This window comes from Corythoichthys intestinalis, chromosome 16 (assembly GCF_030265065.1).
Source record: "Corythoichthys intestinalis isolate RoL2023-P3 chromosome 16, ASM3026506v1, whole genome shotgun sequence".
Lineage (NCBI taxonomy): Eukaryota > Metazoa > Chordata > Actinopteri > Syngnathiformes > Syngnathidae > Corythoichthys > Corythoichthys intestinalis.
Genome location: NC_080410.1, coordinates 51742770 through 51880606, shown reverse-complemented (window position 1 = coordinate 51880606; position 137837 = coordinate 51742770). Strand labels below are relative to the sequence as shown.

The 137837-nt window shown below is 41.1% G+C and overlaps 5 protein-coding genes and 1 non-coding gene across 8 annotated transcripts; 4 read left to right on the top strand and 2 right to left on the bottom strand.

Moving 5' to 3' along the window:
• Positions 1 to 21157: 21157 nt before the first annotated feature.
• On the bottom strand, positions 21158 to 28601 carry tcap (titin-cap (telethonin)). The gene is made up of 2 exons (XM_057817145.1): positions 28348 to 28601; positions 21158 to 22045 (listed from the first exon to the last, which is right to left on the bottom strand). The coding sequence occupies exons 1-2, from the start codon at positions 28494 to 28496 to the stop codon at positions 21655 to 21657; spliced, it is 540 nt and encodes a 179-aa protein (XP_057673128.1). The 5' UTR covers positions 28497 to 28601; the 3' UTR covers positions 21158 to 21654.
• A 13291-nt stretch (positions 28602 to 41892) lies between these two features.
• Positions 41893 to 51501, bottom strand: mreg (melanoregulin). The gene is made up of 6 exons (XM_057817596.1): positions 51403 to 51501; positions 51175 to 51337; positions 47456 to 47621; positions 44988 to 45078; positions 44762 to 44925; positions 41893 to 42308 (listed from the first exon to the last, which is right to left on the bottom strand). Exons 2-6 carry the CDS (start codon positions 51270 to 51272, stop codon positions 42114 to 42116), a joined length of 714 nt encoding a protein of 237 aa, XP_057673579.1. The 5' UTR covers positions 51273 to 51337; positions 51403 to 51501; the 3' UTR covers positions 41893 to 42113.
• A 14456-nt stretch (positions 51502 to 65957) lies between these two features.
• Positions 65958 to 66028, top strand: trnag-ccc (transfer RNA glycine (anticodon CCC)). Its single transcript has one exon. It is a non-coding gene; the product is annotated as a tRNA-Gly (tRNA).
• A 13117-nt stretch (positions 66029 to 79145) lies between these two features.
• Positions 79146 to 89709, top strand: LOC130931719 (somatostatin receptor type 5-like). The gene is made up of 3 exons (XM_057860697.1): positions 79146 to 79202; positions 88391 to 89069; positions 89137 to 89709. Exons 2-3 carry the CDS (start codon positions 88404 to 88406, stop codon positions 89707 to 89709), a joined length of 1239 nt encoding a protein of 412 aa, XP_057716680.1. The 5' UTR covers positions 79146 to 79202; positions 88391 to 88403.
• A 4696-nt stretch (positions 89710 to 94405) lies between these two features.
• Positions 94406 to 113014, top strand: LOC130904899 (zinc finger protein 345-like). Of its 3 annotated transcripts, none has more exons than XM_057817999.1 (5): positions 94406 to 94688; positions 99904 to 100010; positions 102768 to 102896; positions 106147 to 106575; positions 109548 to 113013. In XM_057817999.1, exons 1-5 carry the CDS (start codon positions 94520 to 94522, stop codon positions 110538 to 110540), a joined length of 1827 nt encoding a protein of 608 aa, XP_057673982.1. In that variant the 5' UTR covers positions 94406 to 94519; the 3' UTR covers positions 110541 to 113013. The 3 variants fall into 3 exon arrangements, with proteins under 3 accessions (XP_057673982.1, XP_057673981.1, XP_057673983.1); XM_057817998.1 differs by having other exon boundaries at positions 102753 to 102896; positions 109548 to 113011; XM_057818000.1 differs by lacking the exon at positions 102768 to 102896 and having other exon boundaries at positions 109548 to 113014.
• A 6951-nt stretch (positions 113015 to 119965) lies between these two features.
• Positions 119966 to 132225, top strand: LOC130931718 (uncharacterized). The gene is made up of 4 exons (XM_057860696.1): positions 119966 to 120019; positions 125838 to 125967; positions 128271 to 128533; positions 131995 to 132225. The coding sequence occupies exons 1-4, from the start codon at positions 119966 to 119968 to the stop codon at positions 132223 to 132225; spliced, it is 678 nt and encodes a 225-aa protein (XP_057716679.1).
• Positions 132226 to 137837: the final 5612 nt, after the last annotated feature.

Genomic DNA, 137837 nt, shown 5'->3' with positions numbered 1-137837 from the left:
GTCACGTGATGCCTTTAAAACATACAGTGGGGCAAATAATTATTTAGTCAACCACTAATTGTGCAAATTCTCCCACTTGAAAATATTAGAGAGGCCTGTTATTGTCAACATGGTTAAACCTCAACCATGAGAGACAAAAACAAAAATCACATTGTTTGATTTTTAAATAATTTATTTGCAAATCATGGTGGAAAATAAGTATTTGGTCAATACCATATGTTCATCTCAATACTTTGTTATGTACCCTTTGTTGGCAATAATGGAGGCCAAACGTTTTCTGTAGCTTTTCACACACTGTTGCTGGTATTTTGGCCCATTCCTCCATGCAGATCTCCTCTAGAGCATTGAAGTTTTGGGGCTGTCGTTGGGCAACACGGACTTTCAACTCCCTTCGCAGATTTTCTATGGGGTTGAGACCTGGAGACTGGCTAGGCCACTCCAGGACCTTGAAATGCTTGTTACGAAGCCACTCCTTTGTTGCCCTGGCTGTGTGTTTGGGATCATTGTCATGATGAAAGACCCAGCCACGTCTCATCTTCAATGCCCTTGCTGATGGAAAAGATTGCTGGTCCCTTTGCAGAAAAACAGCCCCAAAGCATGATGTTTCTACCCCCATGCTTCACAGTGGGTATGGTGCAATTCAGTATTCTTTTTCCTCCAAACAAGAGAACCTGTGTTTCCACCAAAAATTTCTATTTTGGTTTCATCTGACCATAACACATTCTCCCAGTCCTCTTCTGGATCATCCAAATGCTCTCTAGCGAACCGCAGACAGACGTGTACTTTCTTCAGCAGGGGGGCACGTCTGGCAGTGCAGGATTTGAGTCCCTGGCGGCGCATTATGTTATTGATAGTAGCCTTTGTTACTGTGGTCCCAGCTCTCTGTAGGTCATTCACTAGGTCCCCCCGTGTGTTGCTCCCCGTTCTTGTTATCATTTTGACGCCACGGGGTGAGGAGGGAGTTGAAAGTCCATGTTGCTCAACAACAGCCCTAAAACATCACTGCTCTAGAGGAGATCTGCATGGAGGAATGGGCCAAAATACCAGCAACTATATGTGAAAAGCTTGTGAAGAGTTACAGAAAACGTTGGGCCTCCGTTATTGCCAACAAAGGGTACATAACAAAGTATTGAGATCAACTTTTGGTATTGACCAAATACTTCCACCCTGATTTGTAAAAGAATTCATTAAAAAATCAAACAATGTGATTTTTTTCCCCCACATTCCGTCTCTCATGGTTGAGGTTTACCCAATTAAAGGCCTCTCTAATATTTTCAAGTGGGAGAACTTGCACAATTAGTGGTTGACTAAATACTTATTTGCCCCACTGTACTATTTCACTACCGTCAATGTTACCCGAACGCGTGCAATACACATAATTTATTTTTGCGGGCCGCACTAAACGATGTGGCGGGCAAATTATTATTTCTCTGCGACCCAATAGCAATTGCTCCACGGACCGGTACCGGTCCCCGACCCGGTGGTTGGGCATCCTGCTTTAGGTCATACCTGACCTTTAGCCACTCTAGACCAGCCTCACGTGCGGCGCAGATCACCTCGCTTTTATGGTTCGACAACAGTCTTAAGTGTGTGTTCGCTAAAAGAAGCCTGTGTTCTTGCAAAAGACTTATTATGTGCCGCGTGCGTGGGCCGCACTGGAAAACAGAACAGGAATTATCTCTTTTGCCTCGCTGCCAATTAAATATACTGGGCTTGTTTGTTCCTCATCTCAGACGATGTTGGACGTCTCCTCTCTAACGCGCAACACACAAACAAGTGCATACTTTAGTCCTGTGTACATACGCAAAAAAAATATTTGTACACAGCTAAAACACACACACACATGCACACCTTTTTGGAATGGCTGCCACCCGTGCATATTGCAGCATTTTAATAGCAGGGCCGGAAACGGGGGGCGGTAGTGCGTTTAGCCTGCCTCAGTGCACGGAACGTAAACACGGCTCTAATTAGTGCTGTCACAGTGGAGCAGTCTATATGTGTATTCTTAGCCATGTCACTTTTGGAGCGCAACACGCGAGTAGACAACATTATAATTCCCATTTCCCAGAAGAAGATGGAGAAAGCTCACCTGGAGGTTGCTTATTATGGTCAAACTACCCAAACGCATACACAGAAATGATTCAAAACACTGCAATATACATGTGAGCTTTTGGACAGCAGCAGCTCTTCATCTTGTGGAAAGGTTATGAAGGGAAACGGTACCGTCATCGCACACACAATATAATTGTTTGCATTAGTCTGACACATTCATATTGTTTAAGCAGACTCCACTACATGCCCTTTGACACAGTAAAGCGAATCACCTTATCCGGGCTAATGAGGGGGAGATGAGAAAAATGGGGGGAGATGAGAAAAATGGTAGTTTCTCGTAGGCACCGTCTAACTGTTTGCATTACTCTAACACACGTAATATAACTAATCAGGAAATAGTATCATTTTCATATTTACGGTAGGACTGCACTACTAATATAAGATAAATAGCACACCATAGTTTAATGAGAAGAAATAGAAGAGATACACAATGCCGTCTTATCACAGAAGCCCAACGCGTGCGTCACGAACAAGATTGACGCACCAACTCTTGCAATCAGCTCTCCCAGCAAACTCCAAGGACAAAGCGCTTTGTCCTAAAACAAGTAGAGACAGCCCGGACAACAAAATTGATAGCGGGCATCCCATCCGCGCACGAACCTAAGCCGCCCAAAACCGGCCACAGAGGGGAAGACCCAAAAGCAACGCCCAGACACACCTTCGGACACACCTTCGACACGGCCCGCTTCACCAAGGACTTTAAAAAGACTGGACACTGAGATAAGACAGATTTTGCTGCTCGGAAACATGTAGCCTTGTTTTGGATCCAGAATTGTCCCTCCGTTGTCTGTTTTTGCCTTGTTTTTGACCATTGTCGACGAATAAATTGTCAACCTGCTTTCGGCGAGTCATTTTCAAACTTTTGGAACATGAAGTCAGTACAAAGGGTTAATATCAGAAGTGGACGTGCAAAGTTCTGCCTTCCCGGTTGGCGCGTGCGGGGGCAGCATCGGCAGAGCGGCACTTTGTTCGGCTGTCGCTGTTTCCGTGCGCCTTGGCCGGGGGGGGGGCGAATTTCAACAGTTATCTATGTACAACACCTAGCAAAAAGTATGGAATCACCAGTCTCGGACGAGCACTCACTCAGACATTTTATCATGTGGAAGAAACTCCGATAAAAAGCTTGAAAAAGTAATGAATTTGCTAAAGAGTTGCACTTTTGAACTTTCATAAACACTAAAATAAATGAATAAAAAACATTGTGGTGGCCAGTAAATATTACTTTTATAGCGCAAGTGCAGGGAAATATATATGGAATCACTCCATTCTGAGGAAAAAAATATGGAATCTTAAGAAACAAACAAAGAAATAACAAAACAAATCTCTAGTATTTAGTCGCACCACTTCTGGCTTTTATGACAGTTTGCAGTCTCTGAGACGTGGACTTGATAAGTACTCTTCATCAATTTGGTGCCAACTCTCTTTTACCCCTTTCCCACTGGCCAAAAAACCCATGTCAACCCACTAACAATCGGCTTTTGTTGGCAGTGGGAAAGGTGCAGCGACCCGCCTCGACCCGTGTCAATCAACCCGCCAAGCGACCCGCGTTAAAATCACCTCGGCTCTGATCGTCATGCAATGTGAAAGCAAAACCCCGGGTCAACAGTCAACACCCTAATCTACGTGGTGACGTAGGCTCTTACGTGATGTGTCATAACAACGTGCCAGTCGCCTCCCATTTAACACGCCCCACAACCGTAGTTACGTCGATGCTAACAACAAAGCTAGTAGAAGAAGAAGAATTCACGTCGCCTATGCTGCCTCAGCACAAGCAGAGTGTGGATCCTTTGCTGCATTTCGACCATTTTGAGGGCAGTAAAAAGCATGAAAACAGAGAACACAAACGGAAAGGAGGCTTCCATGTTGCTCTGCATTGTTTACTTCCTTGAACTGAATCAATTCGGTCGCACTTGTCGACGCGCATCTTAGCGTGGTGACGTCACGTAACCTTACGCACGGCTGAGAAGGGATGGGGGGTGAAAAAATACGCCCCGGGTGAAAAAAAAACCCAAAAAAACACGGCTTTTTTTTTTTTTGTCAATGGGAAAGGTGCCAAATGCCAATTGCTAGTGGGTTGCATCGGCTTGGAAAAAACGCGCGGTGACCCATTAGTTTCAGTGGGAAAGGGGCATTTGATTGCAGTTGCCAGATCATCCTTGCAGGTCGTAGCCTTGCTGTGGATCATTTTTTTCAATTTCCACCACAGGTTTGGATCTGGGCTATTTGCAAGCCATGACATTGACTGGATGAATCTTTCTCCAAGGAATGCTTTAACAGTTTTAGCTCTGTTGCATGATGCATGGTCATCTTGGAAAATCCCTAAACATATTTTCAATTGAAGGGGATAAGAAAGCAGTCTAAAATGTCAATGTAAACTTGTGCATTTGTTGAACATTTAACCACAGCTACTCCACAGTGCCTTTGCCTGACATTCAGCCCCATATCATCAAGGACTGAGGGAATTTTGATGTTTTCTTCAGGCAGTCATCTTTGTAAATCTCACTGGAACGGCACCAAACAAAAGTTCCAGAATCATCGCCTTGTCAAGAGTCATGAATCTGCATTTGAAAAGGTGTCAAGAATCTGCATTGGACAAGGTGATGATGCTGGAACTTTTGTTTGGAGGAGCTGCAGTTTTTGGAGGGACTTGTATGGGAGACCAATGAGCAGTGAGTTACAGTCATCGAGCCGGGAGGTTATTAGACTACAGACCGGGGTGGAATTGGTATGGCCCCTCCCTGCCTTTGCAATCTACTCTGTTTAATCCACCCCGTCCACTTCGCTCTTCCACTGTCCTCCCCCTTTCCGTCCCCCGTGTCCGTCTCTCCACCTTTGGTTCCAGAGCTTTTAGTCAGTGTGCCCCCCAGCTCTGTAACTCCCTACCCCCAATCTTCGCAGTACATCTACCCTTTCACTTTTCAAATCCAGACTCAAAACACACCTGTTCACTTTTTCTTACCCACCATGATCCCTAGCTCTGTTATATCTTTACTTCTCTTTATTGTGCTTTTAATCTTTGGTAACACTTTACAATAAGGGTCCCTTAATTAACATTAGTCAATGCTATTTTAGACAGTAACTCATGTTTAAGTAAAATGAAAATAATTCATTTAATCGCTTATCCAACATTTATTAATATTAGGGCTGTCAAACAATTAAAATTTTATAATGGAGTTAATTACAGCTTAAAAATTAATTGATCATAATTAATCGCAATTCAGATCATCTCTAAAATATGCCATATTTTTCTGTAAATTATTGTTGGAATGGAAAGATAAGACACAAGATGGATATATACATTCAACATACGGTACATAAGTACTGTATTTGTTTATTATAACAATAAATCAACAAGATGGCATTAACGTTATTAACATCTGTTAAAGCAATCCATGGATAGAAAGACTTGTAGTTCTTAAAAGATAAATGTTAGTACAAGTTATAGAAATTTTATATTAAAACCCTCTTAATGTTTTCGTTTTAATAAAATTTGTAAAAATTTTCAATCAAAATATAAACTAGTAGCTCACAATTGTTGATGTCAACCCATAAAATCAGTCGCACCAAAGCGCCAGCAGAGGGAGACAAAAAACACAAGTAACAAGTGGACATGACACTGCTGTCATTTTAATCTGTTTGAGCGGGGCATGTGCTTTAATTGCGTCAAATATTTTAATGTGATTAATTTTTAAAAATTAATTAACGCCCGTTAACGCGATAATTTTGACAGCCCTATATTTTTAATTTTACCAAACCATTAGTTACTGTCTGGTTATGTATTAACTAATGCATTAACTAATGTATTAGCAAATGCATTAACTCATGTTAATGAATATATTATTAAATGTTAGATAAGCAATTACATTAATTATTGTAATGTTACTAAATCATTAGTTATTGTCTAAAAATGCATTAACTAATGTTAATTAAGGGACCCTTATTGTAAAGTGTTACCTAATCTTTTATCTTTTTAATATCTCTTTTTAAATGTATTTAATGATTGTTTTGTTCGTACTGCGATTCCATCTCTCTTGTGAAGTGTCTTTGTGTGGCTTGAAAAGCGCTCCAGAAATAAAATGTATTATTATTTAAGAAGGCCCGGAATTGTGTATATGTGTGTGTGTGCGTGTATCTGTGGGTGAGTGTTACGTGGGTGCGCGCGTGTGTGGCATATGAGTGTTGCAGACGGCTTGGGTGTTTGTGTTTTTTTTTTTTTTTTTTTTTTTTCAATCGCACCCCTCAGCGCCCCAGCAGATGGGCTACTGTTACAACCGCTCAACATGTAATATCAGCCCAGTTCAGAAAGAAGAAAAAAAAACACACCATATGCTTGTAAACAATAGACATGGCAACAAAGTCCACCCAAAACGTGTTTGATTTTTGTTTTCCAAAATGCGAATGACAAGTTTCTTGTGATATATTAACAGAAATATTATCATGATAAAACGCCCGCTAACGCTAACCATTTCACGGATCTTCTTGGACGTCGAGTTCATTGGTTCTGTTTTCTGTGCCACTTATCATCGCTGCTGACGATGCGCTGGAGACCGGGTACAAACCTAAGCGGAGTTTAAAGGCGGCCAGGCCCCCCCCGTTGGCCGGAAAATGTCATTGCATGTGATTGACTTTGCTATGTATGATTTTAAAATGAAGAGTTTTCAGGTAAAATATTGTCTGTATAAGTTTTAAAGTAATAAAACAATAAAAATAACGAAATGAAGAAAAAAAAATTTTTTTTATAATGGGTCAAAATCATTTTCCGATCAGATCGTGTGACTAGCACCTGAGAAGGTCATTTGCTTTGCTTAGCCAAAACCACCCAAGGACTGAAGAGGCAAGATGGATATACGTAATTTTTTCGAACCTAATCTTTCAAAAGTGACAAAAACTACTGAGTAAGAACCAAGGATTGAAAATGTGGACAATAAAATACCAGAGAGCACCGCCAAAATGTTGAGCGGCGTTTCAATATGCCCTACAATAGATGCTAATTGTACAACAGAGCGACCGGTATATTGCCAATGTAGTTACCCCAGTCAAAAATTGTATCGCCTGGCCACGGGAGCGCACACACACTTTCATTAATTATGAGTTATGTCGACTTAAACAATTAATTGAGGCCAGAAAAGAACCAGTTATATCTTTTGGACATTAACGTTCATTAAACTGGAGAAACTCCATACAGGACTTAGAGTCAGGGCCGGCCCAGCCTATACACAGATTATGCAGCTGCTTAGGGCCCCTGACCACTAGGGGGGGCCCCAATCTGGCAATTGTTTAATTTATATTTTATTTTGTTTACTACAGTTTGCTTTATTTCACTTTTGATACTTGATTACAAGCTTAAAAAAACAAAAGTTCTTCCTTAACTTCTTTCTTTGCTCTTTTAGAAAAAGGTTTGGCGCTATCTACTGTAAGTACTGACAATCATTTGGGGTGAGAAGTTTGAAGTATGCAGTGCAACAAAATCTGATTAATATACAAAATATGGATGTATGGGTTGGATTGCATGTATGGGTTTCACAGTACACTGTAACGAAATGGTGGGCCAAAAATATGGGCTCCTTTGCATTATTTTGCTTAGGGCCCCAAAATGGCCTGGGCCGGCCCTGCTTACAGTATTACAGTAATAACAGTTATAGGTCATCCTACGAGTAAAACTGGGGAATCAAAAGACTCATAAGGTAAACAAAAGACAGGCTGACAAATCAACTTACTGGGAACGAAGCAGGACGAGAGCACAGGAACACGAGGAACAGGCTAACTGGCAAAAATGTCATGAACGTGGACAATGTTGCAACAAACACTCAACAAAAACAGGGAGCTTATATAGACACAGACAAGGGGTAACTAGAGAACGAGGAACAGGTGGGTGAGGCCGGAATTTTTGATGTCCAAATTATGTGATTTGGTCAAAAATTGTAGGACAAGTAGCGTTTTGAAAAAAAATTTTTAAAGCGGAAAATCGCTGTTTACAGAAAAACGAAAAAAAATTTCGGGTTCTTTTCGAAAAAGTCCCTGCGTCGCGCGAAAATTCCGGTCCTGTCGATACTTGAACCATGCCGATTGGTGCTATGGTTTGGGCTGTGCGGCGCGCCGAAAAAACGCGGTAAAGACATTGATTGAATAATAATAAAGTTGCAGAAAAGCATTATTATTATTATTATTATTACCTGGGTAAGGCCCAGGTAATAATAATAATAATAATAATAATAATAATAATAAAGTTGCAGAATAACCTTATCTGGCTTAGCCAGAAAGCAAAGACCAGATAATAAAGTTGACGAACAACATATACCTGGCTTTCCCTTTGGGAAAGACCCAGGTAATAATAGTATAATAGTAAATGCATGGAAATAGTGTACGAAGGAGATGTTTACTGAGCTTATCCTACCAATTCTGTCTGAAAATGATGTCCCTGGTGCCAAATTCACTGGTATAGATGTGCAGAGGCGTAGCAAGGGTCCCCGGGGGCCCCAGGCAACAAGCAATATGGGACCCTTCGAGCGTGTGCAAGTAAGGTTGACAGTTGGACTTGGAGCAATTGCATATTTAATAAAAGTATAATAACGCCTCGGTCTCATGGAGCGCTTTTTAGGACACTCAAAGTCTACTACATCAGGACATAAAACTACAGTAACATAGTACACTCACCGCTGTCTTGCTTCCTTTTCGTCTCTTCTGCTTTTTTTTTTCTTTCTTTTGTCTCGTCCAGAAGGATAATTTCTCTTCATTTTGGATATACGCCAATTAAAAAAAAGCCAAATCACTCTGACTCACTCTAAGTCAAATGAGCGAGGGGGGTGGGTGTAGAGCGAATAAAGGGACCCCTTCAGGGAACTTGGACACGAGGCTTTCACTGGCACTGTCGCACTTGTCGCTGCGACAGTGCTGTAAAGCTGCTTGTGCTAAACCTGTTGGCCTTCTAGGGGCCCCTGCTGGCTGGGGGCCCGAGGCAATTGCCTGGTTTGCCTAATGGGACGCGACACCTCTGTAGATGTGGAAGAACATACAAATGTTCAGTTAATAAGATGCTTGAGTGTCGAGGGCTGAAAAAGAGCCGACCTGATCCAGAAGTAGCTTTTTTATTGACACCCTTTTCTTGTGTGAATTGCCTTACGCCACTGACATTGACATTATCCTATTTAAACAATTTATCCTTTACCACCATATGCCCTGCCTTTCCTATATATTATATCCTCTGGTTGTCTTACGTGTCTGACCGTTCTTGGGGGTAATCTAAATTGCTATTTTTGTGTAGTGATCACAAATGCTATTCAGTGACAGCCAACGAACACTTTAAATATTTTCATTAGCAACAACTGTTAATTCTATAATTTATATGCACTTCCCTCTTACTAAAGTTGTTTTTTACAACAGATAAGGTAACAACAGTGGCAGTCAGGCGCCATCTTAATTTTTTTCAGGTCATTCATTGTCAGACAGAAGCAGCACGGCCAAACGCCATTTAAAAAAAAATAAGTCGAAATATCAAAATGGCTTACCTCTTCGTCTTCTGTAGGACCAGGGCCCCCAATAAAATGTTTACTGCATATGAAGGTGAATGGCTTCACCTTGCTGGCGTTAAACTGGTCTTTTGACATCCGCACAAGTTGATCCATTCTTCACATTTTTTGGCTTCGGGAAACGTATGAAGAAAACATCCTTGATATGTCGTAATGTCTAGAGTCGTTTCTACAAGTTCCATAGCAGCAGTGTTTACTCGTCATGTTCTTTTTTGAAAGATTATCGGCAGAAAAAAGGAGTAATAACATGAGTTGTATGCGAGGGCGTGTCTATGTTGACCCACTTCCGGGTTAAGATGATGACGTACAGTCTAAAAATAGCATTGGTACGGTACGCTATTTCTCGTCATCTGCGCTTTGCCAAATTGTTGTATATACAGTAGTTGAATCCTCTTAAAAATATGATTCTAATTCACATAACAATGCTATTTAAGTTTTTTATGCAGTCACAGGCACTTTAATAATGCCTGTAGAAAGGACAACTTCCTGTCTTAGTTTGACTTCGCTTGGTGGAGTGACAGAAAATCATTGCTGTCTAGATTTTACACGGTGTCCAGAACTGGCCTTTCTGACAAGAAGATAACAACACCTTGCCTCCAGTATAGGTAGCGAGAGTTTACCGGGAGCCACAGGGCCCTCCAGGCACACAGCCTCATTATAGGCCCATCTCTTCCCCGGCATCAGCGCCCACGTTGACTTCTCGCTATGCCGCCCGCAAACCCCCCTATATTCTTCCCGGTGGTCATGTCAAGGAGGCGACGGCCGACTGTCACACAAACCGAGGGGGAAAATAAAATACTTCTCATATCACGCTGTGGCCTGCCCGTCACATTACAGGCAAATGTTTTATTTATGGGCTTCTCGTGACAATGGGAAGAAATGTGTCCGGGTGCAGGTTTTGTTTTTTTTGTGCTAAAGACATTTAGAGAAAATGGTTTTGTCAGTTGGCTATAGCCAATTTAAAAGTTTTTCAGTCTGAAATCATGGAAATTTGACTGTCAGCATTTGGCGGAAAACACTCAGGTGACTTGAAGTTCCGCTCTGAGACCCCTAATTTGGCCAAATGTCAAAATTGTCCTACATCCATATGTGATACATCATTGGAAAGCTTAAAAACTCAATTTGCCTGGAAGAAACATTGTGAACAGGAGGGCATTTAAAAAAAAATGTAAACAGCAAAACCCTAACCGGAGGCGAGAGCAGGCGAGAGCATAATTAAAGATGCCACAATTTTAACGATATATTATTGTGTAACTTAATAGGATTGTTCCGATCATGTCTTTTTGCTCCCGATCCGATCGTTTTAGTTTGAGTATCTGCCGATCCCGATATTTCCCGATCCGATTGCTTTTTTTTTTTTTGCTCCCGATTCAATTCCAATCATTGCCGATAATTTTTCCCGATTATATACATTTTGAAAAAAATTAAGAAAAAAATGAATAAACTCGGACGAATATATACATTCAACATACAGTACATAAGTACTGTATTTGTTTATTATGACAATAAATCTTCAAGATGGCATTTACATTATTAACATTCTTTCTGTGAGAGGGATCCACGGATAGAAAGACTCGTAATTCTTAAAGGATAAATGTGACTTTGTATATTGTGACTAAATATTGCCATCTAGTGTATTTGTTGAGCTTTCAGTAAATGATACTGTAGCCGTTTAACTGTTCTGCCCAAATGCATGATGGGAAGTGCAACCATGACTATGCGTAGTGGCACCTATTGATATATCTTCTCTGCGTTGGGAAGTGACATAGGGTGTTAAGGAAAAGATCAACCACTACCGTTCTTCCCCACATTGCTTCCCCACGATATTTCTAATTGTTGAGAGAGGGATTTTAAGGCTTTAGCCAATTAAAAAGAGGCTCCAAAGTGAATGGCCACAGCCGGATTTTGGGGGGATTTTATGGGTGAAACATGGTAATATAACAAGGGTTGTGATGCAGAAATCGCAGACATCAAGGAGTGGTTGAGATGTTCTTTTTCATATATTGGACCTTTTAAACGTTTTTTGTTCAATTTTCTTTTATTTGGATCAATTATTTATCATCTAATATATCGGGAAAAATGCGACAGTAACAAAAAAAAAATACAATTAAGCGATAATTATGAGGTAGATATCTGTGACTTTTTTACAGACGCCCAATTTTTCATTGTGACGTCATTTGTTTAAAAGTTTAAAATATGCGAGTGAATCGTTTTTTAAAGTCTTTTTTTTTCAATTGAAATATTCGACATTGATCAATGATTCTAAGCTAAAACAATTACAGACATTTCAAAGAATAAATATGATTATTTACTCTTTTTTTAAGGCTGGGTTGAAACAAAGCGCGGTTGCGCGACATCTGTAAACGGGGGTTACCGGGGTAAAACGGACAAATTAAAAATAGTTCGGGGGCTTAAAGTGCATGTGACACGAAAAAGCATGTTTATTTCATAATTCACGTGGTATTTTATGCTCCTGAATGATATGGACCGCTTGGATGTGTGTGGAAGCGATCGCTATATTTATTTAGTTTTTTTAATCCCGTGCCATGAAAATGAGTGAGTTCCGGCTTAGGTCTTGCATTGAGGAGGGCGCTGTGACGTGTACGGGTGAAGGCGTCCTCTTCGCTATACAGCCGTACTGTTGTGTATGAGAACTAAGGATTCAGCTGATTTTGCGGATTAATACGTTTATTTTTCGCATCACGCCAGCCAAACGGCTGCAGAAAAATCTTGCTGTATGAGGGAGAGGCGTGTGCGCCTTTTTGGAGTTTCAAAAGGTTCCCATTCACCGTGGATATTGGCCAAAACAAGCCCTAGTACTGTGGGACCATTGGATTTAAGAGGAAGTGAGTAAACATTGTGTTTTGTATTATGTCAAATACTAGGTTCATTTTAATATGTAGGTGGCTTGCATTTTGTGGCTGACATGCATGCCGGGCCGGCTATTTTTCGGCACAACACCGGCGGCTTGTCGCACATCCATCTGCCGGGAGAGCACTATATTCGGCTTATTGTGCTCATGTGCCCGGTGTTCTGTCAAATTTTCCGACCGATCAGAAATTGCAACTTTGAGTTAAAAATAGCCGCGGATACAGTGATTACAAAGTAAACACTACAGACTTTCTTTAAATTAAGGACTACTTACGTTTGATCATTGATAGGCATGTAAAAAGCTCTCCTCATGCACATTAGCTGCACATTAGCTGCACAACAACTGCAGCCGCCCTCCTCCGGGGAACGAGCTATAAAATGCTCTCCGGCGAAGACAATCGACAACCCAGTCGTCATGTCAAAACATCCGTGCTAGTTATGTGTGATTTTCCGCTTCGAAGACTTTGAAACATCACTCGGTTCGGGTTAGCGTGTCGGCCAGCTGTCACGCCATATTTAAAAAATCACAAAATGGGACTAAACGTCAGATTAAGCAGACTGTTTGTTTCTTCTTCTGATTTAGATGAATATCTGACCAAATTTCATTGTAAATGCATGGAGGAATTTGAAATATTCTTAGCATTGGTCTACATTTTTTTTCACCTTGTAATTAAAATGCAAGTTCTTCATGCGGTGAACAATTGAGAGCTCAAAGGGGAAGAATGCGCCGATATCATACATTATTTTAGCGCTCTATTAATAACATCGAGCGGCAGCCAAGAAAGCAAAAAAGAAGCTTTCTTGTTGATTCATTAATACCGATTGTTCAGAATTATCATTGTGTGGGTGGAGGGCACCTTTAAGCGACAGTATATCAGCATCCAAAGAAAGTGTGGGCGCCATATTGGTTTATGTTCCATTATGATAGCCAAGTCTTAAAATAAAAGTGATTGTTTCCATTTCCAAATGATACAAAAATAAAGGGAGGAAGGTTTTGAGGAAGCCAGCCAAATCCTAACATGATTTAGTTTGCGTTTTGATCATTCAGCTGTCAGTGGAGTATATTGGTTTTTTTTTTTTTTTTTTTTCGTAATAAACTCATTCACTGCTAGCAAAGATCATGTTATAGTATTAAAATGCATGTGCTGTGGTAGTTTATACAATAAAAGTCATGATTAATATTTAAGAAGCAAGGGCGTAGGCAGGGCTGGCCCAGCCTATACGCGGACTATGCAGCTGCTTAATGCCCCTGACCGCTAGGGGGCCCCCAATTTGGCAATTGTTTAATTTATATTCTATTTTGTTTACTACAGTTTGCTTTATTTGACTTTTGTGAGTTTTGATACTTGATTACAAGCTTGAAAAAAAATAAAAATTATTCCTTAACTTCTTTGAAGTTCTTCTTTGAAATTTGAAGTATGCAGTGCAACAAAATCTGATTAATATACAAAATATGGACGTATGGGTTGGATTGCATGTATGGGTTTGACAGTACACTGTGACGAAATGGTGGGCCAAAAATAGGGGCACCTTTGCATTATTTTGCTTAGGGCCCCCAAATGGCCTGGGCCGGCCCTGGGCGTAGGTTTCCATAGGGACATACACTGCTGGTCAAAAGTATTTGCACCCCTGCAATTCTGTCAGATAATGCTTAATTTCTCCCAGAATAGGACTGCAATTACAAATACTTTGGTAGTAATATCTTCATTTATTTTGCTTGAAATAAAAAACACAAAAGAGAATGAAAAAAAAAAAAAAATCATTATAATTGAAACAAAACTCCAAAAATGGGCAAAAGTATTGGCACCCTCAGCCTAATACTTGGTAGCACAACCTTTAGACAAAATTACTGCAAACAACCACTTTCGGTATCCATCAATGAGCTTCTTACAATGCTCTGCTGGAATTTTAGACCATTCTTCTTTGGCCAACTGCCATTTTCAGATCTCTCCACAGGTGTTCTTTGGGATTCAGGTCTGGACTTACTGCTGGGCACTTTAGAAATCCATTTGCTCGTGCTTTTTGACGTGTGCTTTGGGTCATTGTCCTGCTGGAAGACCCATGACCTCTGAGGGAGACCCAGCTTTCTCACACTGGGACGTACATGATGCTGCAAAATTAGTTGGTAGTCTTCATACTTCATAATGCCATGTACACCGGACAGAGGTTGAGTCAACTTGAATCCATTTTAACTGGCTGCGAGTGTGATTTAGTTATTGCCTCTACCTGTTATGTGCCACAGGTAAGTAACAGGCGCTGTTAATTACACAAATTACAGAAGCATCACATGATTTTTTTTAAAGGGTGTAAATACCTTTGTCCGGCTTATTTTTTGGGTTTTGTGTAAAAAGATAATGATTTTTCCCCCCCATTCTCTTTTGTGTTTTTTCATTGCAAGCAAAATAAATAAAGATATACTACCAAAGCATTTGTGATTGCAATCATTTTCTGGGAGAAATTGAGCATTATCTGACAGATTTGCATGGGGTGCCAATTCTTTTGGCCAGCAGGTGGAGAACAGGCCACTAATTTTGGTACTGAAAGTCTCACCTGAATCCGAGTTAGCATAATATTGAACAGAAACTTAAAAAAAAAAAAAAAAACACCATTGTTTGGGGGAAAAAACATCGTAAGCAGTTACTCACAATGTTACACGTCACTTGAGTATTCTCTTACTTTACTTACACTTTATTTTTACTTGAGTAATATTATTTTGAGGTAATGCTACGCTTGCTTTTTTTACTACGTTTTTGGTGACTCTACCCACCCGCCTCTGTTCCTGAATAAGGCAAGAGTTGTTTTTTGCAGTATCATTATCGTGCACTTGAGGTCGCCATTCTCACAGAGCATACATGGCTTCCTCCGATGCTGACGTGTAAATAAATGAACTCATAATGTACGCTTCGTCACCTGATGATTATAAAAATGCTTCTGTTTTTATTTGTACGTTAGATATTTCTATTTTCTCACCACCATTATATCAAACCAGTTGGTTGCCAGTGACGACGATAGTCTTCCAAGCATTTGCTACCCCAGGTGGAAAAGCAAATACTGTCATGTTTGTGTGTGTTCTCAGTTCTTTGTTCTTTATTCAGCACCTGATTGAGCCAGATGGGCGGGATAATGCGACACACCTGCGCTTGATTAGGAAAGCTCAATATTTAAGGATGCCTGTCACCATTTGAAAGTGTTGGACTATTGCTTGCTACTTACCTTACCGCTATATGTACCTCATCATCCTTCATGCTTCCCGATATTATACAATCGTTTTCTGGTTTGATTATTTTTACTTTTGTGCTCTTTTGGACTACGTAGTTAGTAGTGATGGGTCCGTGAGATCTCATGAAGCGTGTCGGCACAGTGACACACTGTGTTGACACAGTGTGGATACTGTGTCATTGAATACTGACACCTGCTGGACATAAAAAATCCCTACAGGCAACCCACTTGACAGACTGACACCGAATTGATGACAAAGCATGTAAAATCAAATCATTTACGGTAAGTCTAATTCATATTCAAGTTTAATTCATATTGCATTATTCCATATCTTTAAATTATGTGAACATATAATGTGAAAATGTAAGTAATAATGAATGGTGAATGAGGATGCTGGTAGACTTTTTGTTCTGATAAAATTTTATTCAAAAACATAGTTTTTTTTTTTTTTAATATTTAAAATTTAGTTGGTTACTTTTTTGTATTTTTTATTTTTTTAAACAAGCCTGCGGTGACCAACACACTCGCATGGAACAAACGATACCAGCATGCACAAGAATTTCCAGTTGAAAGAGGTTTGGATAAGATGTCCATTGGCTCCTCCAGTATTGAAGAAAATCGGCATTGCGTGCCATTTTCGGCTCAGTCATGCATCGTTGCACTTTTGCAATTTCATCTACAGTTGCATTGCCTCCTTGACTCCCCACTTCGTCATCTAAGTGCTACCATAGCCCACCAGAAAGAAATTGAAGTGGACAAAAAATAAATTATAGCTTAATTACAGATTTCTAATAAATTACCAAAAAGCGACTGTGGGAAAGTAAAGGAATGGCTCTATACCTGTGTTTATTTTGGGATTATCAGAAACTTCACTATCACGCTTGGCCCAATAATGCTTCAGCAATGAGGAGGTGGCAACTGTTTGCATATGACAGGTTAGTCATATACAAAGTACAAATGCGACATTCAACCTGCAAAAAAAAAACAAAAAACGTAATAGTACAATCGATAATTTAGGAGCAGCGGCGTACGACGCGATCCGTTTAACACGTTCTGACCAAGACTCGGACCCGCGCACACGACGCGTCGGGGACAAATAGCGTTTGCTCTGACCACTAAACTCGCAGGTCAAATGCCACCAACTACTCTTGAAGGCAAGCGACCGCAAACGACGGACCCGCATGTAATAGTCACACAAATAAACTAAGAGTTACCTTAAAATTGTATTTTGAATGGAAGATGACAAGTGTGTTTTCCCTGTGTTACGTCCATTTCCACAGCATGTAGACAACGAGGAAGTAACCGTGAGATGTGGATTGTTTCAGCAGCTCCATCGCGTTGACAGACGCGCTTCCTTTGAAACCAGTTTGCCGTGTCATGATTGTGTCGACACAGTTCGATGAGTTCATGCATGGGTCACGTGATTTTCTTGTAGCGATACGCGCATCGACGCAGGGGTTGCTGCATGAGCTCGGCGCGCGCGCCGGCCAGTGACACCTCCAGAAATTTTTCATAGGGGTGGCCAGATGGGGCCACTTAAAATCTTGGGGTGGCCAAACCTAAAAGCCATAATTTCAGGTTTTCATTATATTATTGCAGTAAAAATGTCAGGGGAAAACTATCAGAAAGACTTAAGAACACAGCTACTGATATACATTAGTTTATTGTGTAATATTTGATGTTACTAATGATTCAATGTGTACAGTCCATAACTGTCCAGTCAACATTTTGAGTTCCACAACAATTCTGCTTTATTGTGTTATGTATATATTAGGCATACGGTGTACATTTAACTAGGGCTGTCAAACGATTAAAATTTTTAATCGAGTTAATCACAGCTTAAAAATGAATTAATTGTAATTGATTGAAATTCAAACCATCTCTAAAATATACCATATTTTTCTGTAAATTATTGTTGGAATGGAAAGACAAGACGGATATATACATTCGACATACTGTACATGAGTACTGTATTTGTTTATTATAACAATAAATCCACAAGATGGCATTAACATTATTAACATTCTTTCTGTGAAAGGGATCCACAGATAGAAAGACTTGTAATTCTTAAATGATAAATGTGAGTTTGTATATTGTGACTAAATATTGCCATCTAATGTATTTGTTGAGCTTTCAGTAAATGATACTGTAGCGACTTAACTGTTCTGCCCAAATGCATGATGGGAAGTGGTGCAACCATGACAGTGTGTGGTGGCTGCAAATGCTATATCCTCTCTACGTTGGGTACACTACAGGGTGTTAAGTAAAAGATCAACTCCTGTCATTTTTCCCCCCGTCGCTTCCCACAATATTTATAGTTGCTCTGGGAGAGATGACAAAGCTTTTGCCAAATAAAAGCACGGCCCCAATGAATGCTTGTATCTACTCCACTCACTTGACACTGCCTCTTATCTCTGTATATAAGTAAAACGGCGCCATTGTAGGCTGTTTGCGGCAATGCGTGAATGAGTCGTACCTCGAATCCGTTAATTGCGTTAAATATTTTCACGTGATTAATTGAAATAATAATTAATTACCGCCCGTTAACGCGATAAATTTGACAGGTACATTTGACAAAACAAAATAAATGCATTCATTTGGGATGAAATGCATAACTGATGCTACAACAATCTAACAATATACTGGCAAGCGGGGTGGCCAGTGGGGTGGCCAACCAATTTATAGGGGTGGCCGTGGCCACCCCTGGCCACCCCCTGGTGGCGCCACTGGCGCCGGCGCATTACTATCACTAAACCCATCACTAGAAGTTAGATTTTTTTTGGTACTCTGTTATATTCGTGTCCAGGGGTGGCTTATAGGGTTGAAAAGTGATATTGATTCTAAGGGCCCATGCTCTAGTGGAGATCGCGAGTTTCCTGATGAGGCTAAGCCTACTCCATAATCAAATAATGTAATTGTTTTGCTAGTTAGTATTTGCTCCACTTTTAGCTTACATTTAATCAGTACAGCGGGCAAAACCTTAGCAAGCTCTTCATACTAAAACAGTTTTCTCTGCCCTAGCTTGTCCAGGGTACCCGCGGGTTATTAAAAGTATTAAAAAAGCATTGAATTTAGTTTTCCATTATTAAAGGTATTAAAAGTATTAAATTAGCTGTCAAAAGTCTGGAATTTTTTCACCGTGGTTTTAATTTTGAAGAACATATCAGTGCAACCTAAATTATATCCGTGACGAAGTTTTTTTTGTTTTTTTTAATCCATAACGAAGATGACGCATAGAATTTTTACGATGGACTGCACTACAAATCATAATGCACCTCGTGCGTGCGCGCTGTTAGCATCATTAGCATCAACATCACAACAGCAGGCAATCGCACAGTACTGTGTGCTAACGTAAGGAACTGCTCCGACGCCTTAGTTGTTATGTTCGACGAAAGTCTCAATAAGACAACCAAGTCCAAACAGTTGGACCAGCATGTGAGGTATCGGATCGGCGACCAAGTCGCATCCAGATACTTTGGGTCGCAGTTTATGGGTCATGCGAAGGCAGTGGACCTGCTTAACATTTCAAAGTAAGTTGCCAATTTCTCCAACGAAAATGTGTTAGATGCAATAATGTATTTCTGCACGGTTTGCCTTTCGAATGAATGTGAATTTCGTAGTTTTAACTCAAGAGTTAGCCATGTTCAATGGTGTATTGGCAGGTGCACTAGCCTTAGCATGGATAAACCGGAGTCGTAGATCAACAACTGTTGTGCCGAAAAATAGCCGCCGTGCGTGAAATGTCCCCCCTGACGGGAACGCTTATCTATAACACTTTATTGAGCGTTTATTTTATTTATTTGCTTATTTATTTTATTTTTGAGCGGCCACACGTCACTCGTACAAACAGCTTTTTCTTACCAAACCACGGACATGGAAACGATTTTCTTGTACCGTGAATATGTATTATTTTTACTCTGCTTGAACTAATAAATGTCATACCTTTGTGGGATATGGTCGTGAAAACCTGTAGACTAATACATTTCTGTTCAGAGATGGTTATGTGGCCCAGTCCACGATTTACTAAAATACAGTACTACTACTTAGTGTAATTTATTTATTTAAAACTGATTATACAGTTGTAAATCCATTCCTGTAAGGCGTCCATGAAAACATTTGATGTTTCCACCTCAATAAAGCGTTATAAATAAGCGTTCCCGTCAGGGCGGACATTTCCCGCGGGGGGGCATTTTTCGGCACAACACCACCATCACCCTCAAATACACAACACGGTTGACACTATTATTGAAACGAGTGCGGGGTAACGTTGATCTGAATAACATGGCATGGTAATAGGCAAATTATAATGTAGGTGATAGTAAAACACCTCCTGGTATATTTTTAAAAAAAAATCTTGATTGAATAAGAGTATGGATTTTCTCGATCTGATTAAAAGAAATGTCTTCAATAGCTAACAAAGGAGTAACATGTGTTTTGTATACTTGTAATGTGATTAGAAAAAAAACAAATTACCAAGGGAAATGGTCATGTGTAGCTTTTTTATTTTGTGGCAATTAATGTTAAACTACTGCCATTTAGTGGCTGTTTTTTAAACTTTCACTGTCGATTGCAAGATTATCCCAAGCACTTTACAGTTAAGGTGACCAACTTGACAATCACCAACCTACCACCTTGACTAGGTCCTCTTAAAAGGGAAACCTGTTGTATTGCAAATGTAATTTCTGAAGTTGCTTTACAAAAATAGTGTAAAATCCAATTCATTCTGGGAAAAAAAAATCTGAAAGACCTTATATTTAAATGTGTTTTAATTGTATCTTCAGTAAATGTGCATTCTTTTGTCAAACACACTTAGTAATTGAGGTTAAATTTGATGTTCAGTGCTTTATATTTTTAATGATTCAATATTATCTAAATAATGGGTGCAAGAAAAGTATTAATTTTCAGTTGAAATGGCATTAAAAAAGGTCTTAAAAGTCTTGAATTTAGATTTATCAATCCTGGGGGGACCCTGTATTTGCTTTGAGAATATTTCTAATAAAAATATATTTAGATTGGAAAAGATGGCCTTGAGTACATTTCTTACAGATGATAGCAGTCTATTCATTATTGCTCTATACGCTGTATGTTTACATAAATATATTTTCATCTTAAATTAATGCAGAAAATGCACATATTAGTGTGTAAAGATTCATCAGAATGCAGGAAATTACGTAGTTGATACTCTAAATGTGTGTGTGTCCCGGCACTGGTGGTGGGGCCCAAAGTGATATCTTTTCATGGGGCCCAAAATCCCCTGGCAGCACCCCTGTTCTGGTGTGCTCTCCTACTTGTACTTTGTTATACTCGTTTTTTGGCATGCTTCCTTTGCTGTACTTATCAAATACAGACATTCACTATTCCTGGTTTGTGTTTGGGATCCACATCAACGGCTTGCCGTTCATAACAAAGGTGACCTGAGAGAGGGTAAATAGCAGCTCTGATTTTATTATTAAAAACAAAAATTCAGACAAAACTTAAAGAACATCCATTCGTGTTAAGGATATACGCAACTACTATGTACACTATGTCAAGCCCTGACGTTTTCAGAAGCACTTTCAAACCAACTTTCAAAGCTTTTCCATCCCTGAAAGAGCACAACCGTATAATTAGAGCCAAACCAATTAGCTTCTAAATGAATTCTTTGCGCAGTTCCCTGGGCCAGCCACATATAGTGAGAGGAGGAACATGCGAATGCCTCTCCACTTCCATCATGACTTTCGATGCTTTTTGCCCCTTGTTGTATCATTGCACCTATCACTAAAGTGCAGTCGATGCTTATTTTTACTCTCAAGGTAAAAAGACTGTCATGTCTACTTGAGGTGTTTGTTTGCTGTGCTGGCTTACAACAGCCAGTGCTACAAATCTGAAAAACACAGGGTTGAGGAATATCACAAGTGCATGCACGTCCATCATTGGCCCCATTGTTTCACCCTCTTTGGGCCTCCTGGGACATGGAGCGGCCCAGGGCTTTGGGCGCCTTGGAGAACTCCATGAGAGTGGGCTTGACGGGCGGCAGGTCCCGCGTGATCTCAACGACGCTCCTCTTAGAGGGGCAGATGCCGTGCGTCGCCGGGCCGGGCCGCAGGTCCTCGGGGGCGTGCGGGGCGCCGCGGCCTAGCCGGACGCCCAGCTCGGCGGGGGTGAAGATGGGCAGGGGGAGGGTGTTTCGCTTGGGCAGAAGCTGGTGCTCCCTCACGCCGCGCTCCACCGTGCCCACGCGGACGACGCCGGACGGGCAGGACTGGGTGAGAGGGGAGGCCCTCCACTGCCGGCTCAGGGTCTCCTTGCGCGAGGTGTCCTTCATGTTCATTGACTTTCTGCGGGGATCGGTGAAAAAAATGTAATAAACAGGTTAATGCTCAAAGGAATCGTCAAACTTTGACAAAAAAAGCTTGGAAATTTAGCCCAACCCAACCCTAACCCTCAAATATAATAAATCTGTAGTTAACACAATTTCAGTGACAACTTTTCCCAACTAATCTTAGGTTGCTGAACCTAGTGTTGCTTTCGTCAGCGATGACGATAATATATTTCATCAACAAACTCTTTTTTTCCATGACGATGACGAGACGATAACGAGCTAAAAACGTGTTTTGGGAGACTAAAACATAACGGGATGAAAATGTATAATAAGTTTCCGTCTCATGTTCACAATGTGTGACATTTTATGTGTAGTTGGCCTCTAGCAGTTTCTGGTTGTGTCACTCATTTGTCATGCTGCACCACCTCACCCCTGTCCCCTCCTCTCAAGGCTTGCATACACGGTAAGATTTGTTGTCTTATCTTGGCCAGAGAGAATATGGAACGTTGCCTTAGCCTTTAAAGGCCTGTGCTGAGTGATCATCACACACTAAATGTAACTCGTAGCGTTAGCATAGCATTTGTGTTAGCATTAGATTAATGCTAACGGCGAGCGTCTTCTTATTTTACAAATAATAGAAAATATTTTTAGTAAGCGTCAACTAAAACTGGATGAAATTAGTCTTGTGTTTTCTGCAAGAAAAATTAGACGAAGAAAAACATTTTGAGATGACTAAAGCATGACTAATACGTATTATCGTCAAAAATAGGGCTGGAAAAAGCAACACTGGCTGAACACGAAATGCATCTGTTTTTCACTGTAACGTCATGTTTTTTGTTGTTGTTTTTTTAAATACAGATCACCATTTTAAAAAATAAATATGAAAAATACTATACTTAAGCATTTTTACAGTGGTATGAAAAAGTATCTGAACCTTTTGGAATTTCTCACATATCTGCGTAAAATCACCACCAAATGTGATCTGATCTTTGTAAAAATCACACAGATGAAAAAACTGTCTAACTAAACCACCCAAACATTTATAAGTTTTCATATTTTAATGAGGATAATATGAAATAACGGGGAAAAATAAGTACGTGAACCATCACATTTAATATTTTGTTAACCCCCGCCCCCTTTAGCAGCAATAACTTCAGCCAGAGGCTTCCTGTAGCTGCAGGTAGGTGGCATATTGATCAGGACTAATCTTGGCCCATTCATCTCTACAAAACTGCTGTAGTTCAGTCAGATTTCTGGGATGTCTGGCATGAGTCGTTGTCTTTAGGTCATGCCACATCATCTCAATGGGGTTCAAGTCTGGACTTTGAATTGGCCACTCCAGAATGTGTATTTTGTTCTTCTGAAATCATTTTGAAGTTGATTTACTTCTGTGTTTTGGATCATTGTCTTGTTGCAGCATCCATCCTGTTCTTAGCTTCAACTGTCTGACAGATGGCCTCAGGTTTTCCCGCAAAACATCCTGATAAACTTTTGGATTCATTATTCCATGAATGCAAGTTGTCCAGGCCCTAAGGTAGCAAAACAGCCCCAAATTATGATGCTCCCTCCACCACGGAGGGGATGAGGTGTTTATCTTGGTGAGCTGTTACATTTTTCCTCCACACATGTTGTCTGTTACTCCCAATCAATTCAACTTTGGTTTCATCAGTCCTCAAAATATGTTGCCAAAACTTCTGTGGAGTGTTCAAGTGCCTTTCTGCGAACATTAAACGGCTACAATGTTTTTTTAGACAGCAGTGGCGTCCTCCGTTGAGTCTTCCTATGAACACCAATCTTGGCCATAGTTTTACATATAGTTGATGTGTGTACTGAGATTTTGGACTGTGCCAGTGATTTCTGTAAGTCTTTACCAGACACTCTCCATATCCAGACTTTTAGAGATGGTTTTCTATCCTTTCGCAGCTTTATACAAATCAACAATCCTTAATCTTAAAAAGGTCTTCAGACAGCTCTTTTGACCGAGCCATGACGCACATCAGACAATGTTTTTCATCAAGACAATTCTTACAGGTGTGTGTTTATATTGGGCAGGGCAGCTTTAAACCACTCATCAGTGATTGGGCACACACCTAACTTGAAATGTTTGGTAAAAATTGGTTGAAATTAATCATTAAGTCTCCTTAGGCAGAGGGTTCACTTCCTTATTTTTCTTCTTTCTGTCATTCTTTACATGCTATCCTCATTAAAATATGAAAACCTATAAATGTTTGGGTGGTTTTAGTTAAAACATTATTTTCATCAGTGTTATTTTGACAAAGATCAAATTACATTTGATGGTGATTTTATGAAGAAATGTGAGAAATTTCAAAAGGTTCAGATACTTTTTCATACAACTGTATTTCATATTACACGCGGTATTTTATACTCCTGAATGAAATGGACCGCTTGGATGTGTGTGAAAGCGATTGATATATTCAAATTTTTGAATCCTGCGCTACGAAAATGATAGACTTCTGGCTACGATCTCGGATTGAGGAAGAAGGCGAATGTGACGTCAGCGGACTAACCATCTTCACAATACAGTACCGTATGCAGAAGGAATGCAGATTCAGCTGATTTTGTGGATTAATTCATTTATTTTTTTGCGTCACGCCAGCCCAATGTGCTGCAGGCTTTTGTTGCTACAGCCCCCTCGGTCCTCTTTGTGTGCCCGCCTATTGAGCGCTATACTCTGCTTGGGCTCGGGCAGCCACGCGCTATGACGTTGGCCGGTTTATCCACCAAGACTGTGCTATTTTCGGCATTCAATTCCCCAGCAGGCAGGCAGCATTCGTCGCCGGGGACGTAGCAGAACGATTAGCCGAAACTTGCTCGCCGCTGGGGGCCGGCCGATCGGTGAAGACGATCAACCCCGCCAACATGTGTGACATGAGTCGGGGTAGTTTTGTGTTTTTTTTTTTTTTTTCGAAAGGCGAGGAAGAGACTTGAAAAGCTGCTCGGTTCGGGTTAGCATGTCGCCTAGCTTTCACGCCTCCTGTTTTGTTTACGCTCTTTCCTCTGTCTCCGAAGCCGGGGCAGGGAAATGACAAAAGCCGGAGTAACTCCGGTGGCATAAAATACCGCTCGGGAGGTTTAAGAACTCGGCGGTTTTGACCATTATGCAGCTATTTAGCCCTGTCGTACTGAATAAATTCATACTTCATTTAGCACAAGACTGTTATTTGTCATGACTAGGGTTGGGCATCCTTTGAAATTTAGTGATTCGGGTTCTGACTCCACGTTTCGAATCCGGTTCAGAACGATTCTCGATTCCGATTCTTTCAAGAGGCAGGGTCCAAAAAATGCAGGGTAAAAAAATTGCATAATTTATATTAAAGTCTTAACTTCTGGACGATTTTTTTCATTAAATGAACTTCTTACAGGGCTAATTTTAACTTTTATATAAATATCAGTCTTTGAACTCGAGCAATTTTTTCCGCTCGGCGGTCAGGGCATCGAAACAAGGAATCGAAATTTAAAAATTCAAACGATTCGGGAGCATCGGAGTGTTAGAATTGGTTCCCACCCATCGATGCTCGATTCTCGATGCCCAACCCTAGTCATGATCAGTGTTGTCAGTAACGCGTTAGTTAGTAACTCGTTACTGTAATCTGATTACTTTTTTTCAGTAACGAGTAATCTAACACGTTCATTTTTCTACACCAGTAATCTGATTAAAGTTAGTTTCGTTAGTGTCTCTGCGTTACTATTTTTTCATTGCCTTATAACGTATGTAGAATGAAGAATATTGTAGTCATGTACGAAGAGCATTTTGAATGGAAAATGCGAAAATAAAAGTTTCCCGGTACGTGTTTCCATGACAACGTCTTAGCTATTTCCTGTTTTGGTCTCGCGTCACGTGTTGTGGGACTAAGGCGGGTGGACATTAGCGCCAAATTTTGAGACGTTGCGAGGGAACGTTGATCTGTGGACATCCATGAATGAAGGCGAGTATTTTTCCTTCATTCTGGAGGGTATCCGCAAAAGGTTGGACCCCCTACATGCGGGGCCGTTTCGTAGCTTTGCCGTAGCAACGACGGGCAGTCATCGCTCCAAGTTGGCAAGCTTTGTTTACATCATATGCGTGTTGCACATTTATGCCGTGAGGTGATGTGTTCGTTTAGCATCTGTGGGATGTGTTGTAAGTCCGATTGAGTGTAAAGTGCTAAGTTGCCGCCACGTTTTGTGGCCAAATTGACCATGTGTGTGTTGAGAGCAGTACTTCAGGTGTTGTGTCGAAAAATAGCCGCCCCGCGTGAAATGTCCCCCTGACGGAAGCGCCCACACGTAACTCGTACAACCAGCTTTTACTTACCAATCGATGGACACGGAAACGACTTTCTTTTACCCTGAATATGTATTATTTTACTCTGCTTGAACTAATAAATATTGTATTGTGATTATGTATTTTACTCTGCTTGAACTAATGAATCTTGTACTGTGAATATTATTTTGCTCTGCTTGAACTAATAAATTTCATACCTGTGTGATTGTCATCGGGATATGGTCGTGAAAAACCTGTGTACTAATACATTTCTGTTCGAAGATGGTTATGTGGCCCAATCCACGATTTGTTACCAAAATACATTACTAGTATTTTGTGTAATTTATTTATTTAAAACTGATTTTACAGTCGAAAATCCATTACTGTAATGCGTCCATGAAAACATTTGACGTTTTCACCTCAATAAAGCCTCATTAATAAGCGCTCCCGTCAGGGGGGACATTTCACGTGGGGGGGGACATTTTTTGGCACAACACCCGTTTGTTAATGTGCACGGCTGCACGCGCATCCGCGCCCGCCACCACCTTTGTGTTTATTGCACTGTACAATCCACTTGTGTGTTGTTGATTATTGTGCCGTCAGTTTGCATTTTGTTACATTGGCACTGATATGATGTTAACCATAACCCGAAATTCAGAAGTTTTAACATTAGGTTTAATCTTAGAGTTAGCGGGGTTTAATTGGTCGGCGGAGTTGATTTCAACAAATTCCAAGCAGTTTGTCAGATATTTGTTAGTTTCAGGGCTCCGGAGTGGCTAAGCTAGCACGAAATTCTGATATTCCCCTTTAAATTCAATCATCGGAAAGTCAATTACATGTGATGACATTTTTCTGTTGTCATTCTTATGTTGAGGCGGCAAAGGGAGAAAAAATGGGTAAAAAGTAACTGATAGATTACTTTTAAAGTAACTTAGTTACTTTGATAATGAAGTAATCAGTAAAGTAACATTACTTTTTTGAGGCGTAATCAGTAATTAAATTACTTTTTCAAGTAATCTGTGACAACAGCGTTACAATATAACGGCGTTACTAACGGCGTTATTTTTTTCAGTAGTGGGTAATCTAATTAATTACTTTTCTCATCTTGGCAACGCCGTTACCGTTACTGAGGATGGAAAGGCATGCGTTACTATGCGTTACTATATTGGTCAAAAAGTCTGAGGGAGACGGACTCACCGAGACGACAGAGCAGAGCAGGAGTAGGGAGGAGGCAAGAAAGTTGTGACGCCGAGCAAACGCGATGCTAGGTAGCTACAATAATACATGTTGTAGCCGATAGCTATTACAAACTACGCCCGCATATTATGGTAGATATGGTAGACATGGTAGATATCACATGTACTGTACATAGATATAACAAGATGCATTATGACAGACATGGCACTAAATGAGTTAGTTGACAGCCGCCATCTTAAAGCAGTAGACTTTTTAGGACGGCTCTGTTGTAGAGAACCTTCCTAGCGAACCTAAGTAAATTTTTATCAAAAATACTTCTAAATCCGCAAAACCTTGACTTGAATCTATCTTTAAATGATGAAACAGTTTTAAAATTTTCATATGTCGAAAGTAGAGAGAAGGGAACTAATGCAATAATGGGAGCAATTTTAACAACTTTTAACAGTTGATTCAGGGTAAAGGGTAAATTAGGGTAAAGAATTGGGCTCGGGCCAATTGTACCAAAAACCTTCACAAAAAACTTCACATAGTGTGGCCAATGTTTTTTTTTTTTTTTTTTTTTTGAGGAAAAAAAAAAAAGAAGTAATTATCACCAATTATTCCGCCAAGTAACTAATTACTCTAACATTCAGGTAATTGAGTTACTAACGCAATTACTTTTTGGGAGAAGTAATTTGTAACTATAATTAATTTTTTTCAGTAAGATTAACAACACTGGTCATGACCATTCCATTTATTTAGCAATTGGGGAAATACTTATGTTTTCAGGCTATTATGTTTATACAAAGGCTACTGACATTATAATTAGTGGTGACACTGTTTCATATTAACTTATCATGTTTCGTAAAAGCTCTTACCGTTCTTCGGGTTGAGTCTTGAGGCTGACGCTTGTCCAGTCGGCACAGTAGCTCTCCCTCTGCGCTTTGTTCTCTTCCCTGACACTACAAGACAGCTGGGCTCCCGACACATGGCCGTTACACTTCTCCACGATGGTACACACAGGCATCTTCTTTCTGAATTTCCCAAAGACCGACTGACCGACTTGAAAGCAGTTGTCTTTTCCTTGTTCCTGTCCGAGCGTATCTGGGCTGAAGTCACACCGCCGCCTGCGCCTTTATGGATGCACCGTTGCTATTTCGGACATGTGTTGTCACTTGACAATCGGTGTGCGTTGACACCAGACACCGACCAGCGACAGACTGAAAATCCCCGATCCCCAATGGATTGTCAGACACTTTCCGCATTAGAAGTCCCTTCCAAACTGGATGGGTATTATGTAACTGCACACAAACACAACAGGCTCGGACACATGCGAATGTCGATATGAATTTGATGACCAATATAAAGTGGGCCTCGGCTAATGTGAAAACAGTCATTGAAATCTTTTAAACCTTGAGCTTCAAGGACTTTATTGAGACTCGAACTCTGATTTCTGAACTGTTGATCAACAAGGATTTAAAGGGGTTAAAGTAGGGTGACCAAATGTCCTCTTTTGCCCGGACAAGTCCTCTTATTACCGTAATTTTCGGACTATAAGCCGCTACTTTTTTCCTTCATTTTGATTCCTGTGGCTTATAGTCCAGTGCGGCTTATTTGTTGATTTTTTTAGGTAACACTTTATTTGACAGCGGTGTCATAAGACTGTCATAAGATCATCAAAATTATGACATGACACTATCATGGACATTACTGAATGCTTATGTCATTAAGTGTCATTTGGCAAATTATGTCACTAACTCAATTTTTGTCCATCTTGGATCTTTTGCATCCATTCAAAAGTGAGATCATTTGCCGGATAACACTTAATGACATCTGTTATAAGCATTCATGAATGCTCAGGACAGAGACATGTCATAATTATGTTTGTGTAATGACAGTCTTATGGCACCACTGTCAAATAAAGTGTTAGCAAATACCATAACTAGCAATTGATGAAACAATTGGAACAGTAACTGAAGAAATATTGAGCACAGAACATGATTTTTGATTGTTATTTACATCTGTAGTGCTGCAATGCATGCTAAAAGGCATGTTGGATGACAACAGTCAACAGCAGGTGGCAGCAGAGGTTGACTGTCTCCCCCAAGGGAGCAGTGATGGCCAAATGAAGCTTCTTGAAAAAATAAAGCTTTGCAATAATTGGTTCAAACTTTAATGATGGTTCATTTGGTCTTATGACAGTCGGTCGTATGAGGCCGCTGTCAAATAAGGTTTTACCGGTTAATATCTTTTGGTGTAAATATCCCATGATACAGTGAGGACAGCTGCAGCTTATAGTCCAGTGCGGCTTATAGTGAGAAAATTTTTTTATTTTTTAATTGTTTGATTTTTTTTGATTTTTTTTTTTTTTTTTTTTTTTTTTTTTTAGGAAGAATCAAGCCTGTTGAGTAACCAGTTGAGTAAAAAATATTTCCATATAGTATATAATATATACAATATGGCATTAGGCCTATGTTTTTTTGTTGTTGTTGTTGTTGTTGTTTTTTTTAATAAAACTGAATTTTTCTATCCAGACGGAGGAGGCACACTTTAAATATATTAAGGTGATATTGGCGTCTTTGAGTGACTTCGAATAAAATTCAAGTATCTCAACGCCGGGCCAAGTGTCCTCTTTTTTGGAAATAAAAATATGGTCACCCTAGGTTAAAGGGGCTAAAAGAGTGTGAGCTTCGAATACGGAAGACAGAGAAATCATGTTTTAGCAATTGCAAATCCACATTTACTCCGTTTTTGAAATCCACCCTTAGTTATTTATACAGCGATTCATGCCAGTATTTCCAAAAAAAAAAAAAGTTTCTCACAGGCTTTCTACAATTTGATGACACCAAACGGTTGAAAGCAGTGTTGTTGTTGTTATTGTGACCAGTTACCATGAATGCACATGTAAACAGTAACACACAGAGATGAGTCAGTCGTTCAATACTCCATCTGGAGTCAAGTTTTATGGCTTGAGACTGGAATAGTTGCGGGTCAAACGGTCAAAACTTCACAAGGACTCATACTTAACCTCCATGTCAAGGATCAAGCATTCCCTTGCACAATCCTCCACTTCAACTCTAATTTCTAAGCATAGGGGGAGTTTGATTTTTGGGGCGGGGGTGGGGGGTGGGGCAACAACATATTGATGACCTCGAAATGCAGTGTTAGCAATAAAACTAACTTACATGAATATTTATAATAAGTTGACAATGAGCGTTTTTTGTTTCTCATCAATCTTGAGGGGAATTCTAAATCAGGCAGCTTAGGACAGCTACACTTTTTCGCCAAGATCGTCATCCATTGAATAGGGTACTCCCGCTGGTGTCGTGTCAATATAGTTACCCCAGTCAAAATTGAATCCCCTGGGCGGAGCCATATGGAGGTAGATTTGTGTCTTTATTATTCAATCCCCCAAAAAAGTTGCTTCTGTCATATCTGTATGCCTTCTCAGTTGTTTTTTCTTTCCAGCATCTGATTCAGCTGGATGGGCGGGGCCGTGGCCGCACACCTGTGGCGCATTAGGAGCGCTCACTATTTAAGGACTCCTGTCACCGTCTGCGAGTGTCGGACTATTGCATATGCTTGTTCCTGCCTTGCTTACCGCTGTGTGCTCATCGTCATCCTCGGTGCCTTCCGACGTTCTTCGGTCGTGTTCTGGTTTGATCTTATTTACTTTTGTGCTCTTCTGGATTTTGTAGTTAGGATTTTGTACTCTGTTATATTCACGCCATCTTGGGTGCTCTTTTAGTTATACTTGTTATATCCGCGTTTTCTAGCGTGCTCCCTAAGTTGTACTTGTTATATCCGCGTTTTCTAGCGTGCTCCCTAAGTTGTACTTGTTATATCCGCGTTTTCTAGCGTGCTCCCTAAGTTGTACTTGTTATATCCGCGTTTTCTAGCGTGCGCCCTTTGTTATACTAATTAAACACAAACATTTGCTCTATTGATCTCCTGGTCTGTGTTTTTGGATCCACATTAACGGCTTGCCGTCATAACAGAATAGTCCGACCATGGATCCCACAGACTCGGAGGGTATTCGCCACGCGCTTGCCGGTCATGGTCATATGATCAGCAAGCATGAACAATCGTTAAATGAACTAGTGAACGTGATCACCGCGCTAACCACTAGAATTGAAAATATGGCCCCACCTGCACAGTCCGGTGGCGTAGGTAACGCTGCCGCGGCGCCCGATCATTCCGCCCCGTCTCCGGTTGTTCCACCGGCTGCTTTCCGGGAGCCAGTGTTGCCACACCCCCATCGTTACGAGGGAGAACCCGGCGCTTGTCGACAATTTCTGCACCAGTGCTCCCTTGTATTTGACCAGCAGCCATATACGTTCGCGAGTGACAGGTCCCGTGTAGCGTATACCATGAGTCTACTCGCCGGTAAAGCGGCCACTTGGGCAATGGCGGTAAGCAACGCTAATCCCGCAATCCGTCAGTCATTCGAGACTTTTAAAACAGAGTTTGTGAGAGTATTTGATCACCCGGTTAGAGGCAAGGAGGCAGGCAGCCGCCTGCTGGATTTTTTTCAAGGCGAGCTTAGCGTGGCGGACTACTCCATCCAATTCCGCATTTTGGCCGCGGAGTGCGGTTACGACGAGGCGGCGCTGTGTGGAATTTTTCGGAGGGGGCTGTCGTCTGCGGTGAAGGACGAGTTGGCGGCCCGGGAGGATTCCTCGGGCCTGGAAGACCTTATCTCCTTGTCCGTGAAGTTGGACAATCGACTGAAGGAGCGCGAGAGGGAACGAGCCTTGGAGCAGCGGGGCCATCGTGGGTCGTCATCGCGGTACGGTCCGGCAACGTTACGTGCAGACGGCTTCGTCGAATCACCATCAACCTCTACGCCGACGCGGAGTCCGGTCCTGGCGGGGGTGGAGCCAATGCAACTCGGCAGCGGTCGTCTTTCTACGGAGGAGCGGCGGAGACGGATGAGGGCGGGCTTATGTCTTTACTGTGGCTTGCCGGGGCACCACGTTGCCGCCTGTGACGCGATCTCTTCACGTCGTCCTGGATCTTCGGCCCCTGGGGTTCCTCTCGCCAGAGGGGGGACCAGGTTCGTACATTATGGCAATCAGTCAAATGATTTGCCTCGCAACGAGTCGATTGAACTAAAACAAACTCGAGGTGAAATGAGACTGCAATTGCCGGGAGAGGTTTCGCATGGGGGGGTTAATTTTAGGTTCACTGCTTTAATAGATTCAGGGGCAGATGAATGTTTTATGGACCAGAGTGTTGTTGATGCTCTTAAATGCCCATTAATAAGACTCTCTACTCCTAAAAAGGTTCTAGATCTCGATGGGCGACCCCTGGCGGACGTAAGGTTTATAACGCCCCCGCTTAAAACAAAGCTGTCCGGGAACCATTTTGAGGTTCGTAGCTTCTTGGTTATGCCATGTAAATCGGCTTCGGTTGTGCTAGGGCTCCCCTGGCTAAAGATGCATAACCCTAATATTGACTGGACTAAAACACAAGTAGTGACTTGGAGTTCCTTCTGTTACGCGCACTGCTTACGCTCGGCGTGCCTACTTCCGGATCAAGCCCAAACAGTTGCCGAGCCTGTAAATTTAGTAAATGTTCCTGCCGAGTACCATGATCTCGAACAGGTTTTTAGTATAGACCAGGCTAAGACCCTGCCTCCGCACCGCCCTTACGACTGCGCCATTGACTTGCAGCCCAATGCCCCACTACCTAGCTCGAGGTTATATCAAATTTCTAAACCTGAGCAGGAGGCTATGAGAGATTATATAACCTCTTCCTTGGCAACTGGCCTAATTCGCCCTTCGTCCTCACCGTTGGGAGCGGGGTTTTTTTTCGTTGGCAAAAAAGATGGGGGTCTTCGGCCGTGCATTGACTACCGGGGCCTTAATGAGATTACTGTTAAAAACAAATATCCGCTGCCATTATTAGATTCGGCCTTCGCACCGTTAAAGTCAGCCACCATATATACCAAGTTAGACTTGCGCAGCGCTTACCACTTGGTTAGGATTCGGGATGGAGATGAGTGGAAAACCGCTTTCAAAACCCCGCTCGGACATTTTGAATACTTAGTCATGCCTTTTGGTCTGACTAATGCACCCGCTGTTTTCCAGAGCCTCATAAATGATGTGCTTCGTGACATGCTAAATGTCTTCTGTTTTGTTTATTTAGATGACATCTTAATATTTTCTAGAAACTTGCAGGAACACCGCCAACATGTCCGCATGGTCCTCCAAAGGCTTCTGGAAAATAGGCTGTTTGTCAAGGCCGAGAAGTGAGAGTTCCACCGCGGGTCAATGCAATTTCTTGGTTTCATCGTCGAAAATGGGCAATTACGGCCTGACCCAGCCAAAATTCAGGCAGTTGCAGATTGGCCAACCCCCACTTCACGTAAGCAGTTACAAAGGTTCCTCGGGTTTGCCAATTTTTATAGGCGTTTTATCCGGAACTATAGTATGAGGGCCGAGCCCCTTACCAGGTTGACCTCTAATAAACGCCCGTTTGTGTGGTCCTCTGTGGCGGAAGCCGCTTTTGTAGGTCTTAAAAGGGCATTCACTAGCTCACCTGTCCTTGTTCACCCTGACTCAGATCTTCCTTTTGTGGTCGAGGTTGATGCGTCGAGTTCCGGAGTGGGGGCCATCCTATCCCAGAGGTCTGCAGTCGACCAGAGACTACACCCCTGCGCATTCTACTCCCGCCGCCTCACCCCCGCGGAGGCAAATTATGACGTCGGCAACAGGGAGCTGCTCGCTATAGTTCAGGCTTTACAGGAATGGAGGCACTGGTTGGAGGGGACGGAGGTGCCGTTCCAAATACTCACCGACCATAAGAATTTGGAGTACCTCCGGGCTGCCAAGCGCCTCAACACACGCCAGGCCCGTTGGGCGCTGTTCCTGACACGTTTCAACTATGTGATTACTTACCGTCCGGGATCACGCAACGGGAAGCCCGATGCCTTGTCAAGAATTCATGAACCGGTGGAGGAAATGTCTTCAGAGGAGCCTGTTGTTCCAGAGAACCTGATCATCGGCGCACTCCGATGGGAGGTTGAGCGGCTGGTGGAAGACTCTCTACGGGGTGTTAGGGTGCCCGGAGGCTGCCCTGCTGGCAAACTTTTTGTTCCGGACGCTCAGCGTGCAGGAGTGCTAAAGTGGGGGCACACCTCGAAGTTTGCCTGCCACCCGGGTGTGTCCCGCACGTTCTTCCTCATTTCCCAGAGGTTTTGGTGGCCGGGTATGCGAAAGGACGTCATGGACTACATTTCTGCGTGTTCCATCTGCGCTCGGGGCAAATCGGCCCATCAAGCTCCAGCAGGACTTCTGCGTCCGTTGCCTGTTCCATCTCGTCCTTGGTCCCATGTTGCACTCGATTTTATTACTGGCCTTCCACGCTCAAGGGGATATTCCGTCATCTTGACAGTGATTGACCGATTCTCCAAGATGGCGCACTTCGTCGCTCTCCCCAAGTTGCCTTCAGCTCTGGAGACCGCTGACCTGCTGGTAACACACGTTTTTCGAACCCATGGCATTCCGTCTGACCTAGTTTCTGACAGGGGACCCCAGTTTGTGTCTCGGGTTTGGAGAGCATTCTGCAAAGCTCTGGGGGCCACGTCAAGTATGTCTTCCGGCTACCACCCACAGTCCAACGGACAGACAGAACGGGTCAACCAGGAGCTGGAGGCTGCCCTCCGTTGCGTTTGCCAACTGCATCCGGCCTCCTGGGCCTCACACCTGCCTTGGGTGGAATATGCCCACAACACCCTCATTAGCTCAGCCACTGGGAGGTCGCCTTTTATGTCGGCATACGGGTTCCAACCACCACTGTTCCCTTCTCAGGAAGCCGAGGTCGTCGTGCCGTCCGTCCAAGTGCACCTGCGGAGGGCCCATAGAGTCTGGAGGGACGCTAGGGCTGCACTAGTCTGCACTGCAGCCCGCAACCGCCTGATTGCTGACCGCCACAGAAGACCCGCTCCGGTCTATCGTCCGGGCCAGATGGTCTGGTTATCAACACGGGATTTGAACCTTGCTGGGACTTCCAAGAAGTTGGGCCCTAGGTTCGTGGGCCCTTTTGCTGTGGACTCTGTGGTGAACCCCGTCGCGGTCAGGCTACAGCTTCCCGGTTCAATGAAGATCCACCCAGTCTTCCACGTGTCTCTGCTCAAGCCGGTCTCCACTAGCCCCCTGAACCCTCCACCAGTGCCTCCTCCTGCCCCTCGCGTGGTTGACGGTGGGCCGGTATATACGGTGCGTACTATTCTCGATTCTAGGAGGCGGGGAAGGGGGGTGCAGTACCTGGTCGACTGGGAAGGTTATGGCCCTGAGGAGCGCCAATGGGTCCCCCGCTCCTGGATCCTCGATCCATCGCTTTTGCGGGATTTCCACTCCCTTCATCCCTCGAAACCAGGTGGTCCGCCAGGGGGCGTCCGTTGAGGGGGGGGTTCTGTCATATCTGTATGCCTTCTCAGTTGTTTTTTCTTTCCAGCATCTGATTCAGCTGGATGGGCGGGGCCGTGGCCGCACACCTGTGGCGCATTAGGAGCGCTCACTATTTAAGGACTCCTGTCACCGTCTGCGAGTGTCGGACTATTGCATATGCTTGTTCCTGCCTTGCTTACCGCTGTGTGCTCATCGTCATCCTCGGTGCCTTCCGACATTCTTCGGTCGTGTTCTGGTTTGATCTTATTTACTTTTGTGCTCTTCTGGATTTTGTAGTTAGGATTTTGTACTCTGTTATATTCACGCCATCTTGGGTGCTCTTTTAGTTATACTTGTTATATCCGCGTTTTCTAGCGTGCTCCCTAAGTTGTACTTGTTATATCCGCGTTTTCTAGCGTGCTCCCTAAGTTGTACTTGTTATATCCGCGTTTTCTAGCGTGCGTCCTAAGTTGTACTTGTTATATCCGCGTTTTCTAGCGTGCGTCCTAAGTTGTACTTGTTATATCCGCGTTTTCTAGCGTGCGTCCTAAGTTGTACTTGTTATATCCGCGTTTTCTAGCGTGCGCCCTTTGTTATACTAATTAAACACAAACATTTGCTCTATTGATCTCCTGGTCTGTGTTTTTGGATCCACATTAACGGCTTGCCGTCATAACAGCTTCATTCAAAATATATATTTTCAACCCAAAAAAAGTCATAAAAAATGTGTTTGAATGCAACAATAAATTTGAAACTACAAAAAATGCATGTAAAAGTTTATTTTATTATTTTTTTTATTTTTTATTGAAGCAACTTTTTTGATTGAACTAATGTTGATTTGTGTTTGGGCCACATTTTTGCTAGGACATTTTTGTCTTTATTATTCAATCAAAAAATAAGTTGCTTAAAAAAATATAGATTTTCAAAAAGAAAAATCACTTCAATCAAAAAAAAAAAGAAAAATTTCAATCATAGAAAAAGTTTTTGAATGCAAAAAAAATACTTTAGATTGAAAAATTTGCATTTGAACACTTATTTTTCCATTGAAAAAGTTCTGTGATTGAAGCTTTTTTGTGTTTGGGCCATATAATGATAAGGACATTTGTGTCTAAAACATTCAAGCGCAAAAAAAGTTGCTTCAATCAAAAAAATATTTCCAATCAGAGAAAAAAAATGATTAAAAAAAAATTTTTTTTTCTAATATAAATATGTGTGTGTATATATATATATATATATATATATATATATATATATATATATAGTATATATTTAATTATATGCAAAGCAAATGACCGTCTAAGGTGCTCGAAAATTAATTTTGACCCATTATGTAAATGTTTTTTTTTTGTTCATTTCATTCAATTTTGTTCCAGTTTTATTGCTTTACAACTTTTATATATATATAGGAAAGTCAATTCCATGCAATGACACTTTTCAGCCACCAGGAGGGCCCCCCTTAAAATCCGCTTATGCTTCTAAGTCTTGTTAATAGACCTGGATACATTTGCTAATATTGGTCGCGCTTCAGGCTGAAGAACTTTTTTTTTACTACTTAAAAACTTCTGGTTACAGCCAAGGCCCTCACGGTCGCCACATCCATTCATTCATCACCTCAGTGACAGAGCGCCACGCTCCGCACTCGGTTTACACCGAATGGGAAGCGCTGGCCTTTGAAAAGTTGCCTGCCGGTGTGATGTTACACAAGTGAGTCACTTATCCTCATCGGGGAAATGATATAACACATACATAGACACTCACATGAGGCAAAAGCGTAATACACAATGGCCAAGATGATAACTCTTTGGCTGCCATAGACTTTCAATCCATTTGAACTGGGAGGAACTGGTAATGGTCCAAAATAAAAAATTAAAGGTATTGCAACAACAAGCGTAAACTTCAATTTGGTAAATTCCTATTTTTTTCCCATTAATTCTCACTCTAATGTCCGAGTAGAGTTTCAATGACTGAAAACAGGTAGTCACCGGGTTACGAACGAGTTGCTTTCCTATGCTGGCGAAGTAGCCCAAATTTCCACGTAAATCATAATTAACCCTTCAAGTACCCCTTAATCTCAAAATAACTATCCAAAAAGTCCAAAATTATTATGTTTAATGATGGAGGATACACTGCCCTTTGGTGGCAGCGTTTGGTCTGGCTGCACTGTCGCCTTGTATGACTGAGGAGTAGACCTGTCTGAAATGGATCAAGGACAGCTGCGCTCTGGTTTGGCCCATATGAGGCTGTAAGTTGTTTCAGCTAATATGTTTTTATATGCTTTTATAATAAGTTTAGAGCTACAGTTTGTTGGGTTACATGTGAGCAATTTGCTATGAGAATTCTCAACATGTTAGCATAACTAGCAGACTTTTGTTAGGCAAATTAGGCTAATTTAATCAACTGAATTTACAGATTGATCAAGACTAGATGGATGTTTGAACACCAATTGTTTGTGTCATGTGTTTTATTGTTAAAATGTGTGTCGTTTTGAATATAAGTGTACATATGTGTGTTCCAGCTTTACAAATTTTCAAAAGTGAAGGAAGTCTAAAGCTTGAAAACGCAAAATTGCCTTGTTTGCTGTCTGTCAAGCTGAACAACTTCACGTTTAGTGAGGACAGTACACGTCATAAAGCAAAAAAATAAAATAAAATAAATAAATAAATAAATTCGGGGGGCGAAAAAAAGACTCCAGCTCTCATAGAGTTGAAATTATGTAAGTCGAGTACATCGTAACCTGGGGACTACAGTGGTATGAAAAAGTATCTGAAGATTTTGGAATTTCTCACATTTCTGCATAAAATCACCATCAAATGTGATCTGATCTTTGTCAAAATCACACAGATGACAAAACAGTGTCTGCTTTAACTAAAACCACCAAACAATTATAGGTTTTCATATTTTAATGAGGATAGCTTGCAAAACAATGACAGAAAAGGGGAAAATAAGTAAGTGAACCCTCTGCCGAAGGAGACTTAAAGAGCAATTGAAACCAATTTTTGCCAAACATTTAAGTCAGTTGTGTGCCCAATCACAGACGAGTGGTTTAAAGCTGCCCTGCCCACAATAAAACACACACCTGGTATGAAATGTCTTGATGAGAAACAGTGTCTGATGTGCATCATGGCTCGGTTGAAAGAGCTGTCTGAAAACCTGCGATCAAGGATTGTTGATTTGTATAAAGCTGGGAAAGGATACAAAACCATCTCTAAAAGTCTGGATGTTCATCATTCAACAGTCAGAGAAGTTGTCTACGAATGGAGAGGGTTCAGCATTGTTGCTTCTCTTCAAAGGAGAGGCTGTCCACCAAAGATGACGTCATGAGTTCCGCGCAGAATACTCAGAGAGGTATAAAAGAACCCTAAAGTGTCTGCTGAAGACTTAAAGAAATCCCTGGCACAGTCCAATATATCCATGCACACATCAACTATATGTAAAACTATGGCCAAGAATGATGTTCATAGGAAGACTCCACAGAGGAAGCCAGTACTGTCTATAAAAAAAAAAAAAACCATTGTTGCTCATTTAATGTTCACAAAATGGCACTTGGACACTCCACAGAAGTTATTTTGTGGACTGAGGAAACCAAAGTTGAATTGTTTGGGGGTAATACACAATGTCATGTGTAGAGGAAAAATGGAACATCTCACCAACAGCGACACCTAATCCTCACCGTGAAGCATAGAGGAGGGAGCATCAGGATTTGGGCTGCACTCTATGTCAAATACTTAATATCTTACGGTGCTTTAAAGACTCCATGTGATCGAACGGGTCGGCGTCATCGTAGAACAGCAAGCTTGAGTCTGATTGGTAAAATGAGTCATTTGATTATTGTTGCGACGTCTCATTGGTGAAACTGGAAGAGCTACTGTTGGCATCGCCGGCAACAAAAACAAACTAAAATATGCACAGTAAAAAGGAACAATGTAATGTCGAGTATAGCCCAAAGTAGCTGAGTAAAACTAGTTTCCTCTTCACAAATCTACTCGAGTAAAAGTAAAGACTATGGCTTTGTAAAACTACTCTTAGTTTTTCTCAAAAGGTTGCTCAAGTAAATGTAACGCGTTACTACTCATCGTCTGGGTCTCATAGGGGTTAAACATCATCCAAGTGGCAAGACATTGACTAGTCAAAAAGTTGCTGGGCGTCCAAGATAGAGAAGATGTAATGTTATGACACCATAGCAACCCTGATGTGAAAGCCAGTGTGCGATCTCGCAACGTGACAGAGCGGTGCTGCGCGCTTACAATTTTGGTGCTGTTTCAAGCATTGGCGTTGAACCCCACCCACACAGAGATGGTGGCGATGGGGGCGCGACTGCCAGGAAGAAGAGCTCGGCGCGTGGGTGTTGCATAACCAATGCACTGTCACAGCTGTCAGAAGGTGACATTTGGATGAGCTGTCATCAAGCGCAGGCCTGCCAAGAGGTGCGTGCGAAATAAAGCGGGAGCACTTTCAATCTTGTTTGGTTCACGCGAAGGAAGAATTTTGGGAGTTTTATATAGTTTACATTTAAGTATTTTTTCTTAAGATTTAGGAGTCCAATCAGTGGCATTGTTAGGCCTATTTCAAGGGGGCTTCAGCCTCCCTAAAATATTTTTTTGCACTCCTAAATAATTTGGTGTTGCTTAAAATATATATGGCGGAAAACACAGACAAGATTGAAAAGCAGTTTCTGCTCTTGCACTCCTCTTTAAAAGAAACTGCAGTATTTCAAGCCAAAACAACTGTTGTGTTTGATAGAACAATATGTCTATATGCTGCCATAGCAGATTCATGGCGCATTAAGGCCCCAAACTCATTTTACTTTGTCCGTTTTACCCTGAAAACCCCCGTTTACAGACGTCGCACAACCACTTTTGTTTCAACCCAGCCATAAAACGAAGGTAACTAATTATATTTATTATTCAAAATGTCTGTTGTTTTGAGCTTTGAATCATTAATTGATGTCTCATATTTCGTTTCAAAAAGAAAACGACTTAAAAAAACTATTCACTCACATATTTTAAACATTTAAACAAATTATGTCACAATGGAAAAAAATGGCGTCTGTAAAAAACTCAGGAATAACAACCTCATAACTATCGCTTAATTGTATTTTTTCGTTACTGTCGCATTTTCCCCAATATTTTAGATGATAAATAATTGATCCAAACAAAGAAAAATTGAAAACAAATGTTTAAACGGGTAAATATATGGAAAAGAACATCTCGACCACTCCTTGATGTCTGCGATTTCTGCATTGCGACCCTTGTTATATGACCATGTTTCACCCATAAAATCCCCCCAAAATCCAGCTGTGGCCATTCACAGCTGTGTTTTGACACTCAGTGATACATGCCTCATGGAGTTTTTGGATCGAAACAAGGTAAGTACGCGATAATATCTCGTTAAAGTCATGGCGTCTGTAATTCTGCTCTCGCGTGCTCTCACCTCTAGATAGGGTTTTGCTGTTTAAAAAACATTTTTTGTTAAAAATGCCCTCTTGTTCAAAATTTTTCTTCCCCCAGAAAATAGAGATTTGAAGCTTTCCAATGATGTACCGTATCACACATGCAAATAGGACAATTTTGAAATTTGGCCAGAGAGCGGAACTCCAAGTCACCTGGTTGTTTTCCGCCATATTTATACCAGAAATGCTGAGCTTTGAAGTTGCTAGAATATTAGTTTAAACGAATAATCATATATCCTGTCATTATTAACAAAAAACGTTGGAAAAGAAGTTATAATCGTCTCTCGTTCGGCACAAACATGACCTTGAGCAGATTTGTGTCTCTAACTTAACAACAACAACAACATGAAGCAGCAGCTGAGCACCAAAATATGCAGCGTCCGGCCTGTGGGAGCACCAGACACCGGGCTGGCGCCCCACGCCGGGCTCGGGGATTTTTGGCATGCCTGAAAGAGTGGCGTGTCCCCGCCAGCTGGACAGGCACATTGTGTCCCACGCCAAAAGCATCTCCTTTAAATCACTCCGCTGGACTCCAAATAACCCGATGACAACATGTGACGCGGACTCATGATGGACTCCGCAGGCTTGCAACTTTATTCGTTATCATTGTAGACAGGACACGTACAGAGAGGAAACACGTGACCGGTCGCTATTCCCCCAACATACTTGAGTGAGTCAGCAGTTTGAAAAGACAACTTTGTTGTCTGGTCATGTGACGCTCATAAGATTCTCAACCTTAAAGCCAACTTCTAACCTTGACATCTACCGCCCCCTGCCTGCTTACAGGAGCCACTGCAGTTGTTCAAGGCTTCTCCAGACTACCCCCGCTGTCGTCGGTGTCGGGGCAGCCGTTCATGGCCTCCACGCGGGCCAGCAGAAGCGGCAGGTTAATGGCGCCCAACGGCCCTTCCTCGTCCGAGTCTCCGTCCTTGGGCGGGTAGAAACGCCTGGCCTTAGCCACAAAGTCTTCGGCGATGTCCAGGTACAGCAAGCGATCCTGCGCGATCAATCAGAGGAAATTATTTGGAGTCTTTCAACAAGTGTTGTTTTCGTCAATGACGACGATAAATCATTCATGACCTTGACGAGACAATATCGAGCGAAATACGTGTTTTGGGAGACTCGGATGTAACGAGACAAACATCAGTTTTCATATGAAAATGTGCCAAAGTTTCCGTCACATGTTCAGAATGTGTGACATTTTATGTGTAGTTAGCCTGCATGTAGGAGTCTGGTTGTGTCACTCGTGACATGCTGCGCCACCCCCCTTTCCTGTAGGCTTGCACACACGGTAAGAATATTTTTTTTTCGCCAGAGAGAATATGCAATGTTGCTTTAGCCTTTAAGGATCTGTGCTGAGTGATCATCACACACTAAATGTAACTCATGACGTTAGTAGAGATGTCTGATCGGACGCCGATATTGGCAAAAAATGCGCAGCGGTATCGGATTGGCCGACACGGAAAAATTCCGATCCAGACTTCCGATCCAGTTTTTTTTTTGTCAATCTGGTCCGGGTTTTCCAGCGCACCGATTTACATAATCCATTCCAGTTTTTGCTTCGGTTTCCCTAAAATCCGGTCCGCACACTACATTACCGTCTCCCAATTTACCGAGAGACTTTATCGGTAAAAATGTCAGCTGTGTGGGATCATTTCACCTCAAAGGACGACAAAAACGAAGAGGCAGAGTGCAACATATGCCACAATAAAGTCAAGCGTGGTGGTAAAGCTGTAAGAAGTTTTAATACAACCAACCTAATCAAGCATTTAGCGAAATACCACCACAAACAACATGAGGAGTATGTTAAGAAAACCGAAGACAAAAAGAAAGGTCCTACGCAACGAACACTGGCAGAAACTTTTGCTATGCGTGACAAACTGGCACTCGACAGCCCCAAAGCCCAGGGAATAACAAGAGTCACTGCCGAAGAATTCATTCTGGATGACGAGCCATTATCCCTCGTGAGTAAAAACGCACCATCCAACACTTAGAACCATGGTACAACATGCCCAGCCGTCATTACATCCTTGAGCGATTCGGCCGTGGAAGATTCGAGAACGATTCACAAACATCCAAATTCCGATTATTGAAATATATCAAGTAAAGTGGAATTAATACACAGCGTGGTCTTTGGGATGCAATGAGAAAAGGACCGCATTTTCTTGTCATAGACCCGGGTAATGCCAATGCTCGACTCACGGCTTTAGCTCAACTCATGCCGCTGGATAAAAAACACAAGAATACCTGACTGCTGCTGACAGCCGCTACAAACTACGTCAACATCGTTTAACAGTAGATAATAGATATCATATGTGTATAGAACTAGATGCAAGATGACAGACTCGACGGTGTTGGCAACATTGAAGTATGGAAAACTAAACGGCCGCCATCTTAAAGCAGGAGACTTCCTTAGTAGGCTGTTGTGAACTTTCCAAGCGAACCTAATTAACTTTTTATCTAAAATACTCCTAAATCGGCAAAATCTTGACTTGAATCTATCTTCAAAACAGTTTTAAAACTTTCACATGCCGAAAGTAGACGGAAGGGAAATTATGGAATTGCGGGAGCAATTTTAACAACTTTAACAGTTGATTCGCAAAATTAAATGAATTGAATGTAGTTTAAAGCTGCCGAAACAGAATGGGGACTTGAGTATTTTATTTACTGTTTTAAAATGTTAACTTGATACTGAAATAGTCGTTTATTTAAACCTGAGAGGCTTTTTATACAATTATTGTAACTAATGCACGAAACATTAAAAGCATCTAATAGCTTGCGGGGTTCGTGGGTTTTCCCACTGAGGTTGTTGGTGTGTTTTGCTTTTTTAAGACTGTTTACAATATTATTTGCATGTTTTACTGACTGACTATGCCATTTCTGTTTGTTATCTATCATGTTTTGTGTTTGTCACTGAATAAACAGGTCAGTTTCTTGTTACCAACCGTTGTGTGTTATTCAAACTCACCTAATTCAGCTGGCTAGTTGTTATCAAGAAAACCTTTTCAACATGAGTCTGACAACTAAGTAAGGAGGGTAAATAACTTTAAACTTTAACACATGCTCAGATAGGCCGTATCGGCCCGTATCGGTATCAGATCGGAAGTGCAAAAACCTGGATCGGGACATCCCTAGACGTTAGTATAGTATTCACATTAGGCCAATGCTAACAGCGAGCGTCCTCTAAACTTTCGGACCACTCATTTTTACATACAGTTTGTGCTGTCAAGGTAGATATAATTAATTGAAATTACTGGTCAGAGAGTCCTCTGTGCTAAACGATGGCTGGAGGAGGTAAAACACTGTCTACTCCCACCCAGGACTCGGCTCAAGACTATGGGCAACAGGGTCTTTGCAGCTGCTGCACCCCATCTGTGAAACACCCCACGCACTAGCGGTGGTAAAACAAAGGTTATTTTAACACAGTCATGAACAAGACCATCTTCTCACCAGAATAAAGAGGTATCTCTCTGGCGGCGGTTCCCTGCTGCTAAAAAGCGAGGTCTCGGAATGAAGCGTGTGCAGCAAGGAACGCGCGGCAGCGGCGTTGCGCATGCGATCCAGCGAGGCGCCGGCCGACACGGTCAGCAGCGAGTCTGCCTCGGCCATAAAACCTGCAAAGCGAACGTTGAGCTTTCCCCTCGAGTCTCGCTTCCGTGATTGTTAAGATGCTTACCGAGGTTCTCCAGGATGGTCTTCCATTTCTCCCGCACTTCCCTCCGCGTGTCTCGCATGGCCTCGATGTCCACACTTAAGCGGCGGTAGCCCTAAAGCAAGTGCAGAGGTTTGCATTACATTACACTACCAACTTTTCCGGATCCTTAAATTGTCACCAGCAACTTTTAAGTAGCCTTATTTGCATTAGATGATGTGTTCAGTTATGTACATAATTTAGATTGTCTTCCCATATGTTGTCAGGATAGAATAGACCTACCATTATTAAGTGAATTATTTTCATTATGTTCCAACTTACATTTATCCTTTTCACTTGCTCAATGTGCCCCCCCCCCATGCACGTTTGATTGGGTGATGATTTGATCCACCCCCACACAGACGCACACTCACACAGCTCCAACAGATTCATGTCGACAGCCATTTGCCCCCTTCGAAGAATATTTTTCAGTCAGCAGCAGCCACTGTAAATAATGTAAAAAGTGCGGCAAACACCACTAATTTTGCTACTGAAAGTCACACCTGCATCAGAGTTAGCATAACATGAAACTGTGTTAACTTGGTAACCTGCAAAACTACTGCAGTCAGCAGTGGCGCGGGAAGTGGGGTGCTGCAACACCCCCTGGTGTTAGGGAGAAAAAAAGTGTTTTGGGAGATGATTGTTTTGTTGTTGTTGTTGTTGTTAAAAATAAGTAAATAATGAACACATTGAAACAATAGTGTAACTTTAACTTTGGGGATTAAATATATATGTTGAAAAAGTTTTTTTGTTGTTGTTGTCGTTGTTTACTCATTCACTTCCAGCCATTTTCACAGGAGCAAGGCCCTTCGCTCCTGGCCGTTTTCTGGATTTTGAGTGATTTTGCAAGGCGAACAGAAAATTCTGTTCTATTGCTATACAAACCCACCAAAAGAAAGATTAGACTCTCTTCTTTCAACAGAAAAAAAGTTAGTTCGTATCTTTTTCCATTCTTTAGAAATCAGGATTAGAAAATCTTAGCTTGAGCAATTTTCCAATTTCTGATGAAAAAACAGAGAAATTGAGCTTTTTCTAAAAGCATACATTTCAAACATAACTTTGACTTTAACACAGCTATTTTTTGCTTTTGTGACATCCCAAACATCTGAATAATGTTTTCCTTCTACAAAACAACATAAACAACAAGACAAATAGAGCTTTTGATAGCAGAGTAACAATTTATTTACAAATAACTTAACTATTGAACTGAGAGATGACGCTGCTGTGGTCGCGTCAAAAACAGGGTAAATTTTTCCCTCATCACCTCCTCTCTCATCAAGATAGATTTTTTTAAATCTTTCTTTTGTAGTGACCACTACCTCATAACAGAATTCACCTCAGAAACTTTTGTGGGGCATGTGCCTTGTGTTTTACATCGTTATCCACATTTTTCTAATGCTTCTTACTTCTTCCAACTTCTGTTTCCTGACTATTTCTCTTCATTCATTTCCTTTCATGGTCCGATATTAGTTCTTACCAAATGCGCTACTGCCCTCTAGTGGCCAGTTTTATTTCTTTAAAATGAATTTTGAGCATTGTGCTTTGGAGCTAAGTTGCATCAGAACCTAGAGATGTCTCTTGTGAAAAAAAACGTAAAAGACGTATAAATACGTTTTTTGGGACACTGAAACAATTAAAAATAGAACGTATTTATACGTTTTGGGAACAAATGAGTGGATAACTCCACCTGACACCTGGCTTGGTACCGGCTCACGCTATTAGAACGGAAAAGTAAACTGTTGACAGAGAAGGCATTAACACGGCTCAAAAACATATTAGCGATTTTTTTTCTTTACAAAAACAGCAAAATTTTGAAAAATTCAATTCGAGGTCAAATATGAAGACTATTGTTCTTTGGTGTCTTCAAATAGGGAAGATATGCTTGCACTGTAGCCATATGATTGATTGTTGTTGCTGTTGGGCTGCTGGCGTACAATTTATTTGGGGGGACGGGGGATGGGGGATGGGGGGTTAAACCAAGGCTTATTAGCCCTTTTAGTTATCAAATGTTTTTGTGTTTCATTTGCATTATAATACAAGGGTGCTTTTATTTCCAATACAAAAACTCCCAACACACACTGTAGGTGCAATAGAACGCTGTCTTTGTAGTAGCCTAGTAGTAGTACGTCAACTATCCAGAATGCGTGGGTACTGACATCGCGCGAGCATGACAAATTTGGACGGAAACGGCTGTTTTTGGATGGGAAAAACTTAAAAGATCCTCAGCACCTCCTGCTGTGAGTAACTTCCAGTGCCCCTGGCGGTCAGGCCAGTCTCCACAAGGAACAACAAAGACAAGCTAGCTAGCCGTCCCTCATTTGGATCATTGTTTACATTATGTGCATTACGGTAATGCAATGCAATGTCCCGTCCCCGGCAAAAAGTGTACTTGCAGGTTATGCTGTTATATCGTACCGTCGACTTTGATCGTTTCTTATTTTTGGAGCGCGTACCGTGGATCCCATGCGGGTCTTGTTGCGCGCCTGTAGCAGCGAGTAAAGCGTCCGGTCATCTTCTCGCTCTGAGTGACTGGGGTCTCCCGGCTCGCTCCACAGGTTGGCCTCCTCGTCTCGCCGCTTCTGCACCTCGCGGCTGAAATACTCCAAAGGATCGGGAGTCCTTGGAGGCATCAGCGGACATTGCTCAGATGGATATTAATGACACACAAATCAGATCTGCTCTAAAAATCAATTGTTTTGACAGTAACCACAAAGTTACTTTGGTATATCATCATTTACATGACTGACACTAAGGAAGCTCATCAACATCCTTATTTAAAATGTTTTTTTTACATTTTAACATACCGTATTTCCCGGACTATAAATCGCACTTTTTTCATCGTTTGCCTGGGCCTGTGACTAAAACTCAACGTGGTGATTCCAAAAATGACCATATTTCATAATGAAATATTTAATGAAGAAAAATTGCAATGACAATTGACAATTGTAGAAAACTGGGAAATCTGATCTCTCTAAAACCCACTCCCTCATTCTGATTCAAAAGTTTACTTACGAAATATTTGATCATGAAATAGGGTCATTCTTTTTTGAATTACCCTGTGTATATGTGGCTGAAAACACAGACAAGGCTGAAAAAGCAGTTTCTGCTCTTGCACCCCTCTTTAAAAGAAACTGCTGTATTTTAAGCCAAAATAAGTGTTGTGTTTGATAGAACAATATGTCTATATGCTGCCATAGCAGTTTCAAGGCGCATTAAGCCCCCCAACTATTTTTAAATAGCCCGTTTTACCCTGGAGACCCCCATTTACAGACACCGCGCAACCGATTTTGTTTCAAATTAGCCACTACAGCAATGGCATTATGCTTCGCAATAATTACGTTACATAAGTGCTAACTGTACGTTTTTTTATGCCTTTAACCAAGAATCGAGACTGTTTTACATCCATATCTATAAAGAACTCAGGGATTTAAGCATTTATTCACAAGAATTTTCAAAGGAAAAACTCTTTGTTTACATAAGGCGGCCACTAATTTCCTTACTAACTCGCTTCATAGTTCGCAGTATTTACGTAAAATAAATGCTACCTTCACTGTTTTTTTTGCTTTTAACCAAGAATTGAGACTGTTTTACGTACCTATCCATAAATAATTCAGGGATTGAAGCATTTATTCACAAGAATTTTCAACGGAAAAGTTCTGTTTATATATGGCTGCCGCTAGCTACATTTACTAACAATTGTACTTCGACATATTTACGTAAAATAAATGCTAAATGCAGTTTATTGGGGTTTTTTTTTTTTTTTTTTGCTTTTAACCAAGGATCGAGACTGTTTTACGTCCATATCTTGAAAGAATTCAGGGATTTAAGCATTTTATCACAAGAATTTTCAATGAAAAAAGCTCTTTGTGTGTGATTCCACTTAGTCAGCTTTGACAGCCTCGCCAACAATGCAGGACTCCTACTGTATTTATCGACCCGCGCCCCGTGTCCCGTCAATACATTGTGAAGTCTATGAATGTATATATATGGCAGAAAACACTCAGGTGACATGAAGTTCTGCTCTGAGACCCCCAATTTGGCCAAATTTCAAAATTGTCCTATATGCATGTGTGATACATCATTGGAAAGCTTAAAATCTCAATTTTCTGGGGGAAGAAACAATTTTTCAACAGGAGGGCATTTAAAAAAACAAAACAAAAAAACATTTTAAACAGCAAAACCCTAACTGGAGGAGAGATCAGAATTAAAGACGTCATGATTTTAATGAGATATTATCGCGTACTCGATCCAAAAACTCCATGTAGCATGTGTCACCGAGTGTAAAGACACACCTGTGCATGGCCACAGCCGGACTTTCGGGGGATTTTTATGGGTGAAACACGGTAATATAACAAGGGTCGAAATGCAGAAATCGCAGACATCAAGGAATGATTGAGATTTTCTTTTCAAATATATTCCCTTTTTAAAAAAAAATTTTTTTCAATTTTTTTTATTTGGATCAATTATTTATCATCTAATATATCGGGGAAAATGCAACAGTGACCAAAAAAAATTACAATTAAGCAATAATTATGAGGTCGATATCTGTGACTTTTTTACAAACGCCCAATTTTTCATTGTGGTGTAATTCGTTTAAAATATGCAAGTGAATAATTTTATAAAGTCTTTTTTTTTTTTTTTTTAAACTAAATATTAGACATCAATTGATAATTCTAACCTGAAAATGATAGACATTTTGAAGATTATTATAATGACTTTCTTTTTATGGCTGGGTTGAAACAAAAGCGGTTGCACAGCATCTGTAAACAGGGGTCTCCAGGGTAAAACGGGCAATTTAAAAATAGTTTGGGGGCTTCATGCACCATGAAACTGTTATAACAGCATATAGACATATTGTTTTATCAAATGCAACAGTTCTTTTGGCTTAAAATACAGCAGTTTATTTTAAAGAGGGGTGTAAGCCCAGAAACTGCTTTTTCAGCCTTGTCTGGGTTTTCCGCCATATACGTTTGTCACTCTTGGCAGCCGCAAAATTATTATGTTGTACTGTTTAGGCTATAATTATCAGAAAAACTCTCCATATGTTACATTAATAGATGCCTATTTAGCCTGTTGTTCTCCATTTCACCATTATTACTGCAACATATAATATTTGTTCTTGGAAAATTGTCCTGTCCAAAAATTCGACAGACTAACAATCCAGTGTCACTTATATATTTTTTACCCCTCTTTATTGTGTGCTCTTTGGCTGTTGCGAATTACACTTGGGTGTGTCTTAAAGTCTAGGGCTGTCAAAATTATCGCGTTAACGGGCGATAATTAATTTTTTAATTAATCACGTTAATATATTTGACGCATTTAACGCACATGTCCCGCTCAAATGATTAAAATGACAGCACAGTGTGATGTCCACTTGTTACTTGTGTTTTTTGGGGTGTTTTGTCGCCCTCTGCTGGCGCTTGGGTGCGACTGATTTTATGGGTTTAAGCACATGAGCATTGTGTAATTCTTGACATCAACAATGGTGAGCTACTAGTTTATTTGTTGATTGAAAATTTTACAAATTTTATTAAAACGAAAACATTAAAAGGGGTTTTAATATAACATTTCTATAACTTGTACTAACATTTATCTTTTAAGGACTACAGGTCTTTCTATCCATGGATCGCTTTAACAGAATGTTAATAATGTTAATGCCATCTTGTTGATTTATTGTTATAATAAACAAATACAGTACTTATGTACAGTATGTTGAATGTATGTATCCGTCTTGTGTCTTATCTTTCCATTCCAACAATAAATTACAGGAAAATATGGCATATTTTATAGATGGTTTGAATTGCGATTAATTACGATTAATTATTTTTTAAGCTGTGATTAACTCGATTAAAAATTTTAAATGAATAAATTAGGGCTGTCAAAGAATTATTTATTTCTACATTTTTCAATTTCAAAATGTGCGGAAATGACCCAAATATTTTACCTAAGGCTTAAAGGTGTGAAATAAAATGGAAAAATTAAATATATTACATTGAACTTGTTAAATATTAGGAACATTTCAATGTCTAAAAGATATGAAACACTTTGAAAAATACGTCATATGTCTTTTTTTAAATCAGAAATAATTGTATTGTTTTGCTAAACAAATGTGAGCATTTTTTTACTGAATTTGAATGTGTTTTTTTTAACATGGCTTTATTTTTGTTTTTACCCCACTAATGGCTGCTTCTCATCGTCGTCATCGTCGTCGTCAGTGGCGCAGCAGCAGCAGCAACACTGCATGCAGAACTTGAAGAACGCCGAGCCCATGGAGGATCAACGTCCTGACAACTTCTCGTCTTTAAAGTCTTTCACCTTGCGCTGGCTCTCACATCCTTGCGACAAAAAAAAAGTCAAGAAGCAAAAATTCACGACCCTAAACAGCTTTGACTTTGATTACCTCATATTCGCCTTCCCATCTTCCAGGATGCTTCGGCGGAGGCCTGAGAGGTTCTGCTGCATCCCCAGCAGTCAGATAGTCAACTCGCGCATACTTCACAAACGGTCACAACCGTGTCATGTGAGTAGGACATACCCCGCCCCTCTTCGCCCGGGTTGAAGGACAACACCTCTTTTCTTCATCTTCATCAGGGCCCCGTTACACTTTCATTGCGCCTGGCGTCATTCAACTCGCTATAAATTCATCTCAAAACAAGTAGCGTTTGGCCCTCGGGGGTTCCGTCATGGCATGTGATTTACACGGCCAGCTCACAAGGCTTTGTCGCGCATTTCGGTGGTGCTTGAGATCACCTGCTTCCCGCAAATGAGAGAAAAGTACAGTACAGTCAGCAATTTTGCCCTGTAAAGAATGCATATATAAATGTCCTGAGATAATTCTTCTCACTGGTCATCTGAGTCTCACAAGCTCTTCAGAAATGGGTCAGACACGCTTCTTGAGCAGATCATGATCAAGATTACAGCGGCGTGAACACACAAACTATACCGTTAAGCTGTTATTCAAATAGTGTCACAGCAAGGACGGGTGGAAAATTGTAGAGAACAAGGGTTCTTGCAACCGATTCAAAGAAATAGGGGCCCTTGTTTTGACATGAAAATGGAACTTTAACCAGGGGTGATGGCGGCTAGAATTTCTTGCCGGAACTCCCTGAAGTAAAGGAGCCAGAATTTATTTCTTGTTTTGATTTGAGGGGGTCAAACCTCCTGAAACCAGCGAAATGTAAAGAAAACAACTTTTGGCACAGTTATACCTATAACACACAATAAAACAAAACAGGTTTTACACATGCATGAGGCTACTCCAGTACTTCTCAAATAGTGGGGCGGGCCCCCCCCACGGGGGCGCAGAGCGATGTCGGGGGTGGCGCATGTGACCTTGAGGAACATACTTTTTTGCTGTACTAGAATCAAGTGTAATTGCACATACTCTCAGTGGGTGGCAGTGGTGCTATCATTTTCAGCGTGTGCGCAGTATTTTTTTAACCAAACAAGAGCACACAGCAAAGAGCACTTGAGATATGAAAAGCTAAGATGAGGAAATATGACGAAGCGTATGTTGCATTTGGCTTTTGGCATTGACATTTAGTACAGCGGGACACGAGAAAAGACCAGTTTGTTTACTTTGTCTAAAAATGTTCGCAGCGGACAGCAGGAATTTTTTTCCAGCGAAAATGTGCCGTATATTGCCAACAATCGTCCCGCTTTGTCAGTGTTACATCGGTAAATCAGCGAGCACTGTTAGCATCATATAAAGTGGCTTAACAGGTTGCTCAATGTAAAATAATCCCACACCATAGCAAAGGAGTTGATACTGCTTGCAGCAAAAATAAAAACTGCCGCTCTGTCCAATGACACTCGTTTTTGTTCTATTAATTAATTTTTGCTGTTTCGGTCTAATTTTTTGGCATCTTGAGTTAATGTTGCTAACCAATTTGAATTTATTATTATTTATTGATTTCATTAAATTTAAATTTTCAATATCACACGGTCAAAAAATGTATTGAGTGTGTTTTTACACTATGGATGTGTTTTTTTTTTACACTTTATTGTAACTTGATCTATATTACTTTTTTCTTTATTTATTAAAAAGGACACAATGTTATGGAGAGGTGTACTTATAATAATGATAAGAATTTTATAGACAAATGATACTACAGTATATTTACAGTGGTGGCAGAGAGTTGGGGAGGGGGGCCCGGAACATTTATATCTTCCTGGGGGTGGGGGGGGGGTAACGGAAAATAATTGAGAAGCACTGGGCTACTCTATGTAACAAGGCATACACTGCTGGCCAAAAGTATTGGCACCCCTGCATTTCTGTCAGATAACGCTCAATTTCTCCCAGAAAATGATTGCAATTACAAATGCTTTAGTAGTAATATCTTCATTTATTTTGATTGCAATGAAAAACACAAAAGAGAATGGGATAATAATAACAAAAAAAATTTCATTTTACACAAAACTCCAAAAATGGGCCGGACAAGAGTATTGGCACCCTTTGAAAAATGATATGATGCTTCTCTTGATTGTGTAATTAACAGCTCCTGTTACTTACCTGTGGCACATACCAGGTGATGGCAATAACTAAATCACACTTGCAGCCAGTTAAAATGGATTGAAGTTGACTCAGCCTCTGTTCTGTGTCTTTGTGTATACCACCCTTTCTTCCACCCTCCTCATGGATCGCTTAGGCTTAAATACTAGTCCTTCTAAAAAAAATAGCATATTGTGATAACTTCCATTATTTTCTGTAATTTACTGATAAACATTAGATTTTCATATATTTTAGATTTATTACACACAACTGAAGTTGTTCAAGCCTTTTGTTGTTTAATATAATTGGTTAAAGTTCCATTTTCATGTCAAAATAAGGGCCCTTATTTCTTTGAATCGAATATTAAAGCAATGACAGGCTTGAACTACTTCAATTGTGTGTAATGAATCTATAACATATGAAAGTCTAATTGTTTATCAGTACATTACAGAAAATAATTACGTTTATCACAATATGCAAATTTTTTTGAGCTGCAGTTGGGAACGCTCCCTCCGGACGATTTGACCTTTGGTGGAGTTTGACTTTTGGGGCAGGGGGGGCACATCATGTTGATGACCCCAAAACGCAGTGTTAGCAATAAAATTAACTTACAAGAATATTTAAAATAATAAGTTGGCAATGAGCGTTTTTTGTTTCCCATCATTCTTGAGGGGAATTCTAAATCAGGCTGCTTAGGATAGTTACACTTCTCGCCAAGATCGTCATCCATTGAATTTGGTACGCCCACCGGTGTCGTGCCAATGTAGTTACCCAATCAAAAATTGTATCCACTGGGTGGAGCCATATGGAGGTAGATTTGTGTCTTCATTATTCAGTCAAAAAAAATGTGTTTGAATGCAAAAACTAATCTGAAACTCAAAAAAATGCACGCTAAGTAATGTTGTTTTGTGTTTGGCGCCACATTTTGGCTAGGATATTTCTGTCTTTATTATCCAATCAAAAAATAAGTTGCTTCAAACAAAAAATATATACTTTTCAGACAAAAAAAATCACTTCAGTCAAAAAAAGAGAAAAGTTTCGATCATAGAAAAAAAGTTTTTGAATGCGAAAAAAATATTTGAGACTCAAATATTTGCATTAGAAAACTTAATTTTTAATTAAAAAATGTTATTATTATTTATTATTATTTTTGGTTGGACATTTGTCTCTAAATCATTCAATCCTCAAAACAGTTTAAATATAAAAATATTTTCAAACAAAGAGAAAAATCATTTGAAAGATAAAATTGCCCTCCCCTGCTGTTTTTTTTTTTTAAATAATATGCAAAGCAAATGACCGTCTAAGGTGCTATTCACATGATCTGTTCGAAAAATAGTTTTGACCCATTATAAAAATATCTTTTTTTGTTCATTTCATTCATTTTTGTTGTTTGCTTTAATGCTTTACAACTTTTATATATATAGGAAAGTCAGTTACATGCAGTGACACTCTTCGGCCACCAGCGGGGGGCTGTCCCGCCCCTTAAACTCCGTTTATGGATTTGACCAACATTGTGACAGCCGATGCCGACCAAAAATGATGTAATGTCCTGGTTATAAAATTTCACCAGCAGCCCTCCCCGCACAAGAGAGCGCTAGTGGGCAACACGGGACAAAAGTGTGTGTGAAAGTGTCCAAACCGCGTCATTCTCAGGACATCTCTACATGCGTGAAAGCAATGACGCGAGTAAATCCCGCGTCACCTTACATGGAAATTTCTCTGGATACGTGTTGAAGGAGATAATACCTTTTCTCGTAGACACTGTCTAACTGTCTGCATTACTCTAACACACTTAAAATAATCAATCGGAATGGTATCGTTTCTCGTATTTACTGTTTGACTGTATTACTCTAACACACCCAATATAAATTAAATAGCACTTATACCATAGTTTAAGGAAAACAAGCAGAATACAGGGCATGTGCGATAAACAACGCCTTTTTATCACGGATGCCCAACGTGTGTGTCATGCAGCTGACTGAACAAGATTGACGCTGACAAGCCCACATCTGCAATCAGTTCTCCCGGACGGTCCAGAACAAATGGCAGGACGCCCTGTCCCAACACAAGGAAAACAAACGCTCGATATCCAACTGATAACAAGACTCCAAGAGCCCCTTTGACGCTGAAGTGGCAAAATCCACAACCCTCGTTGCCCTGACAACAGTAACTCCTGAATCCTCCTGTCCAATCCGCAAACAGACAATAATCTTAAACAATGCCCAAACACACCCTTCTTCCTGCCCACGGCCTGCCTAACGAGAGCCTTCAAAAGACTGAATGTTTAACTAAGCATTGTCATTTTTTCTCGGGAACCTTGCGTTGACCTCTGATATGGTGACCTTGGAACGAGTTTGCCTCCTCCCCTGAGTCTGTGTCTGTTTCGCCTTTCTGTTTGATCCCCTAATAAATGGTCAACTTGAGCCTTCTTTAAACCTTTCAAAATTGAGTCATTCCAAAGGGTTAAGACTAGGGTTGTTCCGATCATGTTTTTTTGCTCCCGATCCGATCCCGATCGTTTTAGTTTGAGTATCTGCCGGACCCGATATTTCCCGATTCAACTGCTTTTTTTTGCTCCCGATTCAATTCCAATCGTTCCCGATAATTTTTCCCGATCATATACATTTTGGCAATGCATTAAAAAAAAAATGAATAAAACTCGGACGAATATATACATTCAACATACAGTACATAAGTACTGTATTTGTTTATTATGACAATAAATCCTCAAGATGGCATTTACATTATTAACATTCTTTCTGTGAGAGGGATCCATGGATAGAACGACTTGTGACTTTGTATATTGTGACTAAATATTGCCATCTAGTGTATTTGTTGAGCTTTCAGTAAATGATACTGTAGCCATGCCCAAATGCATGATGGGAAGTGGAACCATGACTGTGCGTAGTGCTACCAATTGATATATCTTCTCTGCGTTGGGAAATAACATAAGGTGTTAAGAAAAAGATCCATTGCTACCTTGGTTCCCCACATTGCTTCCCATGATATTTCTAATCGTAGGGAGAGGAATTGTAAGGCTTTAGCCAATTATAAAAAGGCTCCAAAGGCTGCCAAAGTTCACTCTACTCATTTTACGCTGCCTTTTATCTCTCTATTTAGGTAAAACGGGGCCATTACAGATTGAGCGTGACAATGCGTGAGTGGGTCGTGCATTAATTGCATTAAATATTTGAACGTGATACTTTTTTTTTTTTAATTAATTACTGCTGTTATCGGGATAAATTTGATAACCCTACCTTAAGCCTAAACTAATGACTCTGGACGAGTGTAACATATTATGCCTGTAACATTAATGGTGTTATGGTGTTATACTTATATAGCGCTTTTCCACCTTTCAAGGCCCTCAAAAATACAATTAGAAAACAATTTAATTAAAAAATATATATATATTAAAAAAAGGCATGGCCGATATTTTTTTGCCGAATCCGATACTTTGATGATGACGTGATCGGACCCGATCGATCGATCGGGACATCTCTAGTTAAGACTAAGGTGAACGCGCGGAGTTTGGCCTTCTGGCCTGATTGCCGGGTTTGTTGGACCTGCGCCAGAGTGGGTCCGGCGGTCTGGCTGGATGGTCAGATTCCTTCAGTGTGTGAAAAGGGCTTAATTTTCATCCAAAATTATATTTTTTCAATGATGTGCAAAATAACAAAACAACAGTCGCCATCTCTTAATTTTTCATTTTCCCTCATTTCCTCACATCTACCGTAATTTTTCGACTGTAAGGCGCACCTGACTATAAGCTGCCACCCACCAAATTTGATACAAAAATGGCATTTGTTCATAGATAAGCCGCACTGGACTATAAGCCGCAGCTGTCCTCACTGTATTAGGGGACATTTACAACAAAAGATATTAACCAATAACACTTTGTGTGACAGCAGCATCATTAGACAAATGAACCTCCATGCAGCCAATTGGTTCAAAGCTTAGTTGCTTAAAGAAGCTTCATTTGGCCATCACTGTTCCCATGAGGGAGACAGTCAACCTCTGCTACCGCCTGCTGTCAACTCTGTTGTTGTCCAACATGCGTCCTAGCATGCATTGTAGCGCTACAGAGGTAAATAACATTCAAAATTCATGTTCTGCGCTAATTATTTCTTCAGTTGCTGTTCCATTTGTTTCATTAGTTGCTAGTTATGGTATTTGGTAACACTTTATTTGACAGTGGCGCCATTAGACTGTCATAAGACCATCATAATTATGACATGACACTGACATGGACATTAATGAGTCCCTCTGACAGATGTCTTCCGGCAAATGGATGCCCACCCCTGGCATAGAAGGTTAAGAATAACTCAAGAAGGAATAAAGGGATTCTCTTCAAACTTGCAAGATATGTTTGTAATATGAAACAAAAAAGGTGATCAAATTTTAAGGTCACAGAGGTCAGAAAAGGAATTTAACTCAAATTTGCAGCGCGGATGATATGATAAGAAATTTCAAATGTCACAGGTCAGAAATAGGGTGATGCATTGAGTTTGTTTGCTAAGACGGAAACTGCTCGCAAACGTTTTATTTTACAGTGTATTTTTTTAGGATGATTAGCACAAGAAATCTTAGCTCAATTCACTTTTGATGAAAAACTGTCGACTTCTTTTGTTGTTTCTCTCTCAAAACTAATGAAAGAAGAGATATTTTTATCATATGAAATACATTTCTTAGAAACGAGCTAAAAAAAGAAAAAGTGAGAAGATCAGTTTGCCGTGACAACTTCAAATGAAACACATTAACACAATGGGTACAGTGTAATTAATTGTGTGTGTTTGTTTGAAACAGTGTATGCTCGTTAGGACACAAAGCAAAGATTGCACTGAAGACACCAAAAAATGTCATGACAGCACATTAGCCACATTTGAAATTTTATTTTTCTACACTCACATGTCTGGTGATGAATGTGGGCAAAGAACAATCTGTTCTCTTTGGCTGGAATCATCACATGTTACTGTGATATTTTTTCCCCCTTTTTAAAGACACTCCCAAAACAATGATACCGTGGTTCCGGCTTTTTAAAAAATCTCAGTTCTAAAAAGACGGATTGTTGCTTAACAATCCGTCTTTTTAGTCTGTACTCATGCTAAGCTAGGCTTGTCATTGTGGTCCACACAAAAAAAACATGGAATAACCAAGGGCGTAGGTGTTGTCTCAACATTGGTAGGAACGATACAGTGGTATGAAAAAGTATCTGAAAAAAAGTATCTGAACCTGAACCAAATATGATCTGATCTTTGCAAGAGCGTAGATTTGCATGGGGACAGTAGGGACATGACACTACCAACTTTTCAGGATGCTCAAATTGTCCCCACCAACTTTTGAGCAACGTTATTGGCATTATAACATGAGTTCAGTTATATAGGTAATTTATATTGTCTTTTTATAGGCAAGGCAAGGCAAATTTATTTATATAGCACAATTCAACACAAGGCAATTCAAAGTGCTTTACATCACATGAAGATCATAAAAATCACATTTAAATCAATACAGCGTAAAAACCAAGACAATCACACACTTTTCACACACTGTTGCTGGTACACTCGCCTCCATGCAGATCTCCTCAAGAGCAGTGATGTTTTGGGGCTGTCGTTGGGCAACACAGACTTTCAACTCCCTCCACAGATTTTCTATGGGTTTGAGATCTGGAGACTGGCTATGCCACTCCAGGACCTTGAAATGCTTCTTACGAAGCCACTCCTTTGTTGCCCTGGCTGTGTGTTTGGGATCATTGTCATGCTGAAAGACCCAGCCACGTCTCATCTTCAATGCCCTTCCTAATGGAAGGAGATTTTCACTCAAAATCTCTCGATACATGGCCCCATATATTCTTTCCTTTACACAGATCAGTAGTCCTGGTCCCTTTGCAGAAAAACAGCCCCAAAGCATGATGTTTCCACCCCCATGCTTCACAATGGGTATGGTGTTCTTCGGATGCAATTCAGTATTCTTTCTTCTCCAAACACGAGAACCTGTGTTTCTACCAAAAAGTTCTATTTTGGTTTCATCTGACCATAACACATTCTCCCAGTCCTCTTCTGGATCATCCAAATGCTCTCGAGCAAACCGCAGACAGGCCTGAACGTGTACTTTCTTCAGCAGGGGGACACGTCTGGCATTACAGGATTTGAGTCCCCGGCGGCGCATTGTGTTACTGATAGTAGCCTTTGTTACTGTGGTCCCAGCTCTCTGTAGGTCATTCACTAGGTCCCCCCGTGTGGTTCTGGGAGTTTTGCTCACCGTTGTTGTTATCATTTTAACGCCACGGGGTGAGATCTTGCATGGAGCCCCAGATCGAGGGAGATTATCAGTGGTGTTGTATGTCTTCCATTTTCTAATAATTGCTCCCACAGTTAATTTCTTTACACCAAGCGTTTTACCTATTGTCTTCCCAGCCTGGTGCAGGTCTACAATTTTGTCTCTGGTGTCCTTCGACAGCTCTTTGGTCTTGGCCATAGTGGAGTTTGGAGTGTGACTGACTGAGTTTGTGGACAGGTGTCTTTTATACCGATAATATGTTAAAACAGGTGCCATTAATACAGGTAACGAGTGGAGCCTCGTTAGACATCGTTAGAAGAAGTTAGACCTCTTTGACAGCCAGAAATCTTGCTTGTTTGTAGGTGACCAAATACTTATTTTCCACTCTAATTTGGAAATAAATTCTTTACAAATCAAACAATGTTATTTTCTGTTTTTTTTCCCCACATTCTGTCTCTCATGGTTGAGGTTTACCCATGTTGACAATTACAGGCCTCTCTAATCTTATCAAGTAGGAGAACTTGCACAATTGGTGGTTGACTAAATACTTATTTGCCCCACTGTAACTCAGGGTCTCCTGCTATTGTCTGCCTTGTGTTTATTTTTGTCTTTTATTGTATTTCTTAAGTAATAGCATATTGTATTATTGTATCTATTCCATTTTTTATTTTCTTTGAATCCTTTTTACTCTGGCACTTTTTTACTATCTTGCACTTTATACTTTTTTCTTATCTGCTGTGGTGCTATGGGCGCTGGAAAACTCATTTCCCTGGGGGAAGCCTCCCAAGGGATTTTTAAAGTGTATTGATGAGAATTAAATCATTTAATCCCCAAAAATTGCTTCAATCAAAAACTATATTTTGAATCAAAGAAAAATGTCATATATGCAACAATAACTCCCCCACTCCCATTTTTTTTAACTGATGTCTTTTTTTGTTGTTGTTTGTTTTGTTTTGTTTGTTTGTTTGTGTGAACCAATTTATTTTTTGATTGAATTATAAGGACAGAAATGTCATGCCCAAAACACAAAACAACATGACTTCAATCCAAAAAGTTCTTTCAATTAAAAAAAAGATCACTTAAATCCAAAAAGAAATCAATCAAAGAAAATAGTTTTCAATTGCATTTTTTGTCTGAATTTTATTTTCCCATCAAAACACTTTTTTCTTTGATTGATTTTTTTTTTTATTGAAGGGACTTTTTTAATTCAATAATAAAGACACAAATTTACCGCCATATGATTGAAGACCTGTGGCTTGCATTCAAGTGATGTTCGACTTTTGTTAAAAGAGGTGGTTTGGCTACGGCACTGTTTGTCTCACAGTGACATCTAGCGGCCGACTTTTCTATGTGCCGATGGGACGCTTCCACAGGGATGGGAAGTACACCGAGAACGGGGAAAGGAAACGTACTCACAGAATCCAGAATTGAGTCATCCATCATGCGTTAATTCTCTTCATAACTCTGCCCTAGTAATTCAACTAAGGCATATAAGTCGGGTGACATAATTAGCCGTAATATTCAAGGGCGTAGGTTTGCATAGGGACGGTAGGGACAAAACACTACCAACTTTTCAGGGTGCTCAAATTGTCCACACCAACTTTTAAGCAACTTTATTTGCGTTATTTAATGGCTTCAATTATATGGGTCATTTAGATTGTCTTTCCATGTTTTAATTGTTGTAATTGACCCTACCATCGTTAGGGGATTTTTTTCATTATGTTCACACTTACATGTACCTCCTTTCACTTGCTAAATGTGCTGGTAAATTTTCTTCCTCCTAAACGCACATTTGAGTGGCTGATGAACACACACACAGACATTAGAAATTAGGAATATTAGATGTTTTTTTTCCCCAGCCAGCAGCAGCCACTGTAAGAAATGTAAAAAGTAGGGCTGTCAAAATTATCGCATTAACGGGCGGTAATTAATTTTTTAAATTAATCACGTTAAAATAATTTTAACGTGATTAATTTAAAAAATGCCTGTCAAGCGATTAAAATTTTTAATCGAGTTAATTACAGCTTAAAAATTAATTAATCGTAATTAATCGCAATTAATCGCAAGACAGAGACGTCGTGCAGCCATATTGAACTGGCAAGAAATCAATAAACCATGTCGCAAAGCGACCACAAGAGTTCGCTGTTAGACAGCACAAAACGCCTTGCTGTAAAGCTTACCAAAAGGCAGAATACTGTCTGAGCAGGACATGTGCGTTAATTGCGTCAAATATTTTAACGTGATTAATTTAAAAAATTGATTACCGCGCGTTAACGCGTTAATTTTGACAGCCCTAATTAAAACCCCTCTTAATGTTTTCGTTTTATCAAAATTTGTAAAATTTTCAATCAAAAAATAAACTAGTAGCTCGCCATTGTTAATGTCAATAATTACACCATGCTCACTCATGGTACTAACCCATAAAATCAGTTGGACCCAAACGCCAGCAGAGGGCATCAAACACCAAAAAACAAGTAACAAACGGACATTACACTGTAGTGTCATTTTAGTCTGTTTGAGGGGGGCATGTGCGTTAATTGCGTCAAATATTTTAACTAGGGCTGTCAAAATTATCGCGTTAACGCACGGTAATTAATTTTTTAAATTAATCATGTTAAAATATTTGACGCAATTAACGCACATGTCCCGCTCAGACAGTATTCTGCCTTTTGGTAAGTTTTACAGCATGGCTTTTTGTGCTGTCTAACAGCGAACTCTTGTGGTCGCTTTGCGACATGGTTTATTGTTGTCTTGCCAGTTCAATATGGCTGCACGGCGTCTCGGGCTGACGCCCACGTTGTAATGTTGTGCTTATATGATCCTTGGACAAGATTTGTCCGTAAGTATGGTTGTTGTAAAGAATGTACATATTATGTTAGTAAGCGAAATTTTATATTTTTTGTATGAGACACTTTTTGTTTATGTTTAGTGAACCTGTATAGCGTGCTAAGCTAACGTTGTTGCTAATGCAATGCTTGTGTACTTTTTTTTTTGTAATTTTACGACGGTCTAAAGAGGACAATGGTTTGAGGCCATTTTATGAATAAATCAGATGAAAAAGGAAGAAGTCTGATTATTATGGCGTCGTTCACTAGCTGTCTAGCTTTGGAAAAAGTAGACGCTTCGGAGTGAGGACAGCATAGACAGATTTAAATGACAGTAGAGTAAAATGCCTACAACAGTCCTTATGTACCGTATGTTGAATGTATATATCCATCTAGTGTCTTATCTTTCCATTCCAACAATTTATTTTACAGAATATATATATAATTCACAGAAAAATATGGCATATTTTATAGATGGTTCGAATTGCGATTAATTGCGATTGATTAATTTTTAAGCTGTAATTAACTCGATTAAAAATTTTAATCGTTTGACAGCCCTAGTTTTAATATAAAATTTCTATAACTTGTACTAACATTTATCTTTTAAGAACTACAAGTCTTTCTATCCATGGATCGCTTTAAGAGAATGTTAATAATGTTAATGCCATCTTGTTGATTTATTGTTATAATAAACAAATACAGTACTTATGTTACCAGTACCGTATCTTGAATGTATATATCTGTCTTGTGTCTTATCTTTCCATTCCAACAATGATTTACAGAAAAATATGGCATATTTTATAGATGGTTTGAATCGCGATTAATTACGATGAATTAATTTTTAAGCTGTAATTAACTCGATTAAAAATTTTAATCGTTTAACAGCCCTAGTAAAAAGTCATCAATGTTGTGGAAGAGGGGAACGCACCACTAATTTTGCTACTGAAAGTCCGACCTGCATCAGAGTTACCATGACGTTAAACTGTGTGGACTTGCTAACCTGCATAACTCGAGTAGGTAGCTGCTTAGAGAGAAGTGTCCTCCTGTATGTGTTCTCTCCTGTTAACGTTAAACTATGAGAAATGTAGTGAACTGAGTTTTACCCCCTTCTTCCCAGTTTTACTTTTTATTTTATTTATGTGATCTTAAAGCAGTACTTCTCAAATAGTGGGGTGGGGACCCCTATGGGGGCGCAGAGCGATTCCAGGGGTGGTGCATGTGACCTCAGAGAACATAGTTTTTTGTCATACTTGAACAATGTATCATTTTCAAAGTGTACGCAGTATTTTTTAACAAAACAAGAGCACACAGCAAAGAGCACTGGAGGTACGATAAGCTAAGACGAGGAAATATGACTAAGCGTATGTAGCCTTTGGCTTTGACTTTTAATACAGTGGGAGACGAGAAAAGACCAGTCTGTGTCTAAAAATGTTTGCAACGGACAACAGGAAGCCACATCAAATAAGATATCGCTTATGAACATTAGACCCCACTCACATTGATAAGCCACTTGATTTTTTTTCAGCCAAGACGTGCCGAATATTGCCAACAATCGTCCCGCTTTGTTTCGCAGTGTTACATCAGTAAACCAGCAAGCACTGTTAGCATCATATAAGGTGGCATACCAAGTTGCACAGTGCAAAATAGCAAAACTAAAACTGTCCCACTGTCCAATGACACTGTTGTTTTTGTTCGATTATTTTTTGTTTTTACAGTTAAAAGGTTATTTGAATGTTTTAATATTTATTGATTGATTTTATTAAAATTAATTTTTCACCATTAGATGGTCAAAAATGTACCGTGAATGTATTTTTACAGATTGGATGTGACCTTTTTTTTTTTTTTTTCTTAATTCAGTCAAAGTGATGCACTTTGTCTTTTCTATACTTTATTGTAAGTTGAGCTATATATTTTTTCTTTAATATTAAAAAGGACACAATGTTATGCAGAGGTATACTTATATTAATAATTTATAGGCAAATGATACAAATTAAAGTGGTGGCAGAGAGTTGGGGGGGGCGCGAAACCTTTACATCTTCCTGGGGGGGCGTAACAGAAAATAATTGAGAAGCACTGTCTTAAAAAGCAGCCCACTGGAGCTTTCTTTTTTTGTTGTTGTTGAGTTTGGCTGTGCATGTGGACAAAAGCAGTAGTTTTTTAACCTGATGAACAGCTCCATTTTTGTATTTTTTGTTATTCCCTGACATATAAGTTTTTTCTGTTATATTTGATTTTTAGACAATGTGGTCTTCAGACAAATGTTTTCTTTTTTGCATGTTCATATAATTTATGTTCAAAAAATGCAATTTAAATTTGCTCATAAAATCTGGACATTTTTCCTGGAAGTTTTCAAAATGCTTCTTACGTAATTTTTTAAAACAAAGGTTTGAATTCAACGGTGTAGCCTGAACCAATACACATTAAAATTAGTATAAGTCAATCGGTCTTTGTCAGTCACGTGCCCAAACTAGCGGACACGCCCCCATGCGCCATTTTGAGTGTAACACGGATGTAAACAAACCAGAACAGGAGTAGCTCCGACGCCACATTACTTCCTTGATCAAACTTCATCGATGGATATAAAAAAAAACTCCCTCGTCTACGGTATCAGCGCTTACATTTTAAAAACTATAAATCTCTCGAAGCTCACAGAGATTTAACGAATGGCTCGGTGCAGGATCTCCGCATTTTGACAGCAGGACTGCGACAACACAGTCGTCACTCTCGTGGCTCCTCTCATAAACATGATACAGCTCCTACTTGAACATTGTTGAACTTGAATTGTACCTTGAATATCATCTTAAACATCACATGACTAAAACAGGTAAAGGAACTGTCATAATGACATGCAAATTTATGTATATTGCACAATAAGTGTTTCAGTGTTGACATTGCCATGCAAAGATGTGCAATTCTCTCAATGCAGGACTTATGTGAAGTGGGACAAATTTACTTGAACACGTTATTCTACCACTAGTGTTATTTATTTTACTTCATATGCACGTTTTATATTTCCTTGTATTGCTATTTTCTGTTTACCAATGTGCTGCTGCTGTGTTTTGATTGAGAATTTTAGTAAAAATTATATATCTAAAAAAGGAAAACTGTCAAACTTCTCGTTTTGTTAGCAAACATCGTATTTATTTTGGATTGATCACTAAGAATGTCCCGTCCCCAGCAAATTATCGTCCCTACCAATGTTGAGAGAAAACCTACGCCCTTGGTAATATTAGCTTTATGACTTTGAAAGGCAAGAGAAAAGGTCGCTCGCTTTATATGAAAACGACGTTCCCATTTTCTAGCATATTGGCTGGTATCAGAATGTTTCTTTTATATATATAATACACATCACATGGTGATTTTACAGCGCCGCTGGTGTAGTGGTATCATGCAAGATTCCCATTCTTGCGACCCGGGTTCGATTCCCGGGCGGCGCACTTCTTTTTTACGTTCACCGCTTCTTGTTTACATTCTGAAGATTCAATTGCTGCCCACTATCCAGTATATGGACAGGCATTAGGAAACGTTACGATATACGATAGGTGCCGTTTATATAGACCTGGATCAAATAGTGAAATTATTTATATATGACCCCCACACACACACAAAAATCAACTTACATTCTCTTGCCCTCAGTTCATTTTGACTACGCTTATAGATTAGCTGATTTCTTTCTTTTATCACAGACAATTGTTTTATTTGAATGTTTTTATTACTAATTTAATTTATTTACTATAAATAAGAAATACATCTGTGGTTTGAACTTCCTCCTTTGGCCAGCTTTTTATCCCAACAGGGTATCTGATCAGTGGTAGGGCATACCTGTTAATTGATCTTGTTCTTGCCATTAAGCCAGTGCTTCTCAATTATTTTCTGTTACGCACCCCCCCCCCCCCCCCCAGGAATACGTAAACGTTCCGCGACCCCCCCAACTCTCTGCCACCACTGTAAATATACTGTAGTATCATTTGTTTAAAAAAATTCTTATTATTAAAAAATTCTTATTATTATAAGTAAAAGTCTAATATAAAAGAACTAAGTAATAGAGATCAACTTACAATAAAGTGTAAAAAAAAAAAAAAAAAAAAAACACATCCATTCTGTAAAAATACACGCAAAATACATTTTTTGACCGTTTGATGCTGATAAATAAAATTTTATAAAATCAATCAATAATAATAAATTCAAATTGATTCGCAACATTAACTCATTAGGACAATATGTCGAACAATTAGACCGATAAAAACTAAAATTAATACAAGAAAAGTACGGTGTCATTGGACAGAGGGACAGTTATTATTTTTGCTGCAGGCAGTATCAGCTCTTTTGCTATGGTGTGGGGTTATTTTGCACTGAGAAACTTTTAATGAAGGAATTATATGATGCTGACAGTGCTCGCTGGTTTACTGATGTAACACTAACAAAGTGGGAGGATTGTTGGCAATATTTGGCACTCGCTGAAAAAAATAATTCCTGCTGTCCGCTTCGAAAGTAAACAGTCTGGTCTTTCCTCGTCTCCCAAGTCAAAGCCAAAAGCTTAATGCTACATATGCTTCGTCATATTTCCTTGTCTAAGCTTTTCATATCTCCAGAGCTCTTTGCTGTGTGCTCGTTTTGTTCAAAAATACCGCGCACACGCTGAAAATGAGAGCGGCACTGCCACCCACTGAATGGATGTGCAATTACACTTTATTCTATTATGACAAAAATGTATGTTCCCCAAGGTCACATGCGCCACCCCCAGCATCACTTTGCGCCCCACTATTTGAGAAGTACTGCATTAAGCTAACTTCTCAGGATTTGCCTTACTTTTTGAAGATACTTCTTGACCATTGCTGTTTTCCTTGTGGCCTGTTCTTGGTTACCATTTGCCTGTGGTGCTGCAAGGTACTTGTAGCTCTCCTCAACATCTTCTATCCGGCCCTCTCGGAGTGCAACCCCCACTTTTTGGGCTGCCTTCCCTCTCTTAGTCACCTTTTGGACATATTTCTCCAGTCCGGATGACATTCCAATATCCCTGCTGTAGATCCTGGTGGTGTAGATCAGTGAGTTATAATATACGTGTATATATACAGTGGTATGTAAAAATATCTGAATTTGAAGGAATTTCTCACATTTCTGCACAAAATCACCATCAAATTTGATGTAATCTTTATCAAAATCACACAGATGAAAAAAAAAAAACACTGTCTGCTTTAACTAAAACCACCCAAACATTTATAGGTTTTCATATTTTAATGAGGATAGTATGCAAACACTGACAGAAGGGGGTAAAAATAAAGTAAGTGAAATATTTAATATTTTGTTCCCCCCCTCCATTTGGCAGCAATAACTTCAAGCAGACGCTTCCTGTTGCTGCAGATCAGTCTGGTACATCGACCAGGACTAATCTTGGCCCTTTCTTTTCTACAAAACTGCTGTAGTTCAGACAGATTCCTGGGATGTCTGGCATGAATCGCTGTCTTTAGGTCATGCCACAGCATCTCAATGGGGATCAAGTCTGGACTTTGACTTGGCCACTCCAGAACGTGTATTTTGTTCTTCTGAAACCATTCTGAAGTTGACTTACTTCTGTGTTTTGGATCATTGTCTTGTTGCTGCATCCATCCTCCGATTAGCTTCAACTGTCTGACAGACGGCTTCAGGTTTTCCTGCAAAACTTTTGAATTCATTCTTCCATTAATGATTGCAAATTGTCCAGGCCCTGAGGCAGCAAAACAGCCCCAAATCATGACGCTCCCTCCACCATGTTTCTCGGTGCGGATGAGGTGTTGATGTTGGTGAGCTGTTCCATTTTTCCTCCACACATGTTGTGTGTTACTCCCAAACAATTTAACTTTGGTTTCATCAGTCCAAAAATATTTTGCCAAAACTTCTGTGGATTGTCCAAGTTCCTTTTTGTGACAATTAAACGAGCAACTTTTTTTTTTTTTAAGACAGCAGTGGCTTCCTCCGTGGAGTCCTCTCATGAACACCATTCTTGGCCATAGCTTTACATATAGTTCATGTGTACACAGAGATTTTGGACTATGCCAGTGATTTCTGTAAGTCTTCAGCAGACACTCTAGGATTCTTTTTTTTTTTTTTTACCTCTCTGAATATTCTGCACTGAACCCTTGGTGTCATCTTTGGTGGACGGCCACTCCTTGGGAGAGAAGCAACAGTGCCAAACTCTTTCCATTTGTAGACAACTTATCTGACTGTCGATTGATGAACATCCAGACATTTAGAGATGGTTTTGTATTCTGTCCCAGCTTTAGACATATCAACAATCCTTGATCGCAGGTGTTCAGACAGCTCTATTGACCGAGCCATGATACACATCAGACCATGCTTCTCATCAAGACATTTCTTACCAGCTGTGTGTTTTATAGTAGGCAGGGCAGCTTTAAACCACTCATCAGTCATTGGGCACACCCTGACTTAAATTGGGTTTCAATTGGTCTTTAAGTCTCCTTAGGCAGAGGGTTCACTTACTTATTTTTCCCCCTTCTGTCATTGTTTGCATGCTATCCTCATTAAAATATGAAAACATATAAACGTTTGGGTGGTTTTAGTAAAAGCAGACACTGTATTTATTACATTTTTGCATCGGGAGAAAATACTTTTACTTTTTACTAGGGCTGTCAAACGAATAAAATTTTTAATCGACTTAATTACAGCTTAAAAATTAATCGCAATTAATCGCAATTCAAACCATCTACAAAATATGCCATATTTTTCGGTAAATTATTGTTGGAATGGAAAAATAAGACACAAGACGGATATATACATTCAACATACAGTACATAAGTACTGTATTTGTTTATTATAACAATAAATCAACAAGATGGCATCAACATTATTAACATTCTCTTAAAGCGATCCATGGATAGAAAGACTTGTAGTTCTTAAAAGATAAATGTTAGTACAAGTTATAGAAATTTTATATTAAAACCCCTCTTAATGTTTTCGTTTTATTAAAATTTGTAAAATTTTCAATCAAAAACTAAACGAGTAGTTCGCCATTGTTGATGTCAATAATTACACCGTGCTCACTCATGGTGTAACACATAAAATTAGTTCGACCCAAGCGCCAGCAGAGGGCGCCAAACACCAAAAAAGGAGTAACAAGTGGGCATTACACTGTACTGTAATTTTAATCTGTTTGAGCGGGGCATGTGCGTTAATTACGTCAAATATTTTAACGTGATTAATTTAAAAAATTAATTACCGCCCGTTAACGCGATAATTTTGACAGCCCTAATATTTACCCTTAAAAACGTTTTTTTTTTTTTTTTTTTTTTTTTTTCAAATTTTTCTTTGGACCGATTATTTATCATCTAACATATCGGAAAAAAATTTCGAAAGTAACAAAAAAAAAAAAAAAAAAAAAAAAATTAAGCAATAGTTATGAGGTAGATATATGACTTTTTTACAGACGCCATTTTTTATTGTGATATCATTTGTTTAGAAGTTTAAAATATGCAAGTGATTCATTTTATTAAAGTCTTTCTTTTTTCAAAGAAATATTAGACATCAATTAATGATTTTAAGCTAGAAATGACAGAAATTTTGAATAATAAATATAATAAATTACCTAGGTTTTAATGCTGGGTTGAAACCAAAGCGGTTGCGCTACGTCTGTAAACGGGGGTTTCCGGGGTAAAACGGACAAATTAAAAATAGTTTGGGGGCTTCATGCGCCATGAATCTGCTATGGCAGCATATAGACATATTGTTCTATCAAACACAACACTTGTTTTGGTTTAAAATACAGCAGTTTTTTTTTTTTTAAAGGAGTGCAAGAGCAGAAACTGCTTTTTCAGTCTTGTCTATGTTTTGCGCCATATATAATAGTAATTAGGGTTGTCAAAATTATCGCGCTAACAGGTGGTAATTAATTTTTTTTAATTAATCACGTTAAAATATTTGACGCAATTAACGCACAGGCCCCGCTCAAACAGATTAAAATGACAGCAGTGTAATGTCCGCTTGTTACTTGTTTTTTGGTGTTTGGCGCCCTCTGCTGGCGCTTGGGCCCAAATGATTTTATGGATTTCAGCACAATGAGTAAGTATGGTGTAATTATTGACCTCAACAATAGCGAGCTACAAGTTTATTTTGGGATTGAAAATTTTACAAATTTTAATAAAACGAAAACATTAAAAGGGGTTTTAATATAAAATTTCTATAACTTGTACTAACATTTATCTTTTAAGAACTACAAGTCTTTCTATCCATGGATCGCTTTAAGAGAATGTTAATAATGTTAATGCCATCTTGTTGATTTATCGTTATAATGAACAAATACAGTACTTATGTACCGTATGTTGAATGTATATAGCCGTCTTGTGTCTTATCTTTCCATTCCAACAATAATTTACAGAAAAATATGGCATATTTTATAGATGGTTTGAATTGCCATTAATTACGATTAATTAATTTTTAAGCTGTAAATAACTCGATTAAAAATTTTAATCGTTTGACAGCCCTAACAGTAATCAAAAATAATGCTTTCCTAGTTTTGATTTTATTGATGTTTTTCAATGGCAGCCAATGAGTTAATACGTAATTAAATTTGATTCCGAAAAGAAAATTGAGAACCCGAATAAGAAGGAGGTGTGACTCGTTGCCGTGGAGACTTCAGCGCCGCGGCTATTCCACTTGGATCAAACAGGAAGTGTTTTGTTTGCTCGTTTGACTGCCGGCTTCTGCGAGTGGTCAGGTGACTTTCATCCTCTTCACCAATAAAGATGCTTTAGGATGAAATCATTCCAAGTTTCAAAAAGTCCAAAAATCAGACAACAGATTGCACTTTGATGAATAAAGTCACTCACAATGGAGACGCAAACTTGCCAAGGTTTCACCATAATCGTCATGTGGTCCCGTTGCCACGGTTACCAGGTTACCACCATTGAAAGGACAACCTTGCCGGCTAACAAACGTCACTGTGTCTATGTGAAGGATATGTTCACGCTTGAAATGATAAAAGAAAAAAGCGTTTTGTTTGACAGAAGAAAAAGTTGTGGGCTGACAACCGAGTGAAACATCAAAGTCCAAACTTCGTCAAATCGATGTAAATCGGGTGTGTTCGAACAATTCCACAAAGTGCCACAGTGGGTTCAGGTTTTTATTCCAAGGGATCAAGAGGACACCATTTCACTAATCTGCTCTTTTACAAGCGTAATCAGATGATGCCTCGCCCAACAAATTTGACAAGAAAACAGTATTTATCCATAAATAAGATGCACTGGACTATAAACCGCAGGGTTATTCACACCTACAGACTCCTGTTTACATGATCATAAACCTTTCACCTCAAAATGGATACTCGATACCATTGTCGACACACATGTCGACACACACAGAAACACATAAAATGTTAAATCAATGGCAATATTTTATAATATTTAGTCCATATTTTGACCGCTAGTTGGCGCCATGGTTTGCGGGCTTGCAGTGATGACGTCATTGGGATCTTTCCAAATGTGTAGCGTGTTCAACAATTGCTTATTGCTGCCTAAACTCGCCAAGTAAAATGGCACGATGTGCTGCTTTTGGATGCAATTTCCAGTCAAATGGAAACAAGAGGAGTGAAGTGTGTGGTCAAGGTGGAATTATTATTTTTTGTGAATTAATGTGCATAAGTGGAAGCTTCTCCCCTTTTTTGATCCCTGTATGCACTATCCTACCCACCACACGTTACAACTGGCACCCAAACATTTGTCCTGGATACTCAGTCAAGTAAGGGATCCGTCTATTTTCTGGATCCGATGGTCCCACCGAGTCTGCAATATTGGTCTCGGATCTATTTTTTTGTCTTATTCATCGGTCCCACAGCGGCTTTTCGGATCAGTCTATTTTGTGGAATCGACGGCCTGATCGCAGCTGCCACATTGCCATGGGATCGGTCTAATTCCTGGATCTTCGAGTGAGTAAAAAACGCGTATTTGGATTACTGTTGCTGTCTTTTATGTTGACTATTCTTCGTGGGAGTTTTCCCCAAATCATACTAAATAATTAAAGCACTATGCCACGCTACAGTGACGACAGTAACTCTGACGTGGACCTTACAACATTGTTGGAGTTCGTCAGGGAACGCGTGTTTGCGTACTGCTGAGCTCCCGAGTGAAGAATGGTCAAGGTGGAAATATTATTTTTTGTGAATGAATGTGCATAAGTGGAAGCTTCTCCCCTTTTTGATACTTTTATACACGTATCCTAGCTACCTCGCCTTACAATGTACAAGACATGGATTACACAAGGTGTGCTCTTTGGCCTGTACTGTATGTAAAGCACACAACAGCTCTGGATGCTAACACTCTACATAATTATATTGGGATAAGTTTGAAAACGCAATATGCTTACCTTGAATATCTGCTAATAAAACCGGAGTTCCCAACAGGATACACTGTCACTCCCAACCGGAGTTCCCAAAAGCACTCTCTCGCATCACCAGTTTTGCCCCACTTTTGTCTTTTCAGGTATTTGCTGCACGCATTTTTCCCCGAAGCTCGTCTTGTGAACGACCGACAGTGCTGTCCTGCTCTTCACTTTTCAGATCTGATTTAAATAGGAAGGGCAGAACTGACGACATGTTGGGAAAGCTAACGAGTGACACGCTGGAATTTCGGCAACGGGACCGGTGACGTCACGCACTGCGATGTAACAAGAATGGCGACCTATCACTTAAAATAATTTTACAAACTTTGTTAAAACAAAAACATTAAGAGGGGTTTTAATATCAATTTATTATAACTCATACTAACATTTATCTTTTAAGAATTACTTGTCTTAAAATTACAGGATCCCTTTAAATGAGTTCATCATTAGTATACTTTTGACGAGCCTACTAAAGACAGCGTGTAAAAACCCACAAATAAATTGCACTGGATTTTAAACTGCCCCCCGATAGACCCGACCCACGTGACGTCACAACTCCTTCCTCCTGACTGGTGCCGCCCAATTGTCCGTCAACACATCATGTTTACCTGTTACGGCTACGTACATTCCTCCGATTTACGACGTGTTTTTCTGCTCGTTAACATTAATAATCAAAATGGTGAAGGCGTGTGTGGCGGTCGGTTGCAATAACAGAGAAGATAGACGGAGAGACTTGAAGTTCTACCGGATTCCGAGAGACCCGGAGAGAAGAGAGCGAGATGGGCTGCTGCAATTCGACGAGAAAACTGGGCTCCAAACGATTACCACAGATTATGTAGTAGTCATTTTATATCTGGTAAGATGCATTTAATATATATTTAGAGGGTTTTGGGCTGACAACCACAATTAAGATCATTGCTAGGCTAATCGCCGACAACATACACGTATGTATGTAGTGAGAGTGCTATCGCTAAACCATATAAACATTAAAAGCCCTAACTCCATTGACAAACGACATGAAATACATTAGACTTGACAGTGGATGTTAGCAATAACAAAAGATTTTGAAGTGAAAATTTCGTAACTCACCTTTCCAAGCACAAGATAGATTCCTGCCGAATTTTCGTGGACGAGGACCTGTTTCACCCAACCAGCAACGAAGTATTTATAAGCCTCCAAGCTCTTAAAGTTTTTCAAACTTTCGTGAGAATAGGCTGATTTTGTGTGGACAGTTCAGGGTAGCTAGCAGATGTCAGGCAAATACGGCGGAGACAGCGGGTCGAAAAACATCGATTTAGGCATCAAATATGGATCTGGCGAATGGATAAACTGAAGCTTTTCCACATAACGCCTTTTATGCAACGCATCAAGTGAGTTTACGGCATCTGAAAGCACCGGGTCTTCCATGAAATGCATTATAAATTGCTCGATCAATTGAGACCATTGATAATACAGACACAAAATGACGGACAGGGGGGCGGAACCATACAGCGAGCACGTGATTTTGTGACGTCGGTGGGTAGGGTCTATAGTAGGTAACAGCGTGCCAGATCCAGCCTCAGCTCGCCAGATTCATATAGCAATCCGGCCAGCTGAATGTCAGTGCGCCTGATGCGGCTGGGATCATTAATCTGACAGTCCAAATGATAGGTTACGCACTGTGGACTGTGCAGACCGGACACGCTGGTTGACATGTGACGTCAAAGCAGCGCGCACCCTGAAGGCGGGCATCAACGCTGTGACACGAAACAGGAGAGCACGCAGGAGTCAGGGCACAACATCTCGGCAGGCGGTAAGTGCCTTATTCAAAGTCATAATCGCATTTTGAAGCCACTGCTTGACTGTTGAACAAGGTATTCTTTCTTTATTCTTAAAACTCCACAAGTTTGTGACTCCAGCTTTCAGCTAACAAAGAATCTTCTTGATACTGAGCTCATTTTTGTTTTTTTCCCTGGGTCAGGGGTGTCCAAACCGGTCCTTAAGAGCTGCGTTTTTGTTCCTATCAATCGAGCACTGATAGTTAATCCAATGAAGTTTCTGCTAAAACAAATAGCACCTGACTGCAATCTACTGATTACAATCGTAAGACACCATCCAGAGAGCAAAATATAACTGGAGCGGACATGGGCCAGATGTACTGCAAGTTTCGGCCCACTTTTTTAAAGCTGATCGGCCCCAGTGTCTTTTTGAACAATGGCCCAAACACAGTAGGGAGTCACTTGCCAGATCAGCAACCAGTTTTGGGCCAGATCTAGTCCAGAGTACACCACATTAATGTATGGCCCGGATATGGCACATGTTATCCCATCTGGGCCAGGTGGGGTCTATTTTGTTCAACATATCATGATGTAATGTGTTTAAATTGCTAATTAAATTTGTCTATTAAAAGCAATGACAACAGTTCTTCATGCCTTTTATTAATGCTAACATATTCATGCACCATAACAATACGGCATTGTTCATTCATTCATTCATCTTCCATGCCGCTTTTGCTTTTTCACAAAATATTTTAATTGGCACAAGCTACTCCACATTAAAGATAACCCATTTTTAGAACTGTAAACAACATTTTATTAGTTAAGGTTCTGGGGTAACGCAACAGGGACGTAAACGCAGAGACAGAGACAAATTGGCAGTGGGAACAAGAGTGGGCAGTTTGGTGATAGAACGGGCAGGCAGGCGTTCTGGCAGGCAAGCAGTACAGGATCAAAGGTGAAAAAAAAAAAAAAGAGCTCAGTATCAGGATTACAAGATTCTTTATTGGCTGAAAGTCACATAGGTGAGTTGTTAATCTGGCGAGGATGTGAGGCCAAGGAACTGTTTAAGTAAGCTGCTGCTGATGTTCAACGGCACCCAGTGGCGGACTTGGCAATTTTGGGGCCTAAGGCGAACATATCAAGGGGCCCTCTTCTTGGGTCAGGGGTTAAAAAGGTGAGAAGGGTGTGTAGGACATACAGTATGTTCCGGTTCACTAGGGCTGTCCTCAACGACAAATTTTCTCCTGATTAGTCAGCCGACTAGTTTTACGATGAATCAACTAATCTAATAATTTTCTTTTTTTTTACTAATTTAGCAATGAAATTTTTGTTGACGCTTATTAATTCACAAAACCATTTGTCATTTGAAAGCTATTCTTAGTGTATAATCTGTATTCTGTAGTATTGACTCAACATATTATAATATTAATTCTGAAGTATGTGGGTTTAACTCCAGAAATTGTTATTTATTTGACGAACATTACATGTTTTTATTTTGAAATGTTCACCGGAGGTACGTTCGCTAAACCGCTAACCGAAAGCTTTACACTCCGTAAAAAAACATTCTTCGTCATTGCTTGTGGTGTCACTAATAGATTTAAAACATTTTTCGTTAGCAAATGCTGTTAACCAGCTGTTGAGTGTTATTGTATGACTGATAGGAACTGTACTGCATTGTTTCGCCACAGGGTGTGCTATCGTGTATTTTATGTTCGTTGTGAAGAAGAAGAAGAAAGTTAAAAGAGGCATTAGCGGCCTTTTCTCAACTTCTCCCGCACTGCACTTTGGCTCTCATGGAGAGCACGTTCACTCATGTGTTCGAAATAAACAATAGCCTACGTGCAAAGTAGCAAGTGAGCTGTAAAAATAGCGAGCTTAGTGGCGTGAAAAAGGCGGGAGAGCAAAGGGAATCTAACGAACAGCTAAGCGGAGCTAAGCGATGCTAAACGGAGCTAAGCTAAGCTAAATGAAGCTAAGCGACTGATACTCAGTCCGTCCTCGTGGAACAGTCCATTGTAGTGCGTGTGTGTGTGTGGGAGAGATAATATAAATGCAGCATTCAAATGGCTTTCTTTTTTGTTTTGTTATTTGTTTGTTTAGTATGCTGACATAATTATACATGACGAATAGTTGGGGGTGCTGCTGGCTCCGGCGGCCCAAGCCCTTGCTCGTTGGGGCAAGGGCAGCTGGTTGGGGGCCCCCTACTGGTTGGGGGCCTAAGGCGATCGCATACTTCGCCTGTATAATAGATCCGCCTATGACGGCACCTGGTCCCAGGCTCACCCATCTATGCAAACAAGGCAGTGACACAAATACACAAACACGAGGAGGAGGGGCTGAGTTTCAATAATAGTATTCAAATACAAACATTTACGGCCTCCATACGTTCTCATGCAACAAATTTTAAATTACCTAACTTGCAGATATGGCAGATCACTTGAATTCACCGGCCATTTTATTAATGCTCGATTGAATAGCTTGTTTAGTAGTCAAGAAGTGACTTATAACGCAATAATGACTTTGAATAAAGCACTTACTATAAAAATTACCGTACAACGAGATGATCTGTCCTGAAACCTGCATGGTGCCTTGTTTAGTGTTGCAGCAGATGCCCGCCATCAGGGTGCGCGCTGTTGTGACATCACACGTCAACTCTTAAATTTCAGATTTTTAGCCCATCCGGTCTGCAGAGTCCTCCCAAGACCAGTGCGTAACCTATCATTCGGACTGTCAGATTGATGATCCCCGCACTGAGCCGTTTAGCAGATGATATTGCTGCCGCAATAGCGGGCAACTGTGTGCCGGATCTGACCTCAGCTCGCCAGATCCGCATAGCAATCACACCCGCTTAATGTCAGTGCACCAGATGCGGCCCAGATCAGCACTATGGCAGTCCAAATGATAGGTTACGCACTGTTCCGGGTTTAACCGATCCTTGGCCTCACATCATCGCCAGATCAACAACTCACCTACGTGACTTTCAGTGAACAAAGAATCTTGTAATCCTGATGCTGAGCTCATTTTTGCCCCCCCCCCACCCACCTAGATCCTGTATTGCTTGCCTGGCAAAACGCCGTTCACCTGTTCTTTCATCAAATTGCCCACCTGATTCTTCAGACACTATCCACCACTGCCTCTCATCATCAATGAATTAGGTCCCCCGCTACCCCACAACCTTAACAAATACAATATGCTGTTTACAGTCTAAAAATGGATCATCTTCAATGTGGAGTTGCTTGTTCCAATTAAAATAGGTTGCGAAAAAACAATGTTGTATTGTTATGTTTTCGTTAGGGCTGTCAAAATTATCGCGTTAACGGGCGGTAATTAATTTTTTCAATTAATCACGTTAAAATATTTGACGCAATTAACGCACATGCCCCGCTCAGATTAAAATGACAACAGTGTAATGTCCGCTTGTTACTTGTTACTTGTTTTTTGTTGATTGGCGCCCTCTGCTGGCGCTTGGGTCCAAATGATTTTATGGGTTTGGGGAGTGAGCATGGTGTAATGACATCAACAATGGCGAGCTACTAGTTTATTTTTTGATTGAAAATTTTACAAATTTTAATACAATGAAAACATTAAGAGGGGTTTGGGATTAATTAATTTTTAAGCTGTAATTAACTCGATTAAAATTTTTAATCGTTTGACAGCCCTAGTTTTTGTATGTTACTTATTACAGTATGATACATTGAACAAAAGGGATTCCAAATTTATTAGTGAAAACAGTTTTGATACAAATCTTGGCCAGATTGGGTAACATGTGTGCCATATCCGGGCCATACATTAATGTCGTGTCTGCTACTTTGGACCAATTCTGGCCCACAAACTGGTTGCTGATCTGGCGAGTGACTCCTTCCTGAGTTGAGGCCGTTGTTAAAAAAGACACTGGGGCGGATCTGTTTTATGAAGTTGGGTCGAAATTTGCAGTACATCTGGCCTATGTCTGCTATCTAAGATATGTGGACCTGGCGAGCTGACGCCGTATCCGGCACACAGTCACCAATGTTTTGCAAACTTTTTCCATCTTCAACATGATTCAATTCAATTCTTAGTTTGGTGTTAATTCTTTGGTTTGAATGAAATAAATTCAACTTGGTTTTTGGAAAAAGGCTTCAGCAAAAGGCCAAGTACTGTGAATACGTTTTTGGATTGACCAACTTTGACCTCCTTGTTATCAGTTAACAAAAGAAATGTGGTACTTCTATGATTGCTCTGACAAGCTTCTGACGATGCCTCTCCGGTGGAACGAACAAACGAACGAACGCACGCACAGAATGGGACGCTAACACCTCCCACTGGACTAGCTGTCTCCTAGTTACAAGCAGACAAGTGGTCAGCTCCTGTTCTCGCTCCTGCAGCGGATGACGACAATGACGGTTCCGCTCACGATGCCGCTGCAGACTTGAGCAGCCGAAAACCCAGTCGCCGCCGCCGCCACTCGGCTCTTGAGCAAGGAGGGAGAAAAAGAACAACTACTCCACCGGTAAGCTCCGTTCTACCTCACTGCGGGCACAACTACCAGAGAGTGAGTAGCCTCCAAGTTTGGACACTGGAGCCAAAATGTAGCTTTTCAGTCATCTCATCACCTTTCGGCACCTTGAACACTACTTGCAATATCTATATCAATTTTGCCTGAAAAATGAAAATCCCGACTATTTTCTCTCAAACCCGATTTTCCGAAATCAGTTACGATTTCTTGGCAAAATTAAAATAATGGCAAAAAAAGTATTCAGAATGTCTGGCATTTAAACTTTTTTTCCCCCCTTATTAGAACTGAAAGTGCCACACAGAACAATACTTTAGGATTAAGAGCATTTTTTTAATACAACAGACTCCAGCTCTGTTCTTAATTAAAGCGATAATGAAATAAGAAAGTGCATATACCATTTGAAACAAAATCAAACATGAGAAAAGGTAGACAGTCAGTCTGTAAACCATTGGGTAGCACACAGGTAGCGCCCGTGTTACGAACGAGTTCCTCCACGAATTTCCATGTAAATCGGAATTAACCATTTAAGTACCGCAAAATAACTATCCAGAATGTCTATTGTATTTTGTTTCATGATGGAGGCTGCCCTCTGGTGGTAGCGTGGGGTCTGGCTGGACTGTCGCCTTACGACTGAAGAGCAGACTCTCGTCTGACATGGATAAATGACAGCAGCCTTCTGGTTTGGCCCACATAAGCTAACACGTTTGTGTATGCATTTTGAAGGGAATAGTATCTTTTCTCATATTTTCCGTTCAACTGTTTGTATTAATCTAACACACTTGATATAATCAATCAGGGAATAGTATTTTTTTCTTTTTTTACTGTTTGACTGTTTGTATTACTCTAACATACCCAATATAAGTAAATAGCATTTATATCATAGTTTAAGGAAAACAAGCAGAATATATTTGACATAGGGCATAAGAGATACATGACGCCTTCTGACCACGGGAGCCCAACGCGTGCGTCATGCAGCTGGCTGAGCAACATTGACGCTGACTACCAGGTGATTGGCAAGACATCTACAAGCCCACGTCTGCAACACCAAATCCCGCAATCAGCTCTTAAGGACAGTCCAGAACAAATGGCGGGGAGTCCTGCACTACCACAACACCTGATAACGAAAAGAACTCTAAATTTGATAGCTCGGCGATTTTCCGGCTTTCAAAATGGAGTCAGTACAGGGCGTTAAGACTAAGGTGAATGCGCGAAGTTTGGCCTTTTGGTCGGGTTGTCAGGGTTTTGTCGGCCCGGGTTGTTGAAACTGCGCCAGCCAGGTCTGGGTGGCGTGATTCATGCAATCTGGCTAAAAGGTTAGATTCCTTCAATTTGAAATTAAGATTACAGCTACAGTTTGTGGAGTTACGTGTGAGCGATTTGCTATAAGAATTGTAAATATGTCAGCATTCGTAGCATTTAAGCTAGTGGACTTTTGTTGGACAAATTAGGCTAATTTGATTAACTAAATTTACATCTTGATCAGACTAGATTGACGTTTAAACACCAAGTGTTTTGTGTCAAGTGACAAGCTTCAAAAAGCACGACTGCCTTGTTTGATGTCTGTAAAGCTGAACAGTTTCACTTTAAGTGAGGACTGAACATTATTAACTCATTCACTCCCAGCCATTTTCACCGGAGCAAGGCCCTTCGGTCCCGGCTGTTTTACTGGATTTTGACTGATTTTGCAAGGCCCACAGAAAATTCTGTTCTATTGCTATATAAACATGGAACCCACCAAAAGAAAGATTAGACTTCTTTCAGCAGGATGAAAACAGTTAGTTCATATCTTTTTCCATTCTTTAGAAATCAGCATTAGAAAATAGCTTAGTTCGAGCAATTTTCCAATTTCTGATGAAAAACAGAGAAATTGAGCTTTTTGTGAAAGCATACATTTCAAACATAACTTTGACTTTAACACAGCTATTTTTTGCTTTAGCTACATCCCAAACATCTGAATAATGTTTTTCTTTTACAAAATAACATAATCAACAAGACAAATAGAGCCTTTGATAGCAAAGTAAAAATTTATTTACACATAACTAACTGAGATGATGCTGTTGGGGTTGCTACAGCCGGGTAAACTTTTCCCTCATCGCCGCCTGTCTCTGCTCGGCGAGCAGCACGGACTCAATGGCATCGTCCGCTGCACCGGTGGTCCCGGTCGTTCTGCTCGGTCGTCCAGCGCCTGGCATCCCCGGTGTCCTCCCGGTTGTTCTGCTTGGTCATCCGCCGCCTGGCACCCTGGACGTCCTTTCGCCAGCGCCCCGGCCGTGCGGCCCGGCCGTTCGTTCCGTTGAATCGGGTTGCGGGTCTTACCAAATGCCCTACTGCCTTCCAGTGGTCAGTTTTATTGCTTTAAAACGGATGTTCAGCGTTGTGCTTTGGAGCTAAGTTGAATCAGAACCCAGAGATGTCTCTTGTGAAAAAAAAAAACGTAAAAGACGTATAAATACATCTTTGGGACACCGAAACAATTAAAAATAGAACATATTTGTACGTTTTTAGGAGCAAACGAGTTAATAAAGTAATGTAAAAAAATAAGATACTGTGCGGTACAATAAGGTACCGTTTATGCGACAAAAAAAACAACTGGAGACAAAATTGCGGACAAGACTCTAGCGGCGTCAAGTCAAAATCGCGCCATTCGAGTACATCGTTACCCGGGGACTACCTGTAGACTTTCAGCAAGTCAGTCTGCCACCCAGCTAGCCAGCCTGTCAGGTGAAGTAGGTAAGCAGCCAGGCTCAGGGTGATGTGCTGTCACATTTCTCTCTGGTCTTGCTTCCATAAATGAATGTTTAGGGCAAAACTGTCCCTCACTAATAACAATATGCAAGGTGGCAATCACCTTGTCTAAACAAAACACAAATATCCACCTCAGTGAACATAACAAACCTTTACAAAAGACGTCAGGTCAAGCACATTAATAGGCCAATGAACAATGCATATAGATTCATTTTTCAAATGTAGACCTATGCAATTTGCCAAAATATGTAATTGTATTAAAACAAAACAAAAACCTGCATGCTTTTAGTTAGTGTAATCTGGTAACAGCAATCTTGACAGGAAAACGAGACAGGCGGCCCAAGGTGGTGAGTGAGGAACCACTGAATTGCTGGCCAAATATCATCAGGAAGATTTGATGTTCAGGTTTCTTATCTCTCGACTCAACAAACCTTGGCCCAGCAGCCTATGTTTGTCACTTTGCAAAGTTCACATCAACTTGACAGACAGAAAGGCAGTTCATCCTACCGTCATTTGCACATTACAAAAAGCAGGCTTAAAGGTTAATTCAATAACAGGCTCGAAGTCAAAGGTATGGAGAGGACGTTTACCATTGCGCCTAATCAATTGTCAAAGATGACAACAAAAGCTCAACTGCTTTGATCATCATTGTCGTTGAGAAATACGATGCAGGTTGTGGAACGTGTGTGTGTGCGCACACACGTGAGTAGTTCCTCTTTCAAGTCCCTCTGACCTTTAGGCTGAACACCACAATCTGCTGACATTCTGTCTCCCGATGTTAGCGTTCAGTAAACATTAGCATTGAATTCACCATTCGCACTTCACCACCAAAGATACGACGGACCTTGCTTATCAGCTTGTATACTCCTCCGTAATAGATAGAAATCTATCATACAAAAAAAAATTGGAACCCATCCCACAGATTTTAGAGCGCCTCATTGTCAGCCCTGAGCATACGCGGGAGAAGGACCAAGAAAAAAAGGGACACATTTCTGACTTGACAGCCAGAGTGTGTGCCAGCATGGACATTTTAGAAAGGAAGGATGACAGGCAGGAGGGATTGTAGATAGCTTGGGCACTTGTTGACCACTTTTATTTGACAAAATCAAGAAACGATTAACAAGCAAAACGAACCAAAATTTCCGTCTTAGGGGATCACTGCCATGCCGAAGAATGCCTCTCAGGTCCTCGCTTTCTCGGGCTAGCTCACGCGACTCTCCTTTTAATGGGGAAAGTGCCTTGATTGCAATTGCTTCATCAGGTGTTACCTGTGGTCGCCATCCAGGGGTGTCGCCGTCCATGGTGCTGACCCCTGTGACAAGTCCTGTGGCACTGGGACGCCACACACCCTCTCCCTTAGACGGATCCCAGGGTCGCTCTCTGATCTTGGTTTCTTCCCGCGGCGGCTTCTTCCTGGCCGATCTCCTCCCTCTGTCACGGCAGCATTAAATTCTTCCGGGGCCAAACTACACCCTCTCTCGGGGCGGTTTCTTCCTGGCCGATCTCCACCCTCTCTTGCAGCGATGGCTTCTTCAGGGGCTGATCTCTGCGCTCTCTCGGGGTGGCGGCAGCTTCTTCTGGGGCCAATCTCGGCCCTCTCTTAGGGCAGCGGCCACTTCTTCCATGGTCGATCTCCGCCCTCGCTCAGGATGGCTTGTTCTGGAGGCGATTTCCGCCCTCTCTGGTGGTGGCAGCACCTGCTTCCGGGGCTGATCTCCGCCCTGTGTCTGGGCGGCTTCTTCCAAGCTCGAGCTCTGCCCTTTCTCACGGCGGTGGCTTTTTCCGGGGTCGATCACAGCCCTCTCTTTTGGTGGCGGCAGCTTCTTCCGGGGCCAAATTCTGCGCTGTCCCGGGGTGGCGGCAGCTTATTCCGGGGCCAATCTCCGCCCTCTCTTAGGGCAGCAGCAACTTCTTCCGCGGTCGATCTCCACTCTCTCTTAAGCCAGCTTGTTCCGGAGGCGATCTCGGCCCTCACTCGTTGTGGCGGCACCTGCTTCCGGGGTCGATCTCCACCCTCTCTCAGGGTGGCTTGTTCTGGAAGCGATCTCCGCCCTCTCTCATGTTGGCGGCACCTGCTTCCAGGGTCGATCTCCGCCCTGTCTCTGGGCAGCTTGTTGCGGGGGCAATCTCCACCCTCTCTCGTGGCGGCGGCACCTTCATCCGGGGCCAATCCCCACCCTCTCTCGGGGTGGCGGCGGCTTCTTCCAAGCTCGATCTCTGCCCTTTCTCGCGGCGGTGGCTTTTTCCGGGGTGGATCTCAGCCCTCTCTTTTGGCGGCAGCAGCTTCTTCCAGGGCCGATCTCTGCGCTGTCTCGGGGCGGCGACAGCTTATTCCGGGGCCAATCTTCACCCTCTCTCAGGGAAGCTTGTTCCGGAGGCGATCTCGGCCCTCTCTCATTGTGGCGGCACCTGCTTCCGGGGTCGATCTCCACCCTCTCTCAGGGTGGCTTGTTCTGGAAACGATCTCCGCCCTCTCTCGGGTTGGCGGCACCTGCTTCCGGGGTCGATCTCCGCCCTGTCTCTGGGCAGCTTGTTCCGGGGGCAATCTCCACCCTCTCTCGTGGCGGCGGCACCTTCTTCCGGGGCCAATCCCCACCCTCTCTCGGGGCAGTGGCAGCTTCTTCCAGGACTGATCTCAGCCCTCTCTCGGGGTGGCGGTGGCTTCTTCCAAGCTCGATCTCTGCCCTTTCTCGCGGCAGTGGCTTTTTCAGGGGTCGATCTCAGCCCTCTCTTGTGGCGGCAGCAGCTTCTTCCGGGGCCAATCTCTGCCCTTTCCCGGGGCAGTAACTTCTTTCGGGGCTGATCTCCACCCTCTCTCGCAGCGGCAGCTTCATCCGGGGCCGATCTCTGCCCTCTCTCGGGGCATCGGCGGCTTCTTCCGGTGTTGTTCTCCACCCTCTCTCGTGGCGGCGGCTTCTTCCAGGGCTGTTGTCGGCCCTCTCCTGCAGCAGCTTCCTCCGAGGCCCTTCTCCGTCCTCTCTGGTGGCAGTGGCAGCTTCCTCCAGGGCTGTTCTTCACCCTCTCTAATTCTCTGCTATTGCGGCGACCTTCTCCAGAACAGCCCTCTGCCTCTGCTGCACACGTCATCCCTCAGCTCGAGTCTTTGGGCAGCAGGGGACTAGCGTGCCCGCATTCTCCACCAGTGTAAAATAACAGGATTGGAAGGAGGAAAAGCAGGACAGGTTGAAGATAGCTTGGGGGCTTGTGAACCACTGTAATTTAGTTCTTGGTGTAGCTCCCACGACGCTCTCCTTTTCATGGGTAAGCGCCTTGATTGCAATGGCCTCATCAGGTGTTACCTAATGAGTCAATTACCAGCAGGTGCAGTGGTCGCAGTCAGTGGTGCTGACCCCTGTGGCGAGTCCTGTGGCACTGGGAGGCCACAATAGGTATATCAGCGGTGACGTTATCGACTGCTGACTTGACTTTTTTCTTCATGTCTTCCTTTCTCCTTGACTTTGATTTTCTTTGTCTCTGTGTTTTGCTTTGGGCTAGAAGTCACTGACATTTATTGTTTCTTGATTGATAACATTGATATCGGAGCTTGCTCTGCATCGTTTCCATGGCGACCACCCCTGACAGGCCAAATGCTCAAACCGTGTAAAAGCTTGTACTTTGGAGAGAGAAATTAAAGTTAAGAGGTTAGATAATTGCTTATGTAAGTCTCTTTGCATGTTTGTGTTCAAGATTACTCATGTGTATCAAATTTGCGGGATATGTTTTCAGCTGCTTCGGCGGAGGTCTGCTTTCAGAGTGATTTTAGATTTTAGAGTGCTCCTCTAGTTCTTAAATGTTTTGCCCATCTTACTGAGGTTGTCCTTTAAAATCCTATCAAGCGCATGGTATACGACAGTGTTTTTCAACCGGTGTGCGACGTGAGAGATCGTCAGGTGTGTTCAAAAATATTATCTAATGTCGCTTTTTTGGGGGGGGCAGTAAGAAGGATGGAGTAGGTAGAAAATTGTCGGTCTTATGCAGATAACCGAGGTATTGCTTGTGTCGTGTTCAAGAACTGCTCAGATTTCTAGCCATCAGCCGCCTTGCTGTCCTCGACAATGTGAACCCCAGCACGTCTACTGTACATCAGTTGATTAGACTTGTCAAGTTCAATTCAATTCAATTTTATTTGTATAGCCCTATATCACAACAGTTTTGTCTCAAAGGGCTTTACAGAATCGTTTTGATACACAGTCAGATACAGTAGATGAATGAGTCCATGACCTGGGCATCCCCCGTCCTTAGACCCTCACTGGCGGCTAGGAAAAACTCAAGAAACCCCATGGGAAAAAAGAGAAACCTTGGGGAGAACCACAATCAGGAGAGATCCACTCCCAGGACGGACAGGCTATAGATGCACCAGGACTGATGATGGGTAGAAGGGGAAGAGTTCGAGTTTGTAGAGTTGCAGAGGAGTAACGGAACATGAGAAGGTCCATCCAGCCAGATGAAACGGGGGGGTTCAGTGAGGACATCCATCCAGCCAGGGGTCAGGACAGTCAGGCCGCCGTGGCTGAAAAAAAGGGGACACCGGGTGACTAGTGATGAAAAGACTAGTCAACTAGATATTAGAATTACAAAAGAGAAATAAAGTAAGAACATGTGGTAAGTAGAGTGAAAAACAGGGGATAGGACTCAGTGGCTGTACTTCTGTACAAGTGTAGATACGGTGCCCTCCATAATTATTGGCACACCTGAAAAATCAAGACAGATATATACATTTAAATTCAAATAATATGGGACCTTAATGGATAAAAAAGGGAATGATCCAACCTTCAATACAAGTGCATTCATTCAGTATCCCACATAAGGAAAAAAAGATTTGACATCAAATAATGTGTGTCACAATTATTAGCACCCCTGGTGTTAATACTTTGTACAACCCTGTCAGGATATCGGCTTTGTGTTCATCTAAACAGGCTCAAATTTCACACTGAGCAAGTATAAATTCTGAGAAATTATTTTATGTATGAATATACTGTACAGAAAGTAATCTAAAAACATTTTTGGTTTGAGGTGTGCCGCGAGATTTTTTCCAATGTAAAAATGTGCCGTGACTCAGAAAAGGTTGAAAAACACTGGTATGCGAGATGCCCTTGGAAATAATGACCATGCAAAGTTCTCTACCACATTTTCGATTTGATTTGGATGCATGCATATGGGGCGCCGTTTGTAAAGCAGCTCATGCTGAAAATTACTATAACATTTTCTCACATTTGGCGCCACACAGTGTTTAAAATGTGGTGTAAAAAATTTTAGAGTCACTTTTTTTGTTGCACATTTACAACATTATTTAGCAACTTCAATATTTGATTTTAAATAATAAGTATTGGACCTTAATGTTTAAATCCAGAACTAAATATTTAATTTAAATCTTAAATGTAAATGTTAAATTTATATCCTACATTTATTTCTTAAATATAAATGTTTAATATATATCTTGAATCTAAATGTTAAATTTATATCTTAAATCCAAATGTTAAATATATATCTTAATTCTAAATGTTAAATATATATCTTAAATGTGAATGTTAAATTTAAATCTTAAATTTAAATCCTAAATGTGTATATATAAATACCAAATTTAAATGTCAAATCTGGAAATGGTTGAAACTGATTATTTAGCTTAATATGCAAATTCACATGACTGGAGACCGGAAGTAACAAAATAAAAGCTGGAGCAGCTCAGACTGTTTGCTTAGTCCAGTCCAAATGAGACCCCTTGTGGTTATTCATAGTAACTTTACCAGGCTAATGTAAGCAAAAGTGACACGAAAAACACAAAATACTCTTTAAATAGCATCTCTTAAATGTATTTTACCCAGATATTGTTATTATCACAATGATTCATGTCCAAGAGCCGACTGTTAAGTAGGTTTTATTCATTTTCAAGCAACATAAGCCAACAGTCTAAGCTGTTCCAGCTTTTATTTTGTTACTTCCGGTTTCCAGTCACGTGAATTTGCATATTAAGCTAAATATTTAGTTTCAACCATTTCCAGATTTAACATTTAAATTTAGTAGTTAGATGTATATTTAAGATTTACATTTAGGATATAAATTTAAGATTTACATTTCAGATATATATTTAACAATTAGATTTGAGATATATATTTAACTTTTGGATTTAAGATATATGTTTAACAATTGGATTTAAGATATATATTTAGGATATAGATTTAAGATTTACATTTATGATTTAAATTAAATATTTAGGTCTGGATTTAATCATTCAGGTCCAATACTTATTATTTAAAAATAAATATTTAAGTTGCTAAATAATGAAAAAAAAAAAAAAAGTGACTCTAAAATTTTCACACCACATTTTAAACACTGTGTGGCGCTAAATGTGAGAAAATGTTGTCGTAATTTTCAGCATGAGCTGCTTTACAAACGGCGCCCCATACACGCACTCCCTGCTGATGATGTTCCTTTTTCAGCAATTTTGACCAGATGGACGCCGTGTGGGAGAACACCAGCGGCACGTTCCGGGATTCGTTTCTCCCGCCCAACGCCAGCGACGCGGAAGACGGGCGAGGCCCCGGGGCGGGGAGCGTCCTGGTCCCGTTGATCTACTTGATGGTGTGCGCCGCCGGTCTGAGCGGGAACACGCTGGTCATCCACGTGGCGCTGCGTCATTCCAAAACGGAATCGGCGACCAACACCTACATCCTCAACCTGGCGGTGGCCGACGAGCTCTTCATGCTGGGGCTCCCCTTCCTGGCCGCGCAGAACTCCCTGCAGGCGTGGCCCTTCGGCTCCTTCATGTGCCGGCTGGTGATGACGGTGGATTCCATCAACCAGTTCACCAGCATCTTCTGCCTGACCGTCATGAGCGTGGACCGCTACTTGGCGGTGGCTCGGCCGCTGCGCTCGGCCCGCTGGCGCAGCCCCCGCGTGGCCAAGGCGGTCAACGCCGCCGTCTGGGCGCTCTCCTTCCTGGTGGTCCTGCCCGTGGTGGTCTTCGCCGACATCCAGAAGACGGGCGGCACCTGCAACATCCTGTGGCCGGCCCCGGTCAAGGTGTGGCGGGCGGCCTTCATCGTTTTCACATCCACGGTGGGCTTCCTTTTCCCCCTGCTCGTCATTTGCCTCTGCTACCTGCTCATCGTCTTCAAGGTGACATTTCTCAAACATAGATGAATGGTTCAGAAAACCGTTAAATCACATGTATGATTATTTGAAGGTGCGCAGTTCGGCCAAGAAGGTCCACGGCGCCGCCTCGGGCAAGCGACGCAAGTCGGAGCGCAAGGTGACGCGCATGGTGGTGATCGTGGTGGCCGTTTTCGTCTTGTGCTGGTTGCCCTTCTATGCGCTTAACGTGCTCAACTTGTTGGTGGCGCTGCCCACCGACTACCAGGGCCTCTACTACTTCGTGGTGGTCTTGGGCTACGCCAACAGCTGCGCCAACCCGGTGGTCTACGGCTTCATGTCGGACAACTTCAAGAGAGGCTTTCGCAAAGCTCTCTGCCGTGACACCCGCAAGGTGGAGGACCGTCAGCTGGACCTCCGGGCGCAGGAGAGCGGCGGGCACGCCCAGGACAGCCCGAGGAGAAGCGGCATCTCGGAAACGCATAGAGTCCTCGGAAGGGGACAAAACAGAGTCGCCCCCTACCCGGAGCTTTTGTCAGTAGCGCCCGACCATGGCGTCTGCGAGGGGCCCGGCGAGTCCCCTTCGCCAGCCACGCCTCTGCTCGGAAACGACGCCGTAACAGTGCCCGACGAGAACACCGCCTCCGTAGAAATAAGCAACTTGTAAGTTGGAGACAGCGCTTCATCTCTATTCAATGGTATGAAAAATGATCTCAACCTTTTGGAATTTGTCACATTTCTGCATAAAATCACCATTAAATATGATCTGATCTTTGTCAAAATCACACAGATGGAAAAAAACTGTCTTCTTTAACAAAAACCACCCAAAAATGTATACGTTTTCATATTTTAATGAGGATAACATACAAACAATGACAGAAGGGGGATATGTAAGTAAGTGAACCCTCTGCCTAAGGAGACTTAAAGAGCATTTGAAAACAATTTTTACCAAACATTCTAAGTCAGGTGTGTGCCCAATCACTGATGAGTGGTTTAAAGCTGCCATAAGCATTGTCTGATGTGCATCATGGCTCGGTCAAAGAGCTGTCTGAAGACCTGCGATCAAGGATTGTTAATCTGTAAAGCTAGGAAAGGATAGAAAACCATCTCTAGAAGTCTGGATGTTCAACAGTCGACATTCAGAGAAGTTGTTTACAAATGGAGAGAGTTTGACACTATTGCTTCTCTCCCAAGGAGTGGCCGTCCACCAAAGATGACGCGAAGAGTTCAGCGCAGAATACTCAGACAGGTAAAAAAAGAACCCTCGAGTGTCTGCTAAAGACTTTCAGAAATCACTGGCACAGTCCAATATCTCTTTGCACACATCAACTATATATAAAACTATTGCCAAAAATGGTGTTGATTCCATTGGAAGCTACTGCTGTCTAAAAAAAAACATTGTTGCTCTTTTAATGTTAGTAAAAGGCACTTGGAACTCCGCAGAAGTTATTTTGTGGATTGATGAAACCAAAGTTGAATTGTTTGGGAGTAACACACAGCGTCATGTGTGGAGGAAAAATGGAACAGCTCACCAACCTTAACACCTCATCCCCACCGTGAAGCATGGTGGAGGAAGCATCGTGATTTGGGGCTGTTTTTGCTGCCTCAGGGCCTGGACAACTTGCAATCATTAATAGAAAAAAGAATTCAAAATTTTGGCAGGAATAACTGAGGCTGTCTGTCAGACAGTTGAAGCTAAAAAGAGAATGGATGCTGCAAAAAGACAATGTTCCAAAACATTGAAGTAAATCAACTTCGGAATGGTTTCAGAAGAACAAAATACACATTCTGGAGTGGCCAATTCAGATGCTGTGGCATGACCTAGAGACAGTGATTCCAGACATCCCAGGAATCTCACTGAACTACAGCAGTTTTGGAGAGAAGAATAAGCCAAGATTAGTCTTGATCGATGTGCCAGACTGATCTGCAGCTACAGGAAGCGTCTAGTTGACGTTATTGCTGCCAAAGAGGGGCACAAAATATTAAATGTGATGGTTCACTTACTTATTTTCCCCCTTCTGTCATTGTTTGCATACTATCCTCATTAAAATATGAAAACCTATAAATGTTTGGATGGTTTTAGTTAAAGCAGACACTGTTTTTTCATCTGTGTGATTTTGACAAAGATCAGATCACATTTAATTGTGATTTTATGCAGAACTGTGAGAAATTCCAAAAGGTTCAGATACTTTTTAATACCACTGTATGCTTTGAAGTCGACAATTTCTGTTTTCACATGGATGCACTTGCCTGCGTTTGAAAAGAGACGTTTATAACCCCTGAAGCCATGTACAAATACTTGAGCATTTGTACACCGTTGACTATTTAAGAACATATTCAAAGCACTGTGTTTGTAAATCAACGTGTCTTAGTATTTTTTTGTGTTTGTATTTTGACCATGTTTGTAATGTTGGCGTCCTCATGACTCTTGATGTTTTTGTGGCTGTGACTCCGTGACAATATGCACTCTTGCTGCACTTATGTACCATTAAACGTGTGCATGGGTGTGTGTTGGTTAGTTATTGCAATGGAAGCTCTTCATTACTTTGGATTGATTGCCACTCAAAATATCAAGTGTTGATTAAAAGTCTGGAACCTTTCCTAGAAAACCAGATGGCTTTGCTAATTCAGCCCCCGCCACGCTAAATGCACTTCTGCACTGTTTTGAGATGTTTGTTTACAGACAAATAGACAGATGCAAGGTATGATATTCCTTTATAGAAACTAGTATATCTTTATATTTGACATATGAAAAATATTCCAGTTACTTAGTACCTTAGTCGTCTTTTCACCTAATAATTTTTTACATGTACTTGATTCAGTTTTTTGGATGACTACCATGTAGTGTGAGTAATATTTTGAAGTAACGCTACTCTTACTTGAGTAACTTTCGGCTACTCTAGTATGGAACCCCAACAGGGTAATTATAAAAAAAATTAAAAGAAACTTTTGAAATAAATACCATTTTGATAAATGAACTTTTTAGCTGCGTTAGCATTTGGTAGCGTGACTTTAAGTGTGACTCAGAGAAGTTGCTAATTGGTTGGATAGTAATGAAAGGCCATTACCTCACCCTGAACGACTATTTCAGCATCAGTGTGTTTTTAATGAAATGCTTTCTGGACATTTACCTCCCAGTTCGTCGATGCTACCAAATGCTAACGCAGCTAACCGGACGATTCAGCCAATCACTTTACTGTCTTATGCGTTTGATTGACAGCACATAAATTCATTGTGCTGGAAAACGACACTGTGAAATAAAAAGGTCATTGCGGAAAAATACCTTATGAAAAACGCTTTTTATCCTGTAAAATCCCATTGTGCTGAAAAATGACATTACAGTGGTATGACAAAGTATCTGAACCTTTTGGAATTTCTCACATTACTGCATAAAATCCCCATCAAATGTCATCTGATCTTTATCAAAATCACACCGATGAAAAAAACAGTGTCTGCTTTAACCAAAACCACGCAAACATTTATAGGTTTTCATATTTTAATTAGAGATCGTATGCAAACAATGACAGAAGTGGGAAAAATAAGTAAGTGAACCATCACATTTCATATTTTGTACCCCCCCTTTGGCAGCAATAACTTCAACCAGACTCTTCCTGTAGCTGCAGATCAATCTGGCACATCGATCAGGACTCATCTTGGTCCATTTTTCTCTACAAAACTGTTGTAGTTAAGTCAGATTCCTGGGATGTCTGACATGAATCGCTGTCTTTAGGTCATGCCACAGCATCTCAATGGGGTCTGGACAAAGTCTGGACTTTGATTTGGCCACTCTAGAACGTGTATTTTGTTCTTCTGAAACCATTCTGGAGTTGATTTACTTTACTTTTGGATTATTGTCTTGTTGCAGCGTCCATCCTATTTTTAGCTTCAACTGTCCGACAGACAGCCTCAGGTTTTCCTGCAACACTTTTGAATTCATTCTTACATTAATGATTGCAAGTTGTCCACAGCCCTGAGGCAGCAATCAGCCCCAAATCACGATGCTCCCTCCACCATGCTTCACGGTGGGGATGAGGTGTTGATGATGGTGAGCTGTTCCATTTTTCCTCCACATATGACATTGTGTGTTACTCCCAAGTAATTCAACTTTGGTTTCATCGGTCCACAAACTATTTTGCCAAAACTTCTGTGGAGTGTCCAAGTGGCTTTTTGTGAACATTAAATGAGTAACAATGTTTTTTTTTTTTAGACAGCAGTGGCTTCCTCTGTGGAGTCCTCCCATGAACACCATTCTTGGCCATATAGTTACTGTGTGCACAGGGATATTGGACTGTGCCAGTGATTTCTGTAAGTGTTTAGCATCACTCTAGGGTTCTTTTATACCTCTCTGAGTATTCTGCGCTGAACTCTTGGCGTCATCTTTGGTGGACGGCCACTCCTTGGGAGAGAAGCAACATTGCCATACTCTCTCCATTCGTAGACAACTTCTCTGACTGTCGACTGATGAACATCCAGACTTTTAGAGCTGTTTTTTTTTTTTATCCTTTCCCAGCTTTATACAAATCAACAATCTTTGATCACAGGTCTTCAGACAGCTCTTTTGACATAATGATGCATGCCATGATGCGCATCAGACAATGCTTCTTATGAAGACAGGCATGTGTTTTATAGTGGGCAGGACAGCTTTAAAACTCTCATCGGTGATTGGGCTCACACCTGACTTAAAATGTTCGGTAAAAAAGTTTCAGTTGTCTCTGCCTAAGTCTCCTTAGGCAGAGGATTCACTTATTTATTTTTCCCATTCTGTCATTGTTTGCATGCGATCGTCATTCAAATATGAAAACCTATAAATGTTTGGGTGGTTTTCGTTCAAGCAGACACTGTATTTTCATCTGTGTGATTTTGACAAAGATCAGATCATATTTGATGGGGATTTTATGCAGAAATGTAAGAAATTCCAAAAGGTTCAGATACTTTTTGTACCACTGTATGAAATTAAAAGGCTATTGTGGGTTAAAAAAAAAAAAAAAGAAAGAAAAGAAAGAAAAAAGACATTATCAAATAAAATTTTTAAAAAACTTGAAAAAGGTGAAAAAAAATCATTTTATTTTGTAAAATCTTTTTCATAATAATTTTACCTCAGTTTACAATTTAAGGGCCATATTATGAAATTTGTCTTTTATTTGTCCAAATTGATTTTATTTCAAAGACTTGTTTTTATTTATATAATTTTTTTTTTAAATTTTTTTATTTATGACTCTTTGTGGGGTCCATACTCTCGTGTCCACTTTTGGTTTTCACTACTTGTCATTTCATTTTTTTAAGCATTCGTGTGTCGTACCGCAAATGTCCTGCCAGGGGCAGCACTATAATACTGTGCAAGCAACCACGCGCCTTGCTGTAGACGAAGAAGAGCACTACGGAAGTGAGAGACTCTGTCCTGCTTAAAATTGTTATTTGGGCGTCCTGCCGCAGCCTTTTGTACCCACATAGTGTCCCGCCTGCTTGTCCGCGTCTTCATGTCGAATTCGAGTTTCCAGCAGCTCCAAGCGACCGTCAACGAGCGTCTTTGCGCGGCCGCCGAGGAGATCTTCCAGGCGGTCAAAGGCACCATCGTCGGCTTGGAGGAGGAGCTGCGGCGCTCCAAAGCGGAGCTCGAGCGCTATCGAAAACACGCAGAACCCGACGGTTGGTTTTCCTTCTCACTTGTTGAACAAATCTCACGAAATGACCAGGTCTTTATATACTGTAGTGTAGAGGAACTCCATCTAATTTGACTCGTTTTTTATTTTTTGCTTAATTTCAGTGGACAACATCAAAAAAAGTTGTCATGAGCCAGGTCACAGAGTATGTGTTGTGGTAGTAAAAGAGGGAAACCGATATAGGGTGGGAGTAAACACTTATTGACGGCGCCAATGGTCAATTTATATGAAATTGTGAGTTTTTCTTTAATTTCCCCCCTTTCAATTTATTACATTTTTAAAATGTATTCCTTGAAGTTGCACATCACAAAACACCTGCTGGCAACAGCGATTCTACAATTGACTATCAAATTGAAGCAATCGAAACTACAGTGTATGACAAAAGTGAGTAAACCCCTCGCATTTCTGCAGATTATTTAAGTATATCTTTTCATGGGACAGTACTGACAAAATGACACTTTGACACAATGAAAAGTGGTCTGTGTGCATCTTCTATACAATGATACCTCAGCTCACGAACATAATTGGTTCCCAGAAAGTGTGTGTAAGGCGAAAAGTTCGTCTTCCGAACATTTATTTCCCATAAGACACCATTAAAATGAGAATAATCCGTTCCCAGGTCTCCATAAAACATAATTTTCTACTAAATAAGCCTTAAAACTACACAAAAATATACCTTATTTTCTTTAATGTCTTCTTGGGGTTAACACTAGCCTGTGGGGGGGTCTTTTTCAGTCCCATAATAGCAAAAGTACACTCAATATGGTCCAAAATGTCTATCAAACACAAACCACGTCCGCCCTCAACGAAAGGGAGGGGACGAACTGGGACGCCGTGAGCGTGCGTCAGCTTCTCGTGGCGCTGTTCGACCGCGTGGTTTGGTTCGTCCGCCGAAAACTAGTTCGTCAGCAGAGACTATATGCTCGCGAATTTAATGTTCTTGAGGCGAAAAGTTCGTGAGCTTAAGCGTTCGTGAGCTCAGGTATCGCTGTAATAGAGTTCATTTAGTTCCCCCTCAAAATAACTCAAAATATGGCCATCAATATCTAGACCGCTGGCAACAAAAATGATTACACACCTTTGAAGAAACGTACATCCCTAAATGTCCAAATTGAGTACTGCTTGTCATTTTCCCTCCAAAATGTCATATTGACTCGTTACAGGAGTGCTGTCAGCATTGTTGCAGCGATTGAAGAGGTGGGGGGGTGGGGGGTGGGTCAGCCTGTTAGTGCTCAGACCATACATCAAATTGGTGTGCATGGCTGTCACCCAGGAGGAAGCCTCTTCTGAAGACTGTACACAATAAAGCCCGCAAACAGTTTGCTGAAGACATGTCAACAAAGCACATGGATTACTGGAACCATGTCCTCTGGTCTGATAAGACGGGCAGGCTTTCTTGTGTACCGTCTTCAGAAGAGGCTTCCTCCTGGAGTGACAGGCATGCACACCAATTTGATGTACAGGCTGACCCCCCACCTCTTCAATCTCTGCAGCAATGCTAACAACACTCCTGTAACGAGTCACATGAAATTTTGGAGGGAAAATGACAAGCAGTACTCAATTTGGACATTTAGGTATGTAGTTTCTAAGGGGTGTACTCACTTTTGTTGCCAGGGGTTTAAATATAAATGGCTATGTTTTGAGTTATTTTGAGGGGAAAAAATGAACTCTATTATATAAGCTGCACACAGACTACTTTTCATTGTGTGAAAGTGTCATTTTTTTCAGTGCTGTCCCATTAAAGTGCTTGTGACACGAAAAAGCATGTTTATTTCATAATACGCGCTGTATTTTATGCTCCTGAATGATATGGACCGCTTGGATGTGTGTGGAAGCGATCGCTATATTTATTTAGTTTTTTGAATCCCGCGCCAGGAAAATGAGTGACTTCCGGCTTCGGTCTCGCATTGAGGAGGAGGGCGCTGTGACGTGTACGGTAGAAGACGTCCTCTTCACGCTACAGTGTACTGTTGTGTATGAGGACGAAGGATTCAGCTGATTTTGCGGATTAATACTTTTATTTTTTGCATCACGCCAGCCAAACGGCTGCAGAAAAATCATTCTGTATGCGGGAGAGGCGTATGCGCCTTTTTGGAGTTTCAAAAGGTTCCCATTCACCGTGGATATTTACTGTGGGACCATTGGACTTACAAGGAAGTGAGTAAACATCTTGTTTTGTATTATGTCAAATACGAATACAGTGATTACAAAGTAAACACTATAAAATTCCTTTAAATAAAGGACTACTTACGTTTGATCATTGATAGGCATGTAAAAAGCTATCCTCACGCTCATTAGCAGTTAGCCGTTAGCACGGTAGCTGCACAACAATTCCAGCCACCCTCCTCCAGGGAACGAACTGTAAATTGCTCTCCGCCGGGCGGTTTGCCGATCCACAAAGAAACTCGACAACCGGGTCGTCATGTCAAATAATCCAGGCTAGTTATGTGTGATTTTCCACTTCGAAGACTTTGAAACATCCCTCGGTTCGGGTTAGCATGTCGGCTAGCTGTCACTCCTTCTGGTCTGTTTACATTCTCCGAAGCCGGGTAAGGGAAATGACATATGTCCGATTTAGGTGTCATAAAATATCGTTCGGGAGGTGTGACAGTAAAGGTAAAGTCGACTGTTTTGACCATTATGGAGTAATTTTGCCATGTCGTCTTGAATAAATGGATTTTTATTATTTTATATTCCATTTAGCACAAGTTATTTGTCATGACCATGCCATTTATTTAGCAATTGGGGAGAGTACTTGGGTAAAAAGAATATCCTGTAAAAATATTGAAGTAAAGAGACAGAAACAATGACATTTTGACGCTCTCTTCGTCGCGTTTTCCTCATTGTGAATAGTTCCCCCTCGACGGGCTAACTGGTCCTTCTCAAGCCATTTATATAGCTATTGGGGAAAAATACTTGGATAAAAAGAATATCCTGTAAAAATATTGGGAGTAGAGAGACTGAAACAATGACATTTTGCAGCTCTCTTCGTCTCGTTTTCCTCGTTCTGAACAATTCCCCCTCAATGGGTTGAATAGTAAAACCGATGAGCCTAGTCTACCGCTGACGTCATCCACCTGTTGTGGACGCTAAAGCCCTATAATTGTAGGCGTGCCTAACCGGCAGATTAAAAGACTAATTTCTCGTCATCTGCGCTTTGCTAAATTGTTGTATATGGTCGAATCGTCTCAAAATATGATTCTAATTCACATAATAATGCCATTTAAGACTTTTTTTCTGGTGTCGTATACTCTTTAAAAGATATACTTAAACATCTGCAGAAATGCAAGGGGTGTACTCACTTTTGTGATACACTGTAGCTTCAGTTTTGTTTATTGCTGCAGCTCTCGATTATTTTAGTAATTAATTAGAGATGCACGATAATATCGGTCACCGATAATTATCGGCCGATAATGGCAATTATGACGTCACACAGATAATCCAGATAAAACGAAATTCAACCGATAATGCAATCCGATAATTACAGTATATACTTGATTTAGCCTTCAAATGTGCGCAATCAACAGTTTTGTCCAATTCTGCTAGTTTTAAGGAGGTGTTTTTGCAGTGTAGCAATGGGATATGTTATGATATGTTAGGAATGGCTTACTTTGTAAAGGCATTTTTGTGCAACTTGGGTGTTTACTCTCGAAGTAATTGTTGCAAAAGCTTACCATTACACAATGTCATTGCCATTGTTTAGATGTTGGAATTTACTACTTGTTCACATTTGATGTGGGGAAAAAAATAGCACTAAATTACATTTTTGCACAGTAACATTTGATCTTTGAATACTTTAAAATTTTACATACATATTTGAATAGAATTATCGGCGTGACATTATCGGTTATCGGGTGGAAGGGGCAGGAAATTATCGGTTATCGATATTGGTTGAAAAATGTATTATCGTGCATCACTATAATTAATCTATCAACTCGTTGATTCGAATAATCGAGTACTCTGATGAGGAACATTCAATGTGTTGCAGTACAAATTTGAAGAGATGTAAAACAAGGGCTTGCTGGGATTGCATTTGAAAAAGAGCATTAAATGCAAATGCAAAATAAAATTCCTCAATCTTTCTTGAAATTATACAGCATCGCACTTTCATTAAAACATAAATTTAAATACCTGAGCTTAGCTCATATGGTAAAACATATTTGCTCTAGGACTGCAGCTATTGATTATTTTAGTAGTCGATTAATCAATGAACTAGTTAGTTTGAAAAATCGAGTAATTGGATAAGGAACATAAAACATTAAAATACCTGAGCTGAGTCTCAAACGGTATAAAAAAAAAACAAAAACAATAAAGGAAGAATGTAAGTACAACAAAAGAAGTATTGGCTAACTTACATAGCAAACGTCCGTTAGCTTAAGTGCTATGATGATTTCATTTTCAATGCTCTTAACAAATGGTTCAAACACATATTCCCACAAAAAAAAACAAAAAAAAACGGCTGACTATACTGATTACCTAAATTACGAATGCATTATAAACTATTAGCTCGAAAAAAGTTAGCCTTTGTAGGTCTTAACAGGGAGCAGCTGGATTCAGCCATGTGAATTGAGTTATGTCATATTCACTGTTGCCACTAGCGGGTCGTGTATTCACCCGAATCCATAAAATTAAATGCAAACACTTTCAAAACAAAACATTACAACGCTACTTTAATTAAACGAATACTCGAAGCAGCAACATTTAATTCAAATCTTTTTTCCAATTGAATTACTCGTGTTAATCGAGTAACGATACTGCAGTATTAATTTGCTCAAACTAAAATTTTGCTTATTTTGGTCTTAACAGGGAGCAGGTGGATTCAGCCATGTTAAATGGGTTATGTCATGATCACTGTTGCCACTAGGGGGCAGTGTATCCACCCAAATCAATAAAATTGAAGGCAAACACTTTCAAAACAAGCCATTACAATGTCACTGAACGAATCCTCAAAGCAGCTAAATTTGATTCGAAGTTTTTTTCTAATCTAATTACTCGAGTTAATCAATTAATCGTCGCACCACTAGTTTTGCTGCATTGATCAGTCCATTTTGTAACAATAACAGACTTGTGTATTGTGTGAACTGGGTCTCATTTATGAAAATAACTGTCAATTCATTTGGCTAATGAATGACTTGTTGATGAATTGGCACGCCTGTTAAGCGTGGCATTACAACAATGTCCTTCCCTCTCTTCTCCCGAAGATCCCGAGCAGCGGCGCAGGTCTGCCGTCCCGCAACAAGATGGAGCCGAGTCGCACGATACGGACTGGACAGCGCCGCTGGAGCAGGACTCCCCCCGCGACCAGCTGGTATGACACTTATTGTAGAAGTAAAGTCCCCCCCCCCATTATTTGTAAAGTGTGTCCAATTCCAGAATGAGAAAGGAGACTTTAAAGACCAAATGTGAAGTAATGTCATAACATGCCAAATAGGGTCACAATTAAAGTAATTAAACATTGCCCAACAAATAAAGCATGAAAAAATAATTTATATGTTGTATATTTGACAAAATAATCGCGTTTCCGAAGTTCGAGCCTGAAAGGGGACGAACCCGGAAGTGATGCGTCACACCGAGAACAGCGATGGCAGCGCTCCATACATACGGTCGCCATACAAATCCGTTCAAACAATGATTCAAACAGCGATATAAGCGATAGATCTAGCGCAAGGAAGGAGATCCAAGTTTTTGAAGAGGTGGAGGAAGAAGAGGTTGTAATTTTATGTTGGACCTAACACGTATTAGCCAGACGCTAATCAGGATGCAAACAATCTGCCTAGACGACCTGACATGGAATGGAGACAAGACCCATCGAGATTACAAGTTTGGTCAAATATAGGCTGTTATTATTTTCATGATTTGAAGATGCAGGCATTTGCACATCATTTTATGTTTTTTGTTAGGGCTGTCAAACGATTAAAATTTTTAATCGAGTTAATTACAGCTTAAAAATTAATCGGAATTAATCGCAATTCAAACCATCTGTAAAATATGCCATATTTTTCTGTAAATTATTGTTGGAATTGAAAGGTAAGACACAAGATGGATATATACATTCAACATACGGTACATAAGGACTGTATTTATTAAAACAATAAATCAACAAGATGGCATTAACATTATTAACATTCTGTTAAAGCAATCCATGGATAGAAAGACTTGTAGTTCTTAAAAGAAAAATGTTAGTGCAAGTTATAGAAATTTTTATATTAAAACCCCCTATTAATGTTTTCGTTTTAATAAAATTTGTAAAATTTTCAATCAAAAAATAAACTAGTAGCCCGTCATTGTTGATGGCAATAATTACTTACACAATGCTCATGGGTGCTGTAGCCTATAAAATCAGTCGCACCCAAGCGCCGGCAGAGGGCGGCAAAACTCCATAAAATACAATTAACAAGTGAGTGTTTCACTGTACTGTCATTTAAATCTGTCTGAGCGGGGCATCTGCGTTAATTGCGTCAAAGATTTTAACATGATTAATTTAAAAAATTAATTAACGCCCATTAACGCGTATAATTTTGACAGCCCTAGTTTTTGTCTATCTGATGACATTGTTTAAAAGAAAATAATAATCAGACTTCATGTTCATTTTGGCAGATCCGGCAGCTCTCGTGCATATAAAATAATAATATAAAAATGTTGTTTGGAAAGAAGGAGATGAGTCGTTGATGGCTTTCTCCACTTTAATGTGGCAACAATAAGAAAACAAAATAATAGCGGACTGCCGCCACATTCGACCGCAAAATTTTGCTTCTCGCTCATCTCACCCCCTCGCCTCCGACTACTCGCAGCTCTCCAGTCCCAGCGTCTCTTAAATGGATCGTGCGTAGTGTCTTGTTATGAGCTTTTTGTTGACAAAGGTATCGAACACACGACGTGCTGACTTTGTTTCTTTATTAACACATGAAGCTAACAGTACGAACACAGCGCGGGGCTCTCGGCAGGCTGCGGAGCGATAGATAGAGCCTGTAGAAGTGGCGTCTAATGGCGTGAGGAAATGTATTTTTTTCACATAAGTGAACAGATTACAAACACCACTTCAGTGTTGTCCCGAGACTACATTTCCCATGATTCACTGCGTGACCTGCGCCGCTCGCTGATTCGCTGCGAGATTGACTCGATAGCTACGCTAAACCAACACGCTATTTGTCAACTGTCAGCGGCTCTCGTAAAGCACAAACTAGAAGGCTATCATGCAATCACCGTGAAAGAAACGCCGAACCGTCCAAAAGCAATGCAATGCTTGAAGCATGAAGGTGGAAATACATAATACAAATACAAATAAATGTGCACAAACTCACTGGCGGTGTGTGTCTCTTACGGCAACTTGACCGTGAGTTACCGCGACGCCGGCCCGCTTATATGCACATCCACACCCCTTTCCCGATTGACAGTGAATTAACCCTTTCGGACAAGATCGTAGATGACGCACAATTTAAACGCGCTTAACCTAGCGAACGCAACAACAACTATGATAGGGGATTGTCACGAGTTAGCTTTTGGCTAACGTCGCTAGCTTCTACTGTTCATTCCACAACAGTTGGCAGCTCTGCTTTGACAAAGTCATCAGTCATCTATCCAAAAATCACACTTTTTGGCAAACCCTTGATCATAAGCAGACCGGTTGAGGAAGCAGGCATCCTCGAAGTCTTTGTAGCAGAGAACACGACTCGATGATGGCGTGAAATTCATTCCCTTCGTGCGAACGAAAGATGTCCATTTACACGCCCTGCTATCCTTTGGCCACTCATACAACTTTTCGTTTGAGTGAGAACAAAACATCGCCACACACCGCCGTGGCATCTTACTGAGAAGCAATGCAACAATACTGTGTGTATGCCGGACTTCCCTCGCAGTTCTCGGTGTGACGTCATTTCCGAAGATTGTCGAAGAAAAGCATTTTCGTTGTCAAGGGCGTTGCTATGGGTTAAACAAAGAATCTGGAAGGGTTGTGTTAAAAAAAAGAACGAAAATATGCTTATAATTGTTTAGTCATTGATATTATTCAAAAACGTGGTTTGCCAACCTTACTTCACATTTGGTGTCTAAGGCGAGCGGTTCGCAGGGGGAGCGAACGGCCAACTGTAACGGCAAGGCAGACTCGCACCAGGAAGTGGCGTACCAGAACAAGGATGACGTCGGAGCCTCTCCGGTCTTTCTTCCAAAATCTTCTTTTGGAATCACTGGGTCCCCGGTAAGGAAGTGACTAGCTCCATCTAGTGTTAAAGCTGAAAAGTGCAAGGGAATGTAGGCTGAATTTAAGCTTCTCGTGTGGGCCATATTCAAATAGTTTTTTTTTTTTTTTTTCGGAATTTGCTGCGGACCAGTAAAACCCGGGCGCCCACGGTTTGTAATTTGCAGGCATAAAAATCTCTCACCTTTAAGCGAAATTCGCCGTTTTGAAGTCAAAAAGGGTGACCTGCGTGAATTGTGTAGATCCGAGGAGAAACTTTTTAAGGGGGAAGGTGGTCGGGAGTAGGCATGTGCTGGTTACCAGTGTCACGGTTTACCATGGTATGAAAACGTCGCGGTGTCAAAACCACTAAAATGATCTGTCACACCGTAGTATGGGATTCGCTATTATTTTTCATGTTTCAAAAATACAGCCAAAAGTGGCGCGGCAGCGCTCACCCCTTCCCCGTTTGTTGCGGTGTGTGTCAGTGACGCTATTCCAGCGAACCCAAAAACAAAACACAAGATGTACTTTTCTTCTATTTATTGAGCTCTCAAATCGTGGTAACTGCAATATACAAAATGAATACATTTAAAACGTTGTACAATAGTATTTTTCCATGTGTGAGTAGCTTCAACAGATTAGCAACATGAAAAAGTTCGCCAAAAACAAAACACATTTTCCTTTCAAATTCAATATAAAAACTAATAAACTTACAAGACGAATGTTAGCCTAGGCTTAGCTTGGAGAGCAACTTCGTCGAGGTTTTAATTTAAGTCTCACAGACGCTGAGTGAGGAACAAGCTTGAAGTGGAAAAAAGGATAGCGTCAAAGATCGCTAATTGCTACAGATGATCTTGCCCTAAGCACAAATTCACGTTCGCTGGACGAGGAGAGCTCTCACTCCCAATATTTTTTTAGATGAATGCATTTGCCAGCATATTGAATTTGGTGGGTAATTGTTTCAATCCTTTTCATATTTTGCAGTATAACAAAGTTACTGCCGTTTGTTGCAGCTTGTGTCGAACACTACTACAGCTAGCCAAATCTCCGATGAAAAAATAGCTCCCGTTAAGTTAGCGTCAAGCTTGTGTATTTAACGGTAATTTAAAAAAAGAAACACAAGCTTCTTTCTAATATCACTGTAATTGGTATTTCAGGGACGTGTGGTGCCTTTTTTTTCAGTGCGACATTCGTGCAGTGTTGAACACTTAACTCGTTTAGCTTCAAAGTAAACTTTGTTTCTAAATAAAACATGGCCAGCACAAGGTATGTGTCTGTGGTGCCTCCTGCAGATTACTGAAACACAGTGTGGTTCGACTCAATACAGTATTTTGTTGGGTTGTACAGTGTACCGGTGTTTGGCAATTCCTTGCTACGCGGCGAAACGTCCTACACAATGCTCAGTGCTCTTGCGCAAACATTCGCACGCATGCGCACATCAGTTAAAAGCGGCGAGAACTCTCTATTTTTGTTTTTATTGAGTTTTTTTATTACCTTTTCATTCCCTCAAAAATACTTTTTGCATGTATTACCCTCCCATACTTTTAACCATTGTGTTTTTTTTGAGGTAGCTTTAAAGCAGTTGACCACATTAGTCACGTAGCGTATTTAAACTGTCCTTATTTGATATAACTACATTTAAGTTTTTTGAATTGAATTGAATTTATTGTCATTGTCATCATCTTCATCATCAAAATTAACAGTTTCAGAGTGTGGAATTTGTTTACCCGAAGGAAAGATGAACACAGACAGACAAGGGAGACAGGAAAAGCAAATGCTTATCGGAAACCCGTCCCCCATCAGCCCGGGTCGCACAAACAGCATATTGTGTATCAGTCCAGTCATAGTTTTACGCATTTCGTTCAAAAGTCATTGATTGCCATGGAAATTTCACATATTGTCAATTTGAGTTCATTGTATCAGTTGATGTCCAAGTAGTTGAAGGGAGGGAAGGCCTGGGGTGCTATGGAGGCTCGCATGTGCTGTATCCGCTTCAGGAGATTAGTCATCATCCTCCCTTGCCCGGTTTGCTCGAGCGAGTCTCTCATGATCACGCAGCTCCGCGTCGATTTTTGTGACCAGTCGTGCGGCGGCGTCACTTAGCGCTGCTTGCTCCTTCGTCACCTGTGCCAATTTGTCACCATAGTGACGAGCAACCTCCAGTATCTCGTGGAGTTGGTTCTTCATCCTCATCGAGAATCGGCGAACCCAGAGGGCTCCAAGAAGCAACAGGAAGGCAAGAGCCATCAGAGAGCCGAAGATATATAGGTCCTCGGCGTCCTCTATCTGGAGAGACGTTAGGCATAACGGCCTCCATTTACCCCAGGCATCCTCCACGTAACCAGACGTGAAGGTGCTGGCTGGACATGGGCGTTGGTTGGATGTCGGTCTCATCGTAGAAAATATTTTATCCATAGAACTCAGTGCCCAATCTGCAAGTTCCATTTTGTCTCAGGTCAGACACAGCACTCGCGTTGCAATGGCAGTTTAGTAGTGTGATTTTGCTGAAGGGCAAGTCCTAAGAGCAAGTGTTATGTCTTATTCTCTGACCCTGGCATTTAATCATCCTTTGCTGTGAGAACATCTTATCTGTGATGTGTGTGCGTTCTACTGTTGCGATGGGGTTTGGTCAATGTACTCTTTTATTATATTTTGTTTATACATTTTTTTGAAGTAACTTAATGAATTTATATTCGTTAACGCTGCATCACATGTATTCCATAGGCGAGCCCCAGTGTTTACAATCGAGAACGATTTCATTGTAGTCCTAATGGTCTGATAGGAAAACATTCTGCTTCCCCTCAGATGGTAGGAGGATTCTCTTAGTTGGAACAATGCTTGCAGGTTAGTCGGGAGACTGTTTGTGTTGGCCTTATACATCATTTGAGCTATTTTGTAATTAACCAGGTCGTGAAATTTTAATATCTTGGACTTGATGAAAAGTTCATTGGTATGTGCTCTGAATGGTGCTCCATGAATAATTCTGATGGCTTTTTTTTGAAGGATAAAAGTCTTTTATTAAGGCATTTTTTAGTACGTTCTGCCTGTATGCATCCAAACAAAACAAGTTGAGAGCGCACGGTAGTACTTTGGGTGTCAAATTCGCCTCATATAGGACGTTTCGCCGATGTAGACATTTTGGCAGAACGGCGGAACATATGTCCTCCACACCCTTCTCACCTTTTTAACACCTGACCCATTTTCATGCTTGAATTTGGGCACTCGTGCGCTATAGGAACAAGGATGATATCCTCTTTTTCCCGGTTAGGGCAGCGACGAGGAGTGGCTACCCAACGACGAGGAGCGACTATCCAGCGACAAGGAGCGACTTGTTAATAAAGCGGCGGCGAAAGCCAAGGCCACCTTCAGCTGCAAAGTGTGCGGGAAGAGCTTCCGAAGCGTCACCTCCCTGGCTAATCACGGCGAGGCGCACCCAAAGGGCGTGTGCGGCGTCTGCGGCCGCCGCTTTGACTCTGAGGAGAGCTTCGACCGGCACGTGCGCACGCACGTTAAGGGCAGCGTCTGCGGCGTTTGCGGCAAAGGCTTCGGCACGGCCAAGGCGCTGGAGACGCACGTTCGCGTGCACACGGGCGAGAAGCCCTTCGCCTGCGACCACTGCGAGAAGGCCTTCAACTGTCAGCAAAATTTGAGCAGACACTTGCGCAGGCACACGGGAGAGAAACCCTACGCTTGCCAGGTATGTACAGCCGCCCGCCCGCCGGCCCGCCCGCCCGCCCGCAATCATTTCTCCCTTTTCTGTGTTTTCTCGCCAAATACCCGTGCTAGTGTCACTCCTTCCGCCTCCCCCGAATATTGGAAATAAATGTCCTTTCTTCAAACTTCTCAGCTACAACTCTAGTGCCTCTCCATTAGGTCACTGTAGGAAAGTACAATTTGAGTATATTCTTTTCACCTAAACTAAACTCATTTTTTCATTTTTTAAATCCAATGTGAAGATTTGAGCGAATTCAGTTGTGATTTTCTGGACTTTTTTGCCATCGCTAGACATTTTGTTTCAGTGGTGTGAGTACAGTGATACTGCTACTAACGAAATTAATTAGTTCTGGGAGTAGTTTTATAACTTCTCTCTAGACGCTTTTTCCATGTAAATGCCGTACTCTCTTCCAAGCCCCCCAAAATTCAGACATAAATCTTTTATAATGCATAGAAATTCATCAAAACATGTAACAAATACACGTTACAATGTATGGATCCCCTAAAGCAGACATGTCCAAAGTCCGGCCCGGGGGCCAAATGCGGCCCTTGGTCGAATTTCATCCGGCCCCCAGCCTCTGTCATAAAATCAATAACGTCTGGCCCGCACGCAGACTTAATAAATTGGTCAGCAGTACTGCTACCAGCATATGAAGTAGCTTACACACTAAATGCTGTTCCTCATTTACCCACTAAAAGGCAGCAGCACTCTAAGCAACATTACCCCGTGTGACCCTTTACTCCCAATTTTATAAAATGGTGACAATCAACAAAAAAAAGAAAGTTGACTGCGACGGCCGACCCTTCAAGGATAGGTGAAAGGACTATTATAAAATACGCAACAACTGTGTCTGCCTCATTTGCAAAGAGACAGTCGCTGTTTTTAAAGAGTTCAACGTGAGGCGATAGTACCAAACAAGACACGCTGACATGTACAACAAGATTACAGGGAAGATGCGTAGCGGGAAATTGAAGCAACTTGAAGCGAGTTTAGTTTTACAGCAGCAGTATTTCGCAAGAGCCCGAGAGACGAAGGAGAACGCCACAAAGGCTAGTTGCGAGATTGTTGAAATTATTAATTAAAAATAATAATAAAGCAAATGTGACACACAGAATGGCTCGCTAAAATTTGCTTAAATATATCGTATTACGTAAAGGACGTCAGCCAAGTTCGGCCCCCAAAATTTTTACCCCACCAAATCTGGCCCCCTTTGCAAAAAGTTTGGACACCCCTGCCCTAAAGAGACATCGACAGAAATAAAATTAAAAATTTAAGCAATCTGGTGCGCACTAAAAACAATATGGTAAAAATTTGCAGTATATAGCATTTTAGCTTGTGCGCTTTTGTTATGCAAGTAAGCGAATGGTTTTAAACATCAGCATGATATAGCATTTATGCTAGCGGACTTTTGCTCTGCAAGTTAGCCAGTTGAGGTAAACATTAGCGTTAAATAGCATTCAAGCTACCGGAATTTTGCTATGCAACTTCGCCAATTGTTGTAACATTAGCATGATATAGCATTTAAGCTGGCGGAATTTTGCTATGCAACTTCGCCAATTGCAACATTATAACAATTGGCAAACTTGCATAGCAAAAGTCCGCTAGCTAAAATGCTATAGCTAATGTTTACAACAATTGGCTTTTGTTACGCAAGTTAGCCAATTGTTGTAAACATTAGCTATAGCATTTTAGCTAGCGGACTTTTGCTATGCAAGTTAGCCAATTTACCTTTACTGTATGTGTATGTGTGTATTCCAGTGTTTTCAGCGATTGGCTAACTTGCATAGCAAAAGTCCGCTAGCTAAAATGCTATAGCTAATGTTTACAACAATTGGCTAACTTGCGTAACAAAAGTCGACTAGCTTAAATGTTATATCATGCTAATGTTTACAACAACTGGAAAACTTGCATAGCAAAAGTCCGCTAGCTAAAATGCTATAACATTTTAGCTAGCTATAGCATTTTAGCCAGCGGATATTTGCTTTGCAAGTTAGCCAATTTACCTTTACTGTATGTGTATGTTTGTATTCCAGCGTTTTCAACGATTGGCTAACTTGCATAGCAAAAGTCCGCTAACTTAAATACATGCTAATGTTTACCATATGCAATCTGGTGCACACCAGAAACAATCTGGTAAACATTAGCATGATATAGCATTTAAGCTAGCGGACTTTTGCTATGCAAGCTTGCCAATTGTTATATTGTTGCAATTGGCTAACTTGCATAACAAAAGTTGGCTAGCTTAAATGCTATATCATGCTAATGTTTACCAGATTGGCAAGCTTGCATAGCAAACGTCCGCTAGCTTAAATGCTATGTCATGGTAATGTTTACCAGATTGTTTCTGGTGTGCACCAGATTGCTTCTGGTAAAACATTAGCATGTATTTAAGTTAGCGGACTTTTGCTATGCAAGTTAGCCAATTGTTGAAAACGCTGGAATACACGCATACAGTAAAGGTCCATCTTAGCCAATTGGATGCCAGGAATGCTGGGCAATAGCCAATGGCAGAGCAGCTATAAGTATGTTAGCTGCGAGTACCAGCCTTAGTGTATTCTTGCCTTTCGTATCCTGAAATTTCTTTTCCCACAAGAGGCAATATTTTCCCATTGAGGCGTGTCTTAACTTGAACATTCTGTATGTAGAGACATTCTGAAGTAGAGGTACCACTGTTTATATAGCTTGCAATATCCTTGCTTGTAGGCCTTTTTTCACTGCCATTGACGACAACAGACGTCCAATCTATTTTGACTGGGGGGCTGGCAGCGCTCCAACGACCGGTTTAACAAAAGAAAATTAATGATTTCAAATTGGCCATGGCGTCCTTCGGTTTTGACACCCCTGTCTTAACAGAAAACGTTGCGCATGTCAGTGATTTCATGAGCAGTATTTCGGAGTTGAATACTAGTAGCGAGCCTGGGGGTCAGTATGAATATTAAAGAGTCTTTCCTCAGGTCTGCGGACAGCAATTCAGCGACCACTCCACTCGGAAGCGCCACATGCTGGCGCACGGGAACGAGGCGGCCCGGGTGGAGGCCGCCGCTGCCGCCGCCAGACAGCCCAGGAGATGCGCGGTGTGCGCCGTGTGCGGCAAGTCCTTTCGCTCTGCCGTTTCTCTGCTCAACCACGCCGCGGGCCACCCCACCCGTTGCGGGGTTTGCGACGCCCCGGTCGACGACCTGAAGGCGCACTTGCAGACGCACGTCGGCGGCAGGCCCTGCCAGGTGTGCGGCAAGCGTTTCGACGGCGCTCGCGACCTGGACACGCACATGCGGGTGCACACGGGCGAGAAGCCCTTCCAGTGCAGCAAGTGCGGCAAAGCCTTCAACTGCTACCACAACATGACGCGCCACGTGCTGGTGCACACGGGGGAACGTCCGTACGCCTGCCACGTGTGCCGCAAGCGCTTCAACGACCGCTCGGCCAGGGGGCGCCACCTGCTGACGCACCGCCGGGACAAAAAGCCGCGCGCGCCCGCGCCCCGGGCCGAAAAAAACCGCGTCATGTGCGTGGTGTGCGGCCGCGCCTTCTGGTCCCTGGTCTCGCTGATCAACCACTCGGCCGGCCACCGGGACGACTGCGGCGTATGCGGCGCCCGCGCCGACGACCCCGAGCGGATGAGGGCCCACCTGATGACCCACAACAAGGGAAAGGCCTGCGAGTCGTGCGGCAAGTGTTTCGACAGCCGCAGGGACCTGGAGACGCATTTGCGGATACACACGGGCGAGAAGCCCTTCGCCTGCACCGTCTGCGAGAAAACCTTCAATTATCGTCACAACATGATGCGCCACATGCGGACGCACACGGGCGAAAAGCCCTATGCCTGCGTGGCCTGCGGACGCCGCTTCGCCGACCGCTCTGCTCTCAAGAAGCACGGCGCCGTGCACACGGGCGACCGCCGGCTCCGCGGGAAGACCCGCGAAAAACGTGGGAGACCTTCAACTTGACGCGGAAAGTCACGGGGCGTGCCGTTGAACCGCCCAGAACCCGGCCGGGTGAGAGATGTTCGATATATTTGTTGTCTAATCTGTTGCCTAATCTATTCACTGCCAGCAGCTGTGTTTTACATGGACAAAATTTCTTTAATCCGATCGGTTGATTTTTCTGAAATAGGGAAAAAGTTTGGATGCCCTTTTTTGTAAACAGTGGAAGCGTATTGCAAAAAAAAAAAATGTTGATCCGTCCAAATAAACAGAGGTGGGTAATAACGCGTTGCATTTACTTACATGAGTAACTTTTAAAAAAAAAAAAATTACCTCTTTTTAGTAGTAGTAGTAGTCTGTGGTGTCATTAGGCCACCAAAAATAGCGTACCTAAGGTGGATGACTTCGATGTGAGGCAGCGCTTCTATGATCTGAGAGGAGTCTGATTCAGACCCGGCGGCATGGGTGGGCCAGGCCCGCCCTGAGAGACTGCTGTGCCGGCCCTAGCTTGATTAGACTGTATTGTGTACCGTAATTTCCCGAATATAAGGCGCACCCGTGTATAATGCGCACCCCAAATTTACTTGTAAAATCTAGGGAAAAATATTGTACCCGTTTATAACGCGCACTAGAGGTGTGCAAAATTTCCGATTCGTAGATTATTCGCGATTCGGCCGTGGAAGATTCGAGAACGATTCACAAACATCCAAATTCCAATTATTGAAATATGCCAAGTAAAGCGGAAGTAAATCACACTCAGCGCGCCATGCGGTCTTCAGGACGCAATGAGGAACGGAGCGAGAGTAGCTAAACATCATGCTTCTCATTACCCGTCCTCTCGGGTAATGCCAATGCTCAACTCACGGCTCTAGCTCAACTCATGCCACGAGATAAAAAAAACACAACAACATACCTGACTGCTGCCGAAAAGCTCCTACAAAGTACGTCATCCACATAATGTTACGGTAGATATCATGTATATAGGACTAGATGCACTACAGAATCGGTAGCGGTAGCAGCACATCTACAAAAAGCTAGATGCAGGCGTTAGTACACGGCCGCCATCTTAAAGCAGTACACTTCCCTGCAAGGCTGTTGTAGCGAACCTTCCAAGCGAACCTAATTAACTTTTTATCTAAAATACTCCTAAATCGGTAAAATATTGACTTGAATCTATCTTTAAAATAGTTTTAAAACTTTCACCTGTCGAAAGTAGACAAAAGGGAAATTATGGAATAACAGGAGCAATTTTAACAACTTTAACGGTTGATTCACAACATTAATTGAATGTAGTTTAAAGCTGCTGTTACGGAATCAATCAATCAATCAACTTTATTTGTATAGCACATTTAAAAATCCGCCAAGGAGACCAAAGTGCTTTACATAGCATAACACAGCAAAATAAGTCAACTTTGAAAGATAAAACAAACACATAAAATAAAATAAATAAAAGACGAGGTCATAAACTGTCATTGCACATTAAAAGCTGAAGAAAAATAAAATGTTTTAAGGCGTGATTTAAAATCCGTAAGTGAGGGGGCCTGTCTAATAGTAAGTGGTAATTGGGACTAGAGTTTTTTTATTTACTGTTATTTTTGTATATTTGTTTACTGCTATATGTTAACTTGATACTGAAATAGTAGTTTGGTTTAGCCTGAGAGTATTTTTGAACAATTTTGGAACTAATGTACAAAACATTTAATAAAAAAAAAAAAAAAAAGTAGGGGGGTGCATCAATAATCGTTTTATAATCGAATCGGAGCCTCTGAATCGTAATCGTAATCGAATCGTTAGGTGCCCAAAGATTCCCAGCTCTAACACGCACCCTAATTTTAGCACCAATAAATAGAAGAATACAAGAAAACAGAGCTCGTGTACTGATACAGAAATGTCATTTTACTGACTGGTGAAACACAGCACAAGCATAGCATATTGGTAGTTCAAAACATTACCATAAACTGACAATATTTACGGTAATAATACGATTTGACAACTTCTCCAGCTTACCAGAATCTAGGAGAAAACAAAACAGATGTGACTGCTCGTTTCATCATGATGAATAAATGTTTCTTCCATGGATTGATACGGTAAAATGAAAGTGAGAACGGAAGTCGGAAATCCGTGAGAGCTCATCGCTGTGACCACGACAGTTACAATAGGAACTATTGTTATTTGGGATTGAGTTTCCCGAGGGACAGATATAGTTGACGGACACAGTGAGTCTGTGTGCTTACATTTGTTATGGTCAGAGTTGCGGAGCTGCAATAAACGTTGACTCAAATGAGTTCAAGAAACTAAATTCCGTGCTTTATGAAGAGTAAAAAAAGCAGAATTTAACACAAGACGAAATCATTCGGCCGAATAGAGTGAAGTATTACCGAAACAAAATGGTGACGTCACGTACCGTAATGGTCGGCAACGGGTCGCCGCATACGTTTCTTCAACACAACGTGGCCGTGTCAATAAAAAAAAAAAGTGGTTTATATATATATATATATATATATATATTTCTGTCTCATCCATGTACACGTTTATAATGCGCACCATGATTTTACAAGTTGATTTTGGGGGGAAATAGTGTGCATTATATTTGGGAAATTACGGTAATTAAAAAAAAAAAAATCTTCCACAAAAACACACACACACACGAAGAGGACGAACCCTCTATTCCAGTGTTTTTCAACCGATTGTGCCGCCTCCATAAGATATCGTCAGGTGTGCCGCGAGAAATTATCCAATGTCGCTTTTTTTTTTGTTTTTTTTTGTTAACATCGTCGGGCAAGGAAGGAGTAGGCAAAAAGTTCTCTGTTGTGTGCAGATGAGCGAGGCATAGCACGTGTTGCGTTCAAGAACTGCTCGGACTTCTAGCCATCAGCCACCTTGCTCTCCGCAACAATGTGGACCCCAGCACGTCTACTGTTCATCATTTGACTCGTCAAGTGTCGATATACTCAAAAGTGTCCTTCCCATTTTATCCATATGTGACGACCGTCAATCCTCCCTCTGTGTTCTATTCCAACACATTATCGAGGACAGCAAGGTGGATGATGGCTAGAAATCCGAGTAGTTCTTGAACGCGATACGAGCAGCTATCTAGCGCCATACAAGCTTAAACGTCACCTCCAAATGAATGCCCGTCGCTTCAAAACAAGTCGATAGACTATTTTGTTCGCCTTTGTGAAAACACAGAGAAAACCTTTTTGAGAAAAACTACAAAGTAATTAAGAAAGCCCTGAAAGCCAGTTATTTTGTTGCTAAATCCAAAAAGTCCCAAACTGCGGCAGAGACGTTAATACTATCTGCCTGCAAAGCCATTGTCGGTGAGATGACCAGCCCTGATGTGCTTAAAGACATTGCTCAAGTCCCTGTCTGATAATTCAAGTTCAAATTCGACTTTTTCAGGCCTAACTTCTAAAAAAAAAAATAAAAACAGAGACTGAGAGCTGTTGAAGATTCCTGCCAGTTTTTTGGCTTTGTGTTCATTTATCAATTATTTTTTATGATTAAATATACTGTACAGAAAGTAATTTTGGAACCTTTTGGTGTGGTGTGCCACGAGATTTTTTCCAATGTCAAAACGTCCCGTGACTCAGAAAAGGTTGAAAAACACGGCTCTATTCACCCTATCTTGAGCTGTCGTCCTTCAATTCAACCAATCTGAGCAGCGAATGAAGGCAATTTGTAGCCAATCACAGATAAGGGGGGGGGTAGCCAGCGGTTGGGTACTATGATTGGATAGGGACTGCTTCGGTTACAGAAATGGCGATTGAGCGGCTCCTCTGTTTCTAATTCAAAGTGGAATGGACATCAGAGTTTTTTTCAAGAAACTAAAGACAAACTCAAGCCATGACAAAGACGCGGCCAAAAGTCAACATGAAGGGATAGCGCTGCCAACTCCTGCAGTTTCACTGACCGACACCATCATCAGAAAATGTAACGGGTAAAAACGCCACTGTTTAGGTTAAATTTATATTGAAGAAGTGTGCCCCCTAGCCCCCCCAAAAAAATGTAATGCCCCCCCGTTATTTCTTTCTGCAGCCGGGTCTGGTCTGATTCAACACGGGGAAATTCATCCGCTGCCCTGACGTGACGGCGGGCAATCGGGGTCCAACCGGCATGTCGCGTCGTGCCGGTACGGGGCTGGCCGGCGATATGCGATATTATTGCGCCCCCCCCCCCCCCCCCCAATTTTTTTAAAACCAATTTACAATAACACAGTGAGAATACAGTATACAGTGCCCTCCATGATTATTGGATTTATAATAATTATGTGTTTTTTAGCTTTTAATATATATTTTTTTCTAAATAATATGGGACCTTAACGGAAAAAAAAAAAGACAAAAATTCAACCTTCAATACAAGTGCGTTTATTCAGTGGGGAAAAAAATCCCACATGAAGAAATAATTATTTGACATTAAATAATGTGTGTCACAATTATTAGCACCCCTGGTGTTAATACTTTGTACAACCCCCTTTTGCTAACAAAACAGCACCTAATCTTCTGCTATAATATTTCACAAGATGGGAAAAGACAGAAAGAGGGATCTTGAGCCATTCCTCTTTGCAGAATCTCTCTAAATCATCCGGAGACCTGGGTCCTCTCCTCTGTACTATCCTCTTCAGCTCACCCCCACAGGTTTTCAATGGGGTTGAGGTCTGGGGACTGAGATGGCCATGGGAGGAGCTTGATTTTGTGTCTGGTGAACCATTTCTGTGTAGATTTGGCCATATATTTAGGGTCATTGTCTTGCTGAAAGACCCAGTGACGACCCATCTTCAGCTTTCGGGCAACAGATTTTGATTTAAAATGTCCTGGTATTTCAAAGCATTCATGATGCCATGCACCCTAACAAGGTTCCCAGGGCCTTTGGAAGCGAAACAGCCCCACTTCCATTAACAGGGTACCCGCGGGTTATTAAAAGTATTAAAAAAGCATTGAATTTAGTTTTCCATTATTAAAGGTATTAAAAGTATTAAATTAGCTGTCGTAAGTCTGGAATTTTTTCACCGTGGTTTTAATTTTGAAGAACATCTCAGTGCAACCTAAATTATATCCGTGATGAAGTTTTTTTTTTTGTTTTTAATCTATAGAATTTTTATGATGCACTGCACTACAAATGATAATGCACCTCGTGCGTGCGCGCTGTTAGCATCAACATCACAACAGCAGGCAGTCGCACAGTACTGTGTGCTAACGTAAGGAACTGCTCCGATGCCTTAGTTGTTATGTTCGACGAAAGCCTCAACAAGACAACCAAGTCCAAACAGTTGGACCAGCATGTGAGGTATTGGATCGGCGACCAAGTCTCATCCAGAGACTTTGGGTCGCAGTTTATGGGTCATGCGAAGGCAGTGGACCTGCTTAACATTTCAAAGTAAGTTGCCAATTTCTCCAATGAAAATGTGTTAGATGCAATAATGTATTTCTGCATGGTTTGCCTTTCGAATGAATGTGAATTTCGTAGTTTTAACTCAAGAGTTAGCTGTGTTCAATGGGGTATTGGCAGGTGCACTAGCCTAAGCATGGATAAACCGGAGATCCACCATCACCCTCAGATAGACAACACGGTTGACACTATTATTGGAACGAGTGCGGGGTAACGTTGATCTGAATAACATGGCTTGGTGATAGGCAAATTATAATGTAGGTGATAGTAAAACACCTCCTGGTATATTTAAATGTTTTTCTTGATTGAATAAGAGTATGGATTTTCTCTGTCTGATTAAAAGAAATGTCTTCAATAGCTAACAAAGGATTAACATGTGTTTTGTATACTTCTTGTAATGTGATTAGAAAAAAACAATTACCAAGGGAAATGGTCATGTGTAGTTTTTTTTATTTTGTGGTAATTAATGGTAAACTACTGCCATTTAGTGGCTGTTTTTTTAAACTTTCACTGCCAATTGCAAGATTTTCCCAAGCACTTTACAGTTAAGGTGACCAACTTGACAATCACCTACCTACCACCTTGACTAGGTCCTCTTAAAAGGGAAACCTGTTGTATTGCAAATGTAATTTCTGAAGTTGCTTTACAAAAATAGTGTAAAATCCATTTTATCCTGGGAAAAAAAAAAATCTGAAAGACCTTATATTTAAATGTGTTTTAATTGTATCTTCAGTAAATATGCATTCTTTTGTCAAGCACACTTAGTAATTGAGGTTAAATTTGATGTTCAGTGCTTTATTTTTTAATATGATTCAATATTATCTAAATAATGGGTGCGAGAAAAGTATTAATTTTCAGTTGAAATGGCATTAAAAAACGGTCTTGAATTTAGATTTATCAATCCTGGGGGGACCCTGATTAAGGTCCCATATTATTTAGTAAAAAAAAAAAAAAAAAAAAAAAAAAAAAAAAGCTAAAAGACGCTAAAAAACACATAATTATTATAAATCCAATAATTATGGAAGGCTCCGTATATTAATGGATCAAGTACACCCATTTAAACGCGATAAGAAATAACTAAAAACAATAGACCATGCCTCTTAAGTAAAAGACAACCATATTAATATCGCACAGAAACACAGAATAAATGTGTTTTTCAAGAAAAAAACTACAATTGCAGTTAATAACTTAAGCATTTAGGCAAATGAAAACTTTTTCCCTCATAGCTTCTGTGATGGTGTTCCATAGGGATGCAACGATTCAGTTAAGTCATGGTTCGGTATGATTTTTGATGCGGGGGACACGATTTTTGATCCAATTCAATACATTTAATGCTCTGGGGGAAAAAAACAAAAAACTATTTTTTTTTTTTTTTTTTTTTTTTTTTTTTTTTTGCAAACAAGCAAAAATCAAATTGCCATCATATAAACATTCATTTTAGTGCATAATATCTATGTGCTTACTTCTTACTGAATTAACAATATTTGCATCATTATCTATAGTCACTGGTATGGATTGATCTGGCCTTCTTAACTTCCATTCAGTTTATAATTCATCGATGTAGTATATGGACGACGTGTCCCATAATCACTCTGGGATCACGTAGCCAATGGCATGGGACGTAGCACATCTAGTTTTCTACTTCATGATATCTAGTGTGTGCGCGCATTTAAAAAGTTAGCAAACACCGCTGAAGTTACATCTGCTCATTACTACACAACACCAGCATATGACAATCGACTTTCATAAACAGGACCAGTTTGAAGCACAGCGCTCTTAATTTGCCACTCAAATATCCGGCGTTGTGCCGAAAAATAGCTGCCCTGGAACGAAGATGCATTTTAGGCAGTTGGTAACAAGGAATCCGAACTTTTAACAGCAAGTCTGGCGCACGCACGTGCACGCGAGGCGATAAATTGCAGCGGAAAAATTACCGCCTTCATTTTTATTTATCGTGCGATGAATGGAATTATTGCATTTTGCGACAGGCTTAGAGTGGAGCATCCGCACCAGGAGCCCGTCACATCATCTTTGAATGAGTGTCGTGTCACTAGCCATCAGGCTTTGATTACTAAACTGTACCCACAGTTTAGCAATCTGTACCCACAGTTTACTAATCTGTACCCACAGTTTACTAAACTGTACCCACAGATTACTAATCCGTACCCACAGTTTAGCAATGACCCAGAAACAGTAGTCACCAATGTTTGGCGGGGACTCCGAGGCCAAACGCCGAGGGACCAACCGAGCAACCATCTGCACCATTTGCCCTTGGCGAACAAAGGGGTTTTAAAAGGTAACTATTGCACATTTTCTTTGGTAGCCGTCTACATTTTCAGGTGTCATCAATCAATATGGCATGTTGTGTGTTAGTAGCCGCTAATGCGAATGAACACTACTTGAATTAAGCACGCACGGACATGACAGCAGTACAGAAAATGTGCAAACACAACATGCCATACTGATTGATGACACCTGAAAGACGCCTACCAAAGAAAACGTGCAATAGTTACCTTTTAAAACCCCTTTGTTCGCCGAGGGCAAATGGTGCAGATGGTTGCTCGGCCGGTCCCTGTGTTTGGACTCGGAGTCCCCGCCAAACATTGGTGACTACTGTTTCCGGGTCATTGCTAAACTGTGGGTACGGATTAGTAATCTGTGAGTACAGTTTAGTAAACTGTGGGTACAGATTAGTAATCTGTGGGTACAGATTACTAAACTGTACCCACAGATTAGTAAACTGTGGGTACAGATTAGCTATGATTTTTTATTTTTTCTATCCTGGCACCCGGGGGGCTCCATACGTTCAAAACTTTTAGTACTTCGAATAAAAAATGAGTTCAAAACTTTTTGCTCTCCAAAAAAGATTCTTCAATTTAAAAAATACTTCAAAAAATATATATATATTTTCAAAAAAATATTTTTTTTTAGGGGAGGGGGCATTTTATTTTTGCAAATCATTTTTTTCTGTGATTGAAAATAGTTTTTTTTTTTTTTTTTTTTGAAGCGACTTTTCTGGGATTGAATGATTTATCCACAAATGTCCTACCCATAAAATGGCCCAAACACAAAAAGGATTGCTTCAATCAAAGAAAACGGTTTCAATGAAAAATTAAGTGTTCAAATGCAAATTTCTGAGTCTCAAATATTTTTTTGCATTCAAATTTTTTTTTCAATGAATTATTTTTTTTTTGATTGAAGTTATTTTTATTTTTATTTTTTATTTATTTATTTTTTTTGAAGCAACTTATTTTTTGATTAAATAACACAAATGTCCTAGCCAAAATGTGGCCCAAATGCAAAACAACATTACTTCAATCAAAAAAGTTGTTTCTATCCCAAAAAACTTGATATTTTTTTTATTTAAAAAAAGTTTTCAAATGCATTTTTTTTAGTTTCAAATTTATTTTTGCATTCATTTTTTATTGAAAAAATATATTTTGATTGAAGCGACCTTTTTTTTCTTCTGATTGCATTATAAAGACACCTCCACCACCATTCAGCAAAGAGAAAGTGTTTGAATGTCAATCGACGAATAAACTTTTCCCGAGACTTGCTGTTGTGTTGGGGTCTTTGTTTGATGCCAAACTGTGACCCGACATCGTCGAGTTCGGCTTTGTTGGGGATTTTTTTTTTTAAATTGCTCACTATCTGGATTTCACGCACGTCGTTGAAACTACAGTGCAGATGGTTCGGACGGCGACCCCAAGTGGACAAAACAAGACTAGCATCCTGCATGTGCTGAAGAGGAAGTCATGCATCTGTTTGCCTGTTTTCTTACGTCTTCATCGCTGACCTATTTGAGCTAAAGATTACGTGACCAATCTACATCAACCCCAACGGGAATGAGTGTAAACCGTTGACAGTGTTAGACGATTGAACGTCTTTTGCCGTCAATAGCAGACAATGAGTGAATGATTGTGATGGAATGAAAAGTCCGAGGGGGAGAGGATCTTGTCATCCCTGAGCTGGCCGACTTTGCTCTCCAATGTTGCCGTTCCTTTGCTTTTGGAAAGTTCCGCTCAAATTCGGATGTCCAAATTGCTTTTGGGGGGCGCACGATGTCAAACGTTAAGGAGCACGTCAACGTGCGCAAAGGAAACGTCAACAATGACGTCAGTTTTAAACGCGCACCACGAGGAGGAAAAAAAAGGCGCAACTTCGTTCTTTGCCTGCTTCACTTTCTGAGCACTTGTTTGAGGTCTGTTATGTGAATACTTCCATGCGTTCCCCCTTCCCAATTATTTTTTGGCCGGTGCAGCTCAAATACAACTTGAAGTTTGCGTCCAAATATCCCTCTCCATCCGCAATGTTACGCAGCGAGTAGGGCGCAAATGCAGGAATGGAAGCGAGAAGTTTGTCTTTCAGCTTCCCATGGAAATGATTGACAGGCCAGCGTCTTCTCTCCTCATTTTGGGCTCTTTGACAGATTTATGGCCTACAATTGGTAGGTGCCCTCCTTAAATAACTCCGTGTGTATCTCTACTTGGGTACAAATATGAAGTGCAAGGGCGTAGGTTTGCATAGGGACCAGTGTTGTTAATTTTACTTTTAAAAAGTAATTACAGTTACAAATTACTTCTCCCAAAAAGTAATTGCGTTAGTAACTCAGTTACCTGAATGTAAGAGTAATCCGTTACTTGGCAAAGTAACTAGTGATCATTTTCATGTTTTGTGTTGTTTTTTTTTTTCTAAAAAAAAAAGTCACACAATGTGAAGTTTAAAGGGTTTTGAGGACAATTGGCCCTAGCCCAATTCTTTAACCTCCACTTAACTAGACACAAGGGTATTGCGATAACTAGATAGTAACCTTTGCTATGTGTGGAAGTCATTTAAAGTTGTGAATCAACCGTTAAAGTTGTTCAAATTGCTCCCGTTATTGCATTAGTTCCCTTCTGTCTACTTTCATTATGTGTAAGTTTTAAAACTGTTTCATCATTTAAAGATAGATTTAAGTCAAGATTTTGCCGATATAGCAGCATTTGAGATTTAACCCTTAGATGCATAAGTGGGTCAAAAATGACCCGGTGAGGTTGTTTTGGAATATCTTCGGAATGAAAAATTGTTATAAATTCATATTTCAGGTATTCCTCAAAAAACATGTTTTTGATATGCCATTCAAATTTTTGATGAACTTTTTATACATTTGAAGAAATTGTCATTTTTGTATTACTACTCTACTCTTACACAAGTGGGTCAAAAATGACCCACATGCATTTTCTATGGAATCCAATGGAAATCTTTCATTCTTATCAACTTTGGCTGTCAGGAATAAATTTACCGTGGACCACACAGACTAGGTATGTAAAAAGTGACATCCCTTAAGAAGATTATTTTAAATAGAAAGAGCTGATACGTGTACAGTGAGTATTGTGTCCATATAGTATTTTGTGTGTGTGTCTTTTATGACTCTTAATTATTATTTATCAACAAATTAATCTACTTCATAACTAAGTAGCTAACTAAGGCAAGGTTCATACCGCAGGTCGTAATGCACATTTCCGATTTTTTGTCATGTTTTTTCGGCAAACCCGTTCAAACTGCCTTTGTCCATTGAGCCTGTTCAAGTATCGCACATGTGCTCTAATTGGCAGTCCGAGATGCGCTAAGCAAACTGGCCCACATTCGCAGGAGCATTGGAGCAGAGAGAAAACCGAGCATTGTCAGGCTTATTCTCAACCCATTTTATTTTTATATGACTGCTGTCAAGCCCGCTCCTGCCCCAAAAGCCGTGTTCAAGCTAGGCACTAACGCTAATGCACAGCTGCACCGCTACTGTAGCACTCTGTCTCTCTTGCTCTTGCTGCATGAATTCCAATTTGGGGGACTTGACAGTTCGGACCGCAGCCACATTCTGGAAAAATGTGGCCCGGACGGGATTTTAACCACATACAAAAGTGACCTGGATCGAATTTGAAAATGGTCCACTTTTATGCAACTTTTCCCGTTCAGTCGAGCCGGAAAAACACGAAAAAATCGGATTTGTGCTAGATTTACAACTGAAATGGTCCGACAGATGTTGGATGATGGAGAGGCAGTGACGGGGTTGGACTCAAGTGTCCAAAATTTCTGATGATGAGGACCCAGACTATTGTCCAGGTGGCAGTGGCAGTTGTCCACCTGGAAATCCAACTGAACAGGATCACTCTGACTCATAAGATTCCACTTAAGTGTCCAAATCATGGCCAACAGAATGAGTTGGTAGAGCTCTTACTAGAGAGAATAACCTCCCACCCAGGGCAGAAAACGGAGCCACAATATCCTCAGAAATCGGTCAGTGCCTCCACAAGGGCTTAGCACCGCTGTCTCACCAAAAAGATGCATGGGAGCTCTTCATCATTGATGATAAAATACAAGGAAGGATGAAGTCTATTGCTGTTCTGTTTTTTTTTTCTTCTTTTATTCAACCAACTTAGTAACGCAAAGTAACGCACGCCTTTCCCGCCTCAGTAACGGTAACGGCGTTGCCAAGATGAGAAAAGTAATTAATTAGATTACTCATTACTGAAAAAAACAACGCCGTTAGTAATGCCGTTATATTCTAACGCCGTTATTAACAACACTGATAGGGACAGTAGGGACAAAACACTAGCAACTTTTCAGGATGCTCAAATTGTCCCCACCAACATTTGAGCAACCTTATTTGCTTTATATAATGACTTTGTCATTTAGATTGTCTTCCCATATGTTTTAATTGTTGTAATTGACCCCACCATTATTAAGTGAATTATTTTCATTATATGCAGACTTACATGTACCTCTTTTCACATGCTGAATGTGCCAGTCCATTTTTTTCCCTCCTGAACGCTTATTTGATTGGCTGAAGACTTGACGCCCCCAGCAAACATGCATGAATATTCAAGGAAATAGTACTTTTTCTCATAGGAACGGTCTAACTGTTTGTATTACTCTAACCTAGTGCTTCTCAATTATTTTCTGTTACGCCCCCCCAAGGAAGATGTAAATGTTTCGCACCCCACCCCCCACAACTCTCTGCCGCCACTGTAAATTGTATCATTTGCCTATAAATTATTGATATAAGTATACCACTGCATAATATTTTGTCCTTTTCAATATTAAAGAAACAATATAGCTCAACTTACAATAAAGTATAGAAGAGACTTAAAGTGCATCCCTTTGCCTGAATTAAAAAATTTAAAAAAGTCACATCCAATATGTAAAAATACATTCACGGTACATTTTTTTGACCATTTAACAGTGAAAAATAAATTTTAATAAAATCAATAAATAAATAATACATTCAAATAACCATTCCACCGTAAAAACAAAAAATAATCGAACAAAAAGAATGGTCATTGGACAGTGGGACAGTTTTTGTTTTTGCTATTTTGCACTGAGCAACTTAACACCTTATATGATGCTAACAGTGCTCGCTGGTTTATTGATGTAATACTGCGAAAACAAAGCGGGATGATTGTTGGCAATATTCGGCACGTCTTGGCTGAAAAAAAATCAAGTGGCTTATCAATGTGAGTGGGGTTTAATGTTTATAAGTGACATCTTATTTGATGTGGCTTCCTGCTGTCCGTTGCAAACATTTTTAGACACAGACTGATCTTTTCTCATCTCCCACTGTATTAAAAGTCAAAGCCAAACGCTATATACGCTTGGTCATATTTCCTCGTCTTAGCTCGTCATATCGCCAGTGCTCTTTGCTGTGTGCTCTTGTTTTGTTCAAAAATACTGTGCACACTTTGAAAATGATACATTATTCTAGTATGGCAAAAAAGTATGTTCCCCGAGGTCACATGCGCCACCCCTGGCAATGCTCTGCGCCCCCCTAGGGGGGCCCGCCCCACTATTTGAGAAGTACTGCTCTAACCATAGGCGGATATTCAGGCAAAGTAGGCAATCGCCTGAGGCCCCCAACCACTAGGGGGCCCCCAACCAGCTGGGGCACGGGCTTGGGCCACCGGAGCCAGCAGCACCCCCAACTATTCTTCATGTATAATTATGTCAGCATACCACACAAACAAAAAAACAAAACAAAAAAGAAAGCCATTTGAATGCTGCATTTATATTATCTCTCCCCCACACACACGCACTACAATGGACTGTTCCACGACGACGGACTGAGTATCAGTCGCTTAGCTCCGTTTAGCATCGTTTAGCTCCGCTTAGCTGTTCGTTAGCTTCACTTAGCTCTCCTGCGTTTTTCACGCCAATAATCTCACTATTTCTACAGCTCACTTGCTACTTTGCACGTCGGCTATCATTTATTTCGAACACATGAGCGAACGTGCTCTCCATGATCCCACATACTTCAGAATTAATATTATAATATGTAGAGTAAATACTACAGAATACAGATTCTACACTAAGAATAGCTTTCAAATGACACGCTTTATGACAATTATGATTGGCAATGAATAATTATTATAATTATTATACTACTATTATATACAATAGTATACTACAATAATGCTAGAATTTTTTTTTTAGGAATTGTTTTGAATAATATTGGAAAGGCAAAGTCAGTGTTCTGAATCTGTTTACTTTCCATTATTTTGCAAAAGTAAATGCTATCAGCATTTAACCTCATTGTTTATTCATGATTGATTATTGTTATTTACATGATTATTTGTACTTTAGTAAAACAATCTAAGTGTTCCAAAATGGTTTTGTGAATTAATAAGCGTCAACAAAAATTTCATTGCTAAATTAGCACAAAAAAAAAGAAAATTATTAGATTTGTTGACTAATCGTAAAACTAGTCGGCTGACTAATCAGGAGAACATTTGTCGTTTAGGACAGACCTAGTGTAGCGGAACATATTTCCTCCCTACCCTTCTCACCTTTTTAACCACTGACCCATGAAGAGGGCCCCTGGATATGTTTTGCCAGGTCCGCCACTGTTCCTAGGTAGAGTCCCTTTTCATTCAGACGACGACGGATAGTACAGGTTGACACTGTTGTACCCTCAGACTGCGGGACAGCTTGAACTTGCTTAGATGTTAGTTGAGGTTCTTGATCCACCATCTGCACAATTTTTTGTTGAAATCTCTTGTCCATTTTTCTTTTCCGTCCACATCCAGGGAGGTTAGCCACAGTGCCGTGGGCTTACACTTATTGATGACACTTTGCACGGTAGACACAACATTCTGGTCTTTGGAGATGGACTTGTCACCTTGAGATTGCCCATTCTTCCTCACCATTTTGCTTCTCAAGTCCTCAGACAAGTCTTCTTTCTTTTCTCCATGCTTAATGTGGTACACACAAGGAAACAGGACAGAGATTGAGTCAACTTTAATCCATTTTAACTGGCTGCACGTGTGATTTAGTTATTGCCACAGGTAAGTAACAGGTACTGTTAATTACACAAATTAGAGAAGCATCACATGATTTTTCAAAGGGTGCCAATACTTTTGTCCGGCCCAATTTTGTTTTGTGTGAAATGATAATGATTTCATTTTTTTGTGCCATTCTCTTTTGTGTTTTTTCATTGCAAGTAAAATAAATGAAGATATTGCTACCAAAGCATTTGTAATTGCAATCATTTTCTGGGAGAAATGGAGCATTATCTGGCAAGATTGCAGCGGTGCCAATAGTTTTGGCCAGCACTGTACTTGTGACTCAGATAATAGTGAGTCTTGCAATTGTCTGCCAATTACATGGCTTATGCCCCCTTGTGGCAAAAAAGAATAATTGTTTCAAAATAAACATTAATGCAGTGACTATGGCTTCTGCAGAATCCTTTTGACTGCCGCTTCTCAGTTTCTAATCTAACGGACAAACTCGCCCGTCAATTGCTGCACGTGGGCCGTTACGAGCCTTCCTAAGCGGAACCGACTGAGCGGGGATTTGGCTGCCGATAAATGGAAGCCGTTTGTAAACTGCTCTGACTTTACCAAACGCTTTGCGCTCTGCGTCGAGATCCTCCCGTGACTGACGGACGGCTTTTGGTCTTGGCAGGTCGCCGCCCGATTCCATGACGGTGGCTTGAGTGGAACCTCTGGCCTGGCGTTTCTAGAATCTTCTACCCGCTTGGCTTCTGATGAGATCCTGACCATTGTTAAGGTTGTCACTCATTCTGGCACGCAAAGTTTTGACACCCTAATTGCCACAAAATAAAAATGATGAAAATATATGGCCCACGCAAGAATTTTGAGTCAGCCTACATTCTGTTGCACATCAACACTACAGTCCCTGACAAAAGTATTTTCGCTTATCCATTTTGTAGAAACAATTGCTAATAACCTGACTTTTAATGATTCAATTGGTTTCAGAAATGGCTCATATGAAAGCTAAGACCCTCCCAAATGATGTTGAATGTACAAAAATATATTTGTTTCACTGAAAAAAGATTTATCATTTCATGAAGACATAAAGGTCAAATTTTGGCAAAACAAAAGTTTTGTCACCAACAGAAAGTAGTGTGAAAATTGAACAAAAAATGTACTTCAAATACAAAAATATGTTACATAACATAAGCAAATTAAGTAGTGGTGCTGTGAGATCCAAATGTAATATTTTGTATGACTTCCATGGGCTTGAAGGACTGCATCCATGTGGTTCGGCAAGGATTCATACAATTTATTGATGAAGTCATCAGAAACATCAAAGAAAGCAGTCATGCATGCCTCCCAGAGTTCATCAATATTCTTGGGTTTTGTCTTCCATGCTTCCTCTTTCATCCTGTTCATGTCTGGTGACTGGGCTGGGCAGTCCTGGAGGATCTTGATCTTCTTTGCCTTGAGGAAGTTTGAGGTAGAAATTGAAGTTTGCGATGGAGCACCATTCTGCTGCAGAATTTGTCCCTGTTTATGGTTAGGAATGTAAGAGGCAGCTACGATTTGTTGTCAGGAATGCGGGCAGGCAGGTGGTGTGTGGACCCAAATGCAGGGAAAGGGAGGCGAGTCAGGTAGACGGTGCAAAAATGATTTAATTACAGCAAGCAAAAACAAAGTATCAACAAATAATGCGGAGATCCCAAAAAACACCTCAGCAAACAAAACAGGTCACTAACAAAAGGCTGGGTATCAAAAACTTACTGAGGGGAACACGAAGGCTTGGAGAAAACTGACGAGAACAGGTTCGGACATGCACATGGACATTGACAATGACGCAACAAGGAGTGAAAAGAAAATGGGAGCTTATATACACACATGCAGACAAGGGGTAACGAGACAACGAGGAAAAGCTGGATGACACAGGAGGATGCAGATTGGAGGATACACTCGGAGCAGGGACAACAGGTGAAATCAATGGGTCATCATAGGAACACGCTAGGAGGGAACCAACACAAAACCTAACATTTGTTGATATTTCAGACTATTTATGTTGCCTTCCACACTTTCACACACCCACATACTGGATGTAACCCCAGACCATGATTTTGCCACCACCAAACTTCACTGTTTTCTGAGTGAATCTCAGATCCATGCGGTCTCCTGCAATATTTGCGGCAATTGTGGTGTAATTCAATGGAAGATTCATCTGAAAAATTCACCTTTTGCCACTTTTCCAGCATCCATCCTTTTGACAGGCTGTGGGCCTTGGCAAATGCCACACGCTTTTTTAATTGTCTGCACCCTGAGATCTGCAGGGTGGAAGGCAACATAAATAGTCTGAAATATCAACAAATCTTAGCTGCCTCTTACATTTTACTAACTAACCATAAAAAGGGACAAATTCTGCAGCAGGATGGCGTTCCATCGCATACTTCAAAGTTCCTCAAGGCAAAGAAGATCAAGATCCTCCACGACTGGCCAGCCCAGTCACCAGGCATGAACAGGATGAAAGAGGAAGCATGGAAGACGAAACCCAAGAATGTTGATGAACTCTGGGAGGCATGCAAGACTGGTTTCTTTGATGTTCCTGATGACTTCATCAATAAATTACATATATGAATCCTTGCCGAAGCCCATGGAAGTCATACAAAATATTTAATTTGGATCTCACAGATCCACTACTTAATTCGCTTATGTTATGTAACATATTTTTATATTTGAAGTATTTTTTTGTTCAATTTTCAAACTACTTTCTGTAAGCGACAAAACCTTTGTCTTGGCAAAATTTGACCTTTACGTCTTCATTCAATGATAAATCTTTTTTCAGTGAAACAAATATGTTTTTGTACATTCAACATCATTTGGGAGTGTCTTCGCTCAATTGAATCATTAAAAGTCAGGTTATTAGCAATTGTTTCTACAAAATGGATAAGCGACAAGGCTTTTGTCAGGGACTGTAGATAGAGCTTGTCACTTAAACCTCCTCGCTATTATTAGCTCAAGGGGCCAAAACCTGACAACATGTTGAAATCAATGTTGGAAACTGTAGAATTTCAGGGCTTCAGCGCTAAAGACGCCCAACTTCTCTGTTGTCATCTCTCTCTCTTGCATGCAGTGACGCATCTCCGTCGGATGCAGTACGTCTGGGCGGAAGACGACTTTGAGCTCCCCCAGGGGGTGGACCCGCTGGGCGGCGAGGCGCCCGAAGACGGTCGGCGCTACGTCATGTACCACGGCACCACCCGACAAAGCGCCGAACTCATCGTGTCGTCGGGCTTCCGCCAGTCGCCCGACGGGATGCTGGGTCGCGGCGTCTACCTGAGCCGCGACTTGCAGAAGGCCAAGCGCTACCCGCTTCACCACTCCGAAGCCGACAAGGTTCTCCCGCTTCCGGAATCGAGTTTGGGAATGTTGTCGATCAAAAGTAATTACCTTAAACAAAGGATTGAATTCCCAAGTTTTGCACGTCAAAAGGTTCCAAAAATGTATTCGCGTTGCGACGCCGGTATCATCTGAAGCTGACGTCACTCGATGCGCTTTTGGAGGAACGGTCAATCCTATTTAATCTCTAAATCAGTGGTTCTTAACCTTGCTAAAGGTCGCGAACCCCACCAAAGTTTCACATGTGGATTCACCCCTTCGGAATGAGATAATAAGGCAATTTTTTGCTAATAATTTAGCAAATTGCCATTCAAAATTCTTCTCATTTTGACGGCATGTTTTATAAACAGGTCAAATTTTGAGACCACGTTGCCCATTGGTCTGTTGTATTCCCTCATACCAAGTGTGAGTCAACCTTCCACTGAGCAAACCTCTTCCCATCAGATTGAAATGGAAGAAATGGATTCGGCCTGTAAATTGGGAGCAAACCAGTCCAAAATCTGGTCTAAAAAGCCACTTTGCCTGGATTTAATCAGCGTACACTGCTTGCCATAAGTATTGGCACCCCTGCAATACTGTCAGATAATGTTCAATTTCCCCTAGAAAATGATTGCAATTACAAATGCTTTGGTAGTACTATCTTGCCATGAAAAAACACAAAAGAGAATGGGAAAAAAATGAAATCATGATCATTTTACACAAAACTTTAAAACTGGGCCGGACAAAAGTATTGGCACCCTTTGAAAAAATCATGTGATTCTTCTCCAATTTGTTTAATTAACAGCACCTGTTACTTACCTGTGGCACATAACAGGTGGTGGCAATCACTAAATCACACTTGCAGCCAGTTCAAATGGATTAAAGTTAACTCAACCTCTGTGTGCCCTTGTGTGTACCAAATTGAGAAAAGAAAGAAGACCAAAGAACTGTCTGAGGACTTGAAAAGCCCGATGCTGAGGAAGCATAGACAATCTCAAAGCTACAAATCCATCTCCAAAGACCTGAATGTTCCTGTGTCTACCGTGCGCAGTATAATAAAAAACTGTAAAGCCCACGGCACTGTGGTTAACCTCCCTAGATGTGGACGGAAAAGACAAATTGACGAGAGATTTCAACGAAAGATTGCGCGGATGGTGGATAAAGAACCTCGACTAACATCCAAACAAGTTCAAGCTGTCCTGCAGTCCGAGGGTACAACAGTGTCAACCTGTACTATCTGTCATCGTCTGAATGAAAAGGGACTCTACCCAGGAAGACCCTGTTCAGTTCAAATCTGAATCCCTAGGTAGACATTTATAATATTACCCAAAATAAGGAGAGAAAGCACTCATTTTGGTTGAAAAGCTTGCAAGGAGAAAGAGGGGAAGCTATCCAGCTTCCGCATTCTTTCTAACTAGCCCCTCCTTCACCTCGCTTTTTCTTTAGGATGGCCCTAGCAACAAATGGGATGACCAGGTAGGACAAAACGTTCTTTCTTTGTGAACAACAATAATAAACAAAAGCATTTCTTCATTGCTGGCAGCAACAAGCAAAAGCATTTATTCATTGTGGGCAGCAATTGATGAAAGCAAATATGTAATAACAACTTAATAACTATCTCATCAAATACATTTCATGAAGCAATAGCATTTGGTAAGTACTAAAATGCAACAATATGATTCCTTAAATGCATTAAAGTTGACCTGTGGAACCTAGGCCGGTTTAAACCGGTCAGAATGACAAGGTGGTATTATCAAGAGCTAAACATGTCTATAGTAATCAATTCCAAAAATGTCTCTTACTGCAATCAATGATCAAACATCCTATTATACCAATCAATACTTTATTATGAGCCTTCATTGGTAAAAGCAAATATTTAATAACCATTTAATAATTATCTTTGTAAGAGCAGTATTACTGATTTGCGTTATTATTTGTAATTTTTAGTTTTTTAGTGGTAAGGAGCCACTAGGGGCTGTAAGTCGTGTCTGTCCACTGACCTGGTGTCGGCCCCCGTACCCTTAAAATGACAGCTAATCATGTCACAGGTGTTGGTTGTTAGGAGAGCAAACAATTTTTGACTGTGGCTTAGTGTAGCGTGCGGGAAAGGATTGTGCTCTTTTTGTTTGTTCTGTTTTGAATACGTTTTTGAGTCTTTTGGTTTGCTACTTTTATTTGGACAAATTGCTTTTGAGTTAAGTTATTAGACGACACCAAAATCAACTTATTGGAACTGAGAAATGGACTCGTTGGTGTTTGCTTCACGTCTCCAACTGCACTGGGCGCACGTCATCATCACAATCTCCTAACTATCGTCCAGTACTTGACTGGGAACAGGGCATAGTCAGTACAATCTTATCAGACCCCACTTCTGACCCAGAGACATAAAAAAGCCAGGCTGGAGTCTGCCAAACTTACCTGATAAAGCCAAATATGTTTTAGAAAAATGTTCTCTGGTCAGATGAGACAAATGTAGAGCTTTTGGGGAAAAGGCACCAATATAGAGTGAACGGGACAAGAATGAGGCCTTCAAAGAAAAGAACACGGTCCCCAAAGTCAAACATGGCGGAGGTTCCCTGTTGTTTTGGGGTTGCTTTACTGCCTCTGGCACTGGACTGCTTGACCGTGTGCATGGCATTATGAAGTCTAAAGACTACCAACAAATTTTGTAGCATAATGTAGGGCCCAGTGTGAGAAAGCTGGGTCTCCCTCAGAGGTCATGGGTCTTCCAGCAGGACAATGACCCAAAAGCACTAGAAAATGGTTTGAGAGACTTCTAAAGTGACCAGCAATGAGTCCAGTTCCCATAGAACACCTGTGGCGAGATCTGAAAATGGCACCCTTCAAATCTCAGAGACCTGGAGCAGTTGGCCAAAGAAGAATGGTCTAAAATTACAGCAGAGCATTGTAAGAAACTCACTGACGGATACCGAAAGTGGTTGTTCGCAGTTCTTTTGTCCAAAGGTTGTGCTACCAAGTATTAGGCTGAGGGTGCCAGTACTTTTGTCCGGTCCATTTTTGGAGTTTTGTGTAAAATGATAATGATTTAATTTTTTTCCCATTCTCTTTTGTTTTTTTTTATTGCAAGCAAAATCAAGATATTACTACCAAAACATTTGTAATTGCAATCATTTTCTGGGAGAAATTGAGCATTGTCTGACAGAATTGCAGGGGTGCCAATACATTAGGCTAGCAGTGTATGAAACTAGGGCTCTGCGTTTGTTTACGTTCGCCGAACCCCTGAGACTTACTCACCGAGCCCCTGGGGTTCGGTCGAACCCACGTTAAGAACCGCTGCTCAAACTGAAATCACCATAGTGTTTGGGCATTTGACCCTCTGTCGGTTTCTTGTCACGCTTGTTTTTTCAATTCCCTAAACTTTTGGAGCTGATGAATTGAAAGAGTAATGAGTAGCTCAGATCCCATCACCTAATCGGTGTTATTCTTTGTGCTCGTCTTCCCTGCGACGGACGGCACAGGTGGTGCTGAAGGTGGCGGTGGACGTGGGTCGGGTGATCGCCATCAACTTCCAGGGGCACCCGCGGCAGAAGACGTGGCACGACGCGCGCCACGGCCCCGTCTTTGACACGGCTTGGGTACCCCCCCATTGCGGGATGGTGCCCAGCGGGCTGGAGGAGGACTGCGTCTGGGACCCCCGGCGGATCGCCGTCCTGGACACCATTGCGCCCACGCCGCGTGTCCACACTTGAAGGCCACTCGTCCCCGGTCTCAACCGGCCGACCGCTCTCCGGCCCTCCTGCCTTTTGCATGATTCCGGCGCTGACGGAAAGAAGAGGGCTCCCAGTTGCTAGCGTGACCCCGCATTCAGAAGCGCAGACTTTGCGGCGTTTCGGGACGTCGAAAGCTAAGCTTGACGGATGCGATGACGGCGAGCATAAAAAGGGTGTTTTGGCAGGAATGTGGAGATTGTGGTGTCATGGGTGAGTTGTAGCCACACTAATGTTTCTTGGATACACACGCAGGAGCCATCCACAAGGTGTCGCTCAGTTCAAGCAGCTTGCTAAGTGTAGCCGCGGACAGTATTTATGGCTGTGTACAAGGAAGTAGCAGCTCTTCTTTGGAACAGGGACATTTACTTTCAATCCTCTAACATACCATGCTAAAGGTACCGAACCCAAAGAATTTCACATTTGCAATCTCTGAACCCTTCAGAATTAGATCAAGCCATTTTTTCACGTTCAAAACTGACAAAGCTAAGCTAGCAAGCTAATAGCGAAGTGAATTCCCGTTTAAATTCCCTCTCAGTTTCAATGTATGAACAGGTCAAATGTTAAAGTTTAATGTTTTTATCTTTACGGATAATGAGATGCCTGAAGCATGCATTTGGCATGCAGTTCGCCACCTGCCATTTCATTATTACACATGGTCGTATCCTGGAATCTTTCATTCAAATTAGGAGGGAAAAATTTTATATACTGCTGGCTAAAAGTATTAGCGCCCCTGTCAGATAATGCTCAATTTCTCCCAGAAAATGACTGCAATTACAAATTATTTGGTAGTAATATATATTTATTTTGCTTGCAATGAAAAAACAAAAGAGAAAAAACTTAAACCGTTATCATTTTACACAAAACTCCAAAAATGGGCTGGACAAAAGTATTGACATTCTCAGCCTAATACTTGGTAGCACAACCTTTAGACAAAATAACTGTGAACAACTGCCTCCGGTATCCATCAATGAGTTTCTTACAATGCTCTGCTGGAACTTTAGACCGTTCTTCTTTGGCCAACTGTTGCAAGTCTCTGAGATTTGAAGGGTGCCATTTTCAGATCTCTCCACAGGTGTGGACTTATTGCTGGCCACTTTAGAAGTCTTGAGTGCTTTCTCTCAAACCATTTTCTAGTGCTTTTGGATCATTGTCCTGCTGGAAGACCTCTGAGGGAGACCTGGCTTTCTCACACTGGGCCCTACATTATGCTGCAACATTTGTTGGTGTTCAGACTTCATAATACCATGCACACGGTCAAGCAATCCAGTGCCAGAGGTAGCAAAGCAACCCGAAAACATCAGAGAACCTCCGCCATGTTTGACTGTGAGGACCGTGTTCTTTTCTTTGAAGGGCTTGTGTTTTTTCCCATGTAAACTCTATGTTGATGCCTTTTCCCAAAAACCTCTACTTTTGTCTCATCTGACCAGAGAACATTCGTTTTTGGCTTTCTCAGGTAAGTTTTGGCAAAATCCAGCCTGACTTTTTTATGTCTCTGAGTCAGAAGTGGGGTCTTCCTGGGTAGAGTCCCTTTTCATTCAGACACCGACGGATAGTACGAGTTGAGTCTGTTGTACACCCGGACTACGGCACAGCTTGAACTGGTTTGGATGTGAGTCAAGGTTCTTTATCCACCATCCGCGCAATCTTTCGTTGAAATCTCATCAGTTTTTCTTTTCCGTCCACATCTAGGGGGGTTAGCCACAGCGCCATGGGCTTTCCACTTATTGATGACACCGCGCACGGTTGACACAGGCACATTCAAGTCTTTGGAGATGGACTTGTAGCCTTGAGATTGCCCGTGCTTCTTCACAATTTTGCTTCTCAAGTCCTCAGCCAGGTCTTTGGTCTTCTTTCTTTTCTCCTTGCTCAATGTGGTACACACAAGGACACAGGACAGAGGTTGAGTCAACTTTAATGCATTTTAACTGGCAGCAAGTGTGATTTAGTTATTGCCACCACCTGTTATGTACCACAGGTAAGTAATAGGTGCTGTTAATTATACAAATTAGAGAAGCATCACATGATTTTTCAAAGGACGCCAACATTTTTGTCCGGCCCATTTTTGGAGTTTTGTGTAAAATGATAATGATTTCATCTTTTTTCCCCGTTCTCTTTTGTGTTTTTTATTGCGAGCAAAACAAATGAAGATATTACTACTAGAATATTTGTAATTGCAATTTTCTGGGAGAAATTGAGCATTATCTGACAGAATTGCAGGGGCGCCAATACTTTTGGCCAGAGGTGTATTGCTCAACATTAACCCTTCATTTTCATGTCGTAAAATTTGATGTTGCTAGTAGGCTTGCTTTACTTCCTCATACCTAGTGCGAGTCAACCTTCCACTGAGCAAACCAGTTTCTCCTCCTTTCAAATAGAGGACTAGCAGTTGAAAGAAATGGAATCAAGTCTGGAAATTGAGGGCAAACTAGTCCAAAACTTTGTCTAAAACAAACCTAACCTGTCTAAAACCTGCGTGTTTAAGCGCCAAAGTCGCAAATTGAAATGGACGTCTATCTCCGTCACTTGCATTCAAACATGATCACTCAGTGTCAGCCTTCCTAGTTGAAATGCTTTTGATGTTTAGGACTGTCAATGGCGGTGAAGGCGTTAAGTGCTACAAGCAACAATATTATCCAGAAGTACATTGCAATATGTATATTTATGTTTACACTATTGAAACAAAGTTTGCAGAGCAAAGAGAAATTGTCCAGAGACAGCAAAAAAATCACAACCAAGATAGCTCAGTTTATCACATGCAATTATTTTTTTATTTGTTTATTTAAAATAAAATACTGAAATTCTTCAACGTTTCCGACATTGATTTCAACATGTTGTCATGTTTTGACCCCGTGATGGAGAGGCTCCGTTTAAGTGACAAGACGGAAGTCGATGCGAAGGCTTTCGAGCGAAATCTACAAAGATGGCAGAGCAACAAAAAAGTTTTGTCTGAGGAGGAAAAAAGGGAGGCTACCAGGATATACAGAATAAACACGTGCCCGGCTTTCACTTGCTGGCGTGAATCGTCAGCGCTGACGAGTTCGGGTGTCGAGGGGGTTAGCCACTCTGTTGCTAACCGTCATATGCTATTGCTTAGCCACAGCTGGATTCATTACCTCGTTACTATTCATCCTTCACACAGCCGCTGGAAACAGAAATGCCGTTTAATCCATCTGCAGGCGACCAGTACATCAGGATTTTATGACACTATGCGCTCATGCGCTGGTCCTCATGGGGAACGCAATCTTCCTTAAGGCGAAACAATACTGCTTTTGTCCACTGGCGTCGCTAAGATAGACCAAAATTGAAAAGTTACAGTATGTGATGTGAGGAGTTCAGTGAGGTAGGTGGGGGCTACACCGTGTAGACAGTGATGGGTGTGAAGGAGGATTTTGAATTCAATACGGAAGTGAACAGGGAGCCAGTGTAGGGTGTGAAAGATGGGGGTGATGTGCTCATGTTTACGCACCCTCATCAGGACCCTGGCAGCGCTGCTTTGGACATACAGAAGCCTTTGTTTCACTGAAAAAAAGAGTTATCATTTAATGAAGACATAAAGGTCCAATTTTGGTAAGACAAAAGTTTTGTCGCCAACAGAAAGTAGTGTGTTAAGTGAAAAAAAATGTACTTCAAATACAAAAATATGTTACATAACATAAGCCAATGCCGTAGTGGTGCGGCGAGATCCAAATTTAATATTTTGTTTGACTTCCATGGGCTTGAAGGACTGCATCCATGTGGTTCGGCAAGGATTCATACAAGTCATCAGGAACATCAAAGAAAGCAGTCTTGCATGCCTCCCAGAGTTCATCAATTTTCTTGGGTTTCGTCTTCCATGCTTCCTCTTTCATCCTACCCCAGACATGCTCAATGATGTTCATGTCTGGTGATTGGGCTGGTCAGTCCTGGAGGATCTTGATGTTCTTTGCCTTGAGGAACTTTGAGTTAGAGATTGACGTATGCCTGCTGCAGAATTTGTCCCTTTTTATGGTTAGAAATGTAAGAGGTAGCTAAGATTTGTTGATATTTCAAGACTATTTATGTTGCCTTCCACCCTACAGATCTCTCAGGGTGCAGATAATTAAAAAAAAAACGTGTGGCATTTGCCAAGGCCCACAGCCTGTCAAAAGGATGGACAATGGAAAAGTGGCAAAAGGTGGATTTTTCAGATGAATCTTCCATTGAATTACACCATAGTCGCCGCAAATATTGCAGGAGACCTACTGGAGCCCGCATGGATCCGAGATTCACTCAGAAAACAGTGGAGTTTGGTGGAGGCAAAATCATGGTCTGGGGTTACATCCAGTATGGGGGTGTGCAAGAGATCTGCAGGGTGGAAGGCAACATAAATAGTCTGAAATATCAACATATCTTAGCTGCCTCTTACATTCATAACCATAAAAAGGGACAGATTCTGCAGCGGGATGGTGCTCCATCGCATACTTCAAAGTTCCTCAAGGCAAAGAAGATCAAAATCCTCCAGGACTGGCCAGCCCAGTCACTAGACATGAACAGGATGAAAGAGGAAGCATGGTAGACGAAACCCGAGAATATTGATGAACTCTGGGAGGCATGCAAGACTGCTTTCTTTGATGTTCCTGATGACTTGTATGAATCCTTGCCGAACCGCATGGATGCAGTCCTTCATGCCCATGGAAGTCATACAAAATAATACATTTTGATCTCACAGCACCACTACTTCATTCGCTTATGTTATGTAATATATTTTTGTAGTTGAAGTACATTTTTTGTTCAATTTTCACACCACTTTCTGTAGATGACAAAACTTTTTCCTTGCCAAAATTTGACCTTTATGTCTTCATTAAATGATCAATCTTTTTTTTTTTTCTTTCCGATGATTGAATTTAAAGGGGAATATCAGGATTTCGCGCTAGCTTAGCCACTCTGGAGCCCTGAAACTAACAAATATCTGAAAAACTGCTTGGACTTTGTTGAAATCAACTCCAAAGACCAACTAAACTAACTCTAAGATCAAGCCTCATGTCAAAACTTCTGAATTTCGGGTTATGGTTAACAGCATATCAGTGCCGTGCCAATGTAAAACAATGCAAACTGACAGCACAATAATCAACAACACACAAGTGGCTTGTACAGCGGAATAAACACAAAGGTGGTGGCGGGCGCGGACCCGCGTGCAGCCGTGCACATTAACAACCCGGAAGTACTCCTCTCAACACGCACGCGGTCAATTTGGCCACAAAACGTGGCGGCAACTAAGCACTTTACACTCAGTCTGACTTACGACACATCCCACAGATGCTAAACGAACACATCACCTCACGGCATAAATGTTGAACACGCATATGATGTAAACAAAGCTTGCCAACTTGGAGCGATGACTGCCCATCGTTGCTACGGCAAAGCTACGAAACGGCCGCGCAAGATGTAGGGGGTCCAACCTTTTGCTGATAATCTCCAGAATGAAGGAAAAATACTCACCTTCATTCATGGATATCCACAGATCAACATTCCCTCGCAACGTCTCAACACTCGGCGCAAATGCCCACCCGCCTCAGTCCCACAACACGTGAGGTGAGACCAAAACAGGAAATAGCTAAGAGGTTGTCATGGAA

Coding starts and splice junctions, on each gene's coding strand:
- LOC130931718 (XM_057860696.1), top strand. CDS start 119,966: ATGTCAAACGTTAAGGAGCACGTCAACGTGCGCAAAGGAAACGTCAAC. Junction 125,968..128,270: donor CACTCATTCTGGCACGCAAA/GTTTTGACACCC, acceptor TCTTGCATGCAG/TGACGCATCTCCGTCGGATG. Junction 128,534..131,994: donor ACCACTCCGAAGCCGACAAG/GTTCTCCCGCTT, acceptor CGGACGGCACAG/GTGGTGCTGAAGGTGGCGGT.
- mreg (XM_057817596.1), bottom strand. CDS start 51,272: ATGGGCTCGGCGTTCTTCAAGTTCTGCATGCAGTGTTGCTGCTGCTGC. Junction 47,622..51,174: donor GAGAAGCAGCCATTAGTGGG/GTAAAAACAAAA, acceptor GATGCCTCCAAG/GACTCCCGATCCTTTGGAGT. Junction 44,926..44,987: donor GACCATCCTGGAGAACCTCG/GTAAGCATCTTA, acceptor TTCGCTTTGCAG/GTTTTATGGCCGAGGCAGAC.
- LOC130931719 (XM_057860697.1), top strand. CDS start 88,404: ATGGACGCCGTGTGGGAGAACACCAGCGGCACGTTCCGGGATTCGTTT. Junction 89,070..89,136: donor ACCTGCTCATCGTCTTCAAG/GTGACATTTCTC, acceptor GATTATTTGAAG/GTGCGCAGTTCGGCCAAGAA.
- LOC130904899 (XM_057817998.1), top strand. CDS start 94,520: ATGTCGAATTCGAGTTTCCAGCAGCTCCAAGCGACCGTCAACGAGCGT. Junction 100,011..102,752: donor ACTCCCCCCGCGACCAGCTG/GTATGACACTTA, acceptor TTGGTGTCTAAG/GCGAGCGGTTCGCAGGGGGA. Junction 106,576..109,547: donor AGAAACCCTACGCTTGCCAG/GTATGTACAGCC, acceptor GTCTTTCCTCAG/GTCTGCGGACAGCAATTCAG.
- tcap (XM_057817145.1), bottom strand. CDS start 28,496: ATGCCTGTGTGTACCATCGTGGAGAAGTGTAACGGCCATGTGTCGGGA. Junction 22,046..28,347: donor AAGACTCAACCCGAAGAACG/GTAAGAGCTTTT, acceptor CGATCCCCGCAG/AAAGTCAATGAACATGAAGG.